Source organism: Pelobates fuscus, chromosome 2, assembly GCF_036172605.1.
Source record: "Pelobates fuscus isolate aPelFus1 chromosome 2, aPelFus1.pri, whole genome shotgun sequence".
Classification (NCBI taxonomy): Eukaryota; Metazoa; Chordata; class Amphibia; order Anura; family Pelobatidae; genus Pelobates; species Pelobates fuscus.
Genome location: NC_086318.1, coordinates 198569509 through 198713687, shown reverse-complemented (window position 1 = coordinate 198713687; position 144179 = coordinate 198569509). Strand labels below are relative to the sequence as shown.

Genomic DNA, 144179 nt, shown 5'->3' with positions numbered 1-144179 from the left:
ACCATTGTCTCTCATTTTGCACATAACTGAGTGGTCTAGTTTATGCCCTACTTTGATTTACCATTTTAATTTGTTATTTTAGATGAGGTAATGTAATAGCAACTTATGATCCAGGTTTATTTTACTGACATAGTTAAATTGTTACATAGCTGAAAAGAGACTTGCGTCCATCAAGTTCAGCCTTTCTCACATATGTTTTTGCTGTTGATCCAAAAGAAGGCAAAAAACCTAGTCTGAAGCGCTTCCAATTTTGCAACAAACTAGGAAAAAAATCCTTCTTGACCCCAAAATAGCAGTCAGATGTCTCCTTGGATCAAGCAGCTATTACCCCACTAATTAGAAATGATATCCCTGTATGTTGTGTTTTTGCAAAGTATTTATCCAATTGCAGTTTAAACATCTGTATAGACTCTGACAAAACCACCTCTTCAGGCAAAGAATTCCATATCCTTATTGCTCTTACTGTAAAAAAAACCTTTTCTTTGCCTTAGATGAAATCTCCTTTCTTCCAGCCTAAATGTGTGACCTTGTGTCCTATGTATAGCCCTGTTTATGAATAGATTTCCAGATAAAGGTTTGTACTGGCCCCGAATATATTTGTATAATGTTATCATATCCCCTCTCAGGCGCCGTTTTCCAGACTAAACAGATTTACATTTTTTAAACTTTCTTCGTAACTAAAATGCTCTATTCCTTTTATCAATTTTGTAGCTCGTCTCTGGACTTTTTCTAGTGCCATGATATCTTTCTTTAGAACAGGCGCCCAAAATTGCACAGCATATTCAAGGTGTGGTCTTACCAGCGATTTATAAAGAGCCCAAATTATATTTTCATCCCGAGAATGTATGCCCCTATTTATACATGACAAAACCTTACTGGCTTTAGCAACTGCAGATTGACATTGCATACTGTTCTTAGCATATGTTAGCATATGTTCTTACATTATCATTTCAGTAGTTATCATCTTGTCAAGATAGCCTTCTCTTATGAGATTGGACTCTAATTTCTGTCTGGACAGGTTAGCCTAGCCTGAATATGTTATCAGAAATTGTGCAGTGATTTCAAATGCCATGCATCTGTTATGACTTGTATAATGTTAATCATGCTATTGCTGTTGAGGCATTGCAAAAATGTCTGTTTGTTTTAAGTACAGCAAAAATAAAAAATAAAACAGAATCGTGAGAAAATGGGCCATTAGTGTACTGAAAAATATGTACATAAATATTATGCATATATTTTGCAGTACACAGATATGCACATTTTCCAGCCATTTGGTTCCCAGATCATGTGAGTAGAAGTAACTTATAGAGGGAAAAAGAGGAGAAACATAAAAAAATCTATATTTATATTTCATATATAAACAAAATATATCATATATAAATATAGAATTTTTTTCATTGCTCCTATTTTTTTTTTCTCTATTAGTCACTTCTTACTTGTAAAATCAACATTTAGTGGCTGCCCCTAACCTTCCATCATCTTTTTTCTGAATAATAAAACAAAATCAATGGTTCATTCATAGTCCGTTTCATTTCAGAGTTACTGAATTCAGAAGAACTGCTGATTCGGATTATTTGCAATTTGTTTGAAGCTGAATGCACAAGTCTATTAGGCAAGGCCTTTTAGCATTACATGGGTCCTTCTTCACAACATTGCAATCTTTGCCAATCATCACTTTTACATAGAAAGGTAGAGTAAAACATAAAGCATTTAACATTTTTGAAAATGCATGTTTGGAAATTCAGTACATTTTTGGATAACAGTACTTCTATCTGCAAGCATAATAGAACTGTGATTAAACTCTTTCCAAAAATGCTTTGGTGGCAAACTGTGACTTCATACCTGTCAGTACTCCTCATTTCCGTTACCTCAGTCAGAGACAGAAGCTCCTGCTTAGTATTAGCTGATCGCTCTCGACCAATGAACTAAGGCTTGCTGAGGTAGTGGAGTGGCGCCCAGCAAATATTTCGAAATAAGTCAAATTGTTCTAAAAAGGTTTGCCAACTTCCAAAGGTGGGGTAGGGACCAAAGAACCATTGGCAGCACCATAACAACTATCTTGCTCTGTAGTGGTAGCGGTGCTTGGAGTATACCTTTAAGATTGCAATGATTTGTGGACCCAGGACATACTTGAAAACGAGAGAAATCTCAATGTATCTTTCCTGGTAAAATATTTTATAAATAAATAAATACATTTTATTTTATTTTATATTATTTGTAGTTTCCTACTTATTTGTTTAACAGTTGAATTTTTTTTTTTTTTTTTTTACATTTTTTTTTTTTTTTTTTTAAATTTTTTTTTTGGCAGTGCAAATAAAAGTTACATGCAGGCTCGGGGTGCCCCAAGAGCAGTCCTCAAGCTTTTCTCCTCGCTTAACATGCGGGGTATGAGATTATCTAGCACATTTTTATATATTTTAAACAAGATGGTTCAGTAAAGTTGTGGAAATACAGGTGAAATAGGTGTTGATTTTAACAAAGATTCGGCTAGTTGCTAAGCCTGGCTGTCTCATCTGCTTGTGCCTATTCGGCTCTTCAGTAGTAGCCTTGCTAAACATGCTGAGCTAAAGATTTATACATTATATGTGTTATGTGTCTCATGTCAGGTGGTAGGCTAATGTGTAGGTAGATCTGAGGCACAGCTGTAGTACTTATCAATTGAAACACAGACAAGTCTATAATTGACCATTAACAGAAATATTCGGTTGCTATTGATCACAATCATGTGGAGAGTTACAGTGAAGCTGGCATTAGTGTGAGCTGCCGCTTATGGTCAGGACTCCAAGGACGGTGTGGCTGCAAGAAGCTTGCCTGCATTCAACCAATGCCCGAGGTAGGAAATCGAAGGTCCTGCATTACGGGTGCTAGGGAGGTTGCAGCATTCGGGTGGTTCCGTCGAGCGTCCTTCCCGCCCCAGGCCGGTTTGTAGGCCAGCATCCTCTTGCCACGGACGTGGGGGCTCCTAGGATCCCAGTCCTCCCCTGCATGGGGTAGACGGGAGGTCGAGATGGTACGCCGCCGCAGGATGCGGGCGATCCTCCGTCTATGTGGGTGATGCCGTGGGATTGCGCCCATTTCGGCCCTCGGCCTAGGTGATCTCTGGTTAATAGGCTTGCGTAGATTTACGGTGTGGGGGATCAGAGGGGGCCAACTCACCGCCCTACAGTGTACCTCCCTGTGCTGGATTGTAGCTGCAGCTTGACGGGCTTCCAGCTTCGCCCAGAAGCGGTCGAAGATGTCATCCAGCCTCTTCTGCGTTATTTGCGCGGGAGTGTGCAGTGCTGTCTCCGGCTGCGGTATGTCTGGTTTCCGCTGGGTATTACAGGCCTCCATTTTGTGGGCTCTCCTAGAGTGCAGGTTAGTGGGCTCTTACGTGCTGAAGACTAGCCAGGTCGGACCGGGATGACCCCCACCGGTCCAAAGGGAGAGACGAGCTTGGGGTCGCACAGCTTCACATCGAGCGGGGGATCGGCCGCTGCCCCCGCCCGACTGCCGTACTGGGCCTCACTCCTCCGACCTCCGTCAGCCATGTAGTGTACCCGCGGGCGACAGACCCGGGGTTCCTCCGCTGGCTCCAGAGGTGAGTAAGTCCCTTTTGGGAGCTTTATGGCTGACCGGTCGGCTGGAATCCGGTTTAGTTGGGGAATTGAGCTCGGAGCTCACACGAGGTGCGTCCGGCCGCCATGGTATCCAGGCCCCGCCCCCCTCAACAGTTTAATTTAACACTCTGGCCTTAATTTGCATTTCATTGTCAATACCTAACAGTTTCTTATTTAGTGAGTTTTTCCAGTGATTAAACAGAGGAATAAAAAAAAGCACTGTAAATATTTCCATGTTTTTGTTACTTTGTTTAACATGTTTTTACAAATTGGTATTTTGCAACTATAATGTTCAAACACATGTCTCACATCTTATGAAATAGCTTAACGAGGAATGCTTTTTATATTATTCTCATGGGAAACTGTATGGGCTGGGAACAAAGCACCATGCAGTGCCCCGTTTAGAATAACTTTTATGACATTGCCTTAAAATAAAAAAATCGAAGTAAAAAAATTTACTCCATATGTCAGACCTGAATACTGTAACGTTTAATGCACATTTATTCAAAGAACAGATCACCTGTTGAGTAAGGTCCATTTAAATAACACGTATCAAATTAAAAACTTAGTCTGTGTGTGGTAGTGAGTAATTGATTCTTATCACTATACATTTGTTCTTGTTAGCCATCTAAGAAAGAGAGAGACTAGTTTCCAGTTACAAAATATCTATATTAACTCTTTGAGGGTTAAGCAAACCATTTGTTATTATTGACAGTCTTGAAAAAGTTTCTTCAGTAATAGATTATAGTTAAAAAAAATGTGTGGCTTTTATTTTTTTTAATTCAAAGTATTTGGTAAAAAAAAAATTTTAATTAATAGAGACTTCCACAAAATGTGTTTCTAATTGAGCTGTAATTATTATTATTTTTTAATTACACAGCAAAGCAAAGTTTAGAAAGTAACTAGTCCAGCAAACTGACATCCCCAAATCTCCTGCTCAAATTTGACAATGTATTCTTGTGTGAGATGGATCTGAATTATTATACTTTGCATGAAATGCTGGCATTTGATGTAGGAGAATTGCTCCCTTTTGAAATTCCCCTTCTGGGGTCGATCAGTGGGTCTGTGGTTCCGAACCAAGTCTTTAAGGCACACCAAGAGTCAAACATTTAAGAGTTATCTACATTTTTTTTTTAATAATATGGAAACAAACATGTATTTTGGAGCCTTAGAGGTTGGTAACCACAGGCCTAGGGTGTCTTTGCCTGGTCTTGGAGGGTTATGGGCTCTTATAAATGTTCTTTTGGTTCTCCATTCTCAGATTGAATGAATAAAACCCATGATTTTGTGACTGGGCCATTCCACTGTACATATTGTTAGAGAATTGCAAGGAAAAAGACAGAACTAATTCTTGATGTTCCTGGAAAATTACTCAACCCTTCTTTTAAGCCTTATGCACAGAAAGCCCATTAATGATCTGCTGGGCAGATTTAGGACAAAACAATATGGAAAGAAGCCCGTAACTACCCTACTACAGTTTTTTTCCATTGTACTATGGACTTTAGACAATTAATTTCCAGACTACATAACCAACAATAAAGCTACATACTAAAGACTGCCAGATGCTTACAATCCAGGACAAGATTTTAAATGTACAAACTAAATGCCCACTGGCAGTGCTAGCAGCTAGCGAGCAAAAGCTTTGTGCCCCAGCTTTAAAAACATTGTGCCCCAGCATTTTGATGGTCAAGTGTGTGGCAGCTGGCCAGTGCTTTCTAGCTATTCACCACATTAAAAAGTAAAAACAAAAAGACTAACTATACGGAGGGATAACCCCTCTCTTATGCCAGTGGCTGCTCACAAATAATAAAACCAGTGACCAGTAGCTTTTGCGGTGGATATTGGCTGGGAGCTAAATGTTAACATTAGGGAGAAAACAGGTTATTGTCCACTCCCTCTGCCTCCACCCATGGCATGTTATCATCCCCCTACCCCTCCCTAAACACCACCTTGGTTGGCAAATATATAAAATATAAAGCAGGTGTTTATATTAAAATGCTATTGCCCCCCAAGCCAACACTTGTGCTATGGGTGAGGCTCTAAAATCATAATTGGGACGGGCACTAACATGTCCCTCCCCATGAGTGATGGGTAGGGCTATGATATAGGGGGTGTGGGTTTGTTGTCCCTAGTCATATCCTTCCGCCCTTATCCCTCTCAAACACGGACTATAGTTCCTATCCACATACAGCCACTATACACAAATACACACATACTACACCACAAACAGCCCCAAACACATACTCAAGCCTCCCAGCTGCACATGCAACTCTACATGCAGCCTTCCCCACACATGCTCCACCCTAGTAGCATCATCCCCAGAAACATGCAAAACCAGACGTAGCATTCCGATACTCCCTACATACGCACATCATACAAGTAGCTTCCCCATTAACATGCCACAAGTAGCCTCCCCAGTGACACAACCCCACAAGCAGTCTCCACACACACCACTCACTCATAACCCTGTCCCACTAATCATCCAGTCACCCAGTTAGTCACATTCACCATCCAATCACTCCCCAACCTAGTTGCATTCCACTCATCCAGTCATATACGTAAACTGTTTGCATATATGTATATGTGGAGGCTGAGGGTTGCTTCTGAGGAAACTGGCCTTGGGGCACCAAGGAGGGTAAATCTCGCCATGTATATCACACTGTCTTTTTATTTTTATAATGGATTCCCGGCACTCTCTCGGTACTGTGTAAGTAAGTTGGATTTCATGTTGCATACACCAAAAAATTGTGACATTGCAATCACAGGGGACAGAGAATTCACACATAGGAATGCAACGGTCACACATGTCGTCAATATCTACCATGGCAAAGGAAATGTAAATTGTTGTTCTCTCTCACACTTTGTGTCCTAGCACATGAAGTTCTACATCCACTGACTATCAAAATATATACCGTAAGCTGTAAAAGTGTGGTCTGATAGTATCAGCTTGTGTAATTATACATTACAAACAATGACCATAAAAAAGAATTATAAACCCTAGATGTGGATATAGTACATCTGATCACTTGGTTGTTCTGGGACAAGAAGGTGCCAGCCATTTCTGTAAATATTCATGGAAATGTTTTCAAGTAATTGAGATGTGGGGTCACTAAGTGCCTCAAAAATCACAACAACTAGCAGCTGCTGAGCTAGTTCCGTGAGCCATTATCATTATTTTTAAAAATCCTCTCATCAGATACCATATGTCTGATGTAAGTTTCCGGACAGGAAGACAACATTCTATGGGCTAAATAAGGATCCTGTAAACGTGGCTTCTTCCTCTTCAAATTCCTGTTTTTCCAACATCTAAAAACAACAATAAAGCAAACCTTTTTTTTTTTTATCATATTCTGAATAATTCCAGCACACTGCAATATGTTGTGAATAAATTGCTTTATTTTACAGTTATTGATAGTCACCCAGTGAAGAACATCTTTATAGAATAATTTCTGCATGTTAGAGGCCTCTAGAAGGGAAATCACTGCCACAGCCACGGAATAGAAGAGCTTGACTTCTCATTTTCTTCCAAGCGTAGATACTACAAAGGTCGGACATCCTTTTGAACAGTGCAAGCATGTACCCAACACTCCACATTTATTAAGTGGAAGTTACTTAAAGGCATCAGGTCTAAATTTTACAATGGTAATTATTTCATATCTCTAGTTCTGTTGTCTACCTAGATGGGCAACACCATTATGATCTATTAAAACAAATAGAGTTTTATTCTAGTCATCTTACCACTTTAATTGAAGACTTGAATTAACCCTCTATTTTTAAAGTATTAATTAAATAATACATTAAAATGTTCAACTCAAAATTAACTTAAAAATTAACAAAAACAGATTTTAGAACTTCTCTTTAATGCTGCAGATCTCTTAGAACCAGGCAGTGGCTGAGACTGGATTTTCCAATTTAGAGCACAATGCATATTCTTTAGACCTCTGCTCAGTAGGGATCATTCATGGGATGTGTAAACAGTCTGAGGTAGTTTCTGTCATGCAGAAATAATATGAATGAAACGGGGGGGCGTGGCTAGCCGTGCATGGAGTGAGTCGCACATCGCCGGAGCTCCGCGAACCCGGACCACATAGCCCCTTATAAATGCTACGTTTCACGCCTAATATGGGGAGAACGAAACGCCAGGGCACCCCAGGACCCTCAAGCACTAGCCCACCGAGGAAAAACACCGGACCGCTGGATGATTTCCTTGACGGCCCCCGAGCCGCGAAACACGCGGACAAAATGGCGGCCGTGTCTCCGGACCTGGACAACAACGCAGGTCTGGAACCAGGCCCGGTGGGGAGTGACCAGTTATCGCACATTACCGCAGAACTGGCCTCTATATCTGCCAACATGCTCTCCAAAAGCGACAAAACTGCGCTGGTAACGGAGCTGAGAGCGGCGATCAGAGAGGAAATCCAGGAGGTGCGCAGAGATCTCACTGCCCTGGAGGAAAGAGTTACGGAACTGGAAGGGGAGAATATCAGGGCCATCCAGCACTCCCAAACTGCCGATCATGCCACTGCTAGACAAGGCTCGGTTCTGCTCGAGCTCCGTAGCTCCGAAGTGGAAGATTTGGATAATAGGGGGCGACGAAACAACATTAGAGTCAGAGGCCTACCGGAGGCTGAGCATGAAAACCTGGACACAGCTCTCAAGCAGCTTTTTACCCATATTTTGGGTGCTGACGCCCCGGATGACTACCAGATTGAACGAGCCCACAGGGCCCTTCGCCCCCCCAGAAGAGATGGCCTTCCACGCGACGTCATTTGCTGCCTCCTGTCCTTCCAACTCAAAGACGCCATCATGAGGGCCGCACGTGCTCAGACTATCATCTTTCAAGATGCTGCAGTCTCGCTTTACCAGGACCTGTCGGCCCTTACCCTGGATGCAAGGAGGGCGCTGCGGCCACTCACGCACATTCTTCAGGAGAAACGCATACCCTACAAGTGGGGATTCCCCTTCAGCCTCCAAGCCAAACGGGGGAATACATGGTGCTCCCTGAGATGGCCTAACGACATACCAGCTTCCTGAGATCGATGGACCTACCGCCGGTCACCATCCGCAACTGGATACTAGACCAACCTCCACCACGCGCGGAGCACCCAGAGGTACCTGCACAGCTCCGTAACCAGGCACGTAGAGACACACAGCCTCTCCGATGGGGAGGCCCTAACGGGCCCGAAGAATAACCGATCACGTATCAACCCGGCCCCGGTGTCCCCTGACCCCCCTCGAAGCCACCCTTCGCCATATGCACTTTGGCCCCAATATCCGCTCATGGATCCTCTCCCTATATACAGACCCTACGGCCCGCATTCGGGTGAACGGCGCTCTCTCGGCCCCCTTTTCCATCCGGAACGGAACTAGACAAGGGTGTCCCCTGTCCCCCCTCCTGTTTGCCCTCACTCTGGAACCTTTTCTAGAGGCGGTCAGACGGGATGGGGGTATCAGCGGATACCGACTCCACCATACGGAACATAAAGTAGCGGCCTACGCAGATGATATGTTATTCTTTTTAGACAACCCCACGATCTCTTTCCCCAACCTCCTCCGTGCCTTCAGGACCTTTGGCGACATATCCAATCTGAAACTCAACATGAGCAAATCGGAAGCCCTACCGATATCCCTCGCAGCTGAGAGGGTCGCTCACTTAAAATCCCAGTTCCGTTTCTCGTGGTGTGACTCCAAACTTAAATATCTAGGCGTATGGCTGCCCAGCGACCTATCATCCCTGTTTCGACTGAACTTCCTCGCCATACTCGCGGTGATACAGTCAGACCTGCAACGATGGAGGAATCTTTATGTCTCCTGGTTCGGACGAATCAACGTTGTAAAAATGAATATACTCCCGCGTCTCCTGTACCTGTTCCAGGCTATCCCCATCACTATCCCCAAGTCATACTTTCAATCGCTAAACACAGCCATACGGCAGTTTGTATGGAATGGGAAGGCAAGCAGGATTAGCAGAGCACTATTAGAACGCCCCAAACGCAAAGGAGGCGCAGGCCTCCCTTCCCCTCAAGGGTACTACCACGCGACACATCTGCTCAGGGTGATAGACTGGCACGCCCACCCCACAGCTAAGCAGTGGGTCCCCATTGAACAGGCACGGGCGGGGGGCGCTCTCCCATCCCGCCTGTGGCTCAGCTCTCTCACTTTAACATCGCTACAAACGGGCAACCCTCTGATCGACGCCACATTGCGAGTATGGTGCTCACTACGGTATACACGCCAGCTCACCACCACCGACAGCCCCCTTACACCCATTACCCACAACCCGGGGGTGGGTGGAGGTCTCACGCCAGCAGACCTGCGCTCCTTCACCGACTCCGACTGGCTTAGCTTCCGACAGCTCTTACAGGGACACCGACTTCTACCCCTTACGGCCATCCTGGGAGACAAGACCCCCACAGATCTAGATCACTTCCACTATGCTCAGATAAGGGCCTACTATAACGCCTTTTCGAACAAAATGTGCCTACACAGACCCCCCACACAGTTTGAGTCAATGTGCACCGCCCGAACCCACCCGGACAAGGGAATATCATTGCTGTACGCGACATTGCTTGATAGCGAACACCTGACACACCCTAGATATATAGCTAAATGGGAAGAGGAAACAGGGACCACACTCACGGACCGGGACTGGGACAAGATTTTTGCGCTAACACACAAAACCTCCATCAGCTCTAAGGTTCAGGAAACAGGCTTTAAGATCCTCACGCGCTGGTATAGAACCCCTGACGTTGTACACCGTATAGACCCGGGATCCCCTAAGGAATGCTGGAGATGCGGTAGCGAGGACGGTTCCTTCCTCCACATTTGGTGGGCTTGCCCCGATATTGTGCCTTTTTGGACGCAAATCAGAGAAGCCATCCGTCTCATAACAGACATCACCCTCCCCTTTCACCCTCTCACCATGCTATTACACCACACGGACATGTCTATCTCGGCTTACAAGAAATCCCTGGTCAGACACCTCCTGACTGCAGCCTTAGTATTGATTCCCACCCAGTGGAGACAAAAGGGTGCACCCACCTTCCAGCGGTGGCTAGACAAAGTAGGGGAGATACACCACATGGAATCACTCACGGCTGCCCTACAGGGCAGATTGGAGAAGTGCGACCGCGCCTGGATGCCATGGCTGTGGTACCTCATGATGGACGGGACCGGGAACCGTGGATCCTCCTCCCCCCCCCCCCTCGTCCCCACCCCCCCTCTCCTTCCCTCCCCCCCCCCGCTCACCTGCATTGAAATACCGACCATATGCCGCCCACACCTTGCTTTGCCCTGGACACCTGTCACTCATACCCAGACCTCGGACACAGAACTGTTGACCCCTCACATCCTGGTCTGTACGGCCTCCCTCACGTTAGTTCGCCGACTGGACGGACTCTGACTTACCCAGACTCCTTGACCGCTGGGACTGACGACCCCTACCCATAACCGCCAGACTGCTCCGTAGCCGCCTCCCGACTTGGTATCGGGACATAGGCGCATACCTCTATCCCATCATTTGGTACCCCATGCCCCGTTCGCTGACTGTCACAGTTTGCACTCACGTAAAAGGAGTTCACGAATCACATTACAACTGAGCCGAGTGACCCCACATGTGATTCTTACCTGATTTTATTGTTGTCAGCTACTAGACCTAACGGAAACTCCCTAACGTTGGCAGATTCTTGCCCTAAACTCTTTTTGTATTCTACACCCCACCCTTGATTTACCTATGTACGCACCAATGACTTGAAGTCACCCACATCTGTCTTATATTACATACTCCGGACCACAAGCAGACTTCTGTGGCTCCCTGCAGATGCACTAACCAGCCTGCCTATCAGTTGCTTCCTATGTTTATCTAAAAGGCTCCGTATGGGGCTCATTTTTGCTGTAACTCTGCTATGATGTAAACCCCTATGCCACACACCGGAGTTTTACTTATGTGTCTCTAATGATAGATGTACCCTTCAGCTAACCCTGTTCACATGTAATGTATACGTTTGAATCTTGAAAATAAAGATTGTCAAAAAAAAAAAAAAAATATGAATGAAACTACTCTGCAGGTTTATGCAATCTACCCTATGTAAATTATATTTCATGTCAATGTATTTTCATCTCTGCCTATTGAAATATTCAACATTTTTAATACAATGGATTTTTTCCATTTTGACTCTAATGTTGACCCTCAGAAAACTAAAAACTTTTGGTCTTGTAAATGGACAGCAAATAGAATAACTGTATTTTTTTTCTATAATAGTTAAAATTAAAAAAATAAATAATGAAAAGCTTGATCTAAGTTACACTGCACAAAGCTAGAATTGCAATTATTTTGATTCAAATTATTTCAGAAGTACAACAAGAGGTGTTAGAGGTCCTACTAGAAAGGCTTCTTACATTTTAAAGGGGTTATGGTATATTTACACAACAGGTACGACATAACCAGAAGCCAAAATGGATGTCGGGTTGTGCTATCCATATATATTTTTTACATTTGGAAGAGATTAAAGAGTAAAAGAGTTGAACCAAACTGTGAGCAGATATGTTTTATTGAGGTTAAATTGGTTGGACTGTCATAAGAGAGGTTAAACTGTCAGCTAATATACTTTTATAAAAAAAAATATATAAAAACACATTTTTACAGTTGTCAACAAAATGGAGACTAGGGTGCTGCAATCAAGTGTGAGGGCAACTGAAAAAAATAGGACATACTTAGATAAGTCTTGTAAGCGAGGCACAGGGGTGGAAAAAGAGCACTAGGGTAATTAGAAAAGTGGAGGGACCAATTTTGGATTTATTATGTGATCAATGCACAATTTTGGGGAACTTTGTAGTGGAGTATCAGGAGTATGATAAAATGATGCATGGAGTCAATGCATAGGTTGAGGGACCTAATAGGGAATAGATGTTAGATATGCAGAGTGTAAGGAGGATAAGCCTGACCACAGCATATATAATGCAGTGCACCGGGAAATCTGGGCATATCTTAGAGTCCAGGCATAGGCAACTTTCGGCACTGCAGATGTTTTGGACTACACCTCCCATGATGCTTTGCCAGCATTATGGGTGTAAAAGCATTATGGGGGATGTAGTCCACAACATCTGGAGTGCCGAAGGTTGCCTATCCTAGTCTTAGACTGATGAAGAGTAAGTTAGAGTAATCTAGACAGGAGGTGACATTGTGCCGAGGACGAAGCAGTATTCTGTTTGCAGCCAATGTATTCACATGCCATTTAAGCAGCCAGATCAGATATGGTTTCTGTGTTTACAATATCAATATTCGGCACGCAGAGTTCAGTACCATCTGGTAAACGCTTGGATTTCAAATATCGGAAAATCTTTAAATGCAACTATGCAAATTACCCACTTGGTGCAAACATTCTTAGCAGAGATAAGCGATAATGACTTGTACTACATCTGAATGTAATTCATGTTTACTGCAGAATATCCGTTGTTTAAATGTCCTATACAGAAAAATAAATATATGGTATGCTGATTATATATCAATAAACTTGTATCAAAGCGGATTATTTGCTAAAGGTCAAATCTGCAGCAGAAATCATCCATATGGTAACAGCAAGCAGGACAAGGAGAGAAGTTTAAGATGCAGCAAATGTCCTCACAGGTTCTGTTCATAGGGCCACAATGGATTGAGCCCCCTCACTTATAAAAAGTCTAATTTCCAGTGAAAACCTTTATTGTTTCTGGCTTAAACCGGTTGTAAGGATTTTATTAGTATAGACAGATCATTTCCATTGTTTTGTGTGGGATTTATTGACTCCATGTGTGGGCATGTTAGCATTCATTCTGATTGCAAATGAAGAATAAAACATATATGATTTAATCAAATTGTCATAAACACCTAAATGAAATGCTCTCACCACCCCATAACCAATCACACTACTCAATATTTTTATTATACCTTCACCTTAATTTATTATCCCCTTATTCTCTTAATCCATCCTCTTACACCATAGTATTACTCACTCTAGTCCCTTAGTTTACACTTCACATCCCTATAATCCCTTCACCCAAATCCAATAACTACAAAAAAACACCAGCCCCACAATCTCCTCGCTGCATAACCAAGAACGCCATCATCCCAGCCTGATAATCCTCTCATCATCCCCAACCTCAATACAAGAAACCACTGTGGTACTCCGCATATGTGGCCAAAATAGTAAAAAAAAACAAAAAGTTAGCATTTAGTAATTGTAAAAAAAAAACAGAGTGAGGAAGACAGAATGATCTATAAGATTAGACAGAAAGAGGCTAAGCAAGTTATAAGAGCTTCCAAATCACACACAGAAGAGAAAATAGCACAGTCAGTAAAAAAAGGGGACAAAACTTTTTTTAGATACATAAATGAGAAAAGGAAAGTAAAATAAGGATTAGTTAGATTAAAAACAAAAGAAGGAAGTTCTGTAGAAGAGGATAAAGGTCTAGCTGACTGCCTCAATGAATATTTGTGTTCAGTATTTAGAGATGAAAATGAAGGAAAGGGACCTCAGTTAAGAAAAAGGATAAATGAGTCATTTATTACACATGAGTTTACAGAGGAAGAGGTTCTATTTCAACTGTCAAAAGTAAAGACAAATAAGTCAATGGGACCTGATGGAATACACCCAAAGTTATTAAAAGAGCTTAGTGGTGTACTAGCAAAACCATTAACAGATTTATTTAACCAATCATTGTTAACAGGAATAGTCCCAGAAGATTGGAAGTTAGCGAACGTTGTGCCCATTCACAAGAAAGGTAACAGGGAGGAGTCGGGCAACTATAGGCCAGTAAGCCTTACTTCAGTAGTGGGGAAAGTAATGTAAACCATGTTAAAGGATAGAATTGTTGAACATCTAAAAACACATGGATTTCAAGATCAGAGACAACATATGTTTACTTCAGGGAGATCATGCCAAACTAATCTTATTGATTTTTTTGATTGGGTAACTAAAATAATAGATCAGGGTGATGCAGTAGACATTGCTTACCTAGATTTCAGTAAGGCTTTTGACACTGTTGCACATTGAAGGCTTATCAATAAACTGCAATCTTTAAGTTTGGATTCCAATATTGTTGAATGAGTAAGGCAGTGGCTGAGCGACAGGCAACAGAGGGTTGTAGTCAATGGAGTATATCCGAAGCTTGGGCTTGTCACCAGTGGGGTACCTCAGGGATCTGTACTTGGACCTATTCTCTTTAATATTTTTATTAGTGATATTGCAGAAGGTCTTGATGGTAAGGTATGTCTTTTTGCTGATGATACTAAGATATGTAACAGGGTTGATGTTCCAGGAGGGATAAGCCAAATGGCAAATGATTTAGGTAAACTAGAAAAATGGTCAAAGTTGTGGCAACTGACATTTAATGTGGATAAGTGGAAGATAATGCATCTTGGACGTTAAAAAGGGCAGAGTACAGAATATTTGATAGAGTCCTAACCTCAACATCTGAGGAAAGGGATTTAGGGGTGATTATTTATGATGACTTAAAGGTAGGCAGACAATGTAATAGAGCAGCAGGAAATGCTAGCAGAATGCTTGGTTGTATAGGGAGAGGTATTAGCAGTAGAAAGAGGGAAGTGCTCATGCCATTGTACAGAACACTGGTGAGACCTCACTTGGAGTATTGTACGCAGTACTGGAGACCGTATCTTCAGAAGGTTATTGATACTTTAGAGAGAGTTCAGAGAAGGGCTACTAAAATGGTTTGTGGATTGCAGGATAAAACTTACCAGAAAAGGTTAAAGGATCATAACATGTATAGCTTGGAGGAAAGACGAGACAGGGGGAATATGATAGAAACATTTAAATACATAAAGGGAATCAACACAGTAAAGGAGGAGACCACATTTAAAAGAAGTAAAACTACCACAACAAGAGGATATCGTCTTAAATTATAGGGGCAAAGGTTTAAAAATAATAGCAGGAAGTATCACTTTACTGAGATGGTAGTGGATGCATGGAATAGCCTTCCAGCTGAAGTGGTAGAGGTTAACACAGTAAAGGAGTTTAAGCATGTGTGGGATAGGCATAAGGCTATCCTAACTATAAGATAAGGCCAGGGACTAATGAAAGTATTTAGAAAATTGGGCAGAGTAGATGGGCCGAATGGTTCTTATCTGCCGTCACATTCTATGTTTCCATGTTTACCTCACCCCATACCCCCTATTTCATTTAACTTCCCCAATCACATTATCTAATCACTTAGTCTATAATATGACCTCAGTCATAATAATTCCATTCACCCCAGCCCCAAATACTTATCTTCATTTCCATAATCCCATTACCCCATCCCATATTACCTTCATACTAAAACACAATTACATTACCACATCCCACAATCACAATACCACATCTTATAATCATATTACCATATCCCATAATTACATTTCCACATCCCTCAATCATATTACCTGAATCTCAATCACATTACACTGTTTCATATAATTTATTCACATTTAGCCTCATTTATGCTTTCTATCTTATATTCCAGCAATACCAAGCATATTACCCATTCATAACCACATTACCCACAGCCTCAATCACATTACCCATCCCTATTCCCACCAACCACATTAAAGGGACACTATAGTCACCCAGACCACTTCAGCTCAATTAAGTGGTCTGAGTGCCAGATCCCCCAGGTTTTAACCCTTCAGATGTAAACATAGCAGTTTCAGCTATATGTCAGTGTGTAACTGTGTGTGTATCTGTGTATTTACATGTATGTCAGTGTGTGTCTTTGTATCTGTATGATCTGTATGTGTGTGCATGTATGTGTATCTCAGTGTGTGTGTGACAGTGTATGTGTCAGTGTGTGTATCTGTGTGTCTATTTGTATCTGTGTGTCAGTGTGCACCTGAGTGTATGTGTGTGTGTCTGTTTGTGTAACTGTGTCATCGTGTGTATCTGTGTGTCTGTATCTGTGTATTTGCATGTATGTTAGTGTGTGTGTCTGTGTCTGTGTATCTTTATGTGTGTTTGTGTATCAGTGTGTGTGTGTGTGATTCTGGTATGACAGATGGGGATCTACATTTTGGACACTTTACACACACTGCATTTACTACACAAACACATACATTGCATTCACTACAGAAACACACTGCATTCACTACACACATTTTGCATCCATTCTACACAAACACTGCATCCTTGTGGATAGATTCAGAAGCCCCCGTGGGCCTACTCAGGTATGGGCCCTGGAGGCCCAGACATTTAGTTTTGTAAGGGGCTCCAAGATTTCTTATGGCAGCACTGGTGCACACAAAGGCAGGACCACCTCTGTATTCATAAGCTTCCCAGTTTGATTCTTGTATAATTTCTCCTCCTGAATCTTTGTAATTAAATTTCTTACTTATTTCTTCCTTATGCCTTTTTGCACTCCTTTCCCGCTATACTCCTTTTCTCCACCCATCTTCTTAGTCCTCACTAATGATAGCTAGTGCATTATTACCCACCAGGGTTCTTCTTTTTTTTTCTTCTTACAGTGTTGCGTCCACTTAAAGAATAGTTGAACAGATTATCAAGGTTATTCCCTAAAGTAAAACTTTAAAGTGAATTTGAAATTTAAGGCTGGAGAAGCTGAACTAAAAGCATAGTTGACTTAGAGAATTTTAACGAATCATATATTTTGAACTTAAAGGGACACTCTAGGCACCAAAATAACTAGTCTAAATAAAGTTGTTATGCTCCCAGGAGGCCCCTGGAGGCACGCTTACCTCAAGGGGTTAAACTGTTCTTGAACAGTTTAACTGCCTAAGTTGCCTCCAGTGGGGATGTCCACTCCTCCGCTGGCGGCATCCAGCTTCTGAATTTTCAAATTTAGGAAGCATACAGTGCCGCTGATGGCAGGGGCAACGCTGATTGGCTAAGAGCGGTCAGCTGAACCTCTCAGTCAATCAATGGATCCCCAACAATTTTGTGTTGTCTTAAATTCAGGAATATGCTTTGAAACATACAATGAAGGGAACAAAGAGATAAAAAAACATATATTGTAGATGGTTTTGGTGAAAACAAGTGATGAAAAAACTGAAACCACTCACATGGTCTAGAGCCTATATAATATTGGCTCCGTAAGCCTATGTGCTCTTTGGGCAGCAACACACCCCTTCCTCTGAGATGCACCTCCAGGGGTATCCTGCCACCATAACAACTTCATTTAGATTAAGTTGTTTTGATGCCTAGAGTGTCCCTTTAAATTTAAAATTCACTTTAAATTTAATTCATTTTGAATTCTCACTTTAGTGAATAACCTGTATAATCTACTGTAGCTCTCAATTATTACCAGCTCCCTTGTGCCACCTACTGATAATTATCTGACAGCTGAGATAAACCGGTGCCATGTCCACACAGAGCCTTTTGTTGCACTATGTAGAGGCAAAATTATGTATAGGGAACAATCCTGGAGTAAAGTGTTAAACCTAGTACAATCAACAGTAACACTCGGTTTCCATGAAGATTAAACACATGTAGAAATTCACCCTGTATTGCACTTCATATATAACCAAAAAAAAAAAAATAATAATAATAATTTCAGCACTTTGAAGCAAAACAAAAGAAAATGAAAAAATGATACTTAAATGTTTGTATAGTTATTACTGGTTTATTTAGCATTATTCATAATGTTTAGCATTGTGATCATTTTAAAACTCAATTTTTGTGAACTTGTTTAAAGCTAACATAACAAACATCCAGAAAGATGGAATAGTGACAATTTATTTTTTATTCTGGGTGGTAAAACAATGTTGTAAATCATAAATTCTGTAATGTAAGGCATACTCCCTAGAATATGGCAAGCTTCCAAATGACATAAACTACCATATGAAGTATACAGTATATTAGTAATTTATCTCAACAATGCTGTGCTCCATTTTATCAAGGACTTTCTAAAAAAACTTAACTTATTTAAGTAGTTTAAAAATTATTTTGATGTGATATATACCATATGGGCCCTGGTGCAAGAATTGATTTTGAGACCCCTCTAGTGCACAAATTGGCCAAAATATAGTTCCTCGTTAGTCTTACAACTCCCACAATGCTTTTCAACCTGGGGATATACCATGTGCCCCAGAGCTGTATTGTTGTGCAGTGTTTGTGTATTTGTGTGAAGTGTTTGCAATTGAATAAAGTTGCATGTTTGTATATACTGTTGCTATTTGAAATCAGTTGTGTTTAGTGTTTATGTTTGAATGTGTTTGTATGTAGTGTTTGCATTTAAAGCATGCTATATGCACATACACTGCTTCACACATACACACTGAAACACACACAGATACACACACTGACACACAGATACATGCTAACACACACGCATATATACACACGTACCCACATAGATCCACGCATTAACACACATACACACACATATAACACATACAGATATAACACATACACACACAGTTAACGCCCCCACACACTCACATATATACCCACACAAAGGTCCACATTTACATATTTTTAGCCACCTGCTTGCTTCCATACCTTTATGGTGGATGAGATGACTTCCCTGGGTTTCAGTGGTACCTGGCTGAAGCTACAGAAACAATTTAGGCTCCATTCTTGTAAGCTGGCATTTCTACAAGTCTTACAAAATATAATTTAACTTATTTCAGATGGTTTGCACTATTTAATATTTTTGTGTGTGGTTTTATTTTTGAGGTCCCATCAATAATTTAAGGAAGATTGAGCATATTGTAACATATTGCTGTGACACGATTTTTCCACCAATTGTCAGGATCCTATCCTGACAGGGAAGTTCTATGTTCATTTATTTCTGTTCCTTTAAAACAAGTTCCTGTTTCCACCACTAGTGGCCTCCCTAGCCACTAGTCACCTGCGTCTCTCACCTGCATAGCATGAATCAAGTCTGCTATAAAAGGCCACACCCAAGAAAACCAGGAGGCTTTACATTAAAGTTGATGTTCATACTGAGAAGACTTCAGATCCTGGCTCCTGTAAAGCAACCTGTGATTTACCTTCATTGCTTCTAATCTAATTTACTACCAACCTGGATTGTTTACAACCCTACTTTATCCTGCCAACCTGAATTATGCAAATCTGGACATTGCTGCTAACTCCTATTTACAATGTATTATTTCCTTACCCTGAAACATTTGCAAGAGTACAAAATTGAAGCATAACCTCGGGGCAACACCAGGACATACAACCCCCAGTCTGCTTGAGATTAGTGGAAGCATGTTTATATTTTTGATGTTGTTGTACATGTTAATGGGCAATATATGACCTCATATTTCAAATTTATAGAATTATTTAAAAAATAATGGGACTGCATTTGTTGCTTGCTTTTTATGCATTGTATTGCTATTTAGATATTGCAGTAAAACGTTTGTTCAAAAACAAAATAAGCTCAAAAGTGTCTAGCACAAAATCACTCAGAGATAGGAAGACAAAAAAAAAAACAATCCCAAAATGTAACGTTTATTTGAAATTCAGACTGAAATCTTATTACAGAGACTTGAAAATTAAAATATTTAGGAAGATGAAATACAAATTATATGTGAACCACCAGATATGTCCACAAGTCTCTATATTTGCAGGTATTTTGAAAAGAAAAGGGTTGTAAGCCTGAAAGTAGCTAATGATCTAACACTTCTTGACTTTACAAACAACACTAAAAAATCCAAATTATCCTTGTTTTCCCTCCCTGCTATTCCAAAGGACCACCTACAAGTGGCTAAGTCTCTAGTAAGTTAATGGAACACTATGTTTCATAAAACCATCCCGATTAGTGCTAATAACAATGTTTTTCCCAATGTATTCCTGAAAATGATTTCTTAATAACCCTTCAAATGCTTTCCCAGCCACAGAAGTTACACTCATTTAGCATATATACTTACACCTACATATTTTACAGCCTGTCCACTAACACCAAGTGATAAAGAGAGAGGGAGATGAGAAAGCATCCAGTGCTATATCTCTCCCGATTTTAGTTTGTCAATCTTGTAAAAAAAAAAAAAAAAAACAGCTTAGATTTTTTGTTGTTGAATTTATAGGAAATTAACAGGTGTTGGGTCATTAACCATGTTTTACCTTAGTAGGTTTTTTTCAAAATACCTGCAAAAAAGAGATTAGTGCTCTGTTCTGGTCATTCTTTTCCTAAATATTTTTTTTTTGTAATTCTTTATTTTTCATTGTGCAGGAGGTAACAGAGCATTGTACAATGCCACGACGGCATACATAAAAAAGGTTAGAACACAGGTTTTCACATTTATGGCATGTAAATATCGGCACATTATTTTTTTTTAAGAAGAATAATATTACAAACAGGCTGTGCGTTCCTAAATATTGTAATCTAGTAGTCTCTCTAACAAGATTTTATTGTGAATTTTGAATAAAATTAACATTTTAGGATTTTTTATTTGTCTTCATATCTGATTTTGCACTAACCACCTTTTAAGCTTATGTATTTAAGGGCTGAACCCCCATTTTGGATATTCTGCCTAAATAGACTTCTCTCTCAGCTAGTCTAGATTCAAAAACTACATAAACATATAGTAAAAAAGCAAACAGTACACTTGTCTTTGATACCCTTTCAATTTATGCAAATGTTCAAGTCTACAGCTTCTGAATTGAGCCCTCACCAAACATGGAAGTGACGCAGCCTATCACATTGCTTTCTTAACTTCCTATCTCACTGCTGAGCTAATCCCATCAGCAGTGCTTTCTGGGAATTGTCATTCCATTGTCAGCTTCCTTCCTACCGTAAAACAGTGACAACATCATGTTTTGGACAGCAATATTTTCTAAGCTATAAGGGAAACACATGTTGGGAGGGAAGGTATATGAATAGGCTTATTGAATATAATTATTATTTAAAACAAAAATCTAAAGACTAGTAAAAAAAAAAAAAAAGAACACCCAATATAGGTAAGCTTTACAATGCAGTATTAACTTTACTATCATTTCTAAGCCTCAACGTTACTTTACTAATTATAGTAACTATAAACAGCCACATCATGAGGGGGAGTCAATTTAAAGATACCTGAACTATGACATCATCTATATCTCACAAGGAAAGGATACTACATTTTTATACATTGTTACATGCAGTCTGTAATAATCAAGTGTTACATGAGATATATATGTATGTTGACTGATTTATATTATAGTGCAACCATCCATGTACTACTACTTCATCCCTTACTTTTATGAGTGATATTTCCTCTATATTAGACAATGCCTGAGAGATAGAATCATTATAATATCGTTATTGCTTAAACATTCCTGCAATTCCATTGACAGATACAAGTTTATGTTGGAACATGAATGCATCTGTACATTATAGGTTGAGATATTAAAAATAAATGCCTGCACAGATAACTGACTCCTTTTATTGAACAGAAAAAACACGTCCACTTATCAAAAGTAAATAATTATTTTCCCTTTTTGTTAAGATACACTTAAAATGGTACTATCCCTACTCTAATTTTGGCACAATCCACAAAATAAGGTTTTTGATTTTTTTTTTTTAAAGATTTTACATTTTTTAATTCTTTATTTTAAAACGAGAAAACTCAAAGAAGTCAAACGAGGTTAGCATATGCTAGCTAAATAACAAAAAAAACATATTTGTCAAATAAAAAAAATGAATAACAGGAACAAGTAACAAAAACTAAGGGGGTTAAAGATTAAAAAAAAAAAATGGCAGCCAAGTTATCCCACGAAGATCCAAAGGATCTGAAAACTTTATCAAGCATGTACCATAAAGGAAAACCAAGACTGCCATATTTTAAGGAATGAAGCCATGAAATGTTGCAGCAAAGCTGTTAATTTATCCATTTGATCATTTTTTTAAACAGCTTGAAAGAATTGAGCATCACGGCAGAGCCAAGACCAGAGCAAGATTACTAATTCAATGTGAATTTAAAGGAGCACTAACATTTATTTCCTACCCTATAGTGTTAATACCACCATCTGTCCCCCTCTTGCCTCCCTAAATATAGTAAAATCTGACTTGTACTCAAATCTGCAGCTGCTACCTTTGCCCCTGTTTACCCATGTATCGCCTCTGTCTGCTGACATCACCAGAAGTGGTGGTCTGAGCCAATCACAATGCTTGCTCATAGGATTGGCTGAGACTGTGAAGGAGGCAGATCAGGGGCAGGGCCAGCACGAGTCTAACACAGCCCTGACCAATCAGTATCTCCTCGTAGAGATGAATTGAATCAATGCAGCCCTATGAGGAAAGTTCAGTGTCTGCATGCAGAGGGTGGAGACACTGAATGGCAGGGCTGCTTACTCTGCTGCATTGCCCCAGGAAGCACCTCTAGCAGCCATCTAAGGAGTGGCCAGTGGAGTTATTCCTAGGCTGTAATGTAAACACTGCATTTTCTCTGAAAAGACCATGTTTACAGCAAAAAGCCTGAAGTGAATGATTCTACTCACCAGAGCAAATGCAATAAGCTGTAGTTGTTCTGGTGACTATAGTGTCCCTTTAAACTAACCCAGGGGTAATATCAATATTCACAATTAGTTCGAGATGTTAGATGTGTGGAAGTAAAACAATGCCAACTGTTAGTCCCAAATCAAGGTCTCTAGAATACAGCTGTCACCGAGGTGGAACGTGGAATTCTTGAAATGAGAAACTGCAATGTCACAATGACCTTCTAAATAACTTGTTAAATATGCTGCCAGTAATTTAATAACACTACCAGTGGGCTACTAAGTTCTGTGAGTCAACCATCGTAAAGAAAAGGAAATCAATGACACTTACAGTTTTATTTCTTGCTGTCTGTGCATGACATGATAAAACTAAAAGGCCCCAATTATTCTGTCACACCATGATGAACAGGTTGATGTGTCACCAAACACTATTGAATTGGCAGGAAGCAGGATGTTCTGTGTACTGCAGTAAAGAGCCTAGTGCTTCCTGTAACTTTCATTACAACATTTTAATGCCTTATCTGCAATTCAGATTAACAGTTGTAAACTCTTCTATGTATATTTCCACGATCCCAGCACTCTATTTCCTGGTCTTTAATTATGCTCCGGTTCCAACTCCAGCCATAGTATAAGAAAGAAGATGAGTGCATTCTGGAGACTGTAGTAGTAAAGAAGAAATGCTTTTATTTAGCACAAATAAACATTAACATTTCAGTTCTCCTGGACTTTTCTCAAGACAAGTGCTATGTGACAGATAACGGTTATATATACACAAGCTGTGAGATAATTGGAGGGTAAACAGGTGAGAGCAAGACTGGTGATGTCAGCGATGACATCATCATACCAAATTTAACCATGTAAGTGAAGGTAAGAAATAATATATACAAAGAAACAATTAGCTCTATAACGTATGATAAATGGAGACCAGATAAAAAGAAGACTGGATCGACAGAGAGAAGTGGGGTGATAGTTATGTGAGAACAGAAATGATCAAAGAACCTAATTCAGTGATTGTTCCAGTCATGAAAAGGAGGAGGGATCTCACATTAACAGGCATAATTAATTGCAATGTAAATTATACGAGTATTGCATAAAATGTTATGTAGCAAACAATATAGCAATAAAAATGAAACACATGGAGATAAATTGCTAGAAGAGATACATAAGATACAGTGGGCAAGCTGAGGATCTTGGGAAAATTAGTGCCTCCCTTCTCAAAAGTTGTGCATCTCTGTCACCACCTCTGGGGAATAGTGGGACATGGTCAATGCCCATGAATCTGTATCATACCACACTCATTCCCGTCAAATAACATCTACAATACAAGGGAATTGGGATATCCTTAGAAAAGACCCTTCATTACCACACATCTTTCGTAATAATCCTATCATGAGTTACAGGAGAGGAAGAAACCTACGGGTACATACTGACCAACATAACCTCATACTACTAGAAAAAAGTACCATTGTGAGAGGATGTTATCGGCGCCTGAGTTGCACAGCATGTAACTCAATGATTACTGGAAAGACTTTCTGCCACCCCCACTCGGGAAAAACTTTTAACAGACATCGCATCACTTGCACCACTACATATGTAGTATACCACATTACATGCCTATGTGGCTTTGCATATATCAGGAAAACCTCTAATGACCTAAGAGAAATAATGTCAAAAAATGCAAAGTTATGCACTTCGGCGTAAAGAATGCACAAGCAACGTATACCCTTAAAGGAAGCGAATTAGGTATTACAACAAACTATGTAACAATGGCAATGTCAATCAGCAGTGGCTAAGGCCAGTAAGGTATTGTCATGAATGAAAAAGGGCATTCATTCTCGGGATGAGAATATCATTTTGTCTCTTTATAAGTCACTAGTTAGACCACATTTTGAATATGCTGTGCAATTTTGGGCACCTGTTCTAAAGAAGGATATTATGGCACTAGAAAAAGTGCAGAGGCGGGCTACAAAATTAATAAAAGGAATGGAACATATCAGCTATGAAGAAAGGTTAACAAATTTAAACCTCTTTAGTTTAGAAAAACGCCGCCTGAGAGGGGATATGATAACATTATACAAATATATGGAGAGCAAAAAATGGGTCGCAAGAGTATTCTGAGAACGGACAGCAACTAAAATAGCCTGCCCTTCGGTGGGTCCCCGCTCAGAACTCAAGCTGGTTTTAGCTCATCTTACAGAGAGAACATATCTGAAGCATATCAGACTGGTCCCACCCATACAGGCAGTCAAGATCCGAAATGCCAGCAAGTTCCCTTTGCATGAGAGACACAGCAACCCCAGATGATCGTTTCAGCCTTGTTAGGCATCATCAGTGAGGCATAGCTGATATCTCTCTAGGCACCATGCCTCACTGATGATGCCTAACAAGGCTGAAACGATCGTCTGAGGTTGCTGTGTCTCTCGTGCAGAGGGAACTTGCTGGCATTTCGGATCTGGACTGCCTGTATGGGTGGGACCAGTCTGATATGTTTCAGAGATGTTCTCTCTGTAATGGCACATGATGAGCTAAAACCAGCTTGAGAACTGAGCGGGGACCCACCGAAGGGCAGGCTATTTCAGCTGCTGCCTGTTCTCAGTATTCTCTTGCGCCCCGTTTTTTGCTCATTATACAAATATATTCAGGGCCAATACAAACCATTGTGTGGAAATCTATTTACAAACCGGACTTTACATAGGACATGAGGTCATGCGTTTAGACTTGAAGAAAGAAGATTTCGTCTAAGGAAAAGAAAAGGTTTTTTTTACTGTAAGAACAATAAGGATGTGGAATTCTCTGCCTGAAGAAGGGGTATGACTAGAGTCCATACAGATGTTCAAACAGCAACTAGATGCATACTTGCAAAAACAGAATATTCAAGGATATAACTTTTCAATGTAGGGTAATAACTGCTTGATCCAAGGATAAATCTGACTGCCATTCTGGGGTCAAGAAGGAATTCTTTTCCTAGTTTGTTGCAAAATTGGAAGTGCTTCCAACTGGATTTTTGTGCCTTCTTTTGGATCAACCGCAAAAAACTACTGTGAGAAAGGCTGAACTTGATGGACGCAAGTCTCTTTTCAGCTATGTAACTATATAACTATATAACTATGTAATGCGAGGTAATCGCTCAGCGATACGCATCGCCCTGAACACCTGTTCTGCCAACACTCCAGTGGCATGACATTTCTTGGATGCACATGTACAGGTCCGTCTGAAGTTTGCCTAGAAACATCTGAATGATTCAGAGGAGAATTGGATGAAAGTGTTTTGGTCAGATGAGACCAAAATTGAGCTCTTTGGCATCAACTCAACTCGCTGTGTTTGAAGGAGGAGGATTGCTGCCTATGACCCCAAGAACACCATCTCCACCGTCAAACATGGAGGTGGAAACATTATGCTTTGGGGGTGTTTTTCTGCTAAGGGGACAGGACAACTACACCGCATCAAAGGGATGATGGACTGGGCTATGTACCATCAAATCTTGGTTGAGAACCTCCTTCCCTTAGCCAGGGCATTGAAAATGGGTCGTGGATGGGTATTCCAGCATGACAATGACCCAAAACACACAAACAAGGCAACTAAGGAGTGGCCTAGCCAGTCTCCAGACCTTAATGCCATAGAAAATCTGTGGAGGGAGCTGAAGGTTCGAGTTTCCAAACGTCAGCCTCAAACCTTAATGACTTGGAGAGGATCTGCAAAGAGGAGTGTGTAAACCTGGTGGCCAACTACAAGAAACATCTGACCTCTGTGATTGCCAACAACGGTTTTGCCACCAAGTACTAAGTCGAAGGGGTCAAATACTTATTTTACTCATTGACATGTAAATCAATTTATAACTTTTTTGACATGCGTTTTTCCGGATAATTTTTTTTTTGTTATTCTGTCTCTCACTGTTAAAATACACCTACCATTAAAATTATAGACTGATCATTTCTTTGTCAGTGGACAAACATTCAAAATCAACAGGGGATCAAATACTTTTTTCCCTCACTGTACAAACATTTAAAGTAAGTTAACATCTGATTGAAAATTAAACCATTTTGTTATCATGCAGGCTGTGTAAGTCACATGGGACTTGGCACATGGCAGGGAGGTGTGGCTACGGCTACATAAACAAAGTGATTTAACTCCTAAATGGCAGAGACTTGAGCAGTGAAACTGCAGGGGCATGATCTATACACCAAAGCTGCCTCATTAAGCTAAAGTTGTTATGTGACTATAGTGTCCCTTTAACAGTTAAGCTAGTAGCTTTGTACATTAAAACTGAACTAAAGCCACCTGGAAACTTCTGTGGTGCAAATAATCCAGTGCTGTTCAGAGATTTATTAGATTTTAAACTGAACACTTCTGTATAACATTAAGGAAACATCGTGATTTACAGAGTCACATCCAGGTCTGGGCAGAACTTGCTGTAGAAGCTGCAAAGCTTGGAGCTGTACAGAAATGGAAAATATGAGTATTTTGTATTAATGTAATATAGAATTTTTGCAGAAATTTCCTCTACATGAGCTATATAAGGCATTAAAAATGAATATGAGTCCTTTAAAACATAAGAAAGCCGTAGTGCCCTAGACTGCATATAAATTGGTGTCTGTCTTTAAGTAACCTTTTAAGTGAGTTGCTATTCTTGTTGAGTCAGCAGTAGCATAAAGCACAGCCTGTCCTTGGTTTGTATTAAATGCTGGCAAACTAGGACACCATAAAACTACATTTCAAGAAAATAAATAAATGAACCAGGAAACGCTGCCAGAATGTTCACATCTACTATTTATAGAATGGAGCAATAATTTAGCTTTGTATGTTAGAAGATTCTGGAAAATAAATGTGTTAGTGTCAGAGTGAAATGTTACTGTGCGTAGACATAAACAGTATTAACCCCTTAAGGACACATGACATGTGTGACATGTCATGATTCCCTTTTATTCCAGAAGTTTGGTCCTTAAGGGGTTAAAGAAAGCAACAATAACACCTCTGCATGGTAATTAATAAGATTGGTCACCTTTATCCTCAGTTGAATGGTCCCTCCATTTGCCCTGTGCATGATAGCTGCCTGTGTTTCAGTGGCTCCTATGGAGGGGCAGGTTAAACATAATGTGGTACATTTCATAAATTGGTCACTACATATATTGGCAGAATTTTCCTAATGCTAGGCAAATTATACAGGAATAAACATAATGCACGTTTTTCCTTCATATTACTTCATATCACATGTATTTAGCATCATAATTTGATTTAGTGTACAAAGTGTTCATAGTGTTTCAGCCCAACTGTTTCAACTATAAAAGGAAGTGCATGAATTCTATACAAGGATACATTTTACTTTGTAAGTTGTACCCAGTGCAAGGCAGGCAGAAGGCAGTTGTGGGTTGTATTCTCAGTGGCGTACCTAGAATATGGCACGTGCCATGGGCTTTACTTGAAGAAGGCACCACTGAGCTGTGGCCAGACAGGCAATTTGTTTTAGTCTCTTATTGTCGTGGTAGGAGGGATCAGAGCCAGTAGAGTAAGGTTTGCACCTCAAGCGAGTGTAGACCTCAATAATGTCTCCCTTGCATTCGGACGCTGTCTAGTGAATCAGAGTGCAGTCGACAGATGTTTCCAGCTTGCACTCTGACTTGCTGATTGTCGAACTGCGAGGAAGCTATTGCTGAGGTCGGCATCCACAGGTGGAGCAAAGGACCATTCTTCCTTAAAGAAAGCCAAGCAGGAAGGGGTTACACAGAGCACTACTACACACGTTACATACAGCCACCACACACATCACATACACCCAGTATACACACACATCACATACAGCTAGCACACACACACACACATATCACATACAGCCAACACATTACATACACCAAGTATACACACACATCACATACAGCTAGCACACACACACACACACATATCACATATAGCCAACAAACCCACATCACATACAGCCAGAACAAACATTACATACAGCATGCATTTTTTAGCTTATTTTGTGGAACAGTTACCTAAAAGATGGATGTCAGATGTTTGGATACTGGCCGTTAGCAGCGTAATTTCAGTTCTTGCCAGAGACGCTATTTTCAGTAGATACCCCTCTTCACACATTATTGTGCTGGTGGTTAAATGCAGCTTTAGTTGCACTAGCACCTGTTTTGTTGAAACAGTAACAAAGAAAGGGGAAGCAGATGAATTTTAGGGCCTTTTCCAGTCCACTACTGCACAACCCTTATGTGCTTGGGCTGGTGATAATTTTAAAATTTAGTACAGAGAGTGGCATGGGTTAGGACAGTGGGCTGTTTTGGTTGTTAAAAGGTGAATCCATTTGTTCCTGCTCCCGAGGTCTTAGCTTTTCAGCCCTCTCCTGATAAGATCTGCGGGGCTCCTAAGGAATATCTGCAAACTGTCCCTTTAATATGTAGGTGCTGGTATCTTGTGGCTTCCAGATCAGTTTGCTTTCACAAATAGCCTAGTGAAGATTAATAGTGCTTTATTAGCCCCTCCATAGCTCAGAGAGAGTGCTTGGGACCATTACTGTGGGTCTGTTTGACTTCCTTCTAGAACTGTTAAACCAGTCATACTTGTTCCATCAAGCCAGGGCAATAGTGACTATTCTTGGCGCCCAAACATTCATCCCGCCCTCCCTCCCATTAGCCGATAGATGTGGTGGGTTTTGTGGTGGTGTGTTCTTTGTTCTGTTCTTGTTTTGTCACAGCTCGCAGTTATTCCTGGCCAGCGCAGATACAAGGCATGGAAACACCATGGCGACTTGGGGAGTCACAGCCTTCCAAGAACCGATGGTGGTAGATAGGCTGCCCTGGACTCTTGGATTCCGGATTAGAGCTGTCTGTTGGAGAAGCACCCCAACAGCTGACAGATGGAGTGTGCTGGCATGGTTATTTTGTTGTTTAATAAAACTGTGGCCGTTACCCATACCCAACATATTCATGTCTTGTGTGTTTATTGGGCAACAGTGATTAAAGATTTTAGTGGGTCAGCAGTCAAGTGGAGTGAACCTCAGATAGCCAGGATGAAACTATAAGTAATACAAGTGGCAATAAAGTATCTAACTGGAGAGTTAAAAAATAATGTTTCTCAAACGCCTTAGATCTGTTAATATTTACAGCCAATGTAGGCAGTATCTTATTGGCATAGTGAGTATACTGATATTCGGTGAATCTATAAATAGCATTTTATTATTGTCAGTTGACGTGGCTAACCTATTTAAGAGATAACTAATTTTAAAAAATAGGGATGTTGCCTTACTTTCAATATATTTTCTTTTGGTTTACCGTCAAAAAGTATTTTTCTGATGGACAGAATTAGTAAGGATTTCTAATGCATACCTGCATTGCTATTACATTCATAAAGACTGATGCGACCTCTAGTGGCCATTCTGTAGTTAGTTTCTAACAGGCAACTACGGTAGCTCAATTTGAATGGTGGTAGTTATCTATAATAATTATTGTATTTTTCAAGCACTATGCACACCCTAATGTAGGGCTAAATTATCCTCCATGTTCCCCATTTTGGTCTCTTTGGACACATTTGTGTCAATTTTAGATGATGAGTTATGCTTTGAAGGAAAAGATTATGTCTATTTCATGTACTTATAATCACTAGTACTAATAAACTGTGCCTAATTTTTTTTAATAAGTAATTTTTAAGTAAAGCTTAGATGGCATTTTTTTGGGTGCACCTCCTATTATCGTACCTGCATACTGTATATACCTATGAACAAGAAATGGTATTTGTAGCAATAAAAATGTAACGCATGTTACCTAATAGAAATACATGGACTTTATAATCTTGATAAATGCCTATACTTTCACATCACAAAGAGTAGTGCTGGGGAAAATTGTGTGGTCTGCACCTCTGCCTGGTGCAGACCGTCAGCATACAATATGGAGTAGTGAATGCCAGGACCATGAGTTACTATTATTGTTGTCTGCACACACTGGAAATGGATGGTTAGCCACCCCAATTGCCAATACTCACTGCATGACCATGGACTTTTTACTCCTGCTGGGTCACCAGGGAGTTTTAAACCCTTGCTTGACCACCAAGGATCAGAGGATAAATCTAGGCGGGAGGGTAGTGAACCGTAACCAGGGCCGGACTGGCCCACCGGGATACCGGGAAATTTCCCGGTGGGCCGCGGCACCTGGGGGCTGCGCTGGTTATGTATGTGCCCCCGGGTGGCTGGTCCGGTGGCACACACTCTGAGGGGGCCGGCAGCCGCATTCCGCGCTGGAGCCGCCGGACCGGGTAGCAGCCTCACCAGTCCAGCGGCAATCCTGTCACTAATGCTGGGGGCTAAAGGAGGAGGAGGGAGCATGTCTCTCTACCATGCTCCCTCACGGTTCCCATAATTCCCAGCACAGGAACCGGAACCGCGATGGAGCATGGTAGAGAGACATGCTCCCTCCTCCTTCAGCCCCCAGTATTAGGAGTGCCGCCGGACCGGTGAGGCTGCAGCGTTGAACACGGCCGGCCCCCCTGACTCCTCTCAGGTGGGTGGGGGGGATGGAGGGGAGAAAGACAGTGGGACAAAAGAGAGACAGAGGGGGAGGGAAAGTGCCACAGGGAAAGGGGGGAGAAAGAGACTGAGGGGGGAGAATAGAGAGAAAGAGGGGGAGGGAGAGTGCCACAGGGAAAGGGGAGAGAAAGAGACTGAGGGGGGAGAATAGAGAGACAGAGGGGGAGGGAGAGTGCCACAGGGAAAGGAGGGAGAAAGAGACAGAGGGGGGAGAATAGAGAGACAGAGGGGGAGAGAGAGTGCCACAGGGAAAGGAGGGAGAAAGAGACAGAGGGGGGAGAATAGAGTGACAGAGGGGGAGGGAGAGTGCCACAGGGAAAGGGGGGAGAAAGAGACGGAGGGGAAGAGAGAGACAGAGGGAGAAAGGAGAAAGAGACACACAAGGGGAGGGGGAGAAAGGCCCCCACAAGGCTCTCCCCTGCCAGCCGATCTCCCTCCCCGTTCCACAGGCACCATGCAGGCAGCCGGCTCCTCTGCATCCTTCTCGCACGAGCACAGAGCGTTGCCGCGGTTACCACGGCAATGCTCCGGCTCTCACGAGAGTGAACTCTAGCCCTGGAGCTATGGACTAGAGTTCACTCTCACCACTGCGACCACCATGAATTCCTGGTGGTCACAGTGTTGAGAGTGAACTCTAGCCCCATAGACACACTGCCCCCACACACACACCATACACATTCACACACTGCCCCATGCACACATTGCCCCCACAGACATACACAGCCCCCATACACACATTTCCCCACACACCCTATGCATTCACACACTACACCCCCCCCCCACACATACACTGAACTTTTCACACACACTGCACCCCTCACACATTGCACCACTGCCTATACCCTACTACAGCCCCATATCCCAGCAGACCCCAGGTAAGTTGTCAAACTGTTCTTAAACGGTTTGACTACTTACTCTGTGAGGGGGTCCTGGCACTCCTTGCACCATAACCACTACACAGAGCAGTAGTGGTTATTGTGCATGGATTTTTTCTTTAAATTATCTACAAGTGCCCCTCCCGGAATCAGGCTCTGGATCCTCCACTGGTATATGACATGTATATTAATGTGTGTATTAGTTATATACATATATATATATATACATATACAGGGAGTGCAGAATTATTAGGCAAGTTGTATTTTTGAGGATTATTTTTATTATTGAACAACAACCATGTTCTCAATGAACCCAAAAAACTCATTAATATCAAAGCTGAATATTTTTGGAAGTAGTTTTTAGTTTGTTTTTAGTTTTAGCTATTTTAGGGGGATATCTGTGTGTGCAGGTGACTATTACTGTGCATAATTATTAGGCAACTTAACAAAAAACAAATATATACCCATTTCAATTATTTATTTTTACCAGTGAAACCAATATAACATCTCAACATTCACAAATATACATTTCTGACATTCAAAAACAAAACAAAAACAAATCAGTGACCAATATAGCCACCTTTCTTTGCAAGGACACTCAAAAGCCTGCCATCCATGGATTCTGTCAGTGTTTTGATCTGTTCACCATCAACATTGCGTGCAGAAGCAACCACAGCCTCCCAGACACTGTTCAGAGAGGTGTACTGTTTTCCCTCCTTGTAAATCTCACATTTGATGATGGACCACAGGCAGGGCCAGCGCGTCCATAAGGCGGCACAGGCGGCCGCCTTAGGGCGCACCGGCTCCGGGGGCGCAAGATTTCCGTGACCGGCAGGAGGGAAGCTCTCCCTCCTGCCAGGCCACCATCTCGACCCCGGCGCGGCTGTGCTGTGATCAGACGGCGAGGTAGCTCTAATCTCACCGCTCTGCTCCCTCGCGCGCTGTCTGCTGATACCGCGGGAGCGGGAATATGACGTCATATTCCGGCTCCCGCGGTATCAGCAGACAGCGCGCGAGGGAGCAGAGCGGTGAGATTAGAGCTCCCTCGCCGTCTGATCACAGCACTGCCGCCCGCCGCCCGCCGCCCAGCAGCCACACTGGACCCCAGGGAATGACTCCTCATCCACACCAGCTCTCCAGGTAGGGAGGCTGGGTGGAAAATGTTTATTAAAATAATTAGTGAGTGTATGTGATGTGTATGTGTGTGAGTGTCTGTGTGTCAGTGAGTGACTGTGTGTGAGTGAGTGTCTGTGAGTGTGTGTGTGTGAGTGAGTGTGTGTGAGTGAGTGTGTGTGAGTGAGTGTGTGTGAGTGTCAGTGAGTGAGTGTGTGTGTGTGTGTGTGTGTGTGAGTGTCTGTGAGTGAGTGTGTGAGTGTCTGTGTGTCAGTGAGTGACTGTGTGTGAGTGTATGTGTGTCTGTGAGTGTGTATGTGTGTCTGTGAGTGAGTGTGTATGTGTGTATCTGTGTGAGTGAGTGTATGTGTGTGTCTGTGAGTGACTGTATGTGTGTCTGAGTAACTGTCTGTGAGTGACTGTGAGTGTGTGCGTGAGTGAGTGTATGTGTGTCTGTGAGTGAGTGTGTGTGAGTGTATGTGTGTGAGTGTGTGTGTCTGTGAGTGATTATATGAGTGTGTGTGTCTGTGAGTGATTGTATAAGTATTGCATGTGAGTGTATGAGGGTGTCAGTGTATGTGTGTGTCTCTCAGTGTGTGTGAGTGTCTGTCAAATCAGTGAGAGTATCTTTGTCATTGAGTCTGTGTCTGACTATCAGTGTGTCTGTCATTGAGTGTCAATCAGTGTGTGTGTGTCAATGAATGAGTGTGTGTCAGATCAGTGAGTCTGTGTGTTTGTCATTGAGTGTGTGTGACTGTCAGAAGAACACTAAGGGATAGGGAAGGGAGGGGACCAATAATGGACGGGGAGAGGGGCTGGTTAAGAGGCACATAGGTGAAGATGTTATTTGGGGGGGGGGGGGCAGAAAAATACATCTTCGCCTATGTACCCAAAAATCCTTGCACCGGCCCTGACCACAGGTTCTCAATGGGGTTCAGATCAGGTGAACAAGGAGGCCATGTCATTAGATTTTCTTCTTTTATACCCTTTCTTGCCAGCCACGCTGTGGAGTACTTGGACGCGTGTGATGGAGCATTGTCCTGCATGAAAATCATGTTTTTCTTGAAGGATGCAGACTTCTTCCTGTACCACTGCTTGAAGAAGGTGTCTTCCAGAAACTGGCAGTAGGACTGGGAGTTGAGCTTGACTCCATCCTCAACCCGAAAAGGCCCCACAAGCTCATCTTTGATGATACCAGCCCAAACCAGTACTCCACCTCCACCTTGCTGGCATCTGAGTCGGACTGGAGCTCTCTGCCCTTTACCAATCCAGCCACGGGCCCATCCATCTGGCCCATCAAGACTCACTCTCATTTCATCAGTCCATAAAACCTTAGAAAAATCAGTCTTGAGATATTTCCTGGCCCAGTCTTGATGTTTCAGCTTGTGTGTCTTGTTCAGTGGTGGTCGTCTTTCAGCCTTTCTTACCTTGGCCATGTCTCTGAGTATTGCACACCTTGTGCTTTTGGGCACTCCAGTGATGTTGCAGCTCTGAAATATGGCCAAACTGGTGGCAAGTGGCATCTTGGCAGCTGCATGCTTGACTTTTCTCAGTTCATGGGCAGTTATTTTGCACCTTGGTTTTTCCACACGCTTCTTGCGTCCCTGTTGACTATTTTGAATGAAACGCTTGATTGTTCGATGATCACGCTTCAGAAGCTTTGCAATTTTAAGAGTGCTGCATCCCTCTGCAAGGTATCTCACTATTTTTGACTTTTCTGAGCCTGTCAAGTCCTTCTTTTGACCCATTTTGCCAAAGGAAAGGAAAGGAAGTTGCCTAATAATTATGCACACCTGATATAGGGTGTTGATGTCATTAGACCACACCCCTTCTCATTACAGAGATGCACATCACCTAATATGCTTAATTGGTAGTAGGCTTTCGAGCCTATACAGCTTGGAGTAAGACAACATGCATAAAGAGGATGATGTGGTCAAAATACTAATTTGCCTAATAATTCTGCACTCCCTGTATACATACATATATATATATATATATATATATATATATATATATATATATATATATATATAAAATTATGCCTTTTATATTTACACATATATTAATGTACATTTATATATGCATAATACACAGACAAATGTCATTAATATGTATGAGCAGATATTGGCCGAGTCTTGTTGCTAGGTGCATACTCCAGCACAATAACATATTTAAAGTGAAGATCGCACCCACAGAACTTCAAAATAAACAAGATAACGTCATTTTTTACATTTGTGCCCTACATACATTCACCATTTCAGTCCCATTACCAAGCTCTCCTTAATATGTCAAGGTAGTTGGACTGAAACATTGATTACATGCACGTCTGCTTAAAATAAATCAGCACTTTTGTTTATTTTGAAGCCTATGAGTGCTTTTTTTTTACGTTGGAGTAATAATTTTTAATTTTAAGTTCTCTTTTCTAACTCTGTATCTGCACACTATGCTGGCGCGACGCATTATGGGGCTGGTAAATATTTTTTTCCAGGGCTGCTTTTAATTCCCAGTACGGCCCTGACCGTAACACATACACACAAATGCATTATACACAAGCATTACACAGCCAGCAAATATTATTAAACAGAGCAAGCACAGATCTAGTAAGCATTACACACAGTATACACAACCAGAAACATCACACACATTTCACAAAGCAGGTACACTAAACAAACATTACACAGCCTGCAGCCAAAAGCACAACACATACACTATGGAGGCACAACACGCAGAGCCTCCACACAAAGTCACAAAACACACACTATGGGGGTTGGCTAGAATACAGTGAGGGTTATTCACTAAACTCTAAATTCTTAAAATCATAAGGAAAAACAGAGACAAAAGGTTGTAACCTATAATTGAGTTGAGTTTTTCCAGGTCAGTTTTTTTTTTCTCAGTTCATGCATTTGGATTTAATTCACAAACATTTGATGTTTCGAATAGCCATTGTCAATGTCCAGGGCTCTAGGCAGGTACCTTGAGCCAAAATTATTTTGTGTGATGACAAGTACATTATCATGATAGACAAGTAGATTGGGCCACTGCTCTAGTCCCTTGAAGAAGTACATTTTTAAAAAAATATTTCCACATACCTAAAACCTCTGTTAAACTGCAGTTCTTGATTTGGCGTGCCAATGCTTAAAACATGCAAAGATATGTTTATGTCATTTTTTAGCTTTCTGTATAAAATAAATGATATAATATATATTTTTTTTTTTTTACAAATGGTCATACTTATTCCTGGCCAGCGCAGATACAAGGCATGGAAACACCATGGCGACTTGGGGAGTCACAGCCTTCCAAGAACCGATGGTGGTAGATAGGCTGCCCTGGACTCTTGGATTCCGGATTAGAGCTGTCTGTTGGAGAAGCACCCCAACAGCTGACAGATGGAGTGTGCTGGCATGGTTATTTTGTTGTTTAATAAAACTGTGGCCGTTACCCATACCCAACATATTCATGTCTTGTGTGTTTATTGGGCAACAGTGATTAAAGATTTTAGTGGGTCAGCAGTCAAGTGGAGTGAACCTCAGATAGCCAGGATGAAACTATAAGTAATACAAGTGGCAATAAAGTATCTAACTGGAGAGTTAAAAAATAATGTTTCTCAAATGCCTTAGATCTGTTAATATTTACAGCCAATGTAGGCAGTATCTTATTGGCATAGTGAGTATACGGATATTCGGTGAATCTATAAATAGCATTTTATTATTGTCAGTTGACGTGGCTAACCTATTTAAGAGATAACTAATTTTAAAAAATAGGGATGTTGCCTTACTTTCAATATATTTTCTTTTGGTTTACCGTCAAAAAGTATTTTTCTGATGGACAGAATTAGTAAGGATTTCTAATGCATACCTGCATTGCTATTACATTCATAAAGACTGATGCGACCTCTAGTGGCCATTCTGTAGTTAGTTTCTAACAGGCAACTACGGTAGCTCAATTTGAATGGTGGTAGTTATCTATAATAATTATTGTATTTTTCAAGCACTATGCACACCCTAATGTAGGGCTAAATTATCCTCCATGTTCCCCATTTTGGTCTCTTTGGACACATTTGTGTCAATTTTAGATGATGAGTTATGCTTTGAAGGAAAAGATTATGTCTATTTCATGTACTTATAATCACTAGTACTAATAAACTGTGCCTAATTTTTTTTAATAAGTAATTTTTAAGTAAAGCTTAGATGGCATTTTTTTGGGTGCACCTCCTATTATCGTACCTGCATACTGTATATACCTATGAACAAGAAATGGTATTTGTAGCAATAAAAATGTAACGCATGTTACCTAATAGAAATACATGGACTTTATAATCTTGATAAATGCCTATACTTTCACATCACAAAGAGTAGTGCTGGGGAAAATTGTGTGGTCTGCACCTCTGCCTGGTGCAGACCGTCAGCATACAATATGGAGTAGTGAATGCCAGGACCATGAGTTACTATTATTGTTGTCTGCACACACTGGAAATGGATGGTTAGCCACCCCAATTGCCAATACTCACTGCATGACCATGGACTTTTTACTCCTGCTGGGTCACCAGGGAGTTTTAAACCCTTGCTTGACCACCAAGGATCAGAGGATAAATCTAGGCGGGAGGGTAGTGAACCGTAACCAGGGCCGGACTGGCCCACCGGGATACCGGGAAATTTCCCGGTGGGCCGCAGCACCTGGGGGCTGCGCTGGTTATGTATGTGCCCCCGGGTGGCTGGTCCGGTGGCACACACTCTGAGGGGGCCGGCAGCCGCATTCCGCGCTGGAGCCGCCGGACCGGGTGGCAGCCTCACCAGTCCAGCTGCAATCCTGTCACTAATGCTGGGGGCTGAAGGAGGAGGAGGGAGCATGTCTCTCTACCATGCTCCCTCACGGTTCCCATAATTCCCAGCACAGGAACCGGAACCGCGATGGAGCATGGTAGAGAGACATGCTCCCTCCTCCTTCAGCCCCCAGTATTAGGAGTGCCGCCGGACCGGTGAGGCTGCAGCGTTGAACACGGCCGGCCCCCCTGACTCCTCTCAGGTGGGTGGGGGGGATGGAGGGGAGAAAGACAGTGGGACAAAAGAGAGACAGAGGGGGAGGGAAAGTGCCACAGGGAAAGGGGGGAGAAAGAGACTGAGGGGGGAGAATAGAGAGAAAGAGGGGGAGGGAGAGTGCCACAGGGAAAGGGGAGAGAAAGAGACTGAGGGGGGAGAATAGAGAGACAGAGGGGGAGGGAGAGTGCCACAGGGAAAGGAGGGAGAAAGAGACAGAGGGGGAGAATAGAGAGACAGAGGGGGAGAGAGAGTGCCACAGGGAAAGGAGGGAGAAAGAGACAGAGGGGGGAGAATAGAGTGACAGAGGGGGAGGGAGAGTGCCACAGGGAAAGGGGGGAGAAAGAGACGGAGGGGAAGAGAGAGACAGAGGGAGAAAGGAGAAAGAGACACACAAGGGGAGGGGGAGAAAGGCCCCCACAAGGCTCTCCCCTGCCAGCCGATCTCCCTCCCCGTTCCACAGGCACCATGCAGGCAGCCGGCTCCTCTGCATCCTTCTCGCACGAGCACAGAGCGTTGCCGCGGTTACCACGGCAATGCTCCGGCTTTCACGAGAGTGAACTCTAGCCCTGGAGCTATGGACTAGAGTTCACTCTCACCACTGCGACCACCATGAATTCCTGGTGGTCACAGTGTTGAGAGTGAACTCTAGCCCCATAGACACACTGCCCCCACACACACACCATACACATTCACACACTGCCCCATGCACACATTGCCCCCACAGACATACACAGCCCCCATACACACATTTCCCCACACACCCTATGCATTCACACACTACACCCCCCCCCACACATACACTGAACTTTTCACACACACTGCACCCCTCACACATTGCACCACTGCCTATACCCTACTACAGCCCCATATCCCAGCAGACCCCAGGTAAGTTGTCAAACTGTTCTTAAACGGTTTGACTACTTACTCTGTGAGGGGGTCCTGGCACTCCTTGCACCATAACCACTACACAGAGCAGTAGTGGTTATTGTGCATGGATTTTTTCTTTAAATTATCTACAAGTGCCCCTCCCGGAATCAGGCTCTGGATCCTCCACTGGTATATGACATGTATATTAATGTGTGTATTAGTTATATACATATATATATATATATACATATACAGGGAGTGCAGAATTATTAGGCAAGTTGTATTTTTGAGGATTATTTTTATTATTGAACAACAACCATGTTCTCAATGAACCCAAAAAACTCATTAATATCAAAGCTGAATATTTTTGGAAGTAGTTTTTAGTTTGTTTTTAGTTTTAGCTATTTTAGGGGGATATCTGTGTGTGCAGGTGACTATTACTGTGCATAATTATTAGGCAACTTAACAAAAAACAAATATATACCCATTTCAATTATTTATTTTTACCAGTGAAACCAATATAACATCTCAACATTCACAAATATACATTTCTGACATTCAAAAACAAAACAAAAACAAATCAGTGACCAATATAGCCACCTTTCTTTGCAAGGACACTCAAAAGCCTGCCATCCATGGATTCTGTCAGTGTTTTGATCTGTTCACCATCAACATTGCGTGCAGAAGCAACCACAGCCTCCCAGACACTGTTCAGAGAGGTGTACTGTTTTCCCTCCTTGTAAATCTCACATTTGATGATGGACCACAGGCAGGGCCGGCGCGTCCATAAGGCGGCACAGGCGGCCGCCTTAGGGCGCACCGGCTCCGGGGGCGCAAGATTTCCGTGACCGGCAGGAGGGAAGCTCTCCCTCCTGCCAGGCCACCATCTCGACCCCGGCGCGGCTGTGCTGTGATCAGACGGCGAGGGAGCTCTAATCTCACCGCTCTGCTCCCTCGCGCGCTGTCTGCTGATACCGCGGGAGCCGGAATATGACGTCATATTCCGGCTCCCGCGGTATCAGCAGACAGCGCGCGAGGGAGCAGAGCGGTGAGATTAGAGCTCCCTCGCCGTCTGATCACAGCACTGCCGCCCGCCGCCCGCCGCCCAGCAGCCACACTGGACCCCAGGGAATGACTCCTCATCCACACCAGCTCTCCAGGTAGGGAGGCTGGGTGGAAAATGTTTATTAAAATAATTAGTGAGTGTATGTGATGTGTATGTGTGTGAGTGTCTGTGTGTCAGTGAGTGACTGTGTGTGAGTGAGTGTCTGTGAGTGTGTGTGTGAGAGTGAGTGTGTGTGAGTGAGTGTGTGTGAGTGTCAGTGAGTGAGTGTGTGTGTGTGTGTGTGTGTGAGTGTCTGTGAGTGAGTGTGTGAGTGTCTGTGTGTCAGTGAGTGACTGTGTGTGAGTGTATGTGTGTCTGTGAGTGTGTATGTGTGTCTGTGAGTGAGTGTGTATGTGTGTATCTGTGTGAGTGAGTGTATGTGTGTGTCTGTGAGTGACTGTATGTGTGTCTGAGTGACTGTCTGTGAGTGACTGTGAGTGTGTGCGTGAGTGAGTGTATGTGTGTCTGTGAGTGAGTGTGTGTGAGTGTATGTGTGTGAGTGTGTGTGTCTGTGAGTGATTATATGAGTGTGTGTGTCTGTGAGTGATTGTATAAGTATTGCATGTGAGTGTATGAGGGTGTCAGTGTATGTGTGTGTCTCTCAGTGTGTGTGAGTGTCTGTCAAATCAGTGAGAGTATCTTTGTCATTGAGTCTGTGTCTGACTATCAGTGTGTCTGTCATTGAGTGTCAATCAGTGTGTGTGTGTCAATGAATGAGTGTGTGTCAGATCAGTGAGTCTGTGTGTTTGTCATTGAGTGTGTGTGACTGTCAGAAGAACACTAAGGGATAGGGAAGGGAGGGGACCAATAATGGACGGGGAGAGGGGCTGGTTAAGAGGCACATAGGTGAAGATGTTATTTGGGGGGGGGGGCAGAAAAATACATCTTCGCCTATGTACCCAAAAATCCTTGCACCGGCCCTGACCACAGGTTCTCAATGGGGTTCAGATCAGGTGAACAAGGAGGCCATGTCATTAGATTTTCTTCTTTTATACCCTTTCTTGCCAGCCACGCTGTGGAGTACTTGGACGCGTGTGATGGAGCATTGTCCTGCATGAAAATCATGTTTTTCTTGAAGGATGCAGACTTCTTCCTGTACCACTGCTTGAAGAAGGTGTCTTCCAGAAACTGGCAGTAGGACTGGGAGTTGAGCTTGACTCCATCCTCAACCCGAAAAGGCCCCACAAGCTCATCTTTGATGATACCAGCCCAAACCAGTACTCCACCTCCACCTTGCTGGCATCTGAGTCGGACTGGAGCTCTCTGCCCTTTACCAATCCAGCCACGGGCCCATCCATCTGGCCCATCAAGACTCACTCTCATTTCATCAGTCCATAAAACCTTAGAAAAATCAGTCTTGAGATATTTCCTGGCCCAGTCTTGACGTTTCAGCTTGTGTGTCTTGTTCAGTGGTGGTCGTCTTTCAGCCTTTCTTACCTTGGCCATGTCTCTGAGTATTGCACACCTTGTGCTTTTGGGCACTCCAGTGATGTTGCAGCTCTGAAATATGGCCAAACTGGTGGCAAGTGGCATCTTGGCAGCTGCATGCTTGACTTTTCTCAGTTCATGGGCAGTTATTTTGCACCTTGGTTTTTCCACACGCTTCTTGCGACCCTGTTGACTATTTTGAATGAAACGCTTGATTGTTCGATGATCACGCTTCAGAAGCTTTGCAATTTTAAGAGTGCTGCATCCCTCTGCAAGGTATCTCACTATTTTTGACTTTTCTGAGCCTGTCAAGTCCTTCTTTTGACCCATTTTGCCAAAGGAAAGGAAGTTGCCTAATAATTATGCACACCTGATATAGGGTGTTGATGTCATTAGACCACACCCCTTCTCATTACAGAGATGCACATCACCTAATATGCTTAATTGGTAGTAGGCTTTCGAGCCTATACAGCTTGGAGTAAGACAACATGCATAAAGAGGATGATGTGGTCAAAATACTAATTTGCCTAATAATTCTGCACTCCCTGTATACATACATACATATATATATATATATATATATATATATACATATAAAATTATGCCTTTTATATTTACACATATATTAATGTACATTTATATATGCATAATACACAGAGAAATGTCATTAATATGTACCATATGTATGAGCAGATATTGGCCGAGTCTTGTTGCTAGGTGCATACTCCAGCACAATAACATATTTAAAGTGAAGAGCGCACCCACAGAACTTCAAAATAAACAAGATAACGTCAATTTTTACATTTGTGCCCTACATACATTCACCATTTCAGTCCCATTACCAAGCTCTCCTTAATATGTCAAGGTAGTTGGACTGAAACATTGATTACATGCACGTCTGCTTAAAATAAATCAGCACTTTTGTTTATTTTGAAGCTTATGAGTGCTTTTTTTTTTACGTTGGAGTAATAATTTTTAATTTTAAGTTCTCTTTTCTAACTCTGTATCTGCACACTATGCTGGCGCGACGCATTATGGGGCTGGTAAATATTTTTTTCCAGGGCTGCTTTTAATTCCCAGTACGGCCCTGACCGTAACACATACACACAAATGCATTATACACAAGCATTACACAGCCAGCAAATATTACTAAACAGAGCAAGCACAGATCTAGTAAGCATTACACACAGTATACACAACCAGAAACATCACACACATTTCACAAAGCAGGTACACTAAACAAACATTACACAGCCTGCAGCCAAAAGCACAACACATACACTATGGAGGCACAACACGCAGAGCCTCCACACAAAGTCACAAAACACACACTATGGGGGTTGGCTAGAATACAGTGAGGGTTATTCACTAAACTCTAAATTCTTAAAATCATAAGGAAAAACAGAGACAAAAGGTTGTAACCTATAATTGAGTTGAGTTTTTCCAGGTCAGTTTTTTTTTTCTCAGTTCATGCATTTGGATTTAATTCACAAACATTTGATGTTTCGAATAGCCATTGTCAATGTCCAGGGCTCTAGGCAGGTACCTTGAGCCAAAATTATTTTGTGTGATGACAAGTACATTATCATGATAGACAAGTAGATTGGGCCACTGCTCTAGTCCCTTGAAGAAGTACATTTTTAAAAAAATATTTCCACATACCTAAAACCTCTGTTAAACTGCAGTTCTTGATTTGGCGTGCCAATGCTTAAAACATGCAAAGATATGTTTATGTCATTTTTTAGCTTTCTGTATAAAATAAATGATATAATATTTTTTTTTTTTTTTTTTACAAATGGTCATACTGAGGCACCTTAAGCCAATATTTTAATATTCCAAATCGATTGTATTAAGCTTTATAATAGAGAAAATTAGATTTAGAGGGCACAACCCATCATGTGTTTAGTCAATAAGCCCCAGATTCTTCCCAGAGGTTTATTAATTTGGATAGTCAAGTTTAAAGGCAAAGTGACATCTACAGGGAAAAACATTTACTAGCAATGCTACAGAAAAAAAATATTCAAATAACATTTAACCCCGTAAGGACCGGACTGTTTTGGCCATGTTTTATGTTAAAGACCAGGGCTGTTTTAACACTTTTATGGTGTTTGTGTTTAGCTGTAATTTTCTCTCTCATTTATTGTTCCAATACAAATTATATATTATTTTCTTCAGGACAAGAAGGGCTTTCTTTACATACCTTTGTTTGTATCATGTCATATAATTTACTATTTACTATAACAAATATATATATATATATATATATATATATATATATATATATATATATTGTGACAAATGTAAAAAAAAAAAACATGTTTTTTTACTTTTACTTGAAAAATCTTTTACTCATCTACAAAAGCTAATGGAAAAAAACTGCAAAATAGATTAAAAATGTTGTCCCGAGTTTAGAAACACCCAGTGTTTACATGCTTTTTTTTCAAGTTATAGGGCTTTAAGTTCAAGTAGGACATTTTCAAAATATATATTTTAAAAATGTATCAATAGTGACATTGTAACACTGTTATCTGTCATGAATCTCTGAATCACACCTCACATGTACATATGTTTTTAAAGTAGACAACCCAGGGTATTCAATATTGGGTATGTCCAGTCTTTTTTAGTAGCCACTTAGTAACAAACACTGGCCAAATCTAGCATTTATATTTGTTTGTGTGTTAAAAATGCAAAAAACAATTATAAATGCTAACTTGGCCAGTGTTTGTGGCCAAGTGGCTACTAAAAAAGACTGAATATACCCCATTTGCAATACCTCGGGTTGTCTTCTTTTGCAAATGGTATGCCATCATGGGGGCAATTCTCATTTCTGGGCTACCATATGGTCTAAAAGACAACATAACCAATCTGGCAAATTGAAAAATTAGAAAATCAAGACTTATAAAAACACTATAAAACCTGTACATGGGGGGCTACTGTTATACTCGGGAGACTTTGTTGAATGCAAATATTGGTGTTTCAAAACAGTAAAACGTATCACAACAATGATATCATCAGTGAAACAGCTTTTTGTGTGTGAAAAATGCAAAAAACTTCACTTTCACTGACAATATCATCGCTGTGATATGTTTTACTGTTTTGAAACACTAATATTTGTGTTCAGCAAAGTCTCCTGAGTAAAACAGTACCCCCCCCCCCATGTACAGGTTTTAGGGTGTCATGGAAAGTTACAGGGTTAAATACAGTGCTAGCAAATTAAATTATCTTGACTTTCGGCCTGGGTTGTCAGGCAGGTCCCTCAAATTGCAATCAATAAAATTTATGAATTATGTAAAAAAAAATTACATAAATATGCACGTAGAATCTAAATATATATACACATATTTAAATATTTGAAGTCTATGTGTATATTTATGCAATTATTTATGTAATTATGTACATGATTATATATATTTCATATAATTTTATTCTAAGTGTATTTTGATATAAATATATATAGGAATATCAAAATAAGGTTAGAATAAAATTACATATATATAAATATAATTCTTTTAATTTTTTTGAAATTATGTTTAACATTTTTTATTTATTTGTATTTACTTATTATTTATATTTTATAATAATATATATTTAACATATTTAGTGCTTATATATATTATAGATGCATGTGTAATTTAATTAGACGTGTATTTTTATATTAATATATGTATATATTAATATAAAAATACTCTTATTATGACATTATATATAAAAGATATATATACATATTATATATAGACATAATATATGTATATATCTCATATATATATACATATATGATATATTTTTGTTATTTACTAACATTTTTACCAACATTTTTATTTATATTATTTCATTTCCAACAGCAGGGAGATACTTGGACACCTATTGCGGCCATGTGACCGCTCTGTTAGAGCAATCACATGGCCTGCGGGGGCCTAATTTGCCAAGGGAGGACTGTCTGGGCTGTCAGGCAGTCCCCCCAGATGCGAGCAACGCCGATCACCAGCACGGGAGAAATTGCGATCGAGTGAGTAATTATGACGGTTCAGGACCATCATCAGTCCTCAAGGGGATGTTTCTGATGACGGTCCTGAACTGTCATCGGTCGTTAAGGAGTTAACCCCTTAAGGACACATGACGTGTGACATGTCATGATTCCCTTTTATTCCAGAAGTTTGGTCCTTAAGGGGTTAAAGGGACACTATAGTCATCCGAACAACTGCAGCTTATTGTAATTGTTCTGGTGAGTAAAGTCAGTCCTTGTAGGCCTTTTGCAGTAAACACTGTTTTTTCAGAGAAAAGGCAGTGTTTACATTACAGCCTAGGGACATATCCAGTGGCCACTCCTGATATGGCTACTAGAGGTGCTTCCTGTGACAGTGCAGCACGGACATTTAGTGTATCCACTCTCTGCAAGGAGACACTGAACTTTCCTCATAGAGATGCATTTTTCAACCTTTTTGTGATCAGCTGACACCTACTGCTTAGACACAATTCCATGCCTCCACTGCCACCTTAATCTCCAACTCATCACAAGTACCTAACACAGAGAGAGGTGAGGTGTGGGATAGACACTATGAAAAAAGCAGAAAATAGAGGACGAAAAGCAAAAAATGACATTGATAATGTGTAGGAAACAAGTGGATGGGGACGAAGGGCTGTTTGTTTCATTCAGAAACCAAATGTACATAATTAAGAAAAGACAAAGATAAAGAAAGAAAAAAGATGGTTAATACACAAATAAAGAGACACAGAGAAGTTAGGACAGACACAAGAAAACTGGAGAAAATAAATAAATAAAAATAAAATGAACAGAAACAACAGCAAAAAAACAACAAAAATACTAAAACAGAAAACATGTATCACACCTCTCCTATAGGTTTTTCATAATTTTACATACATTTCTGTTTATTCTATTAATTTAGAGTTGAAAGCCCTTTACTAATGTCCTTTCAGAGTGCCCTTTTTACTACCTACATATATCTTTCAATGGGTCAAACACTGCATGGGTCAAACACTGCTAGCATAAAATCTAGCCAAATAAAGGTTAGTGAGACGAACATAGAGTCCATTTGGGTTACGTTAGAATTTGGTAATCACACAGTAGTTAGTGTAGGTGTGATTTATAGGCCCCCAGGACAAATTGAAGAGTTAGATAATCTACTAGTTGAAGAAATAGCTAAAATGACAATGAAGGGGGAAGTTATCACCATGGGTGACTTTAATCTTCCTGATGTGAATTGGAAAACAAAAATAGCTACTTGTGCCAGAAGCACACAAATTCTAAACTCCCTACTGGGATTGTCTCTAAAACAAGTCGTTGAGGAGCCAACTCGTAAAGAGGCCATACTAGATTTAGTGTTAACAAATGGAGATTTGGTATCAGATATTACTGTAGGTGAAAGTTTAGGATCCAGTGATCATCAGTCAGTTTGGTTTAATATAAGAACAGTGACTGAGTCACACCACACAAAAACAAAAGTTTTAGACTTTAGAAAAACAGACTTTTCTAAAATTAGAATATGTGTAAAGGAGTCATTATCAGACTGGAGCAACTTAAATGGAGTCCAAAATAAATGGGATTATTTAAAAGCTGCACTACTGAAGGCAACAGAAAATTGCATTAGGCTTGTCAGTAAAAGTAAAAAATTCAAGAAACCACTGTGGTACTCCGCAGATGTGGCCAAAATAGTAAAAAACAAAAAGTTAGCATTTAGTAATTATAAAAAAAACCAGAATGAGGAAGACAGAATGACCTATAAGATTAGGCAGAAAGAGGCTAAGCAAGTTACAAGAGCTTCCAAATCACACACAGAAGAGAAAATAGCACAGTCAGTAAAAAAGGGGGACAAAACTTTTTTTAGATACATAAATGAGAAAAGAAAAGTAAAACAAGGATTAGTTAGATTAAAAACAAAAGAAGGAAGGTATGTAGATGAGGATAAAGGTCTAGCTGACTGCCTCAATGAATATTTTTGTTCGGTATTTACAGCTGAAAATGAAGGAAAGGGACCTCTGTTAAAAAAAAGGATAAATTAGTCCTTTATTACACGTGAGTTTACAGAGGAAGAGGTTCTATTTCAACTGTCAAAAGTAAAGACAAATAAGTCAATGGGACCTGATGGAATACACCCAAAGCTATTAAAAGAGCTTAGTGGTGTACTAGCAAAACCAATAACAGATTTATTTAACCAATCATTGTTAACAGGAGTAGTCCCAGAAGATTGGAAGTTAGCGAATGTTGTGCCCATTCACAAGAAAGGTAATAGGGAGGAGTCGGGCAACTATAGGCCAGTAAGCCTTACTTCAGTAGTGGGGAAAGTGATGGAAACCATGTTAAAGGACAGGATTGTTGAACATCTAAAAACACATGGATTTCAAGATCAGAGACAACATGGGTTTACTTCAGGGAGATCATGCCAAACTAATCTTATTGATTTTTTTGATTGGGTAACTAAAATTATAGATCAGGGTGGTGCAGTAGACATTGCTTACATAGATTTCAGTAAGGCTTTTGACACTGTTGCACATAGAAGGCTTATCAATAAACTGCAATCTTTGAGTTTGGATTCCAATATTGTTGAATGGGTAAGGCAGTGGCTGAGTGACAGGCAACAGAGGGTTGTAGTCAATGGAGTATATTCGAAGCTTGGGCTTGTCACCAGTGGGGTACCTCAGGGATCTGTACTTGGACCCATTCTCTTTAATATTTTTATTAGTGATATTGCAGAAGGTCTTGATGGTAAGGTGTGTCTTTTTGCGGATGATACTAAGATATGTAACAGGGTTGATGTTCCAGGAGGGATAAGCCAAATGGCAAATGATTTAGGTAAACTAGAAAAATGGTCAGAGTTGTGGCAACTGACATTTAATGTGGATAAGTGCAAGATAATGCATCTTGGACGTAAAAACCCAAGGGCAGAGTACAGAATATTTGATAGAGTCCTAACCTCAACATCTGAGGAAAGGGATTTAGGGGTGATTATTTCTGAGGACTTAAAGGTAAGCAGACAATGTAATAGAGCAGCAGGAAATGCTAGCAGAATGCTTGGTTGTATAGGGAGAGGTATTAGCAGTAGAAAGAGGGAAGTGCTCATGCCATTGTACAGAACACTGGTGAGACCTCACTTGGAGTACTGTACACAGTACTGGAGACCATATCTTCAGAAGGATATTGATACCTTAGAGAGAGTTCAAAGAAGGGCTACTAAACTGGTTCATGGATTGCAGGATAAAACTTACCAGGAAAGGTTAAAGGATCTTAATATGTATAGCTTGGTGGAAAGACTATGATAGAAACATTTAAATACATAAAGGGAATCAATACAGTAAAAGAGGAGACTATATTTAAAAGAAGAAAAACTACCACAACCAGAGGACATAGTCTAAAATTAGAAGGACAAAGGTTTAAAAATAATATCAGGAAGTATTACTTTACTGAGAGGGTAGTGGATGCATGGAATAGCCTTCCAGCTGAAGTGGTAGAGGTTAACACAGTAAAGGAGTTTAAGCATGCGTGGGATAGGCATAAGGCTATCTTAACTATAAGATAAGGCCAGGGACTAATGAAAGTATTTAGAAAACTGGGCAGACTAGATGGGCCGAATGGTTCTTATCTGCCGTCACATTCTATGTTTCTATGTTTCTATGTAAGTACATATGTACTTATCTAAATCCATAGATAACTTTATTATTACAAAATTTCTCCTCTTAGATTCACCTTTTGGATCTGTTCTCTCGGTTGGCCTTGCCTATATCTCTGTTGGAGAAAGTGGCCACCTTAAAACTAATGTATTTTCCAAAACTATTGTGCCCTATAAAAGTAACACCCATTTTATTCGAACCATCAGAACTATCTACCCTGGATTCTAATTTAATTATAATTCTGCTACAAAACTATAAAAATAGAATCTTAACTTTGCCTTGAACTGGTTAGGTCCTTACAAATAAATATGGCTTACTGGGAAGGTAAGCCAAGAAATTAAAAATATGACAAAGGGAATTTGAAGCATTTAAATCAGACAAATCAGAGGAATCCTATATAAGATACAAGGAAGCCATTAATGCCTGTAAAAATGTGATTAAATTGGCTAAACTAGAAAATAAGAAAGTGAAAGACAAAGAGATCAAGACCAACCCAAAAAGGTTTTTAAGTACATAAATTCTATACATTTTTTAAAATATGTGTGGGAAAGATCTGACTGCCATTCTGGGGTTAAAAATATTTTTTTTACTAATACATACATACACAGACACAACATTGGATGCAGAATTTGCAGCTCATTATTCCTTGAGATCCCTATTACACTCTCACCCACTTCTCTTTCAAACACTGCCTCCCATAAGACGCTGGTTTTACTTGCTACACCACTTTCTACCTGTCTCAGCTGATCAGTGTATTTTTTCACATTGTCAAGGTAGTTGAAGAGGTGGCCATTTAATGGGTGGCAGGGAGAGACCAAGTTTTTTTCAACACCCTCCTAAATGGTTTTACAAAAGACTGCATCCTTTTTGCACCAAGACTACTACACTTATCTATAGTAGTTATGTTGCTTAGGATGATGCTATAATATATTTTGTGATTATCGAGTGATTATAAGGGATGTTAAACAAAGGAGCTGCACTCTACATAGGCACAGAAACAATCTACTATATAAACACTAGCGATGTTTATTAACCATGCATTTCTTTTAATTTTCAGAACAGTTATTTTTATAGATAGTATGTATAAAAATTATGTAGCTGAAGCCATAGGTCTTCAATTTATAAAGTACAACAAGGTAATGAATTAATTCTTAGGACATAGTGTTGGTTATGCATCATTCTCTTTTTTCTGTAACAATCTGTTACTATAGGTACTCTTAAACAACAACCATAATATCTTCAAGTGGTTTCCTTTTCAAGTCCGGTACCGTTGCATCTTTACTTGGATAACCTACAGGAAGCAGCATAAGCAATTTTTCATTGACAGGACGTTCAAGTAGTACTCTGAGACGAGGGCCGCAGTTAAGTGGAGTTGTGGTTACAGTCACCAATCCCACATTCTAAAAAAAAATTGAAAAATATATTATGAAAAATATTCTTGGAAAGTCAGGTCAGCAGAAGAATAGAAACACCCAGTGCACGTGAGGAGAGCAACCGTTGCAGCAGCAAGCATGGCACATGTAAGTATTATCTTGCTATATGGGGGCCAGACATAAAATTGGGGCATAAGAAACATTGTAAACATTGCAGCACAAATGTAAATAGAAAGGTTGAACAAAGGGGGATGGACAAGGAAACGGGGGTTATACGGGGTTAAGTAAGGGATGGGGATATAAAACTGTTAGAATAATGGTTATGGAGTGAGTACATTAAGCTTCCTCACACACATTCACACTCCTACAGTTATCCTGCACAATCAGTCCAATCTACACTCTGTCAGCCCCTCCCTACACACATAGTCATGCGCAACTCACAGCATTGTCAAAATACACTACACAGTTCTCAAGACCACAAGCAGACCCCACATGCACACAATAAACCACAATCAACTCCCACACAGAAACAAATACACTCCAAGACACACAGATTCACATGCTCACAGACATACACACAAAAATATATATTCTAAGCACACTCATGGATACACATACACAAACAAACAAAAGAAAAAGTTGTCTTTTATGTGGTGTGCCACCTTAAAGGCAAAGAAGTGCACAAGATCTGAGCCATCATCATGTTACAACATATGTAAATGGTTCCGACTTATAATGTATAGACTGTTGCTAGGGAGTGTTTAAATAGTATTATACTATTGTATTTTTATTCTTTGTTTTCCATATAATCTGGCAGTCGCACAAGGCAATTAAATATACTATACATATAGGGTAAGTAAATATAAGCACACCACTTATACACCTAAACTAATTTACATTTACTACGTGAGTGTTGAAGCTGCCGTTGCAAAATTGTTTTTTTCTTTTTTATACAACTTGCTCAACTATCATATTTGTTAATGCACATACACACATATGTGCATACACACACATACAAGAACATTTATTGACAGATATATATATTTTTCAGGCACATGCACAGATACACAATGCCAGACATGCACACATAGAGACTGATATGTATGTGTCTCTTTGCATCAGTATGTTTGCGTGTGTATTTGTCTGTATGTGTTAGTGAGTATGTCTGTGTATGCAAATAGGCAAAATATTTGCAATATGCCCCATGTATACAATATACATGGGACATAATTTTGTATATATGAGTACGAGTACATGTAAGATGAGGATTATAAATCATGTGTGGAAAAATGTCAGTTACAAATTCAGAAATATTATTTATTTACAACACTATTTTCTTATATGTAACTTCAGAATTTTGTATATTGTTTTTTTAAAGTTTTTCTGTTTAACCAAAATTTAAATTTTGTTTTCATCAAATCATGTGTCATTTATACATACTGAAACGAAAAATACATTTACACATCACCCAAAATTTTGGGTTCAGGGGAAGTTTTTTGGTAAACCACTTGGTGGTGAATGTGTTAATGACGTGTTGTATGGTTCTGACACTCTTACCTCTCACTGAACCACAAAAGAAAGTAAACATTTATATCTGAGGGGTTTCGATATTTTAAAAACTATCGCTATGTTTTTCTGAGATACTGTGCATTCATTTTCCATTTAATTAGGCATATAACTCCAACACTCCCTATAAACAGTAAAAACAGCATTTCATGTTGATGTTGGTTCTAACCTGCTCCGAAAACCCAACATCAAAGAAGCCACTAGAAACAACTTAAACAACAGGACTCAACCTTTGTTGTCAGAGCCTGTAATTCTTGGTATGAACTGCCATATCCCTACCTGGCATTTACTTAATAGATTTAGTGCTGCAGCCAAGAACAGTAAAAGTATAACTAGGCTGCACCACTGAACATACACAACACATGCTTTTTACATGGGTCCATCTAACCCAATTAAAAATAAAAGCTATAAAATTGACCGAGTGTGGGTTAGTGACTGACTGTGGGTTGGTGGGTGAGTGAGTGATTGTGAGTGTGGGCGGGTGACCGAGTGTGGGCGGGTGACTGAGTGTGGGTTAGTGGCTGAGTGTGGGTTGGTGAGTGAGTGATTGTGAGTGTGGGCGGGTGACTGAGTGTGTGTTAGTGAGTGAGTGAGAGTGATTGTGGGTTAGTGAGTGACTGAGTGTGGGCAGGTGACTGAGTGAGTGATTTTGAGTGTGATTGTGAGTGTGGGCAGGTGACTGATTGTGAGTGTGATTGTGAGTATGGGCAGGTGACTGAGTGAGTAATTGCAAGTGTGGGTTAGTGAGTGTGGGCGGGTGACTGAGTGTGGGTGGGTGACTGAGTGTGGGTGGGTGAATGAGTGATTGTGGATTGGTGGGTTGGCATGAGACAATATACTGCATAGTATACATGGTCTAGGGATTGTTTGGGGCCCAGGGGTAGGCCGCTTGCTCATCTAATGTCACTGGTGAGTGGGGGATAGAACTTTGCTGCCGGGGTTCCCTGGTTTGTGTGAGTAGGCTCCCAGAGAGTATGGGTTTCGATGGGGGTGAAATCTTATACTTGCGTTTGGCAAAAGGTGACTGCTCTCAGTTTCGGTGGCGTGGAGCTTTCCTGACGGTCTCTAGCGCTGTTGTGCCTGGGGGGTCTCCTGGCACGGGAGGGCAAGGGTTCCCATGGTCTGGGCCGAGGCATGCCGACTTGAGGGTTTTGTGACCGAATGAGGTGTGGATCTGGAAGGCCCAGCTGTTTAGCAAATTGTCTGGCCTCCACAAGTCGGAACAGCATGAAGGTACGGTTGTCTCTCTGCACCATCAATTTAAATGGGCTTGGCTGAGGGGTCTAAACTCCCGCCATTTGCGGAGGGTAGGGGGGGCAGGGTCTTGATAGAACACATGTTCCGTGCCGCCCGCATGAGGGCCTCTTTCGTGTGAAAGTAGTAGAGGCATATGATGACATCGCGGGGGCGAGTTGGGTCTGCCGATGGGGCGCGCAAGGCCCTATGAGTCTGGTCCATGAGGAGTTCTGCTTGAGGTATGTCAGGGAGAAGGCTAGTGAAGGCCTCCCTCAGGGTGGAATTAGTGAGGTAAGAGTGCTCCGTTCAGCAGCTGGAGTCGCTGAGCTCAGAGTTTAAATCTGAGCCAAGATTGCTCCCAGCGCGTGGTGTGCGGGTTCGGGCCTGCTGCTGCGGAAGATAGGGGCGACATTGGTGTTCTGCTTGGACTTCCTTCCCCGTCCATTGCTGCTGGTAGCTCGTGCATCCCCGGTGCTGTGGGGGTATTTTGGCGTGAGGTTAGAGGGTATTACCGCTGATGTGAGCTTGCGGTTTGCCTTTTCCCAGAGAGCTCTAGTGAGACACCGCCATTCACACAGGAAGTCGGCTCCGCCTCCGGTCTTCTATGTTTTTAATGGGAAATACTCTACAGAATGGCAGCTGCTGCCTCTTTAAATGCTCTTTAAACAATGTATGCTCATTAGATTGGGCATAAAATTATATCTATACCTTGTGGTAGTAGTTTTACTAGCAAACGTCTATGCTAGGATAAAAAAACTATTTAAAAATATTTTTTTTCTCCCATCTGTCAGTCAATGGCTTGACTGACAAGGGAGAGCAGTAAACACCTTCCACAGGAAGTCCATCTGTTCTGCTCTCATAGCAACCACATGGCATGCTCTGATCCAACGAAGCCAGCATGCAGATGTTACTGACAAGATTTGCCCTGCAAATCAAAGAGGACTTTGGGAGGAGCAGAGGATGCTCCAGGTGTTACACAAAGAGAAACCCACAAAGCTGCCCTAGTACTGAGAAAAAGTTAGTCAATCTTTATATTTTACTTTGAATACACCATGTATCTTTATGATATATGGTGTATTTAAAGTGTATGGGAGAGATTTAAGTTGTTTTTCTCACTTTAGTATCCCATTGCTGCCCAGCATTAAACAACATTAACCTCTACACTATACTAGAACACATTATCACAAACCATTAACCCAACACTACATTAACTGGTAACCTCAACCTAGCACTAACCAATAATCTGCACACCAGTGGCCTCCAACCCAGTCCTCATGGACCACCAACAGTCCAGGTGTTGTCAGTATCTCCATTGGAATAAAACAGGGAAATACATAAATCCTGGACTGTTGGTGGTCCATGAGGACTGAGTTGGAGACCATTAGCCTACATTAACCTAACACTTTAATCACTACACTTTATTAATACTTACCCTACTTAAAACCTAATGCTTGCCCTAAAATCAACCAAATACACAAATCCTAGCCTAAAATTATGTAATATAAAAGATACACAGTGTGTTTTTAAAAATTAATGCTATTGTAGGGGCTCTGGAAACATTTAGAGACCACGCGACCTTCCGTTTTGTCTACAGAACCATTAAATAGAATTATTCATTGATTAGTAGATCCCAGAGTTTATAAGTGAGAATTCAATTTGAATTTCAAATTCAAGGTCAAAATAGCCAAATTGGAAACATTCTCTAAGTCAGCTATTTTTTTAGTTTGGCTACTCTGACCTTAATTTTGAAATTCACTTTAAATTATCTTTAAATGTTCAATTTAGTGAAGAACCCTGTGTGTATTTATTTCAGAAGAGTTTGCATAATGAAATGGCTTACCTGAATGGCTGCCAAGAGAATGCCGCATGCAATAGAAACACTGATCTCATTGTAATAATGAGTCTTCTTCCTATTGTCTGAATGCAACCCATATACTTGTTTGAAGATAAGTATTAGAAAGGGTGCAGTATCTAAATATTCTTTCACCCAGTTGGTTCTGAAAAACGAAACAAAAATTAGTGATATATGTTACATAATACAAGTTTCTGAAAAGTCTTTAGCTACAATTTTAAGTTGGTGCTGTGCCAGAACATAAACATAAGAAAATGAACATGACACGCACACAGTCGGATTTACCGGCATATGCGCTAACCTAATATTAGTCCATAGCTTTATTAATTACTAATTAATTAATTAATTAATTAAGGTATAACAAATAGGGTAATTGCCAAAAAATAATATTAAAGCCAACATCCCCCATATACATAACATACCCCTGGCAATGACCCCACAATAATAATAAATAACAATCTAATTAACATATTAACACAGGAACTGGCCGTCCAACAGGACCACATTTCCACCAGATTAAATTGTAGGGTGGTACCAGGATACAACTACACCCCCAGGTTCGGAGCCACCGACAGGCTTGAACCTACCAACCAAGTATAACACTGCCTAATTCACACTAAACCTAAGGATGCCAACTTCCTCCTCCATCTACCCCCCGATTTATCCTGGCAATTCCCCGCTGCTGTGAAGAAAACGGGACAAACCTATCCAAATTCGGGAGGGTGGGAAGGACAACTAAAAGGTAAGTTTAGGTTTACTTAAGATGGCCACTTCATAAAATGGCCAGTATAAATACTCCCATTAGACATGTGCAATTTGTTTCGGTCCGAATTTAAATTCGGATGAATTTCGGCAATTCAGACATTCGGATGCTTCCGAATGTCCGGATTTCGGAAGTGCCTAATTTCGGAAGTGCTGAAGTGCTTCGGATTTCTGAAAAGTGGAAAAATAGGAGAGGGAGGGAAAATTAAGGGAATGATGACAGGAATCTAACCGTAACCTAACCCCTAGCCCCAACCCTAATCCTACCCCTAACCCCACCCATAACTATAGTAAGGTTAGGGTTATGGCTAGGGTTACAGGTAGAGTTAGGGGTTATGTTAGGAGTAGGGTTGGGGTAGGGTTAGGGGTAGGGGTAGAGATAGGGGTAGGGTTAGGCTTAGAGAAATGCCGAAGTCCTGAAGTGCTGAATTTCTGAATTACCGATGTCCCGAATTTCTGAGATACCAAACCGAAGTCCCGAATTGCAGAAGTCCCGAATTTTGGACGTGTCAAACCAAATTTTTGTCCCATGCACATCCCTAACTCCTATCATAACTCCACCCCCAGCTTACTAGCTGTCACTCAACTTCCCCTAACTCTTATGCCTACCTCCTGGCTCTGTCAAGGCCCACTCCCCTAGCTGAGCTGTTCCATGAGCTACATGACAATGACTTTTGCTCTTGAATACCTGGTTTATTTTGGTGAAACCATCTGGGGAAAAAAAATGTCTAGTGACTTTGTGTGTGTTATTTTCTTTTGATTTTTGACACACACTTACAGACACACACACTCACTGCAGGCTCACGTTAAACATAGCCTAATTGGGACATCACAGCTCCTTCTCTACAAATGTTAAAGGGATACTATAGTCACCAAAATCACTTTAGCCAAATGAAACCGTTTTGTTGCATAGATCATGTCTCTGCAGTCTTACTACTTAATTCACTGCCATTTAGGAGTTAAATCCCTTTGTTTAAGCAGCCCTAGGTAGACCTCCATGCATGTGACTTGCACAGGCTTCCTAAACACTTCCTGTAAAGAGTCATCATATGTTTATACTTCCTTTATTGTAAATTATTTTTAATTTAAAATGTCTTTCTCCTGCTCTGTTAATAGTTTTCTAGACCCTGCAGGAGTCTCCTGTATGTAATTAAAGTTCAATTTACAAAGCAGGAGATAAACTTTTAAAAATAAATTACGGGCTAATTAAAAGTGAAACCATTTTGTTTTCATGCAGGCTGTGTGATTCACAGCCAGATGAGGTGTGGCTAGAACTGTATAAAAAAAGACCCAAATGTGATTTAACTCCTAAATAGCAGAGAATTGAGCAATAAGACTGCAGGTGCATGGTCGATGCACTATAACTGTTTCATTACGCTAAAGTTGTTTTGGTGACTATAGTGTAATTTTAAGCCATAAAAAGGTATTTTCTTCCACACAGAATATCCTGGTGGTGTTTTTTTTTTCTTCAGGCTTCCCAGGTCATTGCACTGCTGTGGGAGACTATGTTAAACAGCAGACCCTGACAGTTTATTTTGGGGGTTGTAGTTGAACATAGAGGGCTTTAAACCTACTAGTTCACCATTAGCAAGGCCTAATTGGATACCATACCTATTACAGGAAAATGGAGAGTGCACATGCTGCCATAGCAACCTGGTTACCATGGCAAGCAAACAAACAAGTAGCCACTGACAGGTAAACTGTATCTCTAGTTCCACATGTAGTACAGTGTTGCAGAAGGTAAGATCCAACACATTGCACTCTTGGCTTTGCCTTTCAGGGAAGCAGGCAGGGCTCAGGGTCTAAAAATCTGCATATTTTATTATTTAATGTGCCAACATCATGGGAACTTTAATTTGAATTATTAAAAATCGTTTTTAGCTCATTATGAATGGTGGATTTAGCTAATTTTGCTAATTTATTGAATGTTTTTACAAATTGCAAAACTAAATACCTACTTGCTAAGTAGGTAGACAGTACGAAGGAGAAAGGAATGTCCCCAAGATACCTTGGAGGGTGAGAGCAGACTCTTCCACCACCTTCTATACCAATTTACCAGATACCAGTAAACAGAGGGCTATGGTACGATGTGCTCAAGTGAACAGACGTGCTAACAAAAACATATAATTGCCCAATGAGCATTACAGTGCACACAAGCTGCACCCGTATAGAAACTAAACTGACAGAACGCCAGTTACACAATTAAAATATATTAACACTTAGAAAGCAAAGAAGAAGACTACCCTACACCCTCCTCCCCTGGTAAAGGGGATAACCCTCCTGGAATCAAAAGACACTAAAATAAAAAGACTGAAGGACACAAAAATGTCACTGTTTAGTTAGTTTGTCCCTTTGGTTCATAAATAATTAGTATTAATTCTAAAGTGCATCTATCCTTTGGAAATACGGAAATGTGGTATCCACTTGGAAACTAAATCCCAATATAAGTTCTCTTAAACAAATATGTTGTATCAGTCTTTCCAGCCACCTATTACGTGAGATGAACCTCCTGTGTAAAAGCATGTTATAAATTATTCAAAGCTGTAAAAAGCACAAACGTATTTAAGAGGCTACGTGGATACAGATAAATTAAACGGTGTAATAATGACTATTAAAGAAAGCAAGAGAATCACTTTATATATTAGCAGATGTATATGGAGATGATATGCATATGGGCAAAGAGCTGTGGGGCCAGCAGATGGCAGTGTAAATACCGGTTGAAACAAATTAAGTCTATAATGCTGCTCCTTATTTTAGACTGAGAAAGACACCGTGACATTTATATCTCAATAGTATGGACTTACAAAAGTCAAAATAGCCTTACACTTTCCTCAGGTACTCCCTCTTTACCACATGTATGAAGAGGCCCCTGCTTATTATTAAGATATCATGAGTAATACTAACTCAAAAAAGGAAAGAAAGACCAGAAAGGTTTCTATTAGATCAGATAAGTTTCTATTCACCCTTGTTTTCGTGTAGGTTTATCCTACATAGACACACTTTTTAAAGTATACTTTGTATTGATAAAAGTCCTTGTGTGGACTGAAACATTGGCACTTTCTTTATAGATACTTTACCAGTAAATGCAAAGCAAACAAAAATTTAAGTGGAGCTTCAATTTACCTTTTCAGACAATAATATTGTACAACTGGACAAGATGCTATTATAATAATCTGCAAATAATAAACAATAAACAAACAAATCTTAGTGCAGATGGTTTTCACAGAAATATGTGTGAGAAAATAATAGATGGGTAACTCACAAACGTAGAGCCAATAAAACACTTGGCTCTGGTGGAAAGCGCCTCTGGATCTTTTAAGGGAGATCCCACACCTTCTTTCAATCTCCTCCTGGTCTCCTCCACTTTGAACCAAAATAATAGGAATAGAGAAGGGCAGCTCCAAGGAAGGTTTTAACAAAATTTATTTGTATATGTAAAAAATAATAATGAATATAAAATGATGCAAAGATCAATAAAATTTATATCTATGAGTCCAAAACGCGTTTCGCCAGTAACTGGCTTCCTCAGTTGGTCTGGTGTATCTTGTGTCCTCGTGTTCTTTTATATGTGGTTTGATTCCCAAATTGCCGGCATCTGTTAAACCGGAAGTTCGTTGTGTGGAACGCATATGGAGTCTGTTGGAACGCACGTTCAATCCTACGTGCGTGCGTCCATCACGTGATATGGATGTCTTCTTTCGTGGAACGCTAAACTTGCGTTTCACAATCAGAGATTGTTGGGATCGGCTGTTATACTTCCCTTTTGCTTCGTGGAACGCATGGCATGCGTTCCACCATTGGATATAATAAATACTCGACAAAAGTTCTTTGAATGCATGGTCCATTGGGTCTCAACGGACCCATATATAAACAAAGGATGGGAAAAAGGGACATCATGAGATTGTTACAAAATATTATATTATTAAGAATATTACATATTGTTACATTATATATGAATAAGAAATACACATAAACTTGCTGTGGACTGTGAGGAATGTTCATGATAAAGAATATATGAAAGTGTATATATGACACACCGTTACAATCATATAAGAGAATTCGGGTAAAAATGGGTAAAGAATCCAAACTGGTAGATCGAAGGTGTTACTATAAAATTTTAAATTTTTTTTATTAAATTATGATGGAAAAAGGGGGGAAAAACTTTCTAAAGGATGAGGGATATTTATAAAAAATGGCATAATTCGAAGTCTAAATTTAGACCATGGGGGACCATGGTGTTAAAATTGTAAATAAAAGACATTTCTTCTTTACCAATTTTTTTAATAAAGTCTCCACCCCTCCAATTGTTTTTAACCCATTTAAGTGCACAAAACATAAGACCTTGTGGGTTTTGATGGTGGTGGTGCTTAAAATGTTGAGAAACACTATGTGTTTCAACTCCTTTTTTGATATTTCTCACATGTTCGGAGATTCTAACGTGGAGACACCTAATTGTCCTTCCTATGTACATTTTATTACATGGACAAATTAATAAATAAATAATATTCTTAGAAAAACAGGTCAATAGGTCTTTTATTATGAAATCTTTATTAGTAATTTCATTTATGTTCTTTATATGTCTCTTATTATTTGATGTTTCTCTACATGCAAGGCACGTTCCGCACCCAAAAAAGCCTTTGCTCTTCGTCAGAAAGTTATCGTTCCTATTCTGTTCGTGTTTTAAATTACTATTTACTAAAAAATTCTTAATGTTCTTACATCCCCTATGTACTATTTTGGGTCTCTCTGGTAGTATCTCTTTGAGAATTGGATCGTCTTGCAGAAGATGCCAATACTTGTTAATAGCATACCGCACCTTTTTATTGTTAGCAGAGAAGTTACAAATAAAAGGAATGTTCAATGTATTATCTTTCCTCCTTGTTTCTTTCTTTTTATAAGTTAATAAATCTTTTCGTTCTAATTCTTTTACTTCATCTATACTCTTTTGGAGGTTATCCTCTTTGTACCCTTTTTCTAAAAACTGCTTCTTAATTATCTGTGTTTGTCCTAAAAAGTCATAGTCTTTTGTGCAATTTCTTTTCAACCTCATAAACTGGCTCTTAGGTGCATTTGTGAGCCATGGAGCATGATGGCAGCTGGTCAGGTCAATATACCCGTTACAGTCTACTTCCTTGAAATAGTTTTTTGTAAAGATATTTCCTTCTTCTATAAAGACAGTGAGGTCCAAAAAATTGATTTCTTTTTTACTTTGGGTAGAGGTGAGGCTAATTCCCCAGTCATTACAATTTAAAAAACTTAAAAAATTGACTAGACTCAAATCGTCCCCCTTCCAAATAAAAAATATATCGTCAATATAACGGCGATAGGTGACCAAGTTCGCAAAAAACTCGCTATGTAAAATAAATACTTCTTCCCAGTACGCCATGAAGAGGTTTGCGTAACTGGGTGCGAACTTGGTCCCCATCGCCGTTCCATTGATTTGTAAATAAAAATTATCCTTGAACCAAAAAAAATTATTGGTCAGAATTAAAAAAATACCTTCTTTTATAAAATTAATTTGCTCTTGTTTAAAATTGGATTTTTCTAAAAAATATTGCACTGCCTCTATTCCCTTTGTATGTGGAATTATACTATAGAGGGAACTTACATCGCAAGTAACCAATGTGTAATTCTCTTCCCATTTGACGGTGCCTAAAATCTGCAAAATATGTATTGTATCTTTTAAATATGTGGGGTTCTTGACCACCACCGGTTGTAGTAGAACATCTATGTATTCCGATACTCTCGATGATACACTCTCTACCCCAGAAATTATGGGTCTGCCTGGGGGGTTGGTTAAATGTTTGTGCATCTTTGGCAGACAATAAAAAACTGGGATCTGGGGATGTGAAATGTTAAGATATTTTGCTTCTGCATCTGTTAGAATATTTTTATCTAACCCTTCATTTATGTAGTCCTCAAACTTAGTTTTAATTTCCTGACTAGGGTTAAATGTTAATTTCTTATATGTTTTTACATCTGACAGAAGTCTCTCGGCTTCCCCCACATATTTCTCTTTCGATAAAACTACGACCCCTCCCCCCTTGTCTGCAGGTTTTATGATTACATTTTCATTCTCTTGTAACTTCTTTAGAGTTTTAGCCTCTGCATGTGTGAGATTTTTCTGATATTTGTTTGTATTTTTAATTTTTTTAACCTCTTTCATAACCATAGTTTCAAAGGTTTTGATCTCACTTGAGATCATATGTTTTGGAAAGAATTTTGATTTGTCTTTGAGGTTACTATGAATGTACGGGGAGATGGTGTTGATTTCTACCGAGTCTTTCTTATGAAAAAAATTTTTCAGACATAATTGCCTAGTAAAGCGTTTGAGGTCTATAAAGAATCCAAATGGTTTAAAATCAGCAGTCGGAGCAAACTTCAACCCTTTTTTTTAAAATCCTAAGTTCATCTGGATGTAATTCTTTGTCTGAAAGATTGAATATACCCTTATTTTCTATATCCGTCCTCGTTTCTCTCTGTTGAGGTTTCTTTCGTCTTCTAATTCTCCCTCTTCCCATGATCTCCTCCTTTTGCCCGGTGAGTCCCACTCTCGTGATTCTTGTAGTTGTTTGCATCTGGGTTGGGCTGGGCTCTTGCGAAAAGGAGAAGATTTGGGGGAGATATTGCTATGTTGCTCACCTATAGTTATTTGATACCAGACGAGATTATTGCAAGCAACGCATATAACCTGCCAGTTATTCCTACAGGGCCAGTCATCACACAATTTGTTCCCCTTTTTATTTAGTTGTTTTACTTACAAGTTAGCCGCATGTATCCTACTACGCCCACCGACAAGCCATGACTACACTATCACGGCCTCCCTCAAAGCTCTACCTCCCGCACACTTGTCACCAGTAGGGGTATTTATTATCTGGCCTAATGTGAGGCAGCATGGTAGGACGCAGAATCAGAAATGTTTAACAGAATTATTTTACTCTACTTATGGTATCATTTTAGTTACTATACCGAGCTGTTGACATACAAGGCTTGACTATATGGGGGCAGCTAACATGACCCACCATGGTGCTTACACCCACTCCACCAGAGCTAAGGACAGGCGCTATTTAGACATGTACCTAAATGTTATGTGTCCCAATGAAGTAACACACAATCTGTATATTCTACCTGTATAAGTGCTGATACTAAGTGTTGTATTATACCTATCACGATATCACATAGGGTCGATGCGGCCAATCAATGTAGTACACCTTAGATATATACGGGTTACCAACGGAAAGTCCCAATTTAACTCTTTGTAAACTCTCATGCACGGCCACTGACCTTCCGCCCTAAGCAGAGGGCCAGCGTGTCCCACCGTATGGATTGTGATGGGCCCACTAGGGAGGCCTATATGTCGAACCAAATAGTCAGGCTGCGGATTGGACAGGCCAAGCCGCACGCCCTAAACCCAGTAGAACAACTGGCACATCCACTAAATCCCGACACTCTCGAGCTCCCACGAGCTGTTAGAGCGTTTAACTACACTACACACCCCAAATGGATGGAGCTGCCAATATAAGATATGAAGCCATCGAATATTCTAAAACCTAGGGAATATCTAGATGCTGTAGCATGAGGCACACCTTGTATCCGCGGGGGCAGCCTGAGTGACACACAGACCCGTAACATAAAAGTGTACCCTCCTATGTGTTCTATCACTTACACTGATGCTGATAACGTGTTTAACCAATTAAGACTCAGGTGTACCGTCATGTATTGTTGCGTTTATCTTTCATCCATATGTACTGTATGATCATATGTTAACATTGTAAAAGTGGAAATATTTCCACAACAAAAATAAAGAATTCAAAAAAAAAAAAAAAAAAAAAAAGAACACGAGGACACAAGATACACCAGACCAACTGAGGAAGCCAGTTACTGGCGAAACGCATTTTGGACTCATAGATATAAATTTTATTGATCTTTGCATCATTTTATATTCATTATTATTTTTTACATATACAAATAAATTTTGTTAAAACCTTCCTTGGAGCTGCCCTTCTCTATTCCTATTATTTTGGTTCAAAGTGGAGGAGACCAGGAGGAGATTGAAAGAAGGTGTGGGATCTCCCTTAAAAGATCCAGAGGCGCTTTCCACCAGAGCCAAGTGTTTTATTGGCTCTACGTTTGTGAGTTACCCATCTATTATTTTCTCACACATATTTCTGTGAAAACCATCTGCACTAAGATTTGTTTGTTTATTGTTTATTATTTGCAGATTATTATAATAGCATCTTGTCCAGTTGTACAATATTATTGTCTGAAAAGGTAAATTGAAGCTCCACTTAAATTTTTGTTTGCTTTGCATGTTCTATGTTGTGAAGGTTAAGGGATTCCTTCACTTAAGTGTAAGAGCTCACTTTCACCTTACTGTTACTGTGGATACACCGTTTTTTTTTCACTTTACCAGTAAATGGCAACAGTGTTTCCTTCAACTGAAAAGTCCTATGAATGCAGTACAGTTTTTTGCAACCGTCTTTGAGCTGGATTAGCACTGGAGTAAAGTGATACACTGAATGGTCTGTGCAGTCCACTTGAGCGTCTCCGCACCAAAGCCATCAAACTATGTTGTCTAAAATATATTTTGTATCTTGCAGAAGTAAGATTATTATTTAATGGAACTAATGAGGCCTAGCCCAAAGCAATAAAAACAGCTCTAGACAATTATGCACATCCACAAAATGTTTGGGTAGGCACAGGGCCATCTTTTACACGGGGCAAAAGGGGCAGCTGCCCCGGGTCTAGTCAGTCTTAGGGGGCCCAAAGCAGCTGCCCCTTTAGCCCTCCGGCTGCTGCGGTGCGTGCGGCCCGTGTGGAACTACCACCAGGGCCGGCGCTACTATAAGGCGGCCCAGGTGGCCGCCTTAGGGCGCACCGGCCCTGGGGGCGCAAAACCAGGCGGACCGGAAGGAGGGAAGCGCACTGCGCTCCCCTTTATCCGGCTACTACTTGTAGCGTGGCCGAGCGCAGCCCTTACCGTTCCGCCTGCAGATCCCAGCCTCCGCCCGCCCACCTCCTACCCTGCTGTCTGCCGCAGGCTGTGTGGAAGGGGCAGGGATATGACATCATATCCCTGCTCCCTGTGGATCACACAGCGTGGCTGGCGCACAGTGATGAGGCTGCGCTGCAGGACAGGACTCCAAGGAGCCGGACAGCATGCACCCCAGGGACACGCTTTAACAGATGTAAGTATGTAATTTTGTATGTATGCATGCATGTATGTTTGTTTGTATGTAACTAATACAGAGTAATGGGGAAGAAAACTAGGGCTTAAATGGCTAAATGTATTTTTACATTGCTTTGTAATAAAAAAAGGAAATGAAGACTGTGTAAACATGGTGTTGAAATAAAAGAGGTTTACATTTTCGGAATGAGAAATTATGGATACATTTTAAACATGTGTTGAATACTGCTGAAGGAAAGTAAAAAAAAAAGTACATTACTGTACAATATACATTTGTGAATAAAGCTAAACTATTACCTTTATAATAAACACAATATATACCATTGAAACACATAGGAAAGTGCTTCAAGTTAGGTTTAGAAGTATAGTATAATGTGGAAAAAAATGATTAAGATTTTTTGTTGCTTAAAAAATCATAATATTCCAGTCCTAAACCACATCTATTTTGATTGTATTTTTGTCTCTGAATGTCTATATATATGTCTCTGTATTCATGTATGTAACTGTATGCCTTTATGTTTCTGTATGTATGTATGTATGTATGTGTCTGTATGTATGTGCCTGAATGTCTTTGTATGTATGTTTCTGTATGTCTGTCTGTATGTATGTATCTGTATGACGGTATGCCTCTGTATGTATGTATGTGTCTGCATGCCTGTATGTCTTGTACGTATGTTTCTGTATGTCTCTGTATGCATGTATGTAACTGGATGTATGTTTGTCTCTGAATGTCTGTATATATGTCTCTGTATGCATGCATGTAACTGTATGCCTTTATGTCTCTGTATGTGTGTGTCTGTGTGTCTCTGTATGCCTGTATGTCTTTGTATGCATTTTTCTGTATGTATGTATGTGTCTGTATGACGGTATGCCTCTGTATGCATGTATGTCTTTATATGCCTGCATGTCTCTGTATGCATGTATGTCTCAGCTTGTATGTCTCTGACTGTATGTCTCTGTATGATTATTTCTGTCTTTGTATGCCAGTGTACCTGTATGACTTTGACTGTGTGACTGAAAAATTATGCCTGTGTGCCTGTGGCTTGGGAGGAAAGACACACAGGTGAAGATGCATTTTTTTATTTTTTTATGAGGGTTGGGGGCGCCAAAATGCATCTTCGCCTGTGTAACTAAAAATCCTAGCACCGGCCCTGACTACCACCGCGGGCCGCGCGATGTGGAGGCTCATCCGGTGACCAATGCTGTCAGGGCCACCCGATAGGGATGGATTTTAGGGGGCCTGGCCGCTTTGAGAGCGCGACCGGGCCCCCTGTGATGATGTCAGGATGCTGGGAGGAAGTGACAGCCGGTCACTTCCTCACAGCATTCACCGAGCTCCGCGCGGGAGGAGGAGAAGAAAAGGAGGGAGTCAGAGTGGGAGCTCTGATTCCCAGCAGCCTGAGCCAGCCTCCTGCACTCCAAAGGTAGGAAACACGTAAAAAATGTGCATGTATGTATGTGTCTGTATGTATCTGTATGTATGTATTTGTCTGTCTGTATGTATATCTGTTTGTATGTGTGTATCTGTATGTATGTGTCTGTCTGTTTGTAAGTGTCTGTTTGTGTCTGTTTGTATGTATGTGTCTGTATGTATGCATGTGTGTATCTGTTTGTATGTATGTGTCAGGGGTCCGCGGGCGGCTAGTAGGGGAGGCTGCTCGCAACTCGCAGCACTCACCCTCAGTCCATCGCCGCCCGCGGTCTCCCCTCCTCCTACCTGTCAGCGAGCGGCGTCTCCTCTCCGCCGCTCGCCGCTCGCATCCGTCACGCCTCCAGCGGCAGCATGTATAACGCTGCACGCTGGAAGGTCGTTGATTTATGCAAACGCCAGGGTCACGTGAGTGACCCGGCGTTAAAGCAACAGTACCACAATCACAGTGGGAGGCTTAGATATCTCCCACGTGTGATTGTTAATTCTGATTGGAAGTTATCCAATCAGAATTTAACCTAGGGTATTTATACTCACCTTTCCTGTTCCTCCCTGCCCTGTTGTGGTCTTTGCTGTATAGTATCGATTCTGAACTTGTGATTTCTGGTTACGTACTCTCTGGCTTGTTAATCTGACTTTGTGACTTTCTCCTACCCTTTGACCTCGGCTTGTTTATCGTTATCCTGTTTTCTGGTTCCCCTGACTCGGCTTGTCTCCTGACTATTCTGTGTGTGCTTAGCCCGGCCACTCTAAGGTCCGGTACGGCACCTTTTCTGTGTGTGTGTGTCTGTTAGCGTGTTGGGTTCCCGGAATCGTGACAGTATGTGTGTATCTGTTTGTATGTGTGTGTGTGTGTTTCTGTATCTGCAGGTGTCTCTATGTGACCCTGTGTGTCCGTATGTGTGTCTTTTTATATATGTGTATCTGTGTGTCTCTGTGTCTATGTTTATATGTGTATTTGTGTGTATGTTTTTATGTGTGTCTGCATGTCGTTGTATCTGCGTGTGTGTCTGTGTTTGTATCTGTGTGAGTGTCATTCTGTGTGTATGTGTAGCTGCATGTGTGTCTGTGTATCTGTATATGTGTCAGTGTCTGTATCTGTGTGTATCTGCATGTGGGTCCGTGTATGTATCTGTATGTTATTGTGTGTATCTGCATGTATGTCAGTGTGTTAGTGTTTCTGTTTATCTGCATGTTTGTCAGTAAGTGTATCTGTGCATCAGTGTATGTAGGTGTGTCAGTGTGTATCTGCATGTGTGTCTGTGTATGCACCTGTGTATCTCTCTATGTATGTCTGTACCTGTGTATGTGTGCATCTCTATGCATGTCAGTGTTTGCATCTGTATGTGTGTTAGTGTGTGTATTTTGTCTCAGAGAAATGAGAGGGCTAAGTGTGTGTTTTTTTTTTTTCATTTTTGTGTGGGCATTGATGCTAGGAAGGGGAAGGGCTAGGTCAAGGTGCCCAAATCAAATCAGTATTACAGACGGCCCTGGGTAGGCACTATAAATTATGGTAAGTAGCATTCTCCCAGCTTCTGCCACATCTAGATTCTTCCATCAGGCTTCCACTACCACGAGACTACTACTGCATTCACTTTCCACATCCTTCCAATACATACTTTGGGTTTTACCAGTGACGGAAGTTTCCTTACTGGCATATTGCTTTAAGACTGCTGATTTCATACCTCCCAAAGTTGGGAGGTATGCAGGTGCTTGGAGTGCCCCTTCACATTTATGGTTTACCATTAAGACCATTATTGTTATTACATGACCTGCCTGTTATCCATATACCACAGTGTGATGTCACTCAAACCCCAAGTGTCGTGAAATAAAACCAACTTTTTTTTTTCTAATTTTATGAAAAAAGTGTCAATTTTCTAATTTAGTTATAATATAGCTTGGCTATTTTATTCCAAACTTGCCAATTTGGTGTATAATCCAGGGAGAACAAACCAGCAATAAGGGACAGGATAAGCTAGTGAAGGGACAGGCACACGCCAGAATGGATGTGTCCCCTACACCAGCCTGACTGACAGTCCCACTTGCTAGCTTCACCCAGGGCTGCCCATGCTGGGAGAGCTCCTGAAGTTCTCTGCCATGTGCTCTGGAAAAATAATGCCGTCTCAGGTTCCTAAAGACATTCATATGACATTTTATGGTTTTGGTAATTTTCCCACAGTAAACAGATCACAGTTTTGTATTGCCTACTCGTTGTCCACATATATAAATCATTTATGTTATTTTGCCAAAAAAAGTTTTGGCAGTGCTTAAATGTTATATTATGTCTACTTATTATGTATCTATAATAAATAAATATATATACACATACATACATATATACATATAGCATTTAGTAAGCAAACATAATATTAAACATAATATTTTTTTTATTAAATATATATTTGTGTTCGGTACAATCATTGTAATGTTATCATGTACACTGTTCATATGTACCATGTATATATGACCAAGTCGGTTGAAGTGTGCTGAAACCGACGTATGCGATAGGCCGGTAATAAAGTGGGCCCACTCTATTAGAGAAAAGAGTTAAGGGAGTGGCGGGTGGGGCATGCTGAGCGTCAGATTTCCACGGTGATGCAGGTAAGGGGGGAGTCCCTTAAGTAGGTTCCACATGCCCCTCCCACAACTCTAGGCAAAACCTTCACATTTGTGTTTGGAGTAATCATTGTAATGCTAACGTGTACAGTGTTTTCATGTACCATGTAAATATGACCAAGTCGGTTGAAGAGTGCCGAAACCGACGTATGAGGTAGGCCGGTAATAAAGTAGGAAAAATAGAAGTATCTTGCCAAAGAATATTATTCAATACATGGAAACATAATAAAAGTAATATACCTCAAGATGAGAGTTTAACAAAAGCTGACCTAATTTCTAGCACAGGTTGAGGTGTGTACAGAGAAAAAGCAGATGACTTCCAACGCCCCAATGACTTGATAACATGTACTGGTATATCATGACTAGAAGCCGTAGAGGCTGCCCCTATCCTAAAGGAGTGTCCTGAAAGGTACTGGCGTTCAAACCTAGTGTAGTCAGTAATACTCTCACGTACTGCGTTAGCTTAGCAGTGGTCAGGATGGCCTTGTGGAGAACCAGCAGAGGGATATCTGACTGGGGTGGTAATGTTTGGAGATATGTATCCAGAACCTTAACCCCTTAAGGACACATGACATGTGTGACATGTCATGTGTAACGGACCGTTTCAGCATAAAAGGGGAAAAATCCGTTTAGGCGATAATCCCCTTTTCCATAGACAGGCACAGCTACTGCAGAACATCAGAACTCACGAGCTGGATACGAAATAACACTCCGAACTGGAACAGCTGAACAAGAAAAGCATACAATCGGCTTACACTCTTGGCAGTCAGCTTACAATCCAATCCCCCCCAAGAACGAGACGACACTTCATTTTGAGGGTTAAGCAGGAACTCAAGACTGGGACACCCAGTCTGGCTTTTATTACCAACAAGTACATACAGGACACTCCCAGGGGGAGGATGAAATTAACCAATCACATGGATGTACCTCCCACACATTTCCTCCCCTTAGATTAGCACTTAACATAATTAACAGGGACACATTTTTACCCAAGTTTTGGATGTACCCTAAATACTTGGGGTACATCCACAAATCCAATATCTCCAGATAGCCCTAGTCTGGAGGGACAACATATGTTAAAATCAGCCCATTCGGATAAACGGTTTGGGAGTTATGGGACTTTAAAGTATTGACCGACCGCATGGGTAAAGTATCCGAAAACAGTTCCATGCATTTTGGCCCTGCGGTCGGTCACAAACAAGGGAACGCAAACAGACGAATTACTTGGGTTATAGAGACTAAGAGGGATTCGCATGAATCCCCTAGTTCGTATGTTTCTTTCTACCGAACGACGGGTCATTCGGTAGTTTCTATACGAAATCCTGGAAGTCTGGAGGTCTCAGCGGTGTTTGCCTAGTCGAGTGTCCGATTTCAGTTCCAGACGCTCGACGGCAAAACACCGCTGTTCGGCAGTTAAAGATGGCCGCCGCCACGTGGTTGTTTCACGAATGGCGGCCACCCAGAGGACACATAATACATTACATGGATTGCCAATTACCTGTTTGCAACATTGTTGCAAACGGTAATTGGAGGCACACTTAGTCCTGGGTGGTCTGGTTGTTCGGTAGTTTCCTCCATACAATGAATGGAGTGATTCTACCGAACAATCAGATGAATGCTGTACACATATATAACCCAGGTTAACTGCATACAAAAATACATACAAGACATGAAAGTATTAAAGGCAGGATTACTGTACTACGCTCCACAGTCTTAAAGGTACAGTAGTCCCAAAAGTTCCAATATGTCCATCGCTGCTTTTAAAGGGCCAGCAGCAGCAATACAAATTGTTACATGCCCAAATATAGTCTTTAAAGCGCAATATGTCCAGGGGCCATAGTCAGCGGGCAGGAGGCTAGCAGCCAGGCTTCTCCAGCCCACAGTGGCGAAGTTGGTTTCGCCACAATTCTCCCCTTTACCAATTAGACTAACAGGGTATCTGACCTCCTGCCGGTCAGTGCCCTGGTTAGTCCAGCAACCCACCCACAGAACAGAAGTAGTAGAGCAGCCCACCCATAATAAACAGTTACCACACCTGGGTGAGGGAGAATTTTGTCCAAGTTCAGGTGCCTCCCCACGGCTGGGTGAGAGACTGATAGGCTGCCTTGGTGGGTTGCTGAGGGGGCAGAGACCAGCGGTACTCTGTCCTGTTGCCAGCACTACCACGGGAGTAGTCTGGTGGGAGCCTGGCTGCTGGAGACCGACTGTCTCCCCTTTAGATATATCGCTCTGTGGCTGGGGGACAGGACCGACCGTCCCTACCCCTGGGGCTGTAAGTGCAGAGACTACGGTCCCATCTGCACAGATGTGGGGCTTAACATCTCCCCTTGGTGGGTTAGGCTGCCGCTGGAGAGAGGGTGTAACAAGCTCCTCTCTCTGGACGGTAAACTGCCGCTGGGGAGGGGGTTTAGCAGGCTCCTCTCCCTGCCACTCTCTCTGCTGGTGGAAAGGGGGACCAGCTGTCTCCCCTTTCATTCTCTTGTCCGGCTGCTGGGGTGCGAGACTGACTGTCTCTGCTCCCTGCAGGACACACTGCCGCTGGGGAGGATGGACGACACCATCAGCTCCCTGGGGTACACACTGCCGCTGGGGAGGGAGGACGCTGCTCTCCTCTCCCTTCACTTCACACTGCCTTCTTGGCATATCACGTTGCTGCTGGGGGGCAGGAACAACAACCTCTGCCCCCTGTAACTCAGCCTGCCGCTGGGGAGGAAGGACTGCACCTTCGGCTCCCTTGGACACACACGGCTGCTGGGGAGGATGGACGACACCATCAGCTCCCTGGGGCACACATTGCCGCTGGGGAGGGAGGACGCTGCTCCCCTCTCCCTTCACTTCACACTGCCTTCTTGGCATATCACTTTGCTGCTGGGGGGCAGGAACAACAACCTCTGCCCCCTGTAACTCAGCCTGCCGCTGGGGAGGAAGGACGGCACCTTCGGCTCCCTTGGACACACACGGCTGCTGGGGAGGATGGACGACACCATCAGCTCCCTGGGGCACACATTGCCGCTGGGGAGGGAGGACGCTGCTCTCCTCTCCCTTCACTTCACACTGCCTTCTTGGCATATCACGTTGCTGCTGGGGGGCAGGAACAACAACCTCTGCCCCCTGTAACTCAGCCTGCCGCTGGGGAGGAAGGACTGCACCTTCGGCTCCCTTGGACACACACGGCTGCTGGGGAGGATGGACGACACCATCAGCTCCCTGGGGCACACATTGCCGCTGGGGAGGGAGGACGCTGCTCCCCTCTCCCTTCACTTCACACTGCCTTCTTGGCATATCACTTTGCTGCTGGGGGGCAGGAACAACAACCTCTGCCCCCTGTAACTCAGCCTGCCGCTGGGGAGGAAGGACTGCACCTTCGGCTCCCTTGGACACACACGGCTGCTGGGGAGGATGGACGACACCATCAGCTCCCTGGGCCACACATTGCCGCTGGGGAGGGAGGTCTGCAAACCCCCTGGCCCACTCTGATTCCCGCGGCAAGTACTCTCGCACTGCTTTCTTCACCTGCTGTATTAGCTCCTCTGAGAGGTTGGGTCCGCATATAGCCAGCACCGCGGTGACCTCTCTGTCATACGCCTCTTGAGTGTAGCTGGGTGCCATGCTTGCTCTGCTGCAGTTGGTTCCTTGTAGATAGGGGCGCTGTACGGGTACTGGCGTTGCCCTCACTTTGTAATCCAGGAATGGTGTTGTCTGTAGCTGTCCCTCTGGTTGTAGGAACGATCCCACCGCTGCCACCAATTGTAACGGACCGTTTCAGCATAAAAGGGGAAAAATCCGTTTAGGCGATAATCCCCTTTTCCATAGACAGGCACAGCTACTGCAGAACATCAGAACTCACGAGCTGGATACGAAATAACACTCCGAACTGGAACAGCTGAACAAGAAAAGCATACAATCGGCTTACACTCTTGGCAGTCAGCTTACAATCCAATCCCCCCCAAGAACGAGACGACACTTCATTTTGAGGGTTAAGCAGGAACTCAAGACTGGGACACCCAGTCTGGCTTTTATTACCAACAAGTACATACAGGACACTCCCAGGGGGAGGATGAAATTAACCAATCACATGGATGTACCTCCCACACATTTCCTCCCCTTAGATTAGCACTTAACATAATTAACAGGGACACATTTTTACCCAAGTTTTGGATGTACCCTAAATACTTGGGGTACATCCACAAATCCAATATCTCCAGATAGCCCTAGTCTGGAGGGACAACATATGTTAAAATCAGCCCATTCGGATAAACGGTTTGGGAGTTATGGGACTTTAAAGTATTGACCGACCGCATGGGTAAAGTATCCGAAAACAGTTCCATGCATTTTGGCCCTGCGGTCGGTCACAAACAAGGGAACGCAAACAGACGAATTACTTGGGTTATAGAGACTAAGAGGGATTCGCATGAATCCCCTAGTTCGTATGTTTCTTTCTACCGAACGACGGGTCATTCGGTAGTTTCTATACGAAATCCTGGAAGTCTGGAGGTCTCAGCGGTGTTTGCCTAGTCGAGTGTCCGATTTCAGTTCCAGACGCTCGACGGCAAAACACCGCTGTTCGGCAGTTAAAGATGGCCGCCGCCACGTGGTTGTTTCACGAATGGCGGCCACCCAGAGGACACATAATACATTACATGGATTGCCAATTACCTGTTTGCAACATTGTTGCAAACGGTAATTGGAGGCACACTTAGTCCTGGGTGGTCTGGTTGTTCGGTAGTTTCCTCCATACAATGAATGGAGTGATTCTACCGAACAATCAGATGAATGCTGTACACATATATAACCCAGGTTAACTGCATACAAAAATACATACAAGACATGAAAGTATTAAAGGCAGGATTACTGTACTACGCTCCACAGTCTTAAAGGTACAGTAGTCCCAAAAGTTCCAATATGTCCATCGCTGCTTTTAAAGGGCCAGCAGCAGCAATACAAATTGTTACATGCCCAAATATAGTCTTTAAAGCGCAATATGTCCAGGGGCCATAGTCAGCGGGCAGGAGGCTAGCAGCCAGGCTTCTCCAGCCCACAGTGGCGAAGTTGGTTTCGCCACATCATGATTCCCTTTTATTTCAGAAGTTTGGTCCTTAAGGGGTTAACCGGGCACCATTTATTTAGAGTAGTATAATATGTGATTTGGACTACTTTACCAAGCTGGCTTGTTTTTGTAATGGGCAAGGATAAGACATAGTGATCTTGCTGTTTGACTAGATGAGAACGCTCAACACAGTCTCGTGAATTTCTGTTACTATGTATGGTGAATTCACATGGCTTAAGAAAGCCATAATAGGCCAAGTAGATAGCTGCTTTGATTACTGAATTTGTGGCATGTCGGACATATCCTTAAATATCTGTTTGTGAATGGGTAACCTTAGGAGTGGAGGAGTGTTACTGGCTCTGTGTCTCTTTCAGTAGTTTGTTAATGGGGTATGAAGACAAAAAAACTAGGGTTGTCAGGATATAATGTATACATGTAGTGTTGAATGCTGGTTAAATACATCTTAATAGTGTTGTGTGATAATTTGAGTCTGAGATGGTAAAAGGATGCGAAAGCTACTAGAGATGAGATATTGAAAAACTGAAACAGGTTATGTTCTAACATAAAGTTTTTATATAGTGAGAAAGGTCTATTGTAAGACAGCCATGTGTTATCTGAAAGGGCCAAGCTAGACAATATGAGACTATGCCTTGCAGGGGCGGACTGAGAACCCTCAGGGCCCACGGGCAAAATAAATCAAGGGCCCCCTTACAGGCCCCACCCATGCTCCGTAGCAAGCCCCACCCTTGTCCCGCCTCCAGCCACACCCTACACAATCTTTAGACACAAGGAACAAAAGTGCAATAATCCCCTCAAGGCCCCAGTAGAGACTACAATTGAGGACTAATGGGCCATGGAGGGGGGGTCTTTCTAGCAGAGGCTATCTCAGTGTTATTTAGAGAGTGTTAGAAAGAATCTACTCGAGCCCCATTAGAGACAACAATGGAGTCTAATGGGGGCCTGGAGGGGGGTCTCTCCAACACTCTGGTTCCTATTTACAATATAGCAACACAACATAGCTTGCTGATACCTAGGCCAAGTTGGCTCCTCCTACCTTAATTACTGTTGCTGGAAGGCTGTGGGCTTGCTGGCTGCGGCTGGCAGGCTGTGGCTTCCCGGCAGGCTGTGGGCTTGCTGGCTACTGCCGGCAGGCTGTGGGCTTGCTGGCTACTGCCGTCAGGCTGTGGGCTTGCTGGCTGTAAGCCTGTGGCTTGTTGCAAGTCTGTGGGCTGGCTACTGGCCTGTGGCTGGCTGCTGGCCTGGCTGGCCTGTGGGCTGGCTAACTGGTGGCTTGGTTGGCTTGTGGGCTGGCTGGCTACGGGGGCACTTGTAGATTATTTAAAGAAATAATCCATGCACAATAACCACTGCTGCTCTGTGTAGTGGTTATGGTGCCAGGAGGGCCAGGACCCCCTCCCAGAGTAAGTAGTCAAACCGTTTAAGAACAGTTTGAAAACTTACCTGGGGTCTGCTGGGATATGGGGCTGTAGTAGGGTATAGGAGCAGTGGTGCAATGTGTGAGGGGTGCAGTGTGTGTGAAAGGTTCAGTGTGTGTGTGTGTGTGTGTGTGTGTGAACATATAGGGTGTGTGTGGCAATGTTAGTATGGAGGGCTGTGTATGGGGGTCTGTGTATGTGTGTGTGTGAGGCAATGTGTGTAAATGTGTAGGGTGTGTGTGGGGACAGTGTGTGTGTATGGGGGGCAGTGAGTGAATGTGTATGGTGTGTGTGTGGGGGGGCAGTGTTTGTATGGGGCTAGAGTTCACTCTCACTACTACGACCACCAGGAATCCCTGGTGGTCGCAGTGTTGAGAGTGAACTCTAGCCCGTAGCTCCAGGGCTAGAGTTCACTCTTGCGAGAGCCGGAGCGTTGCCGTGGTAACTGCGGCAACGCTCTGTGCTTGCGTGAGAAGGACCCAGAGAAGCTGCAGGCTAAGCTCCCGGGTCCTCTCTTCTTCCCTCCCTGCCAGCTGCCCTCACGGTGCCTGCAGAGATTGGCTGGGGCGATCCACCAATTATATATACAGCCCTACTGTGTGCCTTTTTGTCTCCCCCAGTCCCTCTGTATGTTTCTTTCTCCCCCTCACTGCTCCTCTGTGTCCATGTCTCCCCTCTCCTTCCCAGTCTCTCTTCCCCCTCTGCCTCTTTCTCCCCCTCCCCTTGTGGGTCTCTCTCCTTTCTCCCTGTGTCTCTCGTCCCCTCTGTCTCTTTCTCCCCCCTTTCCCTGTGTCTCTCTCTACCCCACATCTCTAGTCCCCTCTGTCTCTTTCTCCTCCCTTTCCCTGTGTCTCTCTACCCCACATCTCTCGTCCCCTCTGTCTCTTTCTCCCCCCCTTTCCATGTGTCTCTCTCTACCCCACATCTCTCATCCCCTCTCTCTTTCTCCCCCTTTCCCTGTGTCTCTCTCTACCCCACATCTCTCGTCCCCTCTGTCTCTCTCCCCCTTTCCCTGTGTCTCTCTCTACCCCACATCTCTCGTCCCCTCTGTCTCTTTCTCCCCCTTTCCCTGTGTCTCTCTCTACCCCACATCTCTCGTCCCCTGTCTCTTTCTCCCCCCTTTCCCTGTGTCTCTCTCTACCCCACATCTCTCGTCCCCTGTCTCTTTCTCCCCCTTTCCCTGTGTCTCTCTCTACCCCACATATCTCTTCCCCTCTGTCTCTTTCTCCCCCCTTTCCCTGTGGCTCTCTCTACCCCACATCTCTCATCCCCTGTCTTTTTCTCCCCCCTTTCCCTGTGTCTCTCTCTACCCCACATCTCTCGTCCCCTGTCTCTTTCTCCCCCCTTTCCCTGTGTGTCTCTCTCTCTACCCCACATCTCTCGTCCCCTCTGTCTCTTTCTCCCCCCTTTCCCTGTGTCTCTCCCTACCCCACATCTCTCTTCCCCTCTGTCTCTTTCTCCCCCCTCCACCATCTCTCTATTCCCCTTCTTTCTCCCCCTGTGTCTCACTCTCCCCCCCTGTCTATTTCTCCCTCCTTTCCCTGTGTCACTCTCTCCCCCCCTCTGTCTCTTTCCTTCCCCTCCCCCTGTCTCTCTATTTTCCCACTGTCTGTTTCTTCCCCTGCCTCTATCTTTTCCCCCTCTCTGTTTTATTTTTCCCCCTCCCATTTACCAAGAGAAGACTGAAGGGGCCGGGTACATGCTGGAGCCGCCGGGCCGGGTGGCAACCTCGCCGGTCCGGCGGCACTCCTGTCAGGCTGTCAGTAACGCTGAGGACGGAAGGAGGGGAGGAGCATGTCTCTCTCACATGCTCCTTTGCGGTTCCCACATCCTGTGCTGGGAATTGTGGGAACCGCAAAGGAGCATGTGAGAGAGACATGCTCCTCCCCTCCTTCCGTCCTCAGCGTTACTGACAGCCTGACAGGAGTGCCGCCGGACCGGCGAGGCTGCCACCCGGCCCGGCGGCTCCAGCATGTACCCGGCCCCTTCAGTGTGCCACCGGACCGGCCACCCGGTGGCACTTACATGCACAGATGCCGAGGCCGCGGTGGGGCAATCCGGCCCTGCCGCCGGGCCCCCTGATGGCGGCTCTGGCGGCGGGCCCCCCTCCCAGCCGGGCCCTCGGACCATGTCCGAAGTGCCCGACTGGTCAGTCCGCCCCTGATGCCTTGATAACTCTTCTAATCCATGATTAGTTCCTGAAATTACGGGGTTGCAGTGGCTGTTGGTGAGGCCGTGGGTAATGTGTCTCTGAAGGCCTGGAAGTCAAAGAGAGACAACTTGTCAGCTGCAGTATTGAAAACCCCGGGAACATGACGACAAACCAAATAAAATTGATTACAGGCTGCCAACCATGTCAGTTTCCTCATGAATCTCATTATAGTTAGTGAGGAGGAACAGCCCCTGTTTATAATGTGGCAGGTAGCTAGGTTGTCGCAAAAGCAGCGTACCGAGCTACCTGCCCATGACTGACCCCATACCACGGCTGCTGCTACCATAGGGTATACCTCGAATAAGGGTGAGGTGCGTAAGCTGTACCTCCTCTGGCCAACTACTCTAGAGCCATTCGTCGCCAAATATGACCGCAAAACCTGTGGATGCTGCAGCATCTGTCCAAATGATGAGAGAATGCGGTAGAAACATACTCCTCCCATTCCATTGTAACAATAAATGACGCCACATTAATAGGTCAGCCACAGGCTGGGAATCCAGGGAAATACGGATAAAGTAATTGGACAACTTTGGGAAAAGGCAAAGGAGTCTTGAAATAAAGGCTCTACCCTGAGGAATAATTCTTATGGCAAAATTTAGCGAACCCAACAGAGATTGCAATTCCTTCCTACAATTTGTAAAATATTTCCAATAGTCTGTAGGATGCTATCAATTTTACCTAAGGGAAGGCTGGCTTCCATGGTCACATAATCAAGAAGGATATCCCCAAAAATGTACCGTGTCTGGGCCTTCTGTTTTCTTGGGGAGACCTGTACCCCCAAGAAATGAAAAAACAAGATGGCCTTGGTTAAATCACTAGGAGGAGAGAAATTATTCTCGACAAACAGAAAGTCGTCCAAATAGTGTATCACTGTATGGCACCTGCATTTGTTTAATAGAAGCCAACAAGTCTTGGCGAACGTGTTGAAAATTTTTGGGCTGCTTTTCGAAAGTGAGTCTTGTAAAAAAATAGTATAAACACTTAAGACCATGCAGATGCCATAGAGACGGACGTATAGGAAGTAACTTGAAGGCATTAATAATGTACGTTTTACTCAGCCAGGCTCCTATTCCTGCCGTAATAATGGTGTTTTTTATGGCATTGTCTATTGTGGCATACAGAAGGGAAAATTCTTCAGATGGGATTAAAGAGTTAAGGCTAGGTATAGCCAAGGAGTGAGGTGCAGAGAGAGCTAAAATGAGTCTGTGTTTCCCTGAGGACTTTCCCGTGATCAATCCTATAAGGTTAGTTCTCCAATTGGAAAATGGGGGCACCTTAAAAGGTCCCAATAAAAACCCATCCTCCAATTCTAGTTGTAACAGAGCATCAACCGTTTCATCATCAGCAAAAGCTGACTGTAGATTATTGCATTCGCAAATGCCCGCAGGAATGTGAACAAGACCTGTATGAAAGCCTTCCGTAAAACCATCAATCAGGAAATCAACTAGGTGTTTGGAAGGGTGAGAAGCTAAGGCGTGAGCCAGAGAGCCAATATTCACAGAGGTCAGGTAAGGTTTTGCATGAGTTTTATTAGGACACATGGACTTGGCATGAGCCCTAAAACAGTGAGAACACACGTGCAACAATCTGCAGGTAAGATATCCGCACGTACCTACATTGAAATTATTGCACACCTGTGACTTTAACAGGTAAACAATAGGACGACCGAGTTTGTCCTGGCCTGATCTGTCGTTCCTTGTATGTGCCTCTGGGTATGTCATAGGTGTGAACTCGAGTAAGATGGAACAATAGTCCGAGGCATGTCAGGTGGATGTCCGGCAAAGTGTCTGCAAAACAGCTCAGTGTCCATGCGGCTCCAGTCAGTTTTGACGTTGTACTGATCCAGACTTGGAGATGCCTTTGCCGAAAAGGACCGGTGGTAATCGTAAAAAGATGAGCCACCGTATTTATTACCCAAGCCCACTAGCTTGTGCAAATAGAGGTCAAGCTCCTCTCGTCTATGTGGGTGTACCGAGCATATGACATCCCAATATATATAAAAAGCAATAACAAAATCAGGTATAGACAATTTCTTGTTTAGTCTAGGGTCCTTAGCCTTCAACACAACAGAAATATCACGGTTAGCATATGTGCCATTTTCAACAACATCATGTGCCGGGCATAGGCAACGTATACAGCCCGCCCGAACATTTATCCCTGAAGGAGACGCACCAGGAAGGTCTGGCATGGGCGACTTGCGCTGGCCCCGGCAGGGCCAGGTACCGGATGGATCAACCAGGCCGTGGCCTCGACCGCGGGAGAGGTGGGTGCCCGGGCATCAAGGTCTGGGGTGCCCGGGAAGCCTAGTCCCTGGCGCCGCGAGCCCGGTGGGGCGGGATCGTGCCGACCCCCTCGACGGACCGGTGGTCGTGGGGGGCGGACGCCAGCTCCAAGTATGTGGCCGGCGTCGGGTGAGACACAGGGACACACTCCTCAAGGGAACCACGCAGAGCTGGGGAGGTGCAGGGAGCAGCCGGCCGGAGGGTTTTTGTGGTGGGGCCCAACGAACAGCTTCAGCTCCTGAGTGCCCACGGAACTGTGGGGGACCCGACCGGTGAGCGGTGATCGGACTGGGGGTGAGGGAAGGAGGCCTGGCACCCCGGGGACGGTGTGGGGGCAGCACCATGGGAGGCCTTCCCAGATGGACATGGGAATTCACATAGCGGCCCTGCGGATCACGGGCATGCATTTGCATCTCACAAGCTACGTTTATTTCTTACTTATTTTATTTTTAAGTTTTGCACATTCTGCATATAATGTTATGCTAGTTGATATATGTGGTATGTAGGTGACCCTCTTGACAGGGCGATCCAGTCGACTGATAGCTCGCATGTGTATTTTCAAAGTTGCAGTTATATTTTGAGTCTTTACCTATTCTGTCAATGTGATGCTGGCTCTCCTCTACCGAGTCGGTTTATATTGCCAAAGGAATGTACAGTTTAGTCCATAATGCCCATAGGGGTCATAAGTTGATGCTGTTCACTAATGCACATTTAATGACTGACTGCTGCATAATGGACTGTACAGTCGCTTATTACTGTAAACCTGATACCCAAATAGCTACATAAAGAATTATTGCACAGCAGCATAAAATTACTATGTCCGCTTAAAACGCCAAATGGTCATGACATAACGTTGTCTGCCGCTGCATGCATAATGACAGACTATTGCACGACGGCCTGTACAGTCGCTTATTACGGCATACCTGATAGCCAGATAGCTTCATTATATATTACTCCACAGCAGCCTAAAAACAAATATGCACCTCAGGTTGAAAGTTGGAAATGTTTTCTGTATTTCTGATTATTGCTGAATGTCTGCAAGATGATTAATGCGCCTCAGCACAGGTGACAATTTGCATTTACCATCCAGCGAACACACAGCACTGGCACACAATAGTCAACACAAAGCAATTACTTAACGCTCTACCAGAGCCAAAAAGGCGACACAGTACACAAAACTATAAAACACAAAGCAACCAATTGTGCACAAAAAAAGTTAAGCTACACTGGCACAGACAAATCCGCCTCTACGCAGGCAACCAACTGTATATACTGTGTTAAACCAATGCTTAAGCCCCTGCGTGGGCAATCACTTGCTTTATTACAAATCAGTTTGATGCATGACGTCATATTATGAAAACAATAAAAATATTCAAAACAAAAAACTGTTTACATTGAAACACACAAAAACTGCTTAGTGCTAAATACAAACCTGCAAACATGGGTAAATGGTAGAGCCCCAGCTGTCAAGGCATTGCTGGAGTTGCACGACAGATGGGGATCTACCTATTAAACATCCTTGCACAGGGAGGCCCAAAAAATATTCTTGCACCTCTCTACTTTAGGTTGCCACTGCGTTAAGGGTGATAATGTGATTGCATGCCTGGGCAGGGTGTAGAGGGTCCAGGGGGCCCAAGCAAATGCTTTGCCCAGGGTCCAATCAGTATTAAAGACAGCCCTGATTAGCAGTGCAACAATATTGACATCCTTGCTTTCCAGGGTGTCTTTCCTGAGTTTGGCAGGAAATAGGCAAAACGTACCTGTAATCATAGGCGTGCGCACGGGGTGTGCCGGGTGTGCCTGGGCACACTATTATCCCCGCGGCACGCCTATGTATTGAGACCGGCAGGGGAGATCTCGGGATCTCCCCTGTCGGCTCATGCAGAGCCGGCGCTCTAAGCCTCCCTCCCCACCGACCCACAGGCAGGGAGGGAGGCAGGATAGGACCCGGGGAGCTCTTGCCAGCAGCTCCGCCGGGTCCTCTCGCGGGATTCTGAGCGTTGCCGCGGTTACCGCGGCAACGCTCAGATCTCGCGAGAGTGAACTCTAGCCTGCAAGGCTAGAGTTCACTCTCCACTGGACCACCAGGGAAGGCAGCAGCATAAATGATCCCCCCTCCTAGGCATAATGTAAGAAGGGAGGGGGGATATTAAGAAATCTGCCCCCACCTCCACTGGACCACCAGGGAAGGCAGCAGCAGAAAGGATCCCCCCTCCCAGGCATAATGTAAGAAGGAAGGGGGGATATTAAGAAATCTGCCCCCACCTCCACTGGACCACCAGGGAAGGCAGCAGCAGCAAGGTCCCCCCTCCCTACATAAGGTAAGAAGGGAGGGGGGATATTTACCAAACGGCCCCCACACAATACACACAATCCCCCAAACATACAGCACACACACACAGCACCCACATACAGCACACAAACAGCACCCTCACACACACACATCACCCTTACACATACACACTAACAGCACCCTTACACACACATCACCCTTACACACACACACACACACACACACACACTAACAGCACCCTCACATATACACACTAACAGCACCCTTACACACACACAGCACCCTTACACACACATACAACGCCCTTACACACACAGCACCCTCACACACACATCACCCTCACATATACACACTAAAAGCACCCTTACACACGCATACAGCGCCCTTACACACACACACAGCGCCTTCAAGCACACACAGCGCCCTCACACACACACACAGTGCCCTTACACACACAGCGCTCTTACACACACAGCGCTCCTTAAACACACAGCACCGTTACACACATCGCCCTTACACACACACACACAGCAGTATATATATATATATATGCAGCGTGTGTTTTTGTGCTTTAGGGTGCACACCCTTATACAATAGGCTGCGCACGCCTATGCCTGTAATCCACTAGCGTGTTAGTTAGGTCAGAAATTGGTCACAACCCAACCTGAGACTTCCACCACTGGATTGCCTTAGAGGCCTCTTTGCACAGTCCGCACTTGGGTCCAGTCTGGCGTGGTATACCCCCCTTCAATTGATCTGGAGCAATGTGCTGCTATGATTAGTGTCTCAGTGCTGTCTTTCAGTCCTGCCTTTTCCAATTTTTCAACCATTGGCAACAAAAAGGTTATGGTGGGGGAAAAATTGTGATTATATTTATATATATATATATATTTGTAAAGTTTGAAATTAAAATTGTGTTTACAAATTCTGTATATGTGCACCTCCATCCTAACTCCTCATTAATCGTTGTTATAAGCTCTGTCCTTTGCACCAGTCAGCATAGAGAAAGCACAAAGAGACTGCTGCTTCTCCTCTTCATTTGCATTGTTTGCCCTGGCTTTGCCTTGTCTGACTTGGATAATGATCTAATTTGCTACACCTTTAGATAATAAGAAAACAAAACATGAAAAAAGAATAACATTGTGTGTGTGTGTGTGTGTGTGTATGTGTACAGTATGTGTATATATATATAAAATGTGTGTGATATTCAATATTTTAACAGTGACAGGTTTTTCCTTTAGGAAGCATTAATTTAGTACAGGCTTAGGTTTATTATTCAGTAATTCATCTTGATTCAGATACATAGCTTCATATTCTCTTGTCAACCAGGCATTAAGGAACTACTTAACACTGTAAATACTACTTTACCTCAGTTTCCTCAGGTCATTAACCCATTTTTCGCCCATCCTTTTGTGATAATTTATCTCTTCCTCCTCCTCAATAATTTCCCGGATTTTATGTTTTGCCTCTGGATCTTCAACAACTACAAATGTCCAAGGCTCAGTGTGTGCTCCGCTAGGCGATGTCCCTAAGAAATAAAAAATTAAAGTTAAAAAAACTCAAATAGTTAATGGTTCTCTCCGATTTGCTCTGATGGTACAACTTGAGATCTGGGATAAGAACCTAATGCATCCTGTACCAAGATAAGACAAGCTAAAATATACAGCATGATGACTAAAACATATAATTAACCTTAACCTTATCATGTAATAACACAGGGCAAATATATATATATATTTTATTCTTTATTTTTCTTACGCAGTACACCAGAATATGCGGTAACAGCATGGTAAAAGAAAAAGAACATGTACAATGTACAAAGACATAAATGTGAGTACAACATAAGATGTGGACAGAGTATCTTGTTCTGAGATTAAGAAATGTGGAGTGAGAGTTTTATGGTTAATTGTGTACTAATTGAGTGGTGTTCCACAAGATGACTTAGTGCATTCCTGACTGTTGGGGTCTATCTAGTTTGTCCTTGTCGTCTAAGATTTGCAGGATGCGTATCTGACAGTCCTGATAGTGGCAGAGCACAGAGATCTGCTTCAATTCCGGTGGGGGACAAAGAAATGGCGTTTCACATGCCATCCCTTTGGTCTGTCCTCCGTCCCCTGGTGCTTCACAAAGGTACTGAAACCAGTGGTTACCTTTCTGTAACGAGTATATACCCCTACACGCAGAATCCAGCCTAACAGAAGACAGTACAGAGGAGAGATACGTCTACCGGACCTTAGAGTGGCCGGACTCGACGTAATAGGATAAGACAGAGTCAGGAACGATCCGAGGTCAAGGGCACAAAGAGACAGCGTAAACGAAAACTAGCCGGGGACTGGTACACAGGAATCAGCAAGCCGGCAAACAGTACAGAAAAGGATAAAGCGAAAACGAAGTCAGAATACAAAGCCAAGGTCAAATACGGAGAAACACAACTGAACACAACAAGCACTAAAGGGAACTGTAGCAGAAACCACGATAGGGCAAGGAACTAAGGGAAAAGGGTAAGTATAAGTAGCCTTCAAACTAATGTGATTGGCTCCTGTCACTTCCACTCCCCCAACAGGTAAGTGTATGGGGTGATTGGCATGACAGGAGCCAATGGGAGCCTTTTTGCAATTTAGGCTCCCACTGTCTCTTTAAGAGCGCGCCCGAGATTCGCGGCGCGCTCTTAGCTGCAGGCGGGACACGTGGCCGCTTCTCGCGGTCACTGCCCGCCTTCCTGTCAGAACAGTCGGACGAGCCGCGCGCGGCTCGTGCAGCCGCAGGACCGCGCGCGGCTTGAAGAGAGGACCGCGTCCGGCCCCCGGATAAGGTAAGTACCGCTACAGTACCCCCCCCTGAGGACACGCCCTCCGGGCGGGCAGGACCAGGCCTGGCAGGAAAACGCGAACGGAAAGAACGTACAAGGCGGGGAGCATGAACAGCATCCGCAGAAATCCAACTGCGCTCCTCAGGCCCATAACCCTTCCAATGTACCAAGTACTGAAGCCGACCCCGAAGAAAACGAGAGTCAATAACAGCAGATACTTCGAACTCCTCATGACCCTCCACAGAGACAGGAGGGGGAGGGGGAGTATGCCGGGTATAGCGGTTGTGTACGTAAGGCTTCAACAAAGAGGTGTGAAATACATTGGGTATACGCAGATTCTTAGGCAGACCCAAGGCATAAGAAACGGGATTAACCTTATGTATAATGCGATAAGGACCAATGAAGCGGGGAGCCAATTTCATAGAAGGCACCCGGAGGCGAATATTCCGTGTGGAAAGCAAAACCCTGTCCCCCACAACATAGGAAGGAGCCGCTCTGCGATGCTTGTCAGCCTGAGCCTTCTGGCGGGCAGCAGAGTCCACCAAAGAACGCTGAACCTGCTCCCAAGTATTACGCAAACCAGCCAAATGCTCATCCAGAACTGGCATGCCCTGAGAGGAGAATGCAGCCGGAAGAACAACGGGATGCTGGCCATAGACAACGTAAAAAGGGCTTTTGCCGGAAGAATCATGAGTGGCGTTATTCCGAGCAAATTCAGCCCAAGGAAGCAGGTCAGACCAATTGTCCTGATGGTGAGACACAAAACAACGGAGGTACTGCTCTAGAGACTGGTTGGCACATTCAGCAGCTCCATTAGACTGGGGGTGGTAAGCGGAAGAAAATGAGAGGGAAATACCCATCTCCGAACAAAAGGCTTTCCAGAACCTGGAAATAAATTGGCTACCCCTATCGGATACAATAGATAAGGGAATACCATGTAATCGAAACACTTCTCTAGCGAAGATAAGAGCCAATTCCTTGGAAGTGGGCAACTTGCGAAGAGACACAAAGTGAGCCATTTTGGAAAACCGATCTACTATCATTAGGATGACTGTGTTACCATTCGAAGGGGGTAATTCAACAATAAAATCCATTGATAGATTAGACCAAGGTCTCTCGGGAACGGGCAACGGATGCAACAGCCCACAAGGAACTCTACGAGAGGTTTTCATACATGCACAAGTAGTACAAGCACTTATATAGTCAGTAACATCCTTACGTAAGGTATCCCACCAGAAATACCGAGAAACGGCTGACACTGTTTTGGAAATACCAGGATGTCCAGCAGTCTTAGTATCAAAAGTTCTGCGAAAAGCTGTTAGGAAACTGTGAAAGTTATGCACCATAGGTCCATTAGCCTCCCAAATAGGGTTTGCCCATTCAAGTGCTTTGTCGGTAAGTTGGTGCATAAAGAACCCAACTTTAGACCTCTCTGTGGGAAATGAACGTGGATACATTTCAAAATGAAACTCTATTTGGTTAATGCATGTCTTAGAATCCCCTCCATACCTAGGAGGAGGCGTTAAATGTGCTGTAGCGTTAGGCATAGTCGATACTTCAGGAAGCAGGGGTGCAGGAGGGTTAGGTGCGGTTGCTGGAATGGTTCTAGCTAAGAGCGTCTGGAGAGCCTGAGCTATTTGATCCATACGGTGATCCTGCTCTACAAATCTAGCCTCATGGGTCGCCATCTGTTGAGCTAAATCTGCGGGGTCCATGGCCCTATCGTAATGTAACGAGTATATACCCCTACACGCAGAATCCAGCCTAACAGAAGACAGTACAGAGGAGAGATACGTCTACCGGACCTTAGAGTGGCCGGACTCGACGTAATAGGATAAGACAGAGTCAGGAACGATCCGAGGTCAAGGGCACAAAGAGACAGCGTAAACGAAAACTAGCCGGGGACTGGTACACAGGAATCAGCAAGCCGGCAAACAGTACAGAAAAGGATAAAGCGAAAACGAAGTCAGAATACAAAGCCAAGGTCAAATACGGAGAAACACAACTGAACACAACAAGCACTAAAGGGAACTGTAGCAGAAACCACGATAGGGCAAGGAACTAAGGGAAAAGGGTAAGTATAAGTAGCCTTCAAACTAATGTGATTGGCTCCTGTCACTTCCACTCCCCCAACAGGTAAGTGTATGGGGTGATTGGCATGACAGGAGCCAATGGGAGCCTTTTTGCAATTTAGGCTCCCACTGTCTCTTTAAGAGCGCGCCCGAGATTCGCGGCGCGCTCTTAGCTGCAGGCGGGACACGTGGCCGCTTCTCGCGGTCACTGCCCGCCTTCCTGTCAGAACAGTCGGACGAGCCGCGCGCGGCTCGTGCAGCCGCAGGACCGCGCGCGGCTTGAAGAGAGGACCGCGTCCGGCCCCCGGATAAGGTAAGTACCGCTACACTTTCTCAGACTACACAGGGTCCGACTTATTATTTATCTGGACGATATCCTCCTGCTCTCAGGGGACACGGTCCCTTACTGTTAGTTCATTTAACATGGATCCTGCATCTCATTCAGAACCTTGGCTTCCTGGTGAACTGGAAGAAATTGGTTCTAATACCTTCACAACATATGGAATTCCTGGGATTCCGAGTCGACTCCGTTTGACAGATTCTATGCCTCCCGGCAGAAAAGATGTCCAACATCAAAAAAGAGATAAGACGACTTATGCATCGGCCGGACATCTCCCTGCGACAACTGGCACGGGTGATTGGTCTGTTGGTGGCCTCCATCCAGGCTATCTTTCTGGGACCGCTTCACTACCAGGCACTACAGCGTCTGAAAGCTACCTGCTTACGAAGTGGCCACTCATACAAATCCCACGTTACTCTGGACGTGGAATCCAGGGAAGAACTGAACTGGTAGTTGACCCACATGGAAGTGTGGAACGGACCTAGTGATAGAGTCGGACACCAGCTTACATGGCTGGGGCGCGCGCTGCGGCTCCATATCCACAGGAGGCAGATGGTCCACGGACGAATCGTTTCTACACATAAACTCTCTGGAACTGCTAGCAGCCTCGTTTGCCATTCACAGTCTCTTCTCACCCAGGGGCATCTCATGCTCGATTCTACTCAAATTGGACAATGTCTCGGCAGTACGGTATATAAACCATCTAGGAGGCACCAAGTCACGCATCTTAGCGGTCTTGGCTCGAGACTTTTGGCATTACTGTTTACAGAACAATGTGTCAGTTACCGCAGAACACATCCCAGGCCTGGACAATTACACAGCGGATTGGAACTCCCGTTTCCTGAGGGACTCGGGAGATTGGAGACTTCAACCGAGTGTGTTCCACAAGATCGCTCACTTATGGGGACCTTTGAGTGTGGACCTGTTTGCGTCCAGACTGAACACGCAACTGCCTCAGTTCTTCAGCTGGCGACCGGACCCGGAAGCCACTGCAACCGATGCATTCCTCCAAGATTGGACCAAAGGCCGGGCATATGCCTTCCCTCCATTCAACCTGATTGCTTGTTGCCTGGCGTACCTCCGACGCTTCAAGAGCTCGATGGTCCTGATAACCCCATGTTGGAGGTCCCAACCTTGGTTTCCCCACCTATTGGAAATGGCGATCGATCGCCCACGGTTGTTACCAGATCACCCATCTCTCCTAACCAATGCAGACGGGGAGAGTCACACTCTGATAGAACAAGGGCTCCTCCGTCTCATGGCGTGGCTCCTTTCAGGGGACCCTGGGAAATCACAGAGGTTTCGAGCACAACTACACAACTTTTGGCAAACGCATGGGCACCGGGAACACGACATGCCTTTCCTGCGGCCTGGAGACAGTGGGCCAATTGGTGCTTGGAACGATCGTTGGATCCTGTATCATCCTCTGTGAAATCGGTGTTGGACTTCCTGACACATCTGTTCGAATCAGGCAAAGCCTTTCGCACCGTCAACCTGTACCGTTCTGCAATCTCGGCAGGCCATGATAACGTGGACGGGATCCCACTCGGACAGAACCCCTTAGTCTGTCGTCTGCTTAAGGGTGTTCGCTTCTCACGCCCTCCTACACCTAAATATGGATCCTTTTGGGATGTCAACGTGGTATTCAAGCTCCTAGACGGATGGCCCCCTAACTCAGAATTGTCATTAAAATGATTGTCTGCAAAATTGCTTATGCTGTTTTGTCTTCTATCCTGTAAGCGAGTGTCCGACGTAAGAGCTTTGGATTGGCAGGCCCGCATGTTCATTTCGGAAGGAGTGTAATTCGATATCTCGCGGAGAACGAAATCAACAACTAAACAAGTCTACTACCCAAGAATTACAAATCTACCCAATCTATGCCCGATGCTGTGCCTAAAAGAATACGAATCTCGCACTTCTGCTCTACGCCCATCTAATGAAGGACCTCTGTTCATCTCACTGAAGAAACCCCATCTTCCTGTATCTACTCCTATGCTTGCGCATTGGGTCAAATGGTTATTGGCTTCGGCCAGGATAGATGTCTCGGTTTTTTCATCCCACTCCGTCAGGTGCGCTATGGCCTCTAAGGCATCGGCGATTGGATGTCGATTGGAAGACATCTTGAAGGCTGCAGATTGGTCTACGGAATCCACATTCCGGAATTTTTATTTTAAACCTATCCAACATTTTTCAGATAAGATTATAGCTCAGCTTTAAAAGAGCATAATTCCAAGATTTTACTATTAACATGACGTAAAGTCATGATTTTATTAATGACACAGAGGCGAGTATTATTCCCTCCCTCCCTCCCTGGGTGGAGTTTGTGGGATTTACATGCCTGTCAGGATTAGATTGAGTCTGCCTCTATCCTCATACCTTACATGTTGGAACTTTCCTGTTTCTTATCAGATATTGACTATAAAGCCTAGATTATCACGCTAATTTTATAATATGTTTCATGTCTGATAATGTTAGGACTATGGTTTTCCTCTTGACCTAGGTACCATATATATAGTGTGGTATGTTACAACCAGATGTCAATCGAGATATTACCATATTTCTCCTCTCTTTTAGCCTGAATACTTATATCGGAGTGATAAAGAAGATTTAAAGGACGGCTCTACCGTTTTCCCATAAGGAAGGGATGTATGCTATCTGATGTTATAGTTCCGGTTCAAGTTTATCGTTCGGTTATTGGCTGGTCTTCGGATCGCTACAGAAAGAGGAAGAGGAAGAGAGTTCTACACCTTATATACTTAAGGGGTGGATACTGATTAGTAGCACTGTTGAATATGCTAATGTTATGTTGTTTTTCTCTTTTACATAGATTTTTTCTCTTCGCTGCTGAGGGAAAATTAAAGAAAGAGAAGCATAATACTCGCCTCCGTGTCATTAATAAAATCATGACTTTACGTCATGTTAATAGTAAAATCTCAGAATTTTTGTGCACTTTTGTTCTTTTCCTTACTAGTACATTTGCTGACTTTTTTTTTTTTTTTTACAATGAACCACAGATGCAACTTTGTTTGGATAGACTGTCAGGATTATTCGCTAAAGTGGGAATTGTTGGGAATTCAAAGTAAATTTTATATTTAAGACCAAAATAGCCAAACAAGAAGTACAGCTGACTTGAGAGAATTTTTCCAGTCTGTCTATTTTGGCCTTAAATTTGAAAATTCACGTTGACTTCCCTTTTAATTCCTGACAATTCTCACTTTAGTGAATAACCCTTTATATAGAAACATAGAATGTAACGGCAGATAAGAACCAGTCGGCCCATCTAGTCTGCCCAATTTTCTAAATACTTTCATTAGTCCCTGGCCTTATCTTATAGTTAGGATAGCCTTATGCCTATCCCACGCATGCTTAAACTCTTTACTGTGTTAACCTCTACCACTTTGACTGGAAGGCTATTCCATGCATCCACTACCCTCTCAGTAAAGTAATACTTCCTGATATTATTTTTAAACCTTTGCCCCTCTAATTTAAGACTATGTCCTCTTGTTGTGGTAGTTTTTCTTCTTTCCCACAACAAGAGGACATAGCCTTAAATTAGACAGGCAAAGGTTTAAAAATATGTCTTCCTTTGTGGATGTATTCACTGGGATCAGGTGCTGCTGTGAGTTTGCTACATGTTAGGGAATGATTGTAATGTGTCCTGGTATCTCGTAAGTAATAGACTTTTTTTTATATAAGAGAAAATAAAGCTGAATAAAAAAATATTCCTTTACACTTGCTTTTATCAGGTAAGTAAGGGGAGCAGCCTCTCTAAAGGGAGACATTGTTAAAATGTAGCTTTCACCAATGTCAGCCAGTTATCTCAACAAAAAATAGTTACATTTTAATAAGTTATTTGTTGGAATGCCACTAGTCACACAATCCAAAGGAACTTTGTTCAGTATGAATTCATGTGTTGTGCCCATTATGTTGCAACTAATGATTTTTTTAACCATACTTAGTAAGTGTTGTTTGCATACTTATTGATTAGTAAACTGCTGTAGACTAGAAACACATTTTCTGTAGCTGCAAAAAAAAAGTCTTATCTCTTTAATTTTATTGTTCCAACAAAGATGGATATGTTGTTAAAGGAACACTATAGTCACCTAAATTACTTTAGCTAAATAAAGCAGTTTTAGTGTATAGATCATTCCCCTGCAATTTCACTGCTCAATTCACTGTCATTTAGGAGTTAAATCACTTTGTTTCTGTTTATGCAGCCCTAGCCACACCTCCCCTGGCTATGATTGACAGAGCCTGCATGAAAAAAAAAACTGGTTTAACTTTCAAACAGATGTAATTTACCTTAAATAATTGTATCTCAATCTCTAAATTGAACTTTAATCACATACAGGAGGCTCTTGCAGGGTCTAGCAAGCTAGATACAGGGTAGCAGGGGATACGAAAATCTTAATTAAACAGAACTTGCAATAAAGAAAGCCTAAATAGGGCTCTCTTTACAGGAAGTGTTTATGGAAGGCTGTGCAAGTCACATGCAGGGAGGTGTGACTAGGGTTCATAAACAAAGGAATTTAATTCCTAAATGGCAGAGGATTGAGCAGTGAGGCTGCAGGGGCATGTTATATACACCAAAACTGCTTCATTAAGCTAAAGTTGTTCAGGTGACTATAGTGTCCCTTTAATATTTGAGTTATGCAGATGGGCAGTATACATAAAGTGTCAGTCTATGAACCATAAGCACTTGGCATCATTGCAAAGTGCCTGGTGCTTAAAGGGACACTATAGTCAACACCACAACCAGGGCTCGAGTCCTGCAGGAACGCATGGAAATGGCGTTCCTGCACTTTTTCCAAAGCAGGAACGCCGTTCCCTTTACCAGTCCTGCAGGACTTGCCCTGCTACCTGCACACAGGGACCATCACACGCTGTGTTCCTCTCCAGCACTAATTCTCGCGAGATCCGCGGCTGTAAGAGCGTTGCCACGGTAACCCGTGGCAACGCTCCACACAGGCGAGTCTCGTGAGAGTTAGTGCTGGAGAGGAACACAGCGTGTGATGGTCCCTGTGTGCAGCAGCTGGCTCCCTCCACCGGACCACCAGGCGATCTCCCCCCTCCCTGACAAGGTAAGAAGCAGGGAGGGGGGATTAAAATTAAAAAAAAACATAAACACATAAAGTTTAAAAAACAAATGCTTCCCCCATCATCCAGCACACACACACACACACACACACACACATCATCCAGCACACACACACACACACATCATCCAGCACACACACACACACACATCATCCAGCACACACACACACACACACACACATCATCCAGCACACACACACACATCATCCAGCACACACACATACACATCATCCAGCACACACACATACACATCATCCAGCGCACACACACATCATCCAGCGCACACACACATCATCCAGCGCACACACACATCATCCAGCGCACACACACACACTTCATCCAGCGTATACACGCACACATCATCCAGCACACACACACACACATCATCCAGCGCACACACACACACACATCATCCAGCGCACACACATCATCCAGCGCACACACACACACTTCATCCAGCACACACACACTGCATTCATTATACACAATCTGCACTTACTACAAACATACTACATTCATTATACACACTCTGCACTCATTACAAACACACTACATTCACTATACGCACTCTGCATTCATTATACACACTCTGCACTCACTACAAACACACTACATTCACTACACACACTGCATTCATTATACACACTCTGCACTCACTACAAACACACTAAATTCACTGTACACACTGCACTCACTACACACACTATATTCACTATACACACTTTGCATTCATTGTACACACTCTGCGTTCACTACACACACACTACATACACTGCATTCATTATACACACTGCATTCATTATACACACTCTGCACTCATTACAAACACACTACATTCACTATACGCACTCTGCATTCATTATACACACTCTGCACTCACTACAAACACACTACATTCACTACACACCCTGCATTCATTACACACACTCTGCACTCACTACAAACACACTAAATTCACTGTACACACTACATTCACTATACACACTTTGCATTCATTATACACACTCTGCATTCACTACACACACACTACATACACTGCATTCATTATACACACTGCATTCATTATACACACTCTGCACTCACTACAAACACACTACATTCACTATACACACTCTGCACTCTCTACACACTACATTCACTATACACACGCTGCATTCACTACAAACACACTACATACACTGCATTCATTATACACACTCTGCACTCACTACAAACACAATGCATTCATTATGCACACTTTGCACTCACTACAAACACACTGCATTCATTATACACACTCTGCACTCACTACAAACACACTACATTTATTATACACACTACACTCACTACAAACACACTGCATTCATTATACACACTCTGCACTCACTACAAACACACTACATTCATTATACACACTCTGCACTCTCTACACACTACATTCACTATACACACGCTGCATTCACTACAAACACACTACATACACTGCATTCATTATACACACTCTGCACTCACTACAAACACACTGCATTCATTATGCACACTTTGCACTCACTACAAACACACTGCATTCATTATACACACTCTGCACTCACTACAAACACACTACATTTATTATACACACTACACTCACTAAAACACACTGCATTCATTATACACACTCTGCACTCACTACAAACACACTACATTCATTATACACACTCTGCACTCACTACAAACACACTACATTCACTATACACACTTTGCACTCACTACACACTACATTCACTATACACACTCTGCATTCACTACAAACACACTGTATTCATTATACACACTCTGCACTCACTACAAACACACTGCATTCATTATACACACTTTGCACTCACTACAAACACACTGCATTCATTATACACACTCTGCACTCACTACAAACACACTACATTTATTATACACACTACACTCACTACAAACACACTGTATTCATTATACACACTATGCACTCACTACAAACACATTACATTCATTATACACACTCTGCGCTCACTACAAACACACTACATTCACTATAAACACTTTGCACTCACTACACACTACATTCACTATAGACACTCTGCATTCACTACAAACACACTGCATACACTGCATTCATTATACACACTCTGCACTCACTACAAACACACTGCATTCATTGTACACACTTTGCACTCACTACAAACACACTGCATTCATTATACACACTCTGCACTCACTACAAACACACTACATTTATTATACACACTACACTCACTACAAACACACTGCATTAATTATACACACTCTGCACTTACTACAAACACACTGCATTCATTATACACACTATGCACTCACTACAAACACACTGCATTCATTATACACATGCTGCACTCACTACAAACACACTGCATTCATTAAACACACTATGCACTCACTATAAAGACACTGCATTCATTATACACACTATGCACACACTACAAACACACTGCATTAATTATACACACTCTGCACTTACTACAAACACACTGCATTCATTATACACACTATGCACTCACTACAAACACACTACATTCATTATACACACTCTGCACTCACTACAAACACACTGCATTCATTATACACACTATGCACTCACTATAAAGACACTGCATTCATTATACACACTATGCACACACTACAAACACACTGCATTCATTATACACACTCTGCACTCACTCCAAACACACTACATTCATTATACACACTCTGCACTCACTACAAACACACTACATTCACTATACACACTTTGCACTCACTACACACTACATTCATTATACACACTGCATTCACTACACACACTACATTCATTATACACATTCTGCACTCACTACAAACACACTACATTTATTATACACACTGCACTCACTACAAACACTTCATTATACACACTCTGCTCTCACCAAAAACACACTACATTTATTATACACAATCTGCACTCACTACAAACACACTGCATTCATTATACACACACTGCACTCACAACAAACACACTACATTCATTATACACACACTGCACTGACAATAAACACACTACATTCGTTATACACACTCTGCACTCACAACAAACACACTACATTCATTATACACACTCTGCACTCACTACAAACACACTAGATTTATTATACACACTGCACTCACTACAAACACACTACATTCATTATACACACTGCACTCACTACAAACACACTACATTCATTATCCATACTCTGCATTCACTACAAACACACTACATTCATTTTACACACACTGCACTGCACTATATGCATAGGAGTGTATTTTTTTTTTTAAGGGCCCTCCCCCCCTTAAAAAAAAAATTACATTCCTATGCATATAGTGCAGTGCAGGAATCTTGGGTGAGTTCACACACTTTTTTCCCCAGGACTTGACCCCTGACAACAACTACAGCTTAATGTAGTTGTTCTGGTGAGTATAATCATTATATGCAGGCATTTTCATACAAACAGAGAAAAGGCAGTGTTTACATTGCCCCTAGGAACACATCCAAGTGGCCACTTTTCTCTATGGGAAAGCATTGGATTAGAAAAAAAAAACAGGCAATTCTGATAATGTCATTAAGGAGGCGGATTGGGGGCGGGGCCAGCACCGGCGGACTGGAAACAAGGTGAGTTTTAATTCCTTTTAAGGGGGCACACCACCTAAATGGTGCATTTAACACTATAGGGTAATACGTGTTCATGTTCCTACCCCTATAGTGTTCCTTTAAAGTGGGATATAGTGTCATTCAGAGAGCCCAGAACGCTTACAGTGTTATTTACCAAACTCAGAATTTAAAGTGAATTTAAAGTCAATTTCAAAGAGTCCAGAGTAACTGAACTAAAAGTATAGTTGACTTAGAGATTTTTTTCTGAGTATGATATTTTGACCTTAAATTTGAAATTCACTTTGAATTTTACTTTAGTGAATAACCCTGTTAATCGAGTATAGTGCTTATAGTAGGGGGCTGGACATGGACGAACTCTTGATCTCACTGACCAGCCCAATATGTGGTGCAGCGAACATTACTTTGCAGAAGGCAGAAAGATAGGGGCACAGCATCCATAAAGTTTGCTTCTGAGATGCCTCTTGAAAGAGAACTAAGGAAATGCCCCCTTATCATGACACCCTGTGAACTGATATATGTTTTCATATAAAAAAAAAATGTAAATGTGTTACGACATTTGTAACTACAATTATCATTGAATTACCTGCAGCTCTGATGATGTTGTTTATTACTTCTCTGGGAACAGGCTCGTTGCTGATGAATCTTACAGACCTCCTTTGGTTGAGAAGTTCAAAAAATTCCTTTGATCTGTTTACCATTTCCATTTCAGGGTAACGTACCACTGTGAAGGGGACATGTTGAAGATTTTCTTCTTCCTCGTCTTGCCAATCATCTTTCCCTTTTTTTTCAAAATTAGAAAAAGAAGCAGGTGTGTTGACATGATGAGAACAAAATAAAATAAGCATATTCTTCATTGTCTTCACTTATACAGTAGGGTGTAGGCAGAGATTTGTATAAAACAGACACATTTATTACAATTTCATTTTTTTTTTTAAAACAACATTTTAGAACTTTTCAATTCTGCTATTTTGAGATAACATTTGCAGTTCCCATGTCAATTCCCTAAAACTCCCTGTCTTGTTAATACACCCCTTTCTGTTAACAGTTAGAGACTATACAATAAAGTGACCTAATGTATAGCCTTAAAATGCACCACTGTTGGGAGCAGACCTATTGGTGACTGGAGAAAACATACATTTGTAATTTTACACTGTGATGTTTCCTATTAGTTTGCTCTTTTTTTTTTTTTTGGTGGCACTTATAAATAAGGTTGGGAAGGGACCAAAAAGTAAAAGAAGAGTACTGTGGAGGAGTCATGAAGGATTCCAGGTCTGCAGACACAAAATGGCCTTTCTGGTGTTTAAGATGTTGGTTCTCATGATGCTTTGATCTTACCTCTAGGAAAAATAACAAGTGACCTTACAAGCTGAGGTCTCAGCTACACCTGCTACTAAAAGAAACACTAAATATCAGATATCTATTCACAGCAGACATACCCAATCTCCATTAAGAGTTGCATATTGTAACATGAGCACTTGCCTCTTCCTCCTCTCAGGCAGGAAGTGATCCCTATGTTCACTCCGTCCACTCTGGCAGGCAGCAATCCTTCTGCCGGCTCCTGGCACCTGGCACCCTCTGCCGCCTTGCTCACAGGTCATACAACTCAGTAGCTGATCCTAAACTCTCAGGAGCAGTACAGTCTGAAGACAGGCCCTTATAGTCTGTCCCTGGAAAGTACCACACTTAGACACTGATCCAAAAGGAACTGGACAACTTCTTTATTTTTCAAACAGAGACCACCCTTCAACAGTGCTACATTTAACTTATGGCGAGGTATTCAAAATAGTACATTAACATGAACAAATACTAAAGGCACAATAAAATACTAGGGAGCATTAGGGAAACATATAAAATCCAAATCCTAGAGCATTTTACTGCATTTCACTCATATGCAAATGTATGCAAATCAGAGTCACAGTATATAACCACCTTTTAACCAATCGATGGCACTGCACAAAGGCTGTGGTCTTTATACAGTTACACATATTATTATTAACCAACGATCCTGAGGAAGACTCGGTGGAATTAAATTAAAACCATAATTACTAAATATGCATTGTGATGGCAAGTAATCATAATGGACTCTCTATATGTGTAAATGATAGTGACGACAGAAGTCACAGAAGAAATGTGAATATAATAAGGAAAATATATACCACACTTACTGAATTTTATTTTTTCTGGCTGTTTCTCATGTTTCCCAAAACATGACAGAAAATAAACAATTAATCAGACTGTTAGGCATATAAGGTCCCTCCTGCTTCTATACCACAGTCCAATTGAAAAGCTCAGTAGGAATAATGGATGAGTGCCTGATGCTGCCATGAGAAATAGCCAGGAAAAGAAAATTACATCTAGTATGGTATACATTTTCTTTATTCCTGGGAAATCATAGCAGCATCACTTATGGATAATGCCCAGGCTAAGGTTGATAGAAAAAAAATGGAGAGTATTAAACATACAACCACATGTCGAATAATGCTAAACACACAATATTTATTGAATAGAGGAAACTCAAGATAATACCCTCTGCCAACTATGGTGAAGGATGAGGCCATATCTAATGTATAATGCTCAATTAAGGTCATTGGAGAAGACCAAGTTACTGCTCTGTAGATGTCATAGGAGGAAACCTCTAGCCCATTATGTAGCCAAAGTTCTTAGAGTTTGGAACATTAGAGATTCAGCACTTTAAGGTAGATTGAGATGCTGCTTGACTTTTCCTTGAACCTGATGGGAAAACAAATAAGCACCTTTTCTGTGGAACTCCCTTCTCAGTTAGACTTTCACCTAGGCTCCACGGAATAAGTAAATAATAAAATAATAATAATTGATCTGATTTTTGGAAGGACTGGGATACTGACAGATTTAATTAGGCACTTCCACTTCAGAGGCAGGATTAGGGAAAAAAAAATAAGGTAAAACAACTTCCAGATTCAAGTGAAAATTTGAGACAACTTCAGTCAGAAATTTGTGTTTAGGTGTCAAGCTTCCCTTGTCATTATATTCCTGTGTGTATGACTCATTACAGGAGAATACTTTAATATTACACATCCATCTTGCAGATGTTATAGCATCCAGGAATAATGTCTTATATGTGAGCAATGTTAGAGTCAGCTCATCTAATGGAGCAAAGGGATTTTCTGTTAAAATGCTTAAAATGGGAGGAATTCCTCTTAGGCGGTCTAATACATAGGGTAGTTTTAATGAATCTTGCTATAAGAGGGTCTAATGCCCACGAAATGTTGCACAAGCCTGACAAGGCTTAAGTTTGCACCTTCAATGTACTTGGGCTAAGACCCTTCATTAGTCCGTCTTGAAGGAAGTCCAAAACCTGAGAATGAGAGGGATGAAGAAAATCCAACTCTTTAGTTGATGCTCAAATTTTGCAGGTATCTCATACTTGATGATAGCAATCAGAGAAGATTTCCTTTTAGACTTTAAGAGTGTAATAATTACAGCTACCGATAGGCCTAGTTGCTCTCAATTCCCTCAGGTTTGAATGTTATAGGTTTTCTCTGTTTGACCATATCCCCTGCCTCCAGATTGAACCATAATGGGCTCCCCAACCATATAAGCTCATGTCAGTTGTTATTTTGCGCCAGGCTGTTTCTTCTAAAGGGAACCCCTGAAGTAGTTTTTACCAATTCTTCTTTTATAAAAAGGATGATCTACAATTCTCTGATCTCAGTTTGACCTTCTTTTGTTGAACTGTCTGAAGAAGTCAATTTGGATTGCGCAAGTTTTCTATTGAGCCTATTTCACTAGACCTATTGTGGAAGAGGTTCTATCTCAAGGGCCAGCAACCTATGGCACGTGTGCCATGAATGGCACTCGATGTGCCTTTGCATGGCACTCAAGGTTGCAAGAGCTAAACAGGCTCTAGCCTATCAGGAGTCTGAGTGAGACTTCAGATATTTGCTAGTGCAACCCGAGCAGTGATTGCAGGTGATGAGGGAAAATCCTCAATTTATGCATTGCAGCACTTAGAGGAAGTGATCTCAGATCACTTCCTCACTGCACTTATGAAAGGGAATCTGCGCCAGAGTAGAGCAGCCCACAGCAGCTATCGCAGCTCCTGCCCTTGACCTGTACCTGGCCACCCTGATCTCCATTGGACCCTAGGGAAGCCACCCACACTGCTAGATATACACAGAGCAGAGGAAAAAGCTTCTTCCTCATACAAATAATAGAAACAGTCCACACACAAACACAAAGACATGCAGTCACCACAAACACAATACCACTGCCAATCCACATACCTGCACACAACTCCACAACCAGCCTCTCACGTGCAATACCACAAGCAGCCCCACACATACACACACTACCAAACATCCACACACACACAATTACACAAGCAGCCCCATACATAGCCCACATTCATAGGCATCATACATAATAACACAAACTACTCTTGCACATATACAATATAACAGCCCATGTCACATTTGCACAAATCCAATATTACAAAGCAACTGCAGCACCTATAAATAAAAGAAGCACAATACAGCACAATACACATCTCAATTTAAAATGTAGGACTGGCATGCCAATGGGACTTCATGATCTTGTTTTGGCACAGTCCTGCTTAAAGGTTGCCCTCCCCTGTTCTTGATACTCTTCCTTTTGAAGGCTTTGAAGATGTTGTTTGTGGGTTAAATCTAGAAATTCTGCTGTCACGAAAGGTTGCAGTCTCGAAATCTATTATTTCTCCAAGATGAAGACAGGGGTCTCCTTTTCTCTTGAGGCAGGAAGGCTTTCTTTCAATCAGCTGCTATCTGAATGGCCTCATGTTGAAAGGGAAGAGCACACAGAGATGCTTTAGAGGCATAGTCCAAACCCCAGGAATGTAGCCATAATGACTTCCTGGATGCTACGGACAAGGCCATGATTTTTTGCCACCATCCTGGTGATATCCAGAGACACCTTTCGAGCAAAACTCTGTTGCCAGTTTAAATTCCTTGACACTTTCAATTAGATGTTCTCTGTGTACACCTCTTGTGATTTATTCTTCTAGTTTTCCCAGCTAGACCTTTAATGCTCTAGAAAATGTAGTTAATGCTACAGCCTAGTGGAGAGTGGAACCCAAAAATAGATATGATTTAATGAGATCTGAATCAAGACGCGTCTCCATACCTCTTTTGGTATCCTCAGAGTGTCCATATGAGAGTAATTAGTCTGTCTACAGTCCTAGAGTCCAGAGATCTAGAAGAATTAACAACCTCTTAATTTTCTTCTTCAGAGACTTCCAATATATTTGAATCAGAGGCAGGCGGCTCAATTCTGCAACATTTAGATGATGTTTTGCTGGAGCTGTAAAAACTATATATATATATATGCCGTTGTAATCAAAATTATTCAACGCCCATTAAACATTATTGTCAAAATTAACAGACTTTCAGCTGTTTGCAATGAACAAATCAAACAATAGGAATTGAAATAACTCCACACAATGGATGCTTCATGTGGGATCCCAAATGTCAACTTAAAATGACTTCTCCAATCTCAAAATTATTCAACCCCTTCATGGCAAGCATTTTTAGTACTTAGTAGAGCACCCTTTTGTTGTTATGAACTGCTGCAAACAAGACGCATAGCCAGACACCAGCTTCTGGCAGTGTTCCTTAGGAATCAAGACCATTGCTAATGAGCAATGGCCTCCAGTTCAGTAATATTCTTGGGTTTTCATGCTGCAACTGCCTTCTTCAAATCCCACCAGAATTTTTCTATGTGATTCAAGTCAGGTGACTGTGATGGCCACTCTGGCATTTTGCAGAACTTCTTTTGCAACCAAGTTTGGTGGAATTTGAGGTATGCTTGTGATCATTGTCTTGTTGGGAAGTCCAATGATGCTTAAACTTTAGCTTTATCACAGATGGAGTGGCCGTTTCTCCTAGGATTTCCTGATACTTCAATGAATCCATCTTGCCTTCCACACGCTTCAGGTTTCCAGTACCAGAGGATGCAAAGCAACCCCAAAGCATTGCAGAGCCACCATCAAGCATAACTGTAGGCAGAGTGTTCTTTTCATACTCCAGACATACCACGGACCCATTGGGCATAAGAGTTCCAGTTTTGTTTCATTGCTCCACAGAACAGAATACCTGTAACTTATTTATATGATTTTGAGTGTATTTTTGGATCAGTAATGTTGTACATCTTGGAGTTTGAGCATGGAAACCATCTGTGTTTATTATGCACCCTACTGTGCTCACTGAAACCTCACTGAAACCTCACTGAAACCTCACTGAAACCTCTTGTCACCAAGCCTTAATGCAGGTTTTTTGCAGTCACTCAAGGGTTTTTCAAAACCTGCCTTCTCAGAAATCTGGTTGAAGCCTCCTTTATCTGCCCTTTCCATGTAGTGTAACCAGTGGTGTATCCTGGTTTTGTGCTGCCCTAGGCAGGACAAAACTCAGGCGCCCCCCCCCCCGCGCCACCCCCACCCAACCTTTCCCCCCGCCCCGCATTCTAAATACACACACACACACTCGCTAACAGAAACACACACACACTAACAGACAAACACACTCACTAGCAGACACAAACTAGCAGACACACACACTCACTGACATACACACACACTAACAGACACACACAGTCACACACTAACAGACACACACACACACTAACAGACACAGACACACACACACACTAACAGACACAGACACACACACACACACTAACAGACACACACACACACACACACACACACACACACACTAACAGACACAGACACACACACTAACAGACACAGACACAAACACTAACAGACACACACACTCACCCACCCACATTAACACATTTTTTTTAAATTTATTTTTAACACATTTTTTTTTATTTTTTTTAACACATTTTTTTTTATTTATTTTTAACACATTTTTTTTATTTATTTTTTAACACTTTTTTTAAAATTTATTTGTAACACATTTTTTTAAAATTTATTTTTAACACATTTTTTTTTTTATTTAACACCCACCCCCCCCCCCCCCCCAGCCTCCTTACCTTTGGGAATGCTGGGGAGGGGGGTGTCTCTTCCTCCCTGGTGGTCCAGTGGCTGCTGGGCGATCGGGCGGCACTGCCTGGCGGGCAGGCGGGCGGCCGGCCGGCGAGGGAGCACTTCCCCTGAGCTGTCTGCTCAGTTCCCTCGCGCGCCATATGACGTCATATTCTGGCTCCGCCTCCCAGCCTCACTCTGCGGCTGGTGAGGGAGCTGAGCAGACAGCTCAGGGGAAGTGCTCCCTCGCCGGCCGCCCGCCCGCCCGCCAGCCAGGCAGTGCCGCCCGATCGCCCAGCAGCCCGCCGGCATGTCTGTTAGCCGCAAGGCTAACAAGACATTTGCCTTGGGCATTTGGGGGCGGCTTTTTTTGCCGCCCCCTGGAAAATGCCGCCCAAGGCAAATGCCTTGTTTGCCTCGCGGCTAATACGCCCCTGAGTGTAACAACTATTCCTTCAACTTGCAAACTATGCTTCCAACAGTGTCTCTTCCATTCCCTGTCACACTTACCTCCCCTTGCCATGTCACACTCTCTGTTCCAACCATATCACACTCATCCCCTCCACCCCCCAAAACCTGCCACACTCATCCTAATTGCTCCAACCATGTCACGCACATCCCCAACCCTATCACATTCACCCTCATCTCACCTTATCTCACCCCCCCTGTAACGGCACCCTGGGCATAGAGGGGGTTAAAAGCCGTTTAGTAGATCTTCCCCTTCCAGAGATACAGGCACAGCTACTGCAGAACACCAAACTCCTGAACTGAATACAAGGGAATGCTCCAAATTCCTGAACTGCATACAGAATAGCACTCCAAACTCCCGAACTGGAACCTCACGAATAGCTGCTAGCAGACGATCAGGAAAAGCACCCAAGCGGCTTACACTCCTAGCAATCAGTCTCTAACAGCATACAGTAAATCCCCACAAAGACGAGACAGAGCTCCGTGTTGAGGGTCAAGCAGTGGTCTGGTTTAATGGGGGCTACCTGCCCGGTATTTATGCAGGTCTTCCACCTGGTGGACACTCCCCTAGGGGACCAGATGGAAGACTGGGACACAAATGGTAAAAATGACCAATCACAGGCATACAGAGTTAAAACACTCCCACAATACATTAGTAATCCAATTATCTCCAAGGACAGAGGCAAAACTCCATGTACTGATTTACCTGCTTTTATTTACTTTGATGTAAGTAATAAATGCTTTTTTTACTCTTTACTCATACAGTCATCCAATCTATTTTTTTGCACTTTGTTTTTTATGTGAGATTCACATTTACCAAGTATTTGAAGCAAAGAAGACACACCAAGTATATTTCTGAAGGCACTTCTTGGGATGTTAAAGTGTGAGTGAGCATTTGTCACTTGCCCATATATCCAATTATAGTATATACAGTATTGCACTATGCCATATATTTCTTATTTCCCTAGCTTGGAATAGCCCTATACCATACACATGTTGAATTGAACATAGGAGGAAATCTTCGGGCATATCCCATATTGCTAAGGGAAGTTATTTCACTTTTTATCATAATCACTTTTCGAATTGAGATTTATACAGCACTGTATGTGGACACTATCCATGAGTGTGTGAGAAATTATATATATATCTTTTACATTCTACCTATCCCCAGATAGCTTAGATCTGAGCGCACATTATTACCGGATGGCGCTCAGATCACATACATACAGTTCAATCGCCATGGAGCCAAAGTCTTTTCCATAGTCTTTCGTTATACAAATAGGCTCCATGGCATCGCTATCTGGGGTGATGCTGTTCCTACGGTTAACTACCGAATGAACAGGCATTCGGTTAAATGACCGAATGCAGAAGCAAGGGGGCTGACGGCTCAGCGGTGTTCGCGCAAATAAGTGTCCAGGCTCCTCCAATGCAATGTGGCGAGATTGGTCTCGTCACACCCCCCTTTCCCTGTCAAACCCACCCTCCCACTGTCACCACCTGAAGACAGTTTTGTTACACTCACAGCTTTGCCATAAGCACAATGCACAAAAACCACAAACAGTCCTCCATACACACAAAACACTGCAAGCAGTTACCCCACTCACACACATATGGTCCCAAACATACACATGCTCACAGAAACATACGTTTACTAAAAAGGATGCTCACTGTCAGACACACCCTCTCAGGCAAACACATAGGTAGATAATGTGAAACACTCAGACATATACACAGCCATATACATATTGTGACTTCATGTCTGTATTTATCAATGTGTGCCTCTTTGCATCAGTGTGTTTTTGTGTGTATGCATGTGTGTGTATTAGAGTGTGTATATGTATTTGCATATTAGTGAGTATGTGTGCATGTATTAATGTGTGTCTATGGCTGACATGTGAGGGTGGTATGGTATAGTATGGGCAATGCAAGTAAAGTGGCAACATTTACTATATATATTCTACATAGAAATACAATACATGGGACAACACATATAAAGAACACATAGGATAGTATACATGTGAAAGGATTTTAGAATGTGGTGAAATATCTATGACACTTTTTTTCTTATCTCTAGCTTTATTATTTGGTAAATGATTTTCTAAAAGCTTTTTTGCTCAACCAAAATTCTCTCTCTCTCTCTTTTAAAAAAATAAAATAAAATAACTCATTCACACTGGCACTTATTAAACGATTTCCATACACCTCAATCGTGTACAAACGATTAGCATAATTGCAAATGAAATTTCTTTATTGCAAATTATTTTAATTATTTTTCAGGGCTCACAACACAGCGGCACAGGGAGCAGTGACACTGCAAGCCTCTGAACAATGAATAAAGAGACTAGCTCTCTGTATCCAGCATTGCAAGCCTATACTTCAATATAAATAGAGCTCCTTATACACACACAATGCAATTCCTATTTTTTTTTTTTTTACTATGGTTGTTAGTGAAAGAATATGATTTGGGTCTACCTGTTATTTTTTTCCAAGTTTCGAAAAAATATAGGTAAATGACTTTATTTTAGTATCACTATTTAAAAGCATTTCCATGTAACGTTATGTGTTCATATGTGCCTTACCATCTTCATCAGCCACAATGTCTGTATTGTCCTGCAGATCTTCATCCACCCACGGCCGAGATTCCTGTTTTATATTATTATTCTTATTACTCTGTGCACTGCTTGCTTTAGACTTTTTCCTGCTCTGTAATATTATCACAATCAAAACACATATCACTGCTGCAAGAACAGGTGTTAAAAATGAAAATATAGCCATGGTGTTTGCTCTCGGCTGATCACAGTGAAATGTGTCACTGATTCTATTTTTTTCAAAGGCAAAGGTTAGGTAAGGAAGGAGGAGCAATGTGTATTTCGTAAAACACAGAGTTTTTGAGAAAAGAGTTCTCTTAGAGTGCTCTTAGTGGCTCAGTGATTCGAAATGAAGTATTGCGTGCCATGTTTGACTTTTTGAGTGCTAAGTGCCAGTGGCCTCAGTTAGGTCAGGACATGTACATCATAAGATAAAGATACTTACAAATCAAATAGTGGGTACGACTTTTTCAGCACCTTCAAAAGTTCAACTTGCCCCATTATCTTTGCCACACTCTCTCAGGTAATCAGACCCACAGGCGATGCTAATGAAAAGAACTGAACTAATGTGGTTGGGGGACCTAGAAAATGGATAGCGACAAAGCTGTCTGAATATTCCAGCAACATTGATAAGGTTTAACCCCTTAAGGACACAACTTCAGAAGCTTGTCTTACCCATAAGCCATTTTTGCATTTTTTGCTGTTTGTGTTCAAACGTAAATTGCATCTCTGTCATTTATTGCACCAACACATATTATATACCGTTTCTAGAGGGCAAACAGTGCTTTAATTTGATGTCACATATACATAGATACATTCTCCTTAATTATTATATATAATTTTTTTTCACACTTTTGGCAATAATAGTGTGTGCATAATATCTCCAGCTTAGAAAAAGTAATTTAAAATAAATTCATTAATGTGTCTTGATTTCAGCTTGTATAGGATTTCAGCTTATTTTAAAAGTTATAGGTCACAAAATACAAGGACTAAAATAAAATGTCAATTTGCAAAAATGTTAGAAGTTAGTCTTGTAGGTTTAGTAGCTATCAAAAAAAAAATTGCCACACAAAAGTATATATTTATATAAAGTAGACATCACAGGCTATTTATCTAAGGTTAGTTTGACACTTTTTACGTAGCCATTTCATCACCAATCTCTGCTAAATATTGAAGTAAAGTTGGAGTAAAAATTGGAGTAAAATTGTGATCTTAGCGATCTGGGGTTAACTTTAGCGCATGACGGACCCGGTCTGTCATCCGGCATTAAGTGCTTTCCTGGCATGACAGACCGGGTCCGTCATTCATCATTAAGGGGTTAAAGGACCACTATAGTGTCATGAAAACAAACCCGTTTTCCTGACACTATATAAACCTTAGGGTCCCCCCACCCTTAGGGCCCCCCCTCCCGCTGGGCTAAAGGGGTTAAACCCCTTCAGCCAATAACCTTTATCCATCGCCGGGCTCCCTCAGCACTGGTGATCTCTACTCCCCCTCCGATGTCAGCTCCCAAGTGGAGCCGGATGCGCATGCGTGGCCAGAGCTGCGCGTGCAATAAAAACGCCCATAGGAAAGCATATTTCAATTGACGTTCTGCGTGCTCAATGAGATTTTTGCATTAAGCGTCGGGGAAGCGCCTCTAGCGGCTGTCAGGAAGACAGCCATTAGAGGCCGGATTAACCCTGCAATGTAAACAGCAGTTTCTCTAAAACTGCTATGTTTACATCTGAAGGGTTAAAACCTGGGGAACCTGGCACCCAGACCACTTCATTGAGCTGAAGTGGTCTAGGTGACTATAGTGGTCCTTTAATTTAACATTTAATTGCATACTGAGATGTAATTTGGGAATGTGATCAAAACACACATTAGGTATGATTCCAAATATCCAAATATTACTTTATCATATGCCCAGGACAATTATCTTATTTTTGTTTAGCTATTGTTTAGTAATTAGATACATATACATATTTCTGTTTACTCTGATCATCTAAATAAATAGGTAACTTGCACTGGGTGCCAAATAATTTTTGGGAAAAAATTAAAATAATATAAATACAGGATGTGAAAGAGATTGAAAACCAAATTGAGAGACATAACAACTTATGAGCTACAGATTGTGGTTTGGTGAGTGGAACAAGTTACACTTTGATAACGAAATAGTTTTAAAAATGAATATAGCAAGATCAGTGTAAGATTAAAGTGGCACTATGACCGTCTTGGGACTTTGCATCAATTGCTGCTGGTGGTCCAGTGGCCGTGGGAGAAGGGAAAGGTGGGATTTACTTACCTGGACTTGTCCCTCAGGACTGCCGCCATTTTCTTCCGGCTGGTCCTCTTCAGCTCCTGGCGCTTCAGCACGAGAATATAGAGATCTAAAGTGGATAATACAAGACAGGGGGATCCTCCATAGATACAGTTGGGAGACTGACACTTCTATATAGCGTTAGCTCTGCCCAGTGTCTAGAAGTGTCAGGTGTAGGAGAAATACTGAGACACAGTAGTTCCAACTTTGTCTCAGTGTATCTTTGATTGGGTTGGAATTTAATTTAAATTTCAAGACAGTCAGTATGAGTATGTGGCAAATATTCATATAGTTATGTAACGCAAAAATGCAAACTGATGCATTGGATAAGCTTGTGTCTCGTAATAGAAGGATTCAAAGTAAAAAGTAAAAGGTCAGTAGTGCAAGTTGTTTGTATTCTAAGATTTTTAGGTACAACAGATGCTATGGTATTATATTGTAAGAAATGGTAGAAAATAGGGATAACTCATATTCCTGTTGCAGCAACTGATAACTTGTATATATGCAAAATATAAGCTCTGTGAATCAGAATCCAATTTTCACTGCTTCTCTCTCTATTGCAATAAAGATGTGTTCCTAATTTTCCACTACTCCGGCCTCTGACTGGTTAATTGGAAGAGTTTTTTTCAGGCTAAATTGGCTACTTGGCTAACAAGTATTTCATAAAGATTTGATCTATTCAATTATCTATGATATATTCATTTTGCAAGGGGAGGGGGGTGACAGTGCCACTTTAATACCTTATTGTATCATAGTAGTATGCAGGGCCGGACTGGGAACAGAAAGCAGCCCTGGAAAAAAATTATTCCAGCCTTATAATTCATCGGGCCACAGAGTGTTTGTGTTTTTTATCTCGATGTGCTTTAGGGCTGTTTTATTGTTTATTACCCGCAGCCCCCTCACTCTGCATGATCCATGGGTATTACAGTGCTGTAATACCCCCCCTCCAGGCTGACACACACAATCTCACAACAGACAAGCTCAACAACACACACAAGTTCTCTTACTCATACACAAGCTCACTACAGACAAGCTTACTGATACACACAACCTCACTACAGACAAGCTCGCTGACACACACAAGCTAACTCAAGTCAAGATCACTGATACACACAAGCTCACTAAAGACAAGCTCAATGACACACATACAAGCTCACTACAAACAAGCACGCTACAGACATGCTCAATGTCCCTATAATCTCACTGACACACACTCAAGCACAGCACACACACATAAGCTCACTACAACCTCACTGACACACACATAAGCTCACTACAAATGCACTGAAACACACAAGCTCACTACAGACATGCTCACTACAACGTCACTGACACACACACAGGCTCACACACATAAGCTCACTACAGACATGCTCACTGACACACACAGGCTCACACACATATAAGCTCACAAAAAACTCACTGACACACAAAAGCTCACTACAAACTCACTACATGCTCACTGACACACACAAGGTCACTATAGACAAGCTCTCTAAACACACAAAAGCATAATACAGACAAGCTCACTGATACAAACAAGTTCACTATAAGCTCAGTGACACACACTCAAGCACTGTACAGACATGCTCACTACAAGCTCACTGACACACACATAAACGAACTATAAACTTACTGAAACACAAGCTCACTACAGACATGCTTACTGACACACAGGAGCTCACTACCAACTTACTGACACACACAAGCTCACTACAGACATGCTCACTAAAGCACACACAGGCTCACACACAAACTCACTACAGACTCACTGACACTCACACACACACACATAAGCTCACTACAAGCTCTCTGACACACAACCTCACTACAGACAAAAAAAATGTGACAATAAATTTAAGGACGATAACTATCCCAGAAAATCTTGAACTACATCTGAACCTTTTATTCTAATATTAAAAAGGGACTATTCACTAAGGTGTTTATTGGTGATTTGAGAACCACCTTTAAGACCACAATAGCAAAGTTGGGGAAAAAATTCAAATTCTACTAAAAAAAGATTTATTTTTTTTACAACTTGGATATTTGTCCTAAATATTGAAAGACAATGCATCAGCACAAGTCACTTTTTATTTAATAAGCCCCTTAATATTTATATCAAAGGTAACATGCGTCCAACAGGTGATTAGAAAATAATTATTAACTTTTTAGGTTTTTCTACATCTATTAGTGTCTTAAAAGAACACTCCAAGCATCCTAACCACTGGGACTATTGCTAAATTGGATAATTTGTCTACATCATCTAATATCATAAACAAATGCTTTTTAACCACTACAGACCTCTGTAGTGGTTATGGTGCCAGGAAAACCCTGCTGCCATTCATCACTAAGGTGTCAAAGTTTTTAGCATGGATTGACATTTATCTAGGTTTTACTGGGCGCTCATCCCGCAACTGTTACATCTGGTATTCTACAGCAGGAGAAGCCATATTTCACTGCTTAGCACAAACTATGACTGGAGTCATAAGCTGAGAGTATCAGTGCTGTCCTCAATCTGCATGGTAGCATGCTGTAGTAGTTGTGGTATATGAATTGTTTCATCAATTTAGAATTTCAGTTTACGGTTTATTATAAACTGGTGCTTAGTGTATATACTCCACAAAGTTTAGTTATTTAAACCAGGGCTGCCCAATAGGTAGCACCCCAGACATTGTAGAACTACAACTCCCATGATGCCTTTTCATTCTAAAGGCATGAAATACATCATGGAAGTTGTAGTTCTTCAACATCTGGGGATTTAAATTTTAGGCAGCCCTGATTTAAGCAGTGCATTGTCTGAAACTCACAAGTGTCCCTTTAAATTTAAAGTCTGTGGTAAATTCCTGTCAATTTTCAGTTTAATGAATACATCTGCCAGTGTTTTCCATAGTGATTAATTCACACACAGAAGCTCACTACAAGCTCTATTCATACACACACACACACACACACACACACACACACACACCAAATCACTACAAGTTCTATACACACACACACACACCAAACTCACTGACACACACTAGATCACTACAAGTTCTATACACACACACACACCAAACTCACTGACACACTAGATCACTACAAGTTCTATACACACACACACACTACAAATTCACTGACACATACTGGATCACTTTAAGCTCTATACACACTCACACTCACACTCACACTCTCACACACTCACACACTCACACACTCACTCTCTCTCTCTCTCTCTCTATCAATCCTGGGCTGCTTAGTGGATATATAAGTACCTGTAACTTCACTGTACCTGGACTTTGAGTGCAGTGTGAGTATTTTCAATGAAGCTCTTCCACTTCCTGTGTGAAAGGTCACCAGGGAGAGGCTGGGGGCGGAGCTCTAGTGCGGGGCTGGATCTGCAGACTGTCCATGCAGAGCTGGAGGGAGGCTGCTTTTGTGAGAGAGTGAGAGAGACTTTCAGTGCTCTCACTGCTCTCTGCTGCAAACCAGCTGTCACCTTTTTTTTCTTACCGGCCTCTGGAAGCCATCCAGCAAACTTTCTGCCCCAGCCTCCAGCCCCAAACAAAGATGTCAGAGGAGGAAAAAAAGAGTAATGTGCTGCACTGCCGGCCCCAGGAGCACCGGCCCACCGGGGAATTTCCCTGTATCCCGGTGGGCCAGTCCGGCCCTGGTAGTATGCAGGGCCGGATTAACATAGGGGCTGATGGAGCTGCAGCTCCAGACCCAGGCCCATGGAATAGGCCCATTTAAAGAAAAAAAATGTTGGTATTTTACTGGCACAGATAGTATTAGAGGCTGCCTGGCTGTGCCGGTATTGCAGTAATACCGGCAATACAAATGCAGATATTTTTCTCAGTATAAACAGAGATTACTCTGCAATACCAGCGCCAGCCAGTAGGGGTCACTGTGTGTGTGTAGAGAGGCAGGGATATGAAGTTACAGCATATCCCTCCCTGCCTCACTCTACTCACTGATCCGCGGGGGAGCAGCTACACAGCACAGAGAGCTCAGACAGCAGCTCCCAACCTGCAGAGACAGCCTACAGCATAGGGAAGTGAGGGATGAGGGGAAAGGCTGCAGGGATACATTGGGACACTGAGACACTAATGGACACTGGGAAACCTGGGGACACAGACACTTGGAGACACTGGGAAACATGGGAACACTAAGACACTAGGGGACACTGGGAGACCTATGGACACTGAGACATTAGGGGACGCTGTGAGACATAAGGACATTGAGAGACACATTGGGACACGGAGACACTAATGACACAGTGTCTCCATGTCTTCTAGTGTCCCCATGTCTCCCAGCCAGTGTCCCTAGTGTCTCAGTGTCCCCATGGCTCCCAGTGTCCTATAGTCTCCCAGTGTCTGTATTCCCATGTCTCTTAGTGTCCCTAGTGTCTCAGTGTCCCCATAGCTCCCAGTGCCCCCATGTCTCCCAGTGTCCCCATATCTCCCAGCCAGTGTCCCTAGTGTCTCAGTGTCCCTATGTCTCTCAGTGTCCCCAAATGTTTCAGTGTCCCCAAATGTTTCAGTGTCCCCATAGCTCCCAGTCAGTGTCCCTAGTGTCTCAGTGTCCCTATGTCTCTCAGTGTCCCCAAATGTTTCAGTGTCCCCATATCTCCCAGCCAGTGTCCCTAGTGTCTCAGTGTCCCTATGTCTCTCAGTGTCCCCAAATGTTTCAGTGTCCCCAAATGTTTCAATGTCCCCATAGCTCCCAGTGCCCCCATGTCTCCCAGTGTCCCCATATCTCCCAACCAGTGTCCCTAGTGTCTCAGTGTCCCCATGTCTCTCAGTGTCCCCAAATGTTTCAGTGTCCCCAAATGTTTCAGTGTCCCCATGTCTTCCAGTGTCCCCAAGTGTCTGTGTTCCCATGCCTCCCAGCCAGTGTCCCTAGTGTCTCAGTGGCCCCATGTCTCCCAGTGTCCTCTAGTCTCCCAGTGTGTGTTCCCATGTTTCTCAGTGTGCCTAGTGTCTTAGTGTCCCCAAATGTCTGTGTCCCCATGTCTCTGTGTCCCTAGTGTCTGTGTCTCCATGTCTCCCAGTGTCCCCTAGTGTCTCAGTGTCCCCATGTCTCACTGTGTCCCCATGTCTCTCAGTGTCCCCTAGTATCCTAGTGACACAGGACACACTGAGACATGGGGACACTGGGAGCAATGAGGACACAGACACCTGGAGACTAGTGGACTGGGTGACATGGGGACACTGACACTGTGATACATAGGGACACTGATGCCAGGCTGGCCTTCCAATTCTTTGGGCAGACATGCCCCCTTTTTGGGCATTTTCGCTCCTTTTGGCAGTTCTGGTCACGTGATTCGTGTCAGTGGCCCACCCTTTTACACCGCCCATTGACTTCCTACTTCACTGGACACTGCTGTTAGGGGGAATGGATTTACTTGAAAGATGAAAGCATTAATTAGAGAGAGATTAGCATATTTTAAGAAAATCTGCGTTATCTTATAGCTGCAGCTGAGTTTCCCTCTGGCACCATCTCCACCAGATACATAACGCTTGAGAGGTATGACTGTTTTAGTGTTTTTGGTCGATAAGATTCTGTAATTAGGCCCCTCATAATTGTCAGCACCAGACCCACCCTCTTAATCTGGCCCTGGTAGCAGGGCTGCCATCAGAAATTTTAGGGCCCCTGACACAGCTCAAGATCTGGGCCCCCGGGGCCAGCCCCGAGTCCGCCCACAAGGATGAAGTGTGTGTGTGTGTGTGTATAGTGGATGCGGTATCGGTATGTATGTCATGGATGCAGTATGTATAGTGGATGTAGAATGTGTATAGTGGAGGCGGTATGTATGTCATGGATGCAGTGTGTATAGTGGATGCAGTATGTGTGTCATGGATGCAGTGTGTATAGTGGATGCAGATTGTACGTTTTGTGTAATGTATGTAATGTTTGTATGCATGCATTAGATGCAGAGTGTGTGTGTAGTGAATGTAGGTGTGTGTATAGTGCATGCAGAGTGTGTGTTTTTGTAGTGGATGTAGTGTGTATAGTGAATGTAGTGAATGTAGTGTGTTTGTAGTGAGTGAAACGTGTGTATAGTGAATGTAGTGTGTGTGTGTGTAGTGCAACGTGTGTTTAGTGAATGTAGTGTGTGTGTAGTACAAAGTGTGTTTAGTGAATGTAGTGCGTGTGTAGTGCAGAGTGTGTTTAGTGAATGTAGTGTTTGTAGTGAGTGCAGAGAGTGTATAGTGAATGTAGTGCAGAGTGTGTTTAGTGAATGTAGTGTGTGTGTAGTGCAAAATGTGTATAGTGAATGTAGTGTGTGTGTGTGTGTGTGTAGAGCACAATGTGTATAGTGAATGCAGTGTGTGTCTGTAGCGCAAAGTGTGTTTAGTGAATGTAGTGTGTGTGTGTGTGTAGTGCAGAGTGTGTTTAGTAAATGTAGTGTTTGTAGTGAGTGCAGAGTGTGTTTAGTGAATGTAGTGCAGAGTGTGTTAGTGAATGTAGTGTGTGTGTAGTGCAGAGTGTGTTTAGTGAATGTAGTGTGTGTGTAGTGCAGAGTGTGTTTAGTGAATGTAGTGCAGAGTGTGTTAGTGAATGTAGTGTGTGTGTAGTGCAGAGTGTGTTTAGTGAATGTAGTGTGTGTGTGTAGTGCAGAGTGTGTTTAGTGAATGTAGTGTGTGTGTGTAGTGCAGAGTGTGCTTGTTAGGATTCAGTGTGTGTAAAATAGGGGGGAAGGGGAGTATTATTTTTTTTATTTATTTGTGTATATTTCAATTTTATTCCCCCCTCCCTGGTTCTTACCGTGCCAGGGAGGAGGGAGATCGCATTTCCTGTTGATCCAGTGGCATGGTGGAGGGAGCCAGCCGCGTCACATTGAAGAGGGGGCCCAGCAGCACACACTGTCTTCCTTTCCAGCTCCTCTCTGACTAAATCTCACGAAACAGGCCTGTGTGCTGTGCGGAGCGTTGCCATAGTAACCCGTGGCAACGCTCTGGCGGCCGCAGGGTGCAAGAAAGTTAGACAGAGAGCAGCTGGAAAGGAGGACAGAGTGTGCTGCTGGGCCCCCTCTTCATCGTACAGGTAGCAGGGGGCCCTCTGTGCACATATATATAGCGAAAATCGCTCCCTCTCTCTATATATATATATATGTGCTTCTCTATGACAAGCGTTCAGCGTCGACATGAAGAGCATGGAGATGTTGAATGTCAGTGCTGCACATTTTGCAACACTGACACAGGAAGCGCCTAGGTGTTCCTAGGCAGCAATGTAAACACTGCATTTTCTCTGAAAAGGCAGTCTTTGCAGCAAAAACCCTGCAGTGGTAGACTATACTCACCAGAACAACTACATTAAGCTGTATAATATAAATTAAGCTGTAGTTGTTCTGGTAACTATATAGTGTCCCTTTATGTTTGTGTGTGCAAAGGGGAAGGGACTGCAGAGGGTGCCGAAAGGAAGGGGCTGTAAAGGGTGTGAGTGGAAGGGGCTGCAGAGGGTACAGGGGGGAATAGAGGCTGTAGTGGGTGCAGAGGAGGGACAGGATGTAGTGGGTGCAAAGGGTAATAGGAGCTGCAGTGGGAGCAGTTGGGTAGGGGATTCAGTGGGAGCAGGGAGGTAGGGGCTGCAGGAGGTAGGGGCTGCAGTGGGAGCAGGGGTAGGTGCTACAGATGGAGCAGGGAGGTAGGGGCTGAATTAGGTAGGGGTTGCAGAGGGAGCAGGGAGGTAGAAGCTGTAGGGGGTATGGGCTAGGGGCTGCAGAGGGAGCAGGGGGTAGGGGCTGCAGAGGGGGTAGGGGCTGCAGAGGGAGCAGGGGCTGTAGGGGGTATGGGCTGCAGTGGTCGCAGGGGGTAGGGGCTGCAGAGGGAGCAGGGGCTGCAGAGGGAGCAGAGAGGTAGGGGCTGTAGGGGTTATGGGCTGCAGTGGTCGCAAGGGTTAGGAGCTGCAGAGGGAGGTGGGAGGTAGGGGCTGTAGGGGGTATGGGCTGCAGTGGGTAGGAGCTGCAAGGGGTATGGACTGCAGTGGGATCAGGGGCGTAGGGGATGCAGTGGGATCAGGGGGGTGGGGATGCAGTGGGAGCAGGGGGGTGGGGATGCAGTGGGAGCAGGGGGTGGGGATGCAGTGGGAGCAGGGGGGTGGGGGATGCAGTGGGAGCAGGGGGGTGGGGGCTGCAGAGGGAGCAGGGGGGTGGGGGCTGCAGAGGGAGCAGGGGATACAGTGGGAGCGGGGGGTAGGGGCTGCAGAGGGAGCAGAGGGGTAGGGGCTGCAGAGGGAGCAGGGGATGCAGTGGGAGCAGGGGGGTAGGGGATGCAGTGGGGCTAGAGGCTGCAAAGGGAGCAGGGGGTAGGGACTGCAGAGGGAGCAGGGGATGCAGTGGGGTAGGGGCTGCAGTGGGAGCAGGGGGGTAGTGGCTGCAGAGGGTAGGGGCTGCAGAGAGAGCAGGGGATGCAGTGGGAGCAGGGGGGGTAGGGGATGCAGGGGGGGTAAGGATGCAGTGGGAGCAGGGGGGGTAGGGGATGCAGTGGGAGCAGGGGGTTAGGCGCTGCAGAGGGAGCATGGGGGTAGGGGCTGCAGAGAGAGCAGGGGATGCAGTGGGAGCAGGGGGGGTAGGTGATGCAGTGGGAGTAGGGGGGTAAGGATGCAGTGGGAGCAGGGGGGGTAGGGGATGCAGTGGGAGCAGGGGGGGTAGGGGATGCAGTGGGAGCAGGGGGTAGGGGATGCAGTGGGAGCAGGGGGTAGGGGATGCAGTGGGAGCAGGGGGTAGGGGATGCAGTGGGAGCAGGGGGTAGGGGGATGCAGTGGAAGCAGGGGGGTAGGGGATGCAGTGGGAGCAGGGGGGTAGGGGGATGCAGTGGGAGCAGGGGGGTAGGGGATGCAGTGGGAGCAGGGGGGTAGGGGATGCAGTGGGAGCAGGGGGGTAGGGGATGCAGTGGGAGCAGGGGGGTAGGGGATGCAGTGGGAGCAGGGGGGTAGGGGATGCAGTGGGAGCAGGGGGGGTAGGGGATGCAGTGGGAGCAGGGGGTAGGGGATGCAGTGGAAGCAAGGGGGGAGTAGGGGATGCAGTGGGAGCAGGGGGTAGGGGATGCAGTGGGAGCAAGGGGGGGTAGTGGCTCCCAAAACCCTCCCAAACCTTACCTCTCTGGTGGTCCTCTTGTAAGTCTGCTCAGGGCAGCTCCGCATAGCTCACTGTGACTGGTGATGTCACTTCCTGCAAAACAAGCCTCACGGAGCTGCCCTGAGCAGTTACAGGCAGCTCAGTGAGGCTGTGTTTGGAGACAGGCACACTGTGGGGCAGCCTAGTGGGGTCTTTGGGAGGCCCCTTAGCTGTCCCTCAGTATGCCCTGCACGGAGGGAGAACATTTTTAGCAGCAGGGGCCCGCGGACGGCTGTGCGGGCCCCTTGCTGAGTGCAGGCTGGCTGGGGAGATTGTTTAACTCCCCAGCTCAGCCATTACTTACTGTAGCAGTATGTGGGGCTCGGGGCCCCCCAGGACCGCCGGGCCCATGACAACTGTTATGGTTGTCATGCCCTGATGGCGGCCCTGCCTGGTAGTATGTGTCTCATTAATCCAAAGAACATATTTGAATGTTGAAATAGACTGTCATTATTCCTTGCTGTCTCGGAATCAAAGTGGACATATGTACTCTGTGTGAACTTTGCCCTCCTCTATTATTTTTGGGGGCTGTTGTTTTAATTAGCACAGAAGCAAAAAATATTTCATTCATTTTTATAGCATACTTATATTGATTGAACTGCTGTAATTGTGCTGCAATACCCAATATATTTTAGAAGCAGCTGCCAAGACGTTACAACTTACAAGTGTTACTACATATCAATTAAACTTTTCTAACACTTCCTGATAACTCACAGGTTTAATCCAGTGCCAGTCATTTCACCCTGAACCCATGCTCATGTGCTCATGCAAAGCACCGCCTATAGCTATTACGAAATAAAATGAAACTTGGACAATATTTATAAGTTGCTGATGAACTGCTAACAGAATTAGCAGTTAACATTGTACAGAACATTGTACAGAACACTGGTGAGACCTCACTTGGAGTACTGTACACAGTACTGGAGACCCTATCTTCAGAAGGATATTGATACCTTAGAGAGAGTTCAAAGAAGGGCTACTAAACTGGTTCATGGATTGCAGGATAAAACTTACCAGGAAAGGTTAAAGGATCTTAACATGTATAGCTTGGAGGAAAGACGAGACAGGGGGGATATGATAGAAACATTTAAATACATAAAGGGAATCAACACAGTAAAGGAGGAGACTATATTTAAAAGAAGAAAAACTACCACAACAAGAGGACATATTCTTAAATTAGAGGGACAAAGGTTTAAAAATAATATCAGGGGAAAATTAAGGACACAATCAAAATGGATGAATTGTCCGCACTGGTTCACGACACGACCACACATTTCAATAAAATTTGGGACCCATGGTTCTATGAATACCCACCAACAGCCTAGACCACCAGTGAGCACCCACACGGGATCACATCCCAAGTACGCGTCAACCACACATATCCCACACCCATAACCCCCTCAGCCCCCCTCCCCCCGAGTCAGTAGACCGCTAGAACACCCCTACACAAACCACACTCTCCTACCAACCAAGCTACGATACACGCCGGCACCAATGGCGAACAAAAACAAAGGACACACATGACCAAACAACAGCAATACGCAGCAAACACACACTCACACTAACGATTAACAAAGCAATACAGCACCCACAACGCACACCACACCGCACCACAAATGACGCCGAAACGACCCACAAACCACACCCATACCGATGACATATAACGGACAATAACTCGCTTAGAACGGAAGAGCACAAGAAACAGAGACAGACACTACAAGCTGACAATTCAGGATATCTCCCACCCCGACCCCTCTCATCCCAGAGGAGCCCGAAACCCAGCGGGACGACTTGACCACTGAAGTACGCAAACACAAAGGGTACAACAGAAAGATCACGAAAGCACAATGTGCAAAAAATGTACCCCACAACTGCACACCTATGATAGGACAGGGCATCCTACCCCCAACCCTTTAATCTTCTGTACCCTACCCAAACCACTAGACCAGGATGTATCACGCAAGAATAGAATAATGATATGTAACACAACGCTGAGATCCATAATCACAAGAATATTGCAACTGTCGAAATATTCGAAATACTGAAATAACTTTATGTGCAAGCAATATATGTTCCTTTTTCATGTTTACCAAATGTTTACCCCCCGCTTATTTTCTGTACCCCTTACCCCTAAACAAAACAAAAAAATCTTTCAAAATAAAGAATTTATAAAAAAAAAATAATATCAGGAAGTATTACTTTACTGAGAGGGTAGTGGATGCATGGAATAGCCTTCCAGCTGAAGTGGTAGAGGTTAACACAGTAAAGGAGTTTAAGCATGCGTGGGATAGGCATAAGGCTATCCTAACTATAAGATAAGGCCAGGGACTAATGAAAGTAATTAGAAAACTGGGCAGACTAGATGGTTCTTATCTGCCGTCACATTCTATGTTTCTATGTCACATTCTATGTTTAATTAAAATCATCACATGACAGGCGCACAGTCGGATTTGCCGGCATATGCGCTAACCTTACCCAAACCCCCATTAAAACACGGACACGGGTTATACTGTTGGAAATAATTAGTCCACAGCTTTATTAAATTATTAATAAAATAATTAAGGAATAACAAATGGGGTCATTGCCAACAAATCTTATTAAAGTTAACATCCCCTCATATACATATCATACCCTTAGCAATGACCCCACAATAATAACCATAGATAACAATCTAAATAACATGTTAATACAGAAACTGGCCGACCATCTCTGTTAGCTCCTAAACTGCTTATATCTTGAAATACACCAGCCATTCAGATGAAATTAGCTTGGAACCAGAATCCGGGCATTAAACTGTGTTAATAGATACCTTTTATTCAACCACCGAAGATGTGGAAAGCAAAACGCAAAAACCAGGGCCTACCTTTCCACTGGCCATTCACAGCCTGGCGACCCTCCTCACCTGAACTTGGGTGCACAGTGTAACGGATCGACTGGGAACCCCGACTGGGTACCTCTGTTGATGGATGCCCCTAGCGCTCCAGCTGACACCATAACAACCGTAGACTCCTTCAGAGAGCAAGACAGGAACAAGCTCTTAAAAGAGCTTAGGAGGGATTATAGCAAGGGAATATGCAGAGCATAGCAATCCCTTGTAGCAGATTCCCCTAATAAGAGACCGGACTCCAAATTGAGGGTGAAGTAGAACTGAAGCTTTAATCAAACACTCTGCTTTTATGCCCATTTTACAAACATAGTACCGCCCACAGGGTTTTGAAGAACAAACAAATCAATACATTACAACACAGCTAAACACCATTCACCATTCATTTAAAAAATATTCATAACCCTAGTGCCAGCGCTTCAGCTGGAGTAGCCTGGTTGGTGCTCAGCTGGGCAGAGGGGGTAGTATGCTCCTCTCTCTGGAACCGGTGCTGTGGTGGGAGGGGGGAGACCGACTGTTTCCCATTCCAATAAACGGTCCTGCTGCTGGTGGTCTGGACAGGCTGCCCCGCATCCCTGTGGTTCAGGTACAGAGGTCACAGCCCCGTTTGTGTCATCTGGGAGACTAGGGTCTCCCCTTTGGTGAATAAGCTGCCACTGGGGAGAGGTGGTAACAGACTCCTCTTCCTGAACCATATACTGCCGCTGAGAGGGGAACCGATGGTCTCCACTCCTAATACATTGTCCTGCTGCTGGGGAGCGAGACCAACTCTCTCTGTTCCCTGTAGGACACTCTCCTGCTGGGGAGTAGGACCGACTGTCCCCACTCCCTGTAGTTTGGACGCAGAGACCACGGTCCCATCTGCACCGGTGGAGAGCGTATTGTCTCCCCTTTGTGTAATAAGCTGCTGCTGGGGAGGGGGAATGAGGCTCTCCCCTCCTAGTATAGGACACTGCCTCTGGGGAGAGGGGGTAACAGGCTCCCCTCCCTGACACTCTCTCTGCTGTTGAAGAGGGAGACCGACTTTCTCCCCTTTCCATAATTTGTCCTGTCGCTGGGGAGAGAGACCGACTGTCTCTGCTCCCTGTAGGACACTCTGCCGCTGGGGAGGGAGGACGCTGCTCTCCGCTCCCAGTGAAACACACTGCCGCTGGGGAGCAGGACCGACTGTCCCTGCCCCCTGTAGCTCACCCTGCCGCTGGGGAGGGAGGACGCTGCTCTCCTCTCCCTTCAAGGTACACTGCCGCTGGGGATCTGGGCCGGCTGGCCAGCATCCCTGTAGGGACGGTAGAGAGACCGCGGTCCCATCTCCACCTGCCATCTGTGGGTCTTCCCTGGACCAGTCTATGAGGTCCCTCAACATTTGAGAGTAGGGACCACCTGCTTTTGCACCCGGTAACTCCGACTGCTGCTGGGGATCTGGGCCAGCTTCCCAGCATCCCGGTGGGCCTGGTGGAGAGACCTCGGTCCCATCTCCACCTGCCTGTTGTGATTTCTCACAGGACCAGTCTATGAGGACCCCTACTTTGGGTTCCTCTGGCCGCCTCAGGGGGAAGCGGTTAACCTCCTCGAATGCAGCCTCTCTTTGGCTGCTGTAACACTCCCTCCGCTGAGCATATTCTCTCTCTTTCGCCAGCCGGAATTCTCGGTCCATCCTTGCGTTTCGCTCGGCAGTGACCTGGTTCCAGATCGCCTGGCATATATCCATGGGCACATTATCACCATACTGGGCCACTCGCTGCCTCACCTCGGCCAGCCAATCATCTCCAGAGCCAGAGCCTTCCATACTTGTCTGCTCCTTGTCGCTGGATACCTCTGCTTCCAGGGGCGCTGCACGAGTGCTAGCGTTGCCCTTAATTTGTAACTCCACGAACGGTGTCTCCGAGCTGTTTTACCTCGCACTAGGACGCCATCCCACCGCTTGCCACCAATGTACTGGAGCTCCAGTACTCCAACCGAGTACCTCCACCAAGTCTGCTTCCTTGTAGCTATCAGGCCGAGGCTTGGGTCTGAAGTGTTAGGGCCTTTTCCACCCTGGACCAAACACCAGACGACACATGCTGAAGGTTAAACAGCAACTCTTTAATGAATACAACAACAAGTTTTAGCCCCCAACAACCTCATTTACATACAATAGGTTGATAAGATCACTACAGTACATGGAAGGGTGGGGTCAGGCAATAGCAAGGGCTGATGGGAGATTGAGGAGGGACAGGGCAGCCAGTCCCTGCTGGGGAAACAATAGGACAGGAAAAAGGGGGGAGGAGGAGATGCACAGATCAGCAATACATTCAACATACCCTGTACAAATAATAGGCACTGTGTGACAAAACATAAAAGGAATTTGAGAGCCCACCCACAGGGCCGTCTTTAAGGAGGGGCAAAAGGGGCAGCTGCCCCGGGCCCAGTTACTCCTGGGGGCCCTAAGGCAGCTTCCCCGTGGGCCCCCTGCAGCACCTGAGGTAATCAGGGGTCCCCAGCCCTTTAATACTGCTCCGGACCGGGGCCCTGTAATATGGGGGGTGGCTGACTACATACTCACAGCTAGCCCCCATCTCACACACTGCCCTGTGAGTCTCTTTGTTCCCGGGCATGCTGGGAGGAAGTAAGGGCAGATCGCCTCCTCCCAGTAAGAACAGATCACTTCCTTCTCAGTGCCGCTGGGGAGGGGGCACACACCACACAGAGGAGAATGCAAGCATTGTGGGGGAGAGGGACTGGGGCAGCTGAATGCAGACTCCCATCAGCCTGGGCCAGCAAGCTCCCAATGGACCCCAGGGAAGCCATCCTTCTCAACCCAAACGGTAAGGAGACAGGAGGGGGGCTAAATATGTTTTATTTTTATTCATCAGACATTACTAACACCCATGTGTTGGTGTTTGTAATGAAGCACACAGGGGATAACTACATGTTACAAATCCTAGAAGAACCTGACAGTGCCCTATTAAATATAAATAAATAAAACATTGACAAATATTTATTTAAACTATGTAAGAACAGAGTTGAGACATTATATTGGCCAAGGGTGTTGGGAGTTGCTATCCAGAAGCTGCTAGAGGGCAGAAATTAAAATATGTAAATTGACACACATATATGTGTGTGTACATGGGTTTCAGTAAGTGTGTGTATCTAGTTGTGTGTGTGTGTGTATCTGCCTGTGTTTGTGTCAGTGTGTGTGTGTATCTGGCTGTGTGTCAGTGTGTATGTATACCTGTGTATGTGTACTTGTGGGTCAGTGTGTATGTTTACCTGTGTGTATGTATGTGTCGGTGTGTAAGTCTCCAGCTGAGTGTGTGGTTATGCATACATCCCAGCATTTTAATGCCAACACTGCACACAAATACACTCCTACATTCCATCACTAGCACTGTACACAAATACACCCCTGCATGTGTACCTCTGTGTATGTGTGTATCCGAGTGTGTGTACATATGTGTCAATGTGTGTGTGTCTCTGTGTGACTGTGTGTATCAAAGTGCATGTATATGTGTGCCAAAGGGTGTGTATCTGTGTATGTGTGTGAATATCCCCAGCTGTCATTGCATTGCTTGACCTATATGAAAGATGGGGATTTCTCTTTTCTTCCCTCTTGCGATACAGGGAAGGCCTGAAAAATATTCTTGGGCACTCTATACATTAGTTCTGCCACTTAGTTGGAGTTGAGGTTGTAAATGCATGCCCGGGAGGTGGGGGGCCAGAGTCCAAGGGGCCCAGGCAAATGTTTGCCCAGGGTCCAATCAATAGTAAAGACGGCCCTGCCCACCCATAGTGTCTGTCTTCCATCCCCAGTGACGGTGACTACCGTCACACACAGAGAGCAAGACACTGAAGGGAACATTCCCCTAACACAGGGGTAGGCAACCTTTTAGCAGCACTGTGCCGATATAGGATTGTGATGTCCCGTAGCATGCTGATCCTATTCTCATAAATTGAGGTGTGTATGCTGCCGTATTCTGCTTGTTATTTTTACTGTAATTGCTTTGTATCGTTGTATTTGTGCGTATATGAGCTATTATATTGTATATGTTCATTAGTAGTTTATGGTATAGTGTATTTCGTCTAAGGCAAAGGAAAGGTTTTTTTTTACTGTAAGAACAATCAGGATGTGGAATTCTCTGCCTGAAGAAGTGGTTTTATCAGAGTCCATACAGATGTTCAAACAGCTACTAGATGCATACTTGCAAAAACAGAATATTCAAGGATATAATCTTTCAATGTAGGGTAATAACTGCTTGATCCAAGGATAAATCTGACTGCCATTCTGGGGTCAAGAAGGAATTTTTTTCCTAGCTTGTTGCAAAATTGGAAGTGATTCAAACTGTTTTGTTTTTTTTTTTTATATCCTTCTTTTGGATCAACAGCAAAAAACAAATGTGAGGAAGGCTGAACTTGATGGACGCAAGTCTCTTTTCAGCTATGTAACTATGTAACTATGTAACTATGTGTATGATACATATGAATGTGGGCTCTGTATGAGGGCTGCTTGTGGAATTGTGTGTGTGGATGGATATGTCACATTGTGTGTTTGGTAGTGTGTTTGGGGTATTGCATGTGAGAGGCTGCATGTGGCGTTGTGTGCATGTATGTGGATTTTTAGTGGTGTTGTGTTTGTGGGGATTGTGTGTTGTGTGTGTGTGGGCTGTTCATATTATTTGTATGAGGGGAGGGTTATTCTGCATTTCTTTGTATATCTAGCAGTGTGGGTGGGTTCCCTGGGTTCCAGTGGGGACCAGGCTGGCCAGGTAAGCTGCGATAGCTGTCGAGGGCTGCTCTACTTCAGTGTGGATTCCCATTCACAAGTGCTGGGAGGAAGTGATCTGAGATCACTTCCTCTATGTGCTGCAATGCATAAATTGAGGATTGTCCTTCACCACCTCTTCGTATTAGCAGATATCTGAAGTTTTACTGTAACTCCTGATAGGCCAGATTGCATTTGGCTCGAGCAGCCTTGAGTCCTGTGCAAAGATACCTTGAGTGCCGTGCATGGCACTAGTGCCGTAGGTTGCCTACCCCTGCCCTAACATCTCGTGATACCCCTACAACAATGAGGCAACGCACAAAAGCCACAAAAGCCTCAATCTGGCCCATCGGCTGAGAAGCCTGACATTGGAGCTCTGCTGCAGCAAGCACAACCCAAGATGGCTGTCTGCAGAGGCCTCAAATGCACCAATGCTACCCCTCTCCCCAGCCCACTCACCTGCACAACAGAAGGGACAACTGCAAAACACCACGCTTCCAGTCTCAGCAGAACAAGACGACAATGTCTTTGCTACCACGTGTGATTTACAAAAATGTATGCAGGATATTCAGATGTTGCTGGCTGCAGATTTAGAAATCCTCAAATTTTCCTTTAGAAATCCTACAAAATACCACTAAATGGGTGCAGGAGGTGGAGGAAGACATCCTCGATCTACACAGTGGTATCGCCAACATTAAAGACACACTGCACAACTTACAATCTGCCCAGCAGGCGCTCACGCGACAGATATCCGCCCCATGCTGATCGCTTACGCTACAACCATGTTACAATTTATGGATGAGATCTCCACAGATGAACTGCCACATGTGATCAAGAGACTCCTGGCTTCCATCCTGCCTTCATCAATTGCCCGAAAGATTACATTAGACGCCCTATATCGCTTACCTGTAGTGCCCAACTCGCCATCTACAGATGGCAGAGATGTCATCATTCTCTGCACAACCTCATAAGACAAAAAACATATTATGTTGGCAGTAAAGTGCAAAACACCTCTGGTATTTGAGAACTCCCACTTACTCTTTTTTCATTACTTAACTAGAGCCACACTTCAATGGTGTAAGTCTATGTCTCACATCATCAGTTGCCTGAGAATGGCAGGAGTTCCCTACAGTTGGGGGATGCCTAGTGTCCTACTGATCACTCACAATGGCACAACACATAGGGTCTCATCAGGAACAGAAGCGACCGCACTTCTAAAATTCTCGGAGCTACCTGTGGACATTTTCACACAAGTCCCTTCCAGAGTCTGGGATCCAGCTGCCTTCATCCCTTGGTCCTCTGGGTCAATGGGCCCGGTCCCTTGTCTGAGGCTGAAAGTGAGCTCCCCTATGTCTGTCCGGCCAGATGCAGTACTATATTCACCTGCTAACAGTTTTGTTTTTGTGATTTTTGTTACTCGCTATGTAAGAATTTATGTTTTGGACACAAAGGGTGACAGCAACCAAACAAGGTGGAAAAGTAGCAGAACAGGAGGTGAGAGTGAAGTGTAGCTCTTTAGGAGCGCAAGAGACAAATATGGAAAAGTATAGATAAGTTACTCTGGGAGATCAAAAGCATTTCTGAAAGATGTGTTTTTAGGAACTTCTTAAACAATCGAAGACTGGGGGAGAGTCTGATGGAGTTAGGCAGGATGTTCCAAAGGAAGAAAGCCGCCCGTGAGAAATCCTGCAAGCACGAATTAGCAGTAAGGGTGTGAGCAGCGGATAGGAGAAGGTCACCGGAAGAGCGGAGAGACCGAGAAGGAGCATATCTATGAATCTCTGAAGAAATGTAACAGAGGCTAGAGTTGTTTAAAGCTTTATAGGTAAGGGTTAGTATTTTGAATTGACCCCCACAGTAAACAGGAAGCCAGTGTAAGGATCGACAGAGGGGCGAGGTATGGGAGGAGCGACATGTGAGAAAGATCAGCCTGGTGGCAGCATTCATTATTGATTGTAGTGGGGCTGTTCGGCTTCTGGGGAGACCAATGAAGTGAGAATTACAGTAACCCATGCAAGAGATTACCAGAGCATGAACAAGCTCCTTGGCAGCATCTTGCGTGAGAAAGGGGCAGATGAGGGCAATGTTTTTAAGGTGGAATCGATAGGTTTTAGCAACATACTGGATATGAGGCGCAAAGGTGAGGCCAGGGTCAAAGATAACACCAAGACTGATGCATGTACCATCAACTTGCAGTAAAAGCAAGGAGGAGGATCAGCAATGTGAGGAGGAAAAATAAGAACCACAATTTTAGAGAGATTGAGTTTCAGAAAGAGGGAGGACATCCAATCCTGAAATTGAAGAAAGGTAATGACACGATGTAGGACCGTGGAGGAGAGATCAGGGGAGAAGAGATATATCTGGGTTTCCTTAGCAGATGGTAGCGGAATCCAAAGGAGTTAATGAGTTTGCAAAGAGCGGCAATATAAAGAGAGAACAGAAGGGGACCAAGAACAGATCCTTGGGGGACTCCAACCAAGACAGGACAAGAGGAGGAGGTGTCATTGCAAAAGGAGACACTGAATGAATATTGTGAGAAATAGGAGGAGAACCATGAGAGGACAGTATCACAGAGACCGATGAATTGAAGAGTTTGGAGAAGGAGGGCATGATCAACAGTATCAAAGGTGGCAGAGAGGTCAAGAAGAATTAGTATGGCGTAACAGCCTTTGGATTTAGCTGTGATTAGGCCATTTGTAACTTTAATAAGTGCAGTCTCAGTAGAATCGAGGGGGCGTAAGCCAGATTGAAGAGGATCGGGAGGGAGTTGGAATTAAGGAAGTGAGTTATAGGAGTAAAGACAAGTCTTTCTAGAAGCTTTGAGGAAAATGGAACGATAGTTGGAAGGGGAAGACGGATCTAGGGATGGCTTTTTTAGGATGGATACAACAGTAGCATGCTTAAGGGGAGCAGGACTATATCTGTAGTATACGCCATTCCACAAGCTGACTCATAGTACTGGGCCTAACCCGATGTAAGAGGGTTCCTGGTCCTACCTCTCTATCTTAAGTCCCACGTTGAGATTGGCTGAACATGTTTACAACCATTGGTGTAAGCACATTTTAGGGCTACTCTCCTCCCGAGAGCAGGTTGCTACCACCATCAGGCCCCTAGAAGGAGAAACAGATACAAGCTAGGTTCCCAGCCCTCACCTCATTATACCCTTATTAACACTTATTACTACTGGTTTTGGCCACACAAGTCGCATAGGCCCAGATGCAACACAGTGTTTTTTATGGAGAAGGAGAAGGTCACCGGAAGAGCGGAGAAGGTCACCGGAAGAGCGGAGAGACCGAGAAGGGGCATATCTATAAATCTCTGAAGAAATGTAACAGAGGCTAGAGTTGTTTAAAGCTTTATAAACTTATTAAAGTTTATACTCTTTTCTTGTGCCATCATATTTTTTGGGGGCTTTACACGACCTAGCAGGGGGCTTCACACCTCTACTTCTTAGGAAAACGTATGCTACACATGACAATTCTTGTCTTCTTTATAACATAAAAAGAGGCTTTTCTGCTTCCTCTACCAAGTATGACATGTCTGACATTGTTTTTCATATGGTGGGGGAAAAAAAGACAAATAAGCACTATAGCTAAAATAGAACAAAGCTAATATGCACATTTTCACTATACCTGAAATGTCTGTTAAAGAAACACAAACTGCAGTGCTTTAATAGCAAGGACACTGGCAAGTGGTAATTCAGTTCTGGTGAGTTAGTGATGTGGAGAATTGTGACGCTTGATTTCATTCTTGGTTTTGTCATAGATAAAAGGTACATAAGGGGTCACAGCCTTAGCTTTAGAAAAGTCCTTCCACGTCTGCAGGGTTTAAATATAATTTCCTCTGCTTCTACTTCAGTCAGCAGTTACTGCAGCTGGTTCTCTTTCTCATGAAATGTTACGTTTGCTTTAACCTTGCCTAGTTTAAATAACACTTTCAAGTAAGCCATTGTTTCTTTGGTCTTATTTTTATGCACACATGCGCAGTAGACTAATTCCCATTTTATATATACAATGTTCTCCCATTAAAGATTGAGAAGATGATTTTGAATTACAAATGACGAAGTGTCTGTGGTTTTATTATAGGTTATAATAACATGTATATAAATAGATGACATACAAATTACATATTTTAAGTATTAAGTGAAAGTGGTTACGAATCACTTCCACTATGGATCACCTTATATATACAATAAGTAGATGGTGAACCTGTTAGAAGAGATCTCTGCTGATGAACGACTTTTTTAATGTTCTCTTATTTTTTGTCTTTTTTATAGATAGCATCTTGTAACACTAATTATCTTGTTATCATTTGATTTATTTTATTGATAACTTTTGTTAATTTTATAGGAGTGTCATTTTTGGCTTTGTCATTATGTTCATCAGCAGAGATCTCTTCTAACAGGTTCACCATCTACTATTTGCTCTTTCAAAGAATGATATCTTATTGTATATATAAGGTGATAATAAAAACAATGTGACACTGAATGACACTCCCACATACAGTACACAATCCCTCCCCTCTGCCTGTGATATAATTAAGGCAGATAATGCATTAACTTAATTATCCCCAGGCAGAAAAAAACACAAATTTTTACAGTCCAATAAGTCCAATAAGTACCCCCAAAACACAACATCCCCTGATAGCCCTGATCTGGGTGAACAACATATCCAAAAATCACCCAGGTCAGATCAGGGGTTCAGAAATGTTATGGAAGTCATAGTTTTGCCCAGGCACAGGTATGGTCCCATGCCCAAAACAGTTCCATAGAATCGCGTCTAAGTGCCGCTAAGTGCTCCCAATCTACCCAGAAACCAACCCTAACTGGTCACATCTTACACAATGTTACAGTATAGCTGGAGGGAAGAGATCAAAGGGAAAGACTTGTGTAAAGACAGAACTCTCTGGAAAAAGGGGGCTGGATAAACCACTTTTGAGAGGGAAAAGGGATTCTGGGACTTGCAGTTAATGACTGCCAGAATGAGTCTTTAAAAGAACAACAGCCAAGGATCTCCTCTCCTCCTCTCTCTCTCCTCCTTTTCTCTCTTTTGGAGAGGACAGCGCAGCAAGCACTGGTGCCATGATGAACTGAGAGACTGTCCCCGACTACCAAAGATGAAGGCGCAAGGGGAAGAGCTTCATTTAAAGTATTGCCCTTTTCTATGTATCTTTTGGATTTAGACTGTATTGGTTATGATGTGTATTGTGTATATCCCTTTAAAATCTGTAACAGTATCCTAAATCAATATCAACAATACATTTTATTATACACTTGTGTCTTATGTCACTCATTCCCTAAAAGAATATCCTTGTAAGAGGGTCATAATTTCTCACAATGTGATTGAGCTCCTGTACTCCGACTGAGTACCTACGCCCAGTCTGCTTCCTAGCCACTTGCAGGAACCCTGGAACGCTTCAGGCCCAGTCGCCGAAGCTTGACTGGAGTCCTTGTGGAGCAGGCTATATTTTTCCTTCCAGGCAGGTCCCCTCTGCCTCATTCACTGAAACTCTGCTTCATCCTTTCTGCCTATTCTTCTGCAGCTTTCCTTTCAGGCAGGTATAGTCCCCTCTGCCTCTTCCGCCTTCTTCCAGGCAGGTATCCACATCTGTCTGCAATGTTATAAGCTCTTGTTTTGAAAAAGACACTTGCGGCTCTCAGGCCTAGCTCTCTTGCTTTATTCCAGGGCTAGAGGGATCCTGCAACCAGGTCCAAAGACTCTGTCACTGGGATCCCTACAAATTCACAAAGGACACAAGATAGAACATAATAAAATTCAAATAGCCAAAACATGTCACAAAATATACAGGAAATTATAATAGCATAATAACATATTCATAACGAGATGGGGAAGACAATATTTAACAGAAAATATCTCTCCTGCCTGCAGAATTAGCAATATGCAAATCTACCTGAATATGCAAATTAGCTAGCCTTGCTATTCAGGTAGTGCAAATAGCTTTTGCTAGATCCTTGCAACCAACAGGTGGCGCTGTACCGGGTCCACATCCAAATCCACCTAGTGGATTGCAAAATTGCAAGTATTAGCAAGACAGGTGTAGCGGTACTTACCCTTTCCAGGGGCCGGCCGGGGTCTTTTGTTCGAGCCCCGTGCGGTCCTGCTGCTGCACGAGCTGCGCGGCTCATCCGAAGGCAGGAACAGGAAGGCAGGCAGTGACCGCGAGAAGCGGTCACGTGTCCCGCCTGACTCTAAGAGCGCGCCGCGGGTCTCGGGCGCACTCTTTTTTTTTTTTTTTAAAGATTCTTTATTTTTCATTTTTCATTTTTCATAAACAAAGGTTGATGAACGTTTTACAGAAAAAAGAGGTTGGTTAGTCAGGGGGTAACAATGATACGACACAGTTTTATTTACACATAACTCTGGCATTGTGTTTGGTATCTCATACATTATATTCCCTTGGGGACTTGTGAGTTGGGAGGTTCGTGTGTATGACCTTACTGGTCATGTTCTCTTTGGTCAGCTGTTGTTGCGGAGGTCTAGGGCGGTTATGATGTTTCTGACCAGGTAACGGTCCCGAAGTTTGCCAATTAATAGAGACAAGTTAGGTTGTAGGCTTGTTGGGTCAGGTATTTTGATGGCGGTCGTTCTATTGTTGGGGGAAGGGGGAACATTTGTCTTGGGAGTTACGGCCTTTGGGTCGTTTAGTGACTGTGGCGATGGCGGCAGGGCCTGGTAGGTGGGTTGGGTGCTGTGGGGAAGGGGAGTGTTGGGTAGGTGGGGTTGTTAAGGGTGGGGAGAGGGTTATGAAGAGGGGGGTTAGAGGCTGCTGCCCTCCTGGGTACTCCCCCCGAGCCCAGGGTGGGTGGAATTGGTTTGGGGTTGGTTGGTTAGGTGCGTGTCTTCGCATTCGTTCTATGTTGGTGGTGTTGGTTGCGTGATCTGGTAGGTCACCATGGAGGGTTACTGTGGCCTTCTAGCCATGGGTCCCAAACTTTGTGGAATGATTTAGGGGTGTCGTGTATCTGTGCTGTCATTCTGTCCATATCTATACTATCTGTGATTTTTGCGTATATTTGAGGGTAGGTAGGTATACGTGATGTGGACCAGTGTTCCGCAATTGCTCTGCGTGTGGCAAGGGTCACTCTTGCTATGAGTTTATTTTCATTGCGGGTGAAGCTATCCAGAGGTTTGGAGAGTAGAAGAGCCCATGGGTCAAGGGGTACTGGCTTGTCCAGTAGTCTGGATAGGAGGGCCGTTATCGTTAGCCATAAGGGGGTAAGTTTAGGGCACGTCCACCAGCAGTGGAGGAAAGTGCCTGTTTCGCCACATAATTTCCAGCAGAGGTTGGTGGGGCTTTGTTTCATGGCTTTTAGGCGGTAGGGAGTGAGGTACCATCTGAAGAGCATTTTGTATGCCTGCTCTTGATGGGTGACGCATATTGAAATGGATTTGGTAGATGCCCAGATGTCTGCCCAATCTGAGGGGTCTTCGGGGGGTCCCAGGTCTTTCTCCCAGGCCGTGATGTATGGGAGGGATACCTGTGTATGGTGTGTGGTTAGTGTCTGGTATATGGTTGATATTTGGCTCTTTCTGAATGGTGAGTGGAGGGTGTCCCTTTCAAAACTGGTCAGGGATGAGGTTGCTGCTAAGCGGACTGCGTCTGTTGCTGCGAAGCTTCGAAGTTGGAGGTAGCGGAAGTAGTCATATGTGGTTAGGGTTTCGGGGTTGGGGATGTCGGTGTATTGCAGGGGCTTTCCATTGGGGTAAAGGTGTCCTAGTCGAACTATATCGCGGTCTTCGAAGTGGGCGTAGTCTTGTGGAGTGAGGCCTGGTGGGAACATTCTGTTGCGGAGGATTGGGGTGAGAGGTGATAGGCCCGTGGACAGCTCGAATTTGTCGCTTAGGTGGTCCCAGAGGTCTAGGGAGTGGGTGATTGTTGGGGAGGTGGGGGGTGGCAGCGATCTGTATTGTTTTTGGAGCCACATGTATTGGGAGGGGTGTTCTTTACCAAAGATGAGATGTTCTAAGTCTACCCAACGTTTGTGTGAGGGGGGAAGGTGCCAGTGTTGAATTTGGGTGAGGTGAGCCGCATGGAGGTAGAGTGTAAGGTTGGGGAGGCCTAGCCCTCCGGAGGGTTTGGGTACGTATAGTGTGGATCTACGGACTCGGGGTTTCTTCCCGTTCCAGATGAATCGGTCTATGGCAGTTTGCAGTTGTTTGAGGTCTGTTTTTTTACAGGGGATGGGTAGTGCTTGGAAGGCATAGAGGAATTTGGGTAGGAGGTTCATTTTAACCGATGCTATTCTCCCTAGCCAGGATATGGTCATCGGTTTCCAGCGTTCCAGGTTTAGGAATGCTTTTTGGAATAGTGGGGGGTAGTTGGCTGTGTATAGGGTAGAGGTGTCGTTGGTGATTTGGACCCCTAGATAGGTGATCGCTGATGGGCATATTCTGAAGGGGAAGTCTCGTTTCAGGGTGTGGATAGTTGATTCCGAGAGGTTAAGCGGCATAAGGTCTGATTTAGTGGCGTTGAGTTGATATCCGGAGATTTTTGAGTAGCTTTGTAGGGTTGTTAGGAGGGTGGTTAGGGTCGGGACGGGGTTTGTCAGGGTAAGGAGGATGTCGTCTGCGTATGCTGCGATTGTGAATGTTTCGTCCCTGATCCGGAGCCCTTCTATGTGTGGGTCATTACGTATGGTCTCCAGCAGGGGTTCAAGGGAGATGGCGAATAGTAAAGGGGACAGGGGGCAACCTTGACGGGTTCCATTCAGTATGGGGAAGGAAGGTGGGGTGATGTTGGGGATTAGGAGGTGTGCGGTCGGTGTGTGGTACATTGCTTGTAGAAAAAGGGTGAATTCTTGTGGGAATCCGAATTTGTGGAGTACTGTAAAGAGGTATGGCCAGAGAAGGCGGTCGAAGGCCTTCTCGGCGTCTAGGGAGAGTATCGTGGTAGGGAGGCGTTTATGATTGGCATACCAGATGAGGTCTATAGCTCGTCTGGTATTGTCTTGTGCTTGTCTTTGGGGGATAAAACCTACTTGGTCTGGGTTGATAAGTTTTGGTAAGAGGGGGTTGATTCTTGTCGTCATCACTTTGGTCAGGAGTTTTAAGTCTATGTTCAGGAGTGAGATGGGGCGGAAGTGGCCTGGGTCTTCGTGGGTCTTACCGGGTTTGGGTAGGAGAGTAATGTTCGCTCGCGTCATGTCGGGGGGTAGTGGGGTGCCTTTGAGCATTTCATTAAATACTTTGCATAGTCGTGGGTGTGGTGACATTCTGTCATCAAACTAACATGGTGACCAGGGGTCATGTGATCAAGTTCATGTAGATCTTTTTTACAGGGGGATAAGCTTTACCCTTTGATATGTTAAGTAGGTAATTCAATACCTTTACAAGTCAGGAGAGAGATAGCCACTCCTCTCTATCTTCATTTCTCTCTGTTCCTTCTTGGCTGTTCTACTGAGCAGATGTGCAGACGCCATGTGCTATCTTGGTGAACCATGTTATACTCTGTTGCTTCTTTTTCTTCCTTGGTGGATGGTGAAGGCCTAACCGTGGGTGAGATCAAACGTGTGGGGAAGGGGATTACTATATAGATAGATAGATTTAAAAGGGTTGTTGCTCCGTGGGTCTGGGCTGTGTGTTATAGTATTGTGTGTTGCCTTCTAAATAAATACCTTTTAATGTAGACGAACCTTGTGTAATATTTATATTAATTTGGTGATTACACCACATATGGCGACCAACGAATTTTAGACTTCTACAAAGGTTATTTATGAGGTAATAACACATTAATAGATAGTCAGATTTACTTTTTGGGGAGGAAAAAAAAAAAAAAAAAAAAAAAAAAGTACTTTGTTTAATTATCCTCTGCATGGGAAATCCAGGGCTGATTGTGTTTGGAGTCTAGTTCAGGCCTCCATTTTAATGTACCAGATTAGGCATCAGGCCTCCATTTTAATATACCAGATTAGGCATCAGGCCTCAATATGTTTCAAATATCTGAGTTGAGTTTTATTGGGTTTTTGGCTATCAGAGTACAGGCCTAGCCCTGCATTCTTGCATGCTGCTTCTTTTTTGTATTTGAATGCTGATTTGATTCTTTATACAAGCTTGGGCATCAGGACTCAATTTTGAATAGAGTATTAGTCTTTTTGCGTGTTTCAAATATCTGAGTTTGTTGTGTTTAGACTACCATAGTTCAGGCCTAGTAGTTTTTAAGGCCTTCATTATCAGAGTACAGGCCTAGCCCTGCATTTTAACACACTATAGTAGGCTTCCATGCGGTTTCTTTTTGTATTCGAATGCGGATTAGTTTTTTTGTGTGTTTTCTCAGGCCTTCATTTTATTTTATTTTAATACACTACCAGCATAGGCCTCAATGTTGAACATACTATTGTTTTTTGTGTGTTTCATATATTTAAGGTTGAGTTTTGTTGTGTTTTGGCTATCATAGTACAGGCCTAAAAAAAATAAAAAAAATAAATGTTTCATTTTTTTTCAGGCCTGCATTTTAATACACTATAGGCTTCCATACTTTATACTTTTTTTGTGTGTCTTGAATAATCTAGTTTAGGTATAACTCCTACCCTCCAAGCCTTGCTATTATATTTTAATATGCTAATTTGGGCTAATTTACTGGTTTTGAAGTTAATTAGCAAGTATTACCTTCACCATACTAAGGTAAATATAATTTGCATTGTGTTTACATGATAAAGGTATTGGGGCTAATACAGTGTGTTGGCTACTGTTTAGCCAGGTTAACATTTACATTTTTACACTGGAGTGTGTTTAATAGAAAATGAACAGTTTGTATTTGAGGTAAATATTATGAAGTAAAGGTGCCTATGTTAGATTGTTATATGGTTGGGAATTATCATTGTGCTGAAGTTACAGTCAGGTATTTTCCAGTTCCCATCTCTTCCTTTAAGTCATTCTGTTTATTTGTAACTCCCTCCTCCTCCCCCCTACTGCACTTAAACAAAGGCAAAAGGGTGGTTTTGTGTTTTGCTTTCTGTGGGCATTTGTTGTATTGAAACTGTGAAGTTTTTTTCTTAAAAGACGAGAGTTTGTTTGAATAGGTTAATGTAATTAAGTTTCTCAAATGGTTTAATCTCTTTGGAGCCAGTTTCAGTTTTTTTTTTAAATTAATCCCATTGTTAAAGACTCAGGGAGAGCTCAGTTTTAAAATGTCATTTCTGGGTACTAAGTATTTTTCTGTAGAAGTACTAGAGTACTTCAAGAATGACATTGACAAACATGGTGGACCATATGAGCTTCCAGAACCAGCAGGCCCCAATTGTGGAAAATATAAAGGTTTTATGGATGTTTTGACACAGATTGTTACTAATAAAAAGTGCAATATTAAGAAAAGGAAAAGCTTGGTGGCACAAGCGGTTGTTGCTGCAATAGGGGGTTTGGCAAGCATGGTACTCGAATTGCAGCAAGCTAATTTAGTAACCACTAATAAAATGTTAGATGCTCTTGATGAAAGAGATTGTTTTAAAATAGCTGCCCTAAGAACAAACAAAATGATTGAGGGGTTGGAAAAGGAGTTAAGAGAAATAGAACAACAGAGAGATGCATATAGTGCTAAGATCACTGAACTCCAAGACCTAGTCATGGAATATAAAATGAAAATGAAAGAAAACAGAAATAAATTGGATAAGGAGATTCCTAGAGTATGCCCAGGCCAGTCTTATTTTATTAAAGAACCAGTAGTGGGAACAAAACACAATGGAAATGTGCCAATTGTGAATTGTGTCCCACAAGCCCCTATAATAATAACTGAACATTTTAATGTAAGAGAAATGCCTACTAGCTTCTCTAGACAGACAAGGACTATGTCAATCACAGACAAAGATAATTTCCAGAAATGGTGGGGAAGTATGCCAACTGACGACTTTAACACCTTTACACATTGGTTTATGAGGGGAGCAAATAGAGCGAAAAAAGGAGGTCTTAACTTAGAAGAATGGACAGAACTGTTAGAATATGCTATGGGTCCTTTGGCTAGCAGACTATTTGGATTTAATAACAGTGTGTCTGATCAGGCAGGAAGAATTGCTGCAACAAATTTCTATTTACTCAGCATTGAGAAAGAAATTGCGAATATTACGATGAGGCCAGCAGATGGTCCTAGAGAGGTAGCTCAAAGGATATTGTTCTGGTATATGCTACGCCAACCTCAGCAGCCTCTGGTCTTGGGCTCACCAGAACACATTGCTAAAGTAATGGAAGCCCTTCCCTGGGAGTGTCAAGAATTTGTGAGGCTTTTTGATCCAACATTAGCAGACTTAGAAATGGTACTAACTAGAGCTGACAATTGGTGGATCAAGCATCCTTCCTCAGAACAGGCCTTCTCTGTTTCAGCCATAAGAACATTCAAGGTTGACTCTGGTAGAGATATAAATGGTAAATGGAGAAGCCAGAGGTGGGATGTACCCCAGAACAAGAGGGATAATGAGAACTGGAGACCAAAACAGGACTTTGACAAAAGATGGAGAGATCCACAGAGGGACCATAGGAATAGGGACAGTGCTAATGGAAGTAATGTAATGGGAGAGAATTGGAGAAATAGATGGGAGGGGCCTAAGGTAATCAATAATAATTGGAATAATAAAAATACCTGGGAGAGGCTAAAAAGGACAGATAATCACAATTGGGGAGAAAAACGGAGAAACAACAGGAACAGTTATTGGGAGAATAATTGGAGAAGGAACCATAGATGGGATGAGCATCAGACCAATAGACGGGACTGGGATAATTGGAGGAATAAAGAAGGGAATAGAGACTACTGGGACCTAAAGAGACAGACTGAAAGATTGGAGGCAGATGTGAAAGCACTGAGGGAACAGATGAGAGAGGAGGAAAAGATTGTTCAATTGGGGGGTCCCAGCAATCAATAACTCTCATAATTTTTGTATCTCTCTACATCTGTATGTATGTTTGTTTTTCTTTTGTTTTGATTCTTTCTCTGAGTTTTCCAGTCTCCCATATAGCTATACATTTCTAATGATGAGATCTAGTGTTCCCACAGAGCAAGGCAAAGCTGCATTAGGATGATGATGTGTGTCAACAGAAGATTGTGGTGGATCCTTGTTACAGGATGGATAAGTATAAGCTGTATCAAGTAGGGATGGGAGACAGGCAATGCGGGCAGAAGATACTCCAAATAAGGGAGTCAGTTTAAAAAGATTAGTCTACATTTTAATAATCCTTCTATTCTTCCAAGGTGTCCGGAACAACGGCGGCAGTGGTTTAGGCAAAGCAGGGAGTCAGGAAAAACTGGACATATTTGCAGCCCTTCTGGGAGGAGTCGGAACTGGATTAAGAATATGGAATTCCGCAAATATCACATCCAGTCCTACACACTCTACAAACTCTGCCACTAGTACTCATTCTCATCATTACACTATACGTTTGTGTGGCAATGATATAGATGAGGAAGAAACTTGAAAAGGGGGATATATTTGAAATGTTTTTTTTTGTTTTGTTTTTGTTTCTCTCTCTCTCATACATTGCACATACATACATATTTAACACACACACACACACACACATTCACCTAAATTTTTTTTTGTTTTGTTTTGTTTTTTGACAAATTTGTATAAAATGTGAATTGACAGCCATAGGAAAGTACAGGAGAACTTATGTCGCTGAGGGAACTATTCCGGAGGGACGGTGGGTTGAATTTCTCCTGTATATCAGGTTTTTGCTCCCACTAGGTTCTCTTGTACTAGAGGGATAACTAGATAACGGAGCAACATAGATGAAGAAAAAGTGGGGGAATGTGGGGTGATGCAACCCCTATTTGACTGTTTTCTTTTACTTTACTCATCTCACTCACACTAATTCCTGTGCTCCCCTTTCCTACTTCAGATCTCATAGTTTAGATAGATAAGAGGGAAATATTATTATTTTTAAATGTGCTCAACATAAGAGAAGAAAAAGTGAGGGAATGTGGTGACATTCTGTCATCAAACTAACATGGTGACCAGGGGTCATGTGATCAAGTTCATGTAGATCTTTTTTACAGGGGGATAAGCTTTACCCTTTGATATGTTAAGTAGGTAATTCAATACCTTTACAAGTCAGGAGAGAGATAGCCACTCCTCTCTATCTTCATTTCTCTCTGTTCCTTCTTGGCTGTTCTACTGAGCAGATGTGCAGACGCCATGTGCTATCTTGGTGAACCATGTTATACTCTGTTGCTTCTTTTTCTTCCTTGGTGGATGGTGAAGGCCTAACCGTGGGTGAGATCAAACGTGTGGGGAAGGGGATTACTATATAGATAGATAGATTTAAAAGGGTTGTTGCTCCGTGGGTCTGGGCTGTGTGTTATAGTATTGTGTGTTGCCTTCTAAATAAATACCTTTTAATGTAGACGAACCTTGTGTAATATTTATATTAATTTGGTGATTACACCACAGTGGGGTGAGTATGTCTCCAAATGTTTTGTAGTAGATGGCTGTCAGGCCGTCAGGGCCAGGGCTTTTATTGGGTTTTAAGGTTTTTATAGCTGCTTGCAGTTCTTCTGGGGTGATGTCTGCGGAGATTATCGTTCTAGCTGTGTCTGTGAGGGAGGGGAGGGAGAGTGTTTTGAGGAAGTTGTCTGTTAAGGTTTGGGTGAGGTCGGTTTGGGGGTTCGGGGTGTGGTTGTAGAGGGACGTAAAGTATTCTTGGAATGTTTTCCCGATTGTGTGGGGGTCTCTACTCAGTGTGCCGTCTGATGTACGAATCTTGGAGATTCGTTTCGAGTCCGTTAGGTGTTTGAGACGTTTTGCTAGCATCGAGTCTGCCTTGTTACCCTTCTCGTAGTATTTTTGTTTGGTCCATGTGAGTGCTTTAGCTGTGGCTGAGAGTGAGAGGCGTTTGAGCAGGGTCCTAGCTGATGAGAGCTGGTCAAAAAGAGAGGGAGTTGGGTTTTGTTTGTGTAGAGTTTCTAGACGGCCTATTTCAGAGATGGTGTCCATGAGTTGTCTGTTGTGTTGTTTTTTGCGTGTCGTTGCAATGGCTATTAATTTGCCTCTTATGACCGGTTTGTGGGCTGCCCAAAGGGTGATTGGGGAGGACACAGAAGGGTCATTCAAGGTGAAGTACTCCTTTATGTTTTCTGCCAGGGACATGGTTACGAGCTTGTCTTGTAGGAGCTGTGAGTTGAGCTTCCATGTCCACGGACGTGTCATGTTGGGAATTGAGAGGGTGAGGGAGATGTCGGCATGGTCCGACCATGTTATATGGCCTATGGAGGTGTGTGTGATTCTGGATGTGATGTTTGGGGAAATGAGGAAGTAGTCGATACGGGAGTAGGTGTTGTGGGGATGGGAGTAGAACGTATAATCTCGAGTGGAGGGGTGCTGGGCTCTCCATATGTCCAGGAGGTTATGTGTGTGAAGGAATTGAGAGAAAGGGGCGTCGTTGTGTGAGGGTCGTGGGTCTCCTTGGGATTTGGTTGTGCAGTCCAGGGTTGGGTGGTGTGTGGCGTTACAGTCGCCCCCTACAATGGTGAAGGTTGCTTTGAGCGTTGTTAGGTGGGCCGAGAATGTTTGCCAGAAAGCTGGGTCTGGGGTTGTGGGGGCGTATAAGGAGGTGATAGAGTAGGTTGAGGGTCCTATTTTGCCTGTGAGCGTGAGGTATCTACCTTGCTTGTCCGGGAAGGCTTGGACGTCGGTCAGAGGGCAGGATGCTTTAAGTATGACGGCTACTCCTTTGGTTTTGGCTTCTGGTGAGTTGGCATGGAAGCTGCGGTTGTAGTGCTTGTTCCGGAGTGGGAAGTGTTTGTGAGGGGTGAAGTGGGTTTCCTGAACTAAGAGAATGTCTGCTTTTTGGCTGTGGGCCCATCGTAGTAGGGCGTGACGTTTTTTGGGGTTGTTAAGGCCCTTTGCGTTGATGGAAATACAGTGTAGCCTGAGTGTCATGGCCGGGGTTGAGTTTGATCAGGTGCTGGGGTGTGTCTGTGTGGTGTGGGATGATCTAGAGATTGGGTGTCGGGGTCTGGGTAGTCCCAGGAGGGCAGCAGGGGGGGGGTATGGCGGGACGGGTGAGGTATACGGAGGGGGTGTAAGTGCTGGTCTTATCTCAGTTGCCAGCAAGGGTGGTCTGTGGTGTCTGGGGTCTCTCTGGTTGGAGTGGTCAGAGACCGTTGACACAAATCAGGTCGTGTGGGGGGAAGAGGTCGTCTGTCTAGGAGTGGGCGGCAAACAATTTGCGATTGTAAGTGGGCAGTCTGGTAATAGTGCAAAACCTGGTGTAATGGAACCTGGAGAGTAACTTTTGGAACTATTTACAGCAGCGTGTACTTCTTGCCGCGCCTCGATGCGACATTGGGTTGTTTGGTGTGTTACGGCTTAGGACTCTTCTGTGTGGGTAATACGTCGTGGTTTAGGGGTCACGTCCCCCCGGGCCCATGTTTAGGGTGGAGGGCCAGTGGAGCCCCGAGGTCGCCCAGGGCCCCCACTGCTGCCTGGGTATATCATATCCGTGAGGCTCAGGGCCGTCGCGGCCCCCCGCCTCCCCCGTCCCGAAGGTGGGGGGAGGGGGAAGGCCGCCAAGGCCCAGGCCGTGTCCCCTCCCGTCCCCGTCCCTGACAAAGTGGCACCGTGGAGCGGCACTCGACCTCCGGACCGTCGCGGCCCGCCGCCCCCCCCGCCCCCGGGGGGGAGGGGGGGAGGGGAGGGCCGCCAGAGCCCAGAGGTATCCATCCCCAGCCGTCCGCCGGCTGTCCCGACCGCTGAGGCCGAATCAGGTGTAACCTGTGTGATGCAGTGCCCCCCCCAGCCGGGACCGTCGTAGTCCGCCGCCCCCCCGTCCCACGAGGGGGGGGGGGGGGAAGACCACCGGGACCCCTCTCCACCCATCTCAAGTATAAAACAGAAGCTTTCTCCAGAGACCGTGTCCCCCACCCCAGCATCATGCATAAAACATAAAACAGAGATTGTCCCCATAGAGCCCCTACGGTATTCCCAGGGTCCCCAGAGTTTTTGTTGGTCGCGCCGGAGGCGCAGCGTCTCCCCCGAACCGGGGCCGTCGCAGTCCGCCGCCCCCCCCGCCCCGAGGGGGGGGGGGGAAGACCACCAGGGCCCCGGGGCCCCCAGCCCCAGGCGTAGGACAGCGGCTGTCCCCATGAAACCATATCCCCACCCCAGCCCCAGGCATAAAACAGAGAGTGTCCCCATAGTGTTCTTACGGTATTCCCAGAGTTCATAAAGTTCTTGGAGATCGTGTTGGTCTTATAGGTCGGTGTCCAGCCGCTGGGTGTTGGGGTGTACTTTAGGTCGATCAATAGCTGAGTGGGGCCTTAGGCCTTAGGCATGGTAAAGGAATGTCCTTTGCTTCCGGAAAACTCTCGCACCTAAGACCTTATAGGGGACTGGCCTTGGGTGTGATATCTAAGTCTCCTAAATTGCCTCCTTACCGTTTGCTTCTCCCTGTTTCTTTCCATATGGGAGAGAGTTGTATAGCTGAGCACATATACGCTCTGGTTGACTCCGGGGCAGCTGAAAATTTAATAGACTCTGGTTTTGTTAAGAAAAACAACATTCCCATCAGAGAGAAGGAGATACCCTTGGCCGTTGAGGCCATAGATGGTAGACCATTAAGTTCTCCAGTTGTTACTCATGAAACTGTACCGTTACACATGTATACAGGGGTTTTACACTTTGAAACCATTCGGTTCCAGGTCATCACCTCTCCCTCTTCAAACCTAGTGTTAGGGTACTCGTGGTTACGTGCTCACAATCCCATTTTCGACTGGGAGTCAGGGCAAATAAAATCATGGAGAGAAGCCTGCCACGAATCTTGTATGATTAAAGTCACCCCTTTGAATTCTATTAATGTTCCTACTACTCCTCCTTTATCTACGGTTATACCCCCTCAGTACTTATTTCTCAAGACTGTCTTCGATAAAAGGGAGGCTGACAAATTACCACCTCACAGACCCTACGATTGTGCTATCGATTTATTGCCTGGCACTATACCACCAAAGGGCAGGGTGTACCCTTTATCTGTTCAAGAAAACCGTGTCATGGAAGAGTATATTAAGGAATCACTAGAAAAGGGGTTTATTAGGAGATCCTCTTCTCTGGCTGGAGCGGGGTTCTTTTTTGTATCGAAGAAAGAAGGTGATTTAAGACCGTGTATCAATTATAGAGGTCTAAATAAAATCACTATCAAAAATGCATACCCTATACCAGTGTTCCCCAACCCCCGGGCCGCGGACCGGTACCGGTCCGTGGATCAAACGGTACCGGGCCGCCCAGGGGTGTGGGGTGTGCGAGCCTGCCGGCTAATGCAGGGCTGGCATTGCCCAAGTGCCAGCCCTGCAATGTGCCTGC

General features: G+C 43.3%; 1 protein-coding gene across 1 annotated transcript; it reads right to left on the bottom strand.

The window, feature by feature from the left end:
• Positions 1-50574: 50574 nt before the first annotated feature.
• Positions 50575-107083, bottom strand: IYD (iodotyrosine deiodinase). The gene is made up of 5 exons (XM_063443081.1): positions 106852-107083; positions 97388-97582; positions 84224-84383; positions 55580-55736; positions 50575-50964 (listed from the first exon to the last, which is right to left on the bottom strand). The coding sequence occupies exons 1-5, from the start codon at positions 107045-107047 to the stop codon at positions 50782-50784; spliced, it is 891 nt and encodes a 296-aa protein (XP_063299151.1). The 5' UTR covers positions 107048-107083; the 3' UTR covers positions 50575-50781.
• Positions 107084-144179: the final 37096 nt, after the last annotated feature.

Bases quoted from the DNA above. Each gene is read 5' to 3' on its own strand.
- IYD (XM_063443081.1), bottom strand. From the start codon at position 107,047: ATGGCTATATTTTCATTTTTAACACCTGTTCTTGCAGCAGTGATATGT. The intron at 55,737-84,223 runs GTAAAGTAGTAT...TTCGTTTTTCAG, and splicing joins AATGACCTGAGGAAACTGAG to AACCAACTGGGTGAAAGAAT. The intron at 50,965-55,579 runs GTAAGCCATTTC...ATTTTTTTTTAG, and splicing joins TTCTCTTGGCAGCCATTCAG to AATGTGGGATTGGTGACTGT.